Raw genomic sequence first — 121,896 nt, 5'->3', positions numbered from 1 at the left:
CCAATAGATTGGCCTGTTTGGTGCGCAGGATAGCATAGTGACAGGATATGATATAAAACAGGATAAGAATAGGATTGGATAACAGCAGGATAACAGTTATACTCAGTTATCATATCCTATGTTTGGTGCACACGGGATAACAAACATGATAACTATTATATTTTGTTTTTAATAAATACTTGCTCATAATAATATGATAAGATATATTTAATTGACAAAATTACTTTTGTAAAACAATTGTTATTTTTTTAAAATTATTTTGTAATACTTTGAATTTTATAAATAAAAATATAAATAAGTAATCAAATAACTTTATATAATTTAAAATAAAAATCATGAGAAAATAATAAAGTTTAATTTTTTATATGAATCATGATCAAATAAATAACTCAATAATATATATATGTTAGATAAGTAAAATAAATATATGATATATCTCATACTATTGCAAAAGAATTATATTTAATTTTTTATAAAATTTAAATTAATATCCCTATTTGTCAATTTTTTAATAATCATTTTACTTTAAAATATTGTAATTTTAGTAAAATTTTGATTTTTTAGAATATATAAATTACAAAATTACCCCTGTGAGAAAATCACATATATATTTAAAAATTAATTATTTTATTATTTATATTTTATTAATTTTATTTTATGTATTTTAAAATATATTTTATAAAATAAATCAGTAATTTTTTTTTCTATCCTATCCTGCTGGTAAGCCAGCTCAAATTCAGCATAAGAATTATACCTAGAGAGACAGAATAGGATAAGCTTTAGGATTAACTTATCATATCCTGCTGTATTACCAAACACTGGATTGCGACAGGATATGATACAGTTATCTTATCCTGTCTCTTATCATGTGCACCAAACGAACTCTCATTGTCTTGGAAAAAAAAATCGTGATTGTCTTAATTAAATAGTTTTTTTTTATTATTTGGATAGATTAATGTTAAATTTATTGGCATATGTTAACATGACGTAATGTTTTTTAACCTGATCTATCATCCTTAAATAAAAAAACTGAAATTTAGAAAACCCTAAAACCCTAACCGGCCAAGTGACTGTAATCAAATCTCCGATCAACGTTGATGGCGTGCAATGGCGCCGGCGGCTGTCAATCCGGTTGCTACAAAGACGAAGAAACCACATGCGACCAACCAACAACTGCTCCTTCAGAAACCGATTCAAAGAGCTCTAGCAATCTCTGCATCAAGTGCAAGCTAAACGATGTCGTTTCCGGCTACGGTGGAATCGACGACGGTCGTTTCTGTGCCGATTGCTTCAGAAGCAACTTGTTCGGCAAGTTTCGTCTCGCCGTCACATCAAACGCTATGATATCTCCCACCGATAAGGTACTCGTTGCCTTCTCCGGTGGCCCTTCTTCCAGGTTAACAACACAAACCCAAAAAAACCCTTTTTTTAATCATTATTTTAATTTAATCCATTATTTGTAATGTGTGATAAAATTCAATTTTGTATGAAAATAAAAATGTTTTCTTTTTTTAGGGTAGCTTTGCAATTTGTGCATGATTTGCAAGAGAGGGCTCATAAGAATTTTGAAGCTAGTAGAGATAGGTCATTGCCTGTGTTTGGTGTTGGAGTTGTGTTTATTGATGAGAGTTCTGTTTTGTCGATTCCGTCTCATGAAATGGAAGAGGCAGTTGAAGTTATTAATTTGATTGTGTCGAGTTTAGCCCCACCGAGAAAGGAGTTGCATTTTGTTCCTATTGAGACTGTTTACTCGTCGGATTCTAGTGATGGAAAGGAGAGGTTAATTGAGCTGATGAATGTAGTGAGTGATCCTACTGGTAGGGAGGATATGTTGCTTTCTCTGCGAATGGTTGCCTTGCAAAAGGTTTGCTTCTGGATTTTGCGATACTATCTTGGTTTGAATACATATGTATATGTTTGAAAATGTGTTCAATTTGAAATTGTTAATAATTTTTCAGGTGGCTTCGGAATTTGGGTATAACAGGATTGTTCTAGGCTCGTGCATTTCAAGGATTGCTTCTCATGTCATTTCAGCCACTGTTAAGGTTTGTTAGTTTTATTATAGGCAAATGTTAGTTGCTAGTATGTTATCTTAGTAGCCAGTGTTTCAACCCTTAGCCTCCTTCTCAAATTCCTTCGGTATCCGAGGTCAACCACTGTAGCTACCCTTTGGGAACAGAACACTGAAGGTTTAGCATTTGAATTCAACTGAGTTGAAGTTGTAACTAGGAGTAAGTTAAGAATTTCCTGTAAAGAGTCTTGACTTGGGAGTGACCATGCCAGATTGAATATTTTGTGCTCAATCAAATTGCTTATTTGTTGATTTTGTTATGTTATGTGCTTTGTCTAATTTTTGTTGAGGCATTATGCTAAAACAGTAACTTGTTGAAGTTATAAGATTACTTTTGTGCGCATCTGTTTGGTTGCATTAACTCCCCAGATATACATTTTGTAAAGTGGATAAGCGACTTTGAACATTCTTTAAATAAATTTACGTATGAAGGGTAAATTTATGATGTTATCGTGTCTATTGAGCTTACAATATTTATGTCAGGAGTTTCAATGATGGAACTTTTGCATTCATAAGTACAATTCAATTTTGAGATTGCATTTATCTGAAGAATTTTGTATATGCCTAATTTACCATAAAAAAGCCTTTTACAAGGGTGATCTCAATATGATTAGAGTAAAAATGTATGAGTACTGCTTGAACCGAGTATCTCTCTCCTACATTATCATAATGCCTGTGCTATTGTGCTAAGAAAATGTGTTAGCTCCCTTTTCTTTTTATTTGAAAAATATGTAATTATATGGATTTTAGGATTCATGTCCACATTAATCCCGTACATATTAAAATCCTCATGGATTGCACTTAAGAATCGACCTTATGTAATGGGTACTCCTTTCCATATTATCATAATGCCTGTGCTATTGTGCTAAGAAAATGTGTTAGCTCCCTTTTCTTTTTATTTGAAAAATATGTAATTATATGGATTTTAGGATTCATGTCCACATTAATCCCGTACATATTAAAATCCTCATGGATTGCACTTAAGAATCGACCTTATGTAATGGGTACTCCTTTCCATATTAAAACAGGGTCAAGGATATTCATTACCTGCTGATATACAGTATGTTGACGCTAGATGGGAAATTCCAGTTGTGCTTCCTCTACGTGATTGTTTTGCCCAAGAGATCAACATGTATTGTCGTCTTGACAGGTTTGTACTCTTCTGGATATCTCATAAACATTTCCAAAGAAATACATTGGTGCTTTTTGTCTGTTCTGCTTTGCGTTTTGGAAAATTTGGAATTATTTTGCATGTTTTGTCATCTATGTTTGTCTGATTGAATTATGTAACTGCTACTGACTGGATGTGTCTCATCTCTTTGGCAGGGCAGTCTAAAGACTATTAAGCTGTCTACATGTCCGAGTTCTAGCATTAATAGCTTGGTCTCATCTTTTGTGACTTTATTGCAGGTATAATCTGTTCTACCTGACCCTTTTGATATATAATTGGGTTAGGAGTTGGGACATTTCGGTGATGGGTTTTACTTAGGAAAGTTGGTGTGACCTGTTTTATGAGTTTTATAGTGAGATTTTTTTAGACCCTTCTTATCTTTTGCGTCAAGTTCTCTTGGCTTGTCATATATGTGACTTAATTTCCGCCTTTAAGAAAACTATAGATTCATGGGCGAATGACGGGAATTGGACCGGCTTATGGACACTAGTAGGGTTTAGGGAGAACATGCTTATGTTGATTAGCGTTTAGTTTTCCCTTTTAGTAGAAGCCTGAATTGAATTAGCAACTAGCAAGTTATTAATTGATTACCTGTTTTGCAGGAAGAGAACCCATCTCGAGAAAGCACAATTGTAAGAACAGCTGGGAAACTTATTCCCTTTCATTTCAATAGGATTCCCGAGATCATTGATGGCAATGTTCCATTGGCAACTCGAAGACGCCAAAAGAGATATAATCTCAAATCCAATGAATCTGTTTCTTCAGAATCTTTCTGTCCTCTCTGCAATAGCCCGCTTGACAAAAGTGAGATTGTTGATTGGAGCAATCACAATAACTGCAGAAGTAGCGACACTTTTTATACTTCTTGCTGTTCAAGTTGTCAGTTTCAGATACTTCCATCAGATTCCACATCCATGGAGAAATTTTACACGGATTTACCTCATTCAATGGTTGCCCGGGCAAACAAAGTCAACAATGATAAATTGAATGCACTAAGGTGAGTATTTGTTTCCCATCATGGTCAAGTAAATACATCTCAAATTTGGTAATAACTCAGTCTAAGCCATCCGGCCACTGGGTCTTCTTGAAAATATTTATATAGCACCAATACAACAGGTTCTCTTTTTGGTAATTTTGCTGCATCATGCAATGAGTAGGGTAAAGAAACTTAGATTTTTACTCAGTGAGGCTAAAAAAACTAGGAATGAGAAATCTGGATAATCTCTTTTGGCTATGCTTATATTTGTAAAATCAAATTGATCATTTTGATAGGCCTAGAGTCCATAACTGTTATTGGTTGTATACTCCGTTAAGATCTTCCAGTAGGGTCTTTGCATTTCTTTCCCTGTCAAAGATGTTCTTTCAATTGTTGAGGCTTTTGGTTATACTGCATGACCATAATGTTCTGCTACCCTTTAGTAGGAGCACAATTGCTTGGATTATGTTCAATTTATTGTGACTCTGGTTTTCTACCTTTGAGTCTACTTATTTTATGACACAAGACATTTCTTCATGACATCAAGTTTTATGTGGCACTATTCTTGTCTTCAGGGAACAAATACAAGATTGCTTGCTTTCAGATGGTGAAGATGAAACTTAAGTTTAATTGCCTACACGGAGAGACTCTCAGTTAAAGGGATAAATCCTGTTTGTGGTAAATTTACAGTTTGAGTGACATATGAGAATGCATTACTTTTTGCCTCTTGCAATACCAAGAGGGTTATGGAATTTAACCTCTTAGCTATGGTGGTGTTGGTTCTCTTTCTTAACATTTGTGAGAATATTTAAAGTATAATGGTTTTTTGCATTGGTTGTATTTTTATGGGAAGTGTTGAACCACGACAATAAAGAGTAATTATTTTGAATTTTCTGATTACTGTGAAATTGTTTTTTCCCTTGTAGTAGTTTCATGTCTGCAGGTGAAGCATGTATTATTTTAGAGTAATTATTTTGAATTTTATGATTACTGTGCTTCTGTAGTCTTTAAATTGTTTTCATCAGAATTTTATCAAAGTAAATGTTGCTTGAAAATTTGTTTCACTAAGATTTTAAAGAAACACGTGATTTTTATTTTCATTTGTGTATAAGAATATTTTTCAATTTTTATGTACAAGAAAAGTAATTTTTATTTGATCGCAATGACAACGAATATTCTTGTCTTAAAAATAATTATTACGTTGATATAAGAATGACCTTCAAAAAGGGGATTTTTCTTCTTTCAATCTCTACCTTTTAATTCACCTTTTTTCCTCTTTTTTATTTTCTCTCTAACAAATTAATGGCTCAAAATAAAATTTATCGTAAAACTAATTGAGAGAATCTTCTCTCATGTAATCAGTCTAGATAATAACTTGATTATGAATTTATGATGCATATTTTGAGCGATTCTCAAGGCATGCATCAAACTCACATCTCAATTGTTAGAGAATTGTCGCGACTAAAATTGCAGTTAAAACGAAAATTTCTAATCCTCCCCAATTGTTGAAGAAGAAGAAGCTACACGAAAATGTTGATAAAAACTTTGGAGTTTCCCATATTTTAAATTTTAATGCAAAATATTACTATTTTCTTGCATGTATGTGGTTTCAAACTTCAAACCTTTTGAAAAATGGAAATCAAGAAAAAATAAGGCTTAAATGCAGTTTTACCCCCTCTGTTTTGAAAAATGCGGAATTTTACCCCCCCTATTTTAAATTGCGAAATTTTACCCCTCTATTTTATAATTTGTTGGATTTTGCCCCACACCAAAATTTTGCACAAAATCTGCTTCTGAGCCTCAAGTTTAAAGTTTCGCATAGAACTCAATTTGGATCAATAATTCACCAAACTGGTACCGAAACGATCGCAATCGAGTTAGTTTTCCACATAATCAAACTCCACTAAATTTGGAGTTACAGAGAGAGATTAATTACCATTTTAGTGAAGGACTGTTCAAATTAATTATCGTATGAAACTACTACTGGTATTTTTGTCATGCCTCTCACCCTGTTGCTCATTTTTTAATACTATTTACATGTATGGAAAGCTAACGAAATTACCCTTGTTGGCATTTCAATTTCGTCGAATTTGGAGTTACGATGCGTTCGGTAGACGATGTTGTATTTGAAGATCACAAGTAGATTTCTGCAAAATTAGTAATTTGGCAGACCTTCACTAAAACGGTAATTAAACTCTCTCTGTAACTCCAAATTTATTGGGGTTTGATTCTATGGAAAGCTAACTCGATTACGGTCTTTTCGGTATCCGTTTTGTGTATTATTGATCCAAACTGAGTTCTGTGCAAAGCTTTGAACTTGAGATTCAAAAGCAGATTTTGTGCAGAATTTTGGTGGGAGCAAAATCCAACAAATTATAAAATAGGGGGTAAAATTCGGCATTTTAAAATAGGGAGGTAAAATTCCGCATTTTTCAAAATATGGTGGGTAAAACTGCATTTAAGCCAAAAAACAATGAGAGAAATTAAAAAAGAATGAAAAATTAAAAAAATGAAGGGGTATTTGAAAAAAGCTAAATAAAACTAAAAAATTTGAAAAAATTAGGGGTATTTTTTTGTCTAACTACAAAAATTGAACAAATATTTTTAGCGATCTTGTGTTTTAACTGAGAAAATCTCCGTTGGCCGCTGCTATACATTACTGCATGGACCTCGAAGCCGAAGAAGGCGACACTCGTCACCTCCCAATCACAACGCCACCGGAGACTCACCGCCGTTCCATCTGCTCCAACTGCTGCCGCCCAAATCCAGTCTGTCTCTGTCACGCACTTCCCTCCCACCCCATTCAAACCACCACCCAAATCTTCATCCTCCACCACCCTCAAGAAGCCAAACACAAACTCTCCACCACTCCAATCCTCACCAAATCCCTCCTTAACGCCACCTCCATCACCGGCCGTCGTCTCCGCCGCGGCACCTCACCTCTATTCGACCAGTTTCCCCCTGCCATTTACCTCTTTCCATCCACCACCTCCTCACCAGCCATCAACATCTCCGACCTGAATCCGTCGGAGCTGAAACGTAACGGCGAGAACAGACTTGTGTTGATTGCATTCGATGCGACGTGGAAGCATGCGAAGGAGATGGTGAAAGCGAGCGAGGATTTTCTTTCGAAATTTGCAATTAGGGTTTGTTTGGGAATGGAAGATGAGAAATCAAGTGGCGGAAGTATTTATGATTCTGAATTGATTTTGAGGAAGGAACCTTTTGGTGGTTGTGTTAGTACTATGGAAGCTGTGGCTAGAGCATTGCGGGTTCTTGAACCCAATGGGGTTGAAATTGAGGCTAGTTTGATTGGGATTTTGAGGGAATTGGTGAAGTTGCAAGCTGGTTTTTTAAAGCCTGTGAAATCCAGGCCTAAATTGTTGAAGATGAAGAAGCTTAAGGAAGTGGAAAAGAATGAGAGTTCTGAAAATGGTTAGTTGCTTCTTTTGTGTTTGATACTGAATTCAATTGTAGTTTTATTTATGGGGTGAGGAAATTTTATTGAGGTAGTTTTAATTTATAATATGAAGCATTGATAAAGACATGAATGTTGAACATAACACTGCCATTGACATGTGACACCGGTAATAATTTGAGAAAATAGAAATGGTCGAGTATAATCACATGTGTTAGTGTCATGTTGGTGTCCGGCACCAGACACACCTTTAATCTAAAGTGTTTAGGCTACATATTTCATGGCAAAAGGAGCTAACGATCTTACTACTCGTAACTAATGAGTAGTAAGATAACGAATGAACAAGTTGCATTTTCATTTGCTGCTATATGTTGAGAAAATGCAGGGGAATTTGGATTCTCTTTATGACAAGTGTTGTCAATTGCGGATTGCTTGAATTCTGCTGCGCTATAGCGCTGCTATAACCGATATTTAACAGCATTTTGTACTGAATTGTGGAACAATAGAGGTTTTTAAAAATTCTGCTACACTGTAGCGCTATAGCGTGCTATATTTGCTATTTGAAAGTGATGATAAATATATGTTAACACAATAGAGGTTTATGACTATGCATACTAATGTTGTAGTTCATCTCATTTAAAAGTGATAAATATATTTATGAAATAATATTGATTTGTGTTTCAGAAAAGTTGTGATTCAGGGTTGGTAGTAAAACAAGAGAATGTCAATGGGTTCTCAGTTTCTGCATGATGCTGGGATTTTACATGGATAAATTGATATGGTGAGAATCCAAGCATCTAGTTTCGGTTGGTTTGACTTGTACAGTGTTCCAACTACCAGAAATTGTGTCTGACTGAAGGAACATAACGGGAACTTCGGTAAATTGTGTTGCAAGGCGGATAATTTGGCTACTGTTTTACACGTTGAGTAAAACTCTTGTACAAACAGGACTGTGTTCCTTCAACACTTGTATGACATTCTTCATGAATGGATGGCTTTATCACTTGTGTGGTTTTGCTGGTCCAAATTGATGTGAACAAATGGACACGACAATGAGAAATAAGTGGAGACATTAGATCCTCTATCTCTGCTAGCCTTCTTCAGGTATTGCCCTTTAACTTTTTACACGTTGTGATCATAAATTCCTTTTGTATTTATTTCAATCACTACAAGTCCAAAGTCAGATGGGGCCTGGGAAACTTTTTCGTATGTTTGTTCTTCTCTTCACATCAATTCTGATCTGCAAAACTGGCTCCTTTTCCTTCTTGTTCTCAAACAGTGATGAAGTCGAACATTTATAGATACTTATACTGCTAGACAAGTGTTGTAGGGTAATGCACATTATAGAGCACAAATGGCTGGAACATCATACAAGTCAAATCAACTTGGCCTAAGTCTAGATTCTCACCATTATAAATCTATCTCATTGTATAACAGATTCATGAATCATGATTTACATGGAGAGAAAAATAAAAAGAGCTACGTGAAGGAGCATAGGGCTGAGTTTCTTAGGTTTATCAACTGCCACCATAGAGAATACCGTTGAGTTTTGACACGATGACCAATCAAAACTCCATAAAATGTGTATAATATATACCATTTGAATCTAAAAAAGTATGGCCAAGCAAAAAAACTTAACAGACTGATAAAGAGCCATAATTTAATATCACAGTTTGTCAAAAGATCAAGGTTACCGGTGTCTCAACTCTCATATACTACCAGCCATGTTGCACCATCATAGAAACCAGTTCACTGATGATGTGCTGCAATCACTAGCATATGGTTGATTTGATGTGTATATCTCATTTCCATGAAGGTTCTAAATGGCATAACCAACTACAGAAGAACTATTAAGCGATCACCAGTGTACAATCTTGAGCTTCTAGTTTGAACAAAATTTTCATAGTTTGCATTAGGTTTAGAGACTACGGAAATGATACATTTTGCACGAGCCACCCATTCCTAAACTCTCATTGGTCTATACTATTATACATGTGGTTCTTATATTGCACTTTTTGTTCTTACCTTGTACATTCAATTTTTATAACACTTTGTTGGTATGTGCTTGGTTATTTGATAGAAAGGAGAATGCAAGAAGGCCATGTTGAGGTTGTTTAAAGCTTCCCACCACTGTCTGTCACTGACGAGATCATGGATTGACAACCTGAACTTGAAGATTAAGCCTCTCTCATAAGACTTACGTCTTGGAAAATCAAACACTTGGTGAAAAATAAAGAGAAAGTCATATGATAGGCCAAACCAATTACGAACATTGACACACCATATGCTGATGTTATTGTATACTAGGGGTAAACCCGTGCGTTGCACGGGTTCGATTAAAATACATAATTAAAATATTTTTATAAATTAAAAATAATAATTGTGATAAGTATAATCACACATTCGATTAAAATACATTGTTAAATAGTTTTTACGATATGGTTATATTCAATATTATATATGTGTAAAAACAAAAAAAGTTGTTCAGAATTAAAATAATTTTTATTGAAATGATGTATCATATTTTATTTTAATTGTGTCATCATATAAAATCTTAGTTTTCGTTATATGAGTTGCAATTTTAGTCACAAATCACTTTGCTTTTTTATTTTTAATGTATCCCTTATTTATTTATTTTCAATAAGAGTTGGAGGTCATACATACTTATACTTGGTGAAAATATTGCTCATGAGTAATGTTGAACTAAGAAATATGGTGGTTTTGACATTTTTTATCACGTGATCTCGTGTTCTGAAAATTACCTATCAAATAGCAACGTTACTGCTTACTCCATTCTATACAATTTAAGATGCCAAATAACTTATCTACTTACCTCCCTCTCGTTCTCTTGAAGTTTCTTATCAATTATTCACTTGGTGAAATTTTATCTCGATTTTATTAGTCTCGATTTTCAGGAAAATATATCAACCCAAAATTTAATTATGGGCTCGATTAAAATACACATTTAAAATATTTTCATAAATGAAAAATAATAATTATGATAAGTATCATTATATATAATTAAATGATTGATAATATTTTAAAATATAGTGAAATAGATAGGTTTAATATTAATTTATATTAAAAATAAGAGGGTTATTTAGAAATATGAAATTTTGTATTGGTTTATATAATTGATTTTTTATTTTTATATATATTTTTGCTCAAAAATATATTTTAAAGACAATTAATATAGTTTTTAATGATCTCTTATAATATTCCGTCAAAAAAAATGATCTCTTATATTATTTATAAGTGTGAAAAGATGTATTATATTGTGTGTAATTTTAATTTAATTTTTTTTTTGGGTCTCATTAGTGCACTCGCAAGTTGTTTTGTTTTTTTATTTTGATATATTTTTTATTCTTCTCAATAAGAATTATAGCAGCAGTCATCCTTGCTAAAAATATTGTTTATGAGAAAGAAAAAATCAAACTCAACTTATAGAATGTGATTTATATATATATATATATATATATATATATATATATGGTAGTTTTGTCTTTTTCATCTTTTGTTTATATTCCATGAAATTATGTATAAAATAGCAAAACGACTTATTATCTTCCATCCAATTTATGTTTTCTTATATTTTATGAAAATAAAATTCTTGTGCTGATATATTGACTTCTTTTAAAATTTTACGTCAAACTTTCACTTGGAGGAGTTTTTTTTTTTTTTTGACACATAAAAACTTGGTGGATTTATTTTAACTACCAAAGAAATTGCAAATGAATGCATGCAGGTTTGATTAGAACATAATTAAAATATATTATTACAAATAAAAAATAATAATTATGATAAGTATAATGACATATATATTTAAATTATAGTAACATGATTTAGTTGTAATTCTGTTATATTAAAAATAAGAAAGTTGTTTAGATAAATGAGATTTTATATTGTAGATTAAGGACATAATGAATATAATTTTTAGCGAGTCTCTTATAATATCTCATAAGTTTGAATAAATGTATCATATTTTATTCTAATAGTGTAATCGTATACAATAAAATTAAAAATTTAAGTGTGTTCGTACAAAATAATAAATAAAAGGAAAAACTAATATATCTCATAAGTTTGAAGAGATGCATCATATTTTCTTTTTATGGATCGTAGTGGAGAAATCGTAAGTTGCTTTGCTTTTTTACTACGGTGTATTTCTTATTATTTTCAAATAGAGGCGATTTGCTAACAATATATTCCATCCAATTTATGTTTTCTTATATATATTTTATGAAAATAAAATTCTTGTGCTGATATATTGACTTCTTTTAAAATTTTACGTCAAACTTTCACTTCATGGAGTTTATTTTAACTACCAAAGAAATTGCAAATGAATGCATGCAGGTTTGATTAGAACATACTTAAAATATATTATTACAAATGAAAAATAATAATTATGATAAGTATAATGACATATATATTTAAATTATAGTAACATGATTTAGTTGTAATTCTGTTATATTAAAAATAAGAAAGTTGTTTAGGAAAATGAGATTTTATATTGTAGATTAAGGACACAATGAATATAATTTTTAGCGAGTCTCTTATAATATCTCATAAGTTTGAAGAGATGTATCATATTTTATTCAAATAGTGTAATCATATAAAATAAAATTAAAAATTTAAGTGTGTTCGTATAAAATAATAAATAAAAGGAAAAACTAATATATCTCATAAGTTTGAAGAGATGCATCATATTTTCTTTTTATGTATCGTAGTGGAGCAGTCGTAAGTTGCTTTGCTTTTTTACTACGGTGTATTTCTTATTATTTTCAAAAAGAGTTAGAGGCGGTTTGCTAACAATATTGCTCGTGAGAAAGATTGAAATAAGTTTCAATTATAGAATATAATGTGATTCATAGATATTAGTTTTTCTTTTTTCACCATTTGATCACATTCTTTGAAAGTATGTACCAAATAACATAGCCGCGCGCTTATTCTACTCTATGTAATTAAACATAACTTATATTTAACAATAATACAATTTTTGTGTTGATATATTAACTTTTTTTCCTCTCAAACTTTTACTTGGTGAAATTTTATCTCAACTTTTATTTGTGAGGATTTTTTAGTTTATTGTCCGGTTTACCTTATTTTAATTGCTTAATTCTTTTATTTTTAGTTTTTTTTTCTTTGCGAGATTTACCTCCGTCCAATTTTGTTTATGTAATTGAAGTGTGGATTGTTTAAATAATTACGACGAAATTTGTTACTGTAATTCCATAATAATCATCAAATTACCAAGAAATATATATATTTCATCAATCAACATCACCATTGTTAGTGCAAATCAATAATAACCATCAATTACTAATATATAAATCGTTATATTTAACAATGGAGAATGAGCACACAAAATAAAAAGAAATACATATATAATTAGTATAAAATGTTAAGAGTTGGTAGACTAATTTATACTTATAGAGTAATTTTTACCACAAATTTTTTAATGATTTATTATCGTTATAAGAAACATGATCTTCTCATACATTCATTTTTCTTATTGTAACTAATTTACAAATGAATTAAGGTGGATTTGTGGTTTTATTTTCACGGTTACTTCAAAAGACAAATTTAATTGAATATAAATAAATAACTGCTTTATCACAAAGAATAGGTAATATCAAAATTAAAATGTTTTTTTTCCAGTTACAATGAAAATGATAGTTTTGTTGTTTTAATAATTTTAGTTATATTTTCCTTGAAAAAATAAGTGATATTGTTGTAGGGTAGTAAGTAAAAATTGTCTTCAAACTTGTTTGATACTTTACTACAGATGAATAACAAAAAAAAAAATTAGTTTGTAAAAATAAATAAATTTAGTACATATAAATATGGTATTATGAAATATACCAAAAAAAATGGTATTATGAATAATAACATAACATAGTGGAAATGTACTCAAAGATATATATACTCACATAAATTGTCGCTTTTCATCGACTTTCTTGAGCATAAAAGTTGCAACAAAGACAAAAATAGAAGTCCCTCTTTTATTCTTTTATCCTAATTCACATGAAAAAATTGTCATATCTACGTTAAGAAATAAAAAAAAATAAAAAATAAGAAAAAAGTTAGAAAACAAACATTATATCAATAAAAATAAGGATGTCTAAAATTTTCACACAATATGTAAGAGTAACATAATTAATAAGTTGCTATATATATAGAAACTAATAAATTGTGAAGAGATGAAGAACCTATTGAGGAGCTGTCATCCAATAGTTGATTGGGGAAAAGTGATGATGAAAACTCAAATTTGCACTACAAATTAACATTTAGCATGTGTGCACAAAATCATATATTTATACACACAATGGTTAGGGATGGGAAAAGATGAAGGTTTAAAGGATTATATGATAAATTTATTTGTCATAGTTAAGGAATAAGAGTTAAGGAATATGAAAGAATGGTAGTTTAAAAGTTGGTGTGCAATGTTAATTTTTTTTTAAGAATAATAGCACAATAGTAATTAATTAATAAACAATATAACTAAAGTATTTTTTTCATAAAATTTATTTATTTATTTTGTCAAGCATGAAATTTTTTTGAGGGGTAATTTTTTATTTGGTTTATTTATTTAAAGTAAAATTTTGCAAATTGCAAATCATATTTACGCATGCATGATTTATATTTTATGTTTGGTAGTGTAAAATATGAAAGAGCATATATCTATTCATTATTATTTTGTAATTTGATCTTTTTTTTTCTTTTCTTTCATTCATTATTATTGGGAGCCATTATTATTGTAACATATAAATAATTACTTTGGAAGATGAATGAACACACAAAATAAATTGTGGGACAAATTTTAAATAGATATGAGAAGCTCTCTAAAGCATGCCACATCATCACAAAGCTTGCTTATGAGCAACTCAACATTCCTTTTACTAGTAAAAGATTTGCAATGATGTAAAAAAATTGATTGTTTATGACCCCTACCAATGCTAAAAGTTAAAAGCAAAGCTTCTTCTCTTTTAGGAACTAAACATTTGTGCATCCTAGAATAGAATTGGTTTCGGACAATATACGGTATTGATGTGAGATTGTGTGAATATACATATATTTTGAAAATTAAATTTCAATAAGTAAGAGAAATAAAAGATTTGTGTTATGAATAATATGTGATGAATGTCCATTATGGTGTAGGTTTTCTTGTCCCCTACATATGTCTTATAAATAGCACTCTCATTTTCATGTAAAGACACACAAAAAAGAAATACTATAACTTACTTTCCTCTTTCTCTCTACTTGTTTTCTTACTCTTTTAACTTTGTTTTACAACACGTTATCAGCACGATAGTCTCTCCTCTTTCAAGAAAGGTATAGCAACAAAGAGAAGTGACAATTTTATTTTATGTATGATTTTTTTTATTCTATTCTTTCAGATAATTTTTTCTTCTCGTTTTTTATATTGATTCACAAACCTACGATCCAGAAGTATCGTGGTGAAATTTTTGAAATATGAATCCTGAAGATTCATAGTGTGATAAAATTTAAAATATGAATCCTGAAGATTCATAGTATGATGAAATTTTAAAATATGAATCCTGAAGATTCATAAGCATACGCTTCTATAAGTACCATAAAATATCTTTTAAAATATGAATCTTGAAGATTCATAGATATAAGTAAAATGAACATCAATCCCTGAAGGATTGGATAAATAACTGATTGAATATATATTTGATCTATTATACAATTCTTAAACAATTTAAAAATCAATTTGTATTTCCCACGAATTCCTGAAGAATTCATTACGGATACATCTTTCATCTTTGAAGGATCGTACAAATAGATCTGTTATATATATTCTTGAAGAACTTAAAAATTATAGAGTGATAAATTAAGTAAATGAGCATCTTTTATTTTTAGAATATACGAAATCTTGATGAATTCAATTGTGACACATCCCTAAAGGATGTAGAAAATATTTGATAAGATCTATTATAGAGTTCTTGAAAAACTTATGAAGAATTCAATGTTATATGCATCCCTAAAGGATTGCATAAATGATTAATTTTACATTACAAACGATGTTATATAGTTCTTGGAGAACTTGCTATGAATTATTTCTTATGAATTCCGGAAGAATTCAATATACATACATTCTTGAAGGATAACTTTATCAATTTTTTAAAAAAGTATTATCAATTTATAATAATATGGCTCACTATCTATATTCTATACATATCATGTTGTGGATAGATAATTTGAATTTGGTACTTATCATTGTGAAAAGCATAAACAATTTTTTTTACCGTAAAAAAAAAAAAAAAAAAAAAAAAAAAAAACATAAACAATTAAACATATAATTATATGGCAATTTATTTTACGTTTTCTATACTATGTATATGCCAACTTTTTTCTCAATAAGTTACTAATTAATCTCATTCATAATATAGGTTACATTATAATTATTATTAATTTCACTACACTACTATTTAATTTGCATTATAAACTTTTAGTACGTTACATTATATTAGTATTAATAAAAATTAATTGGAATTTTTTTATTTGATTTGTTTATTATGCTTATCTAATTATTTGCTTAATTTTATTATTTGATGATGGTATCAATGATAAATGAATGAAAAATGATTCTCAAAAGTGAATGAAGTATGATCCACTAATGTTACCATGGACAAAATTATGGTTATAGTCGTGGTAATAGTCATGGCCGCGAAAAAAGTGGACAAATTAGCAAAACTATTGAAAATATATGTGACATTAGCTAGTTCCCGAAGAACTAGAAAAGAAAAAGGGAAAACCTTAATATTGAAGCATCTTTGAATGATTGCTCAAAGAATGAAATTTTCTTGAAGAAATTATGAAGATCATTGTGATCATTATATTAAGGTCACTTGTGATATAGTTCTTGAAGAACTAAAGCTTTAATATTGGCGCATCTTAGATGAATTGCTCAAAGAATATGGATTTCCTTAGCTATTGTTAATGAAAAAATTATTTGTATAGTTCTTGAAGAACATAAAATCCAATATTAAAGCATTCTTGTAGTATCGCTCAATGAAATGAAGGATTATAAAATTGTGAATTTCTCCGCCTATTCTAAAAAGAGATTTGTTGAAGAACCAAATTCTTACGGCAAGATTACGGTCTATATGATCTATTTGATCTTGGTATAGAATGGACCAAAATTAAAGGAAATGAATAGAAGAATTATTTATATTTCTCGAATATGCTCCAGAAGTAGCAACTTTGAAAATATAATTTCAAGAATATTTTGTATATCCATTGTTGCACATACATTGGATGAATATTATTGATATATTTAGCTCATGATTGAATGCATAGTTTATACATTTTTTTTCCTCTAATAATAAAGATTATTCTTTTCAAATATAAATTGGTTTAATTATTCAGTTACTTATTTAAATCAATTTATTGATTTTAATTTTAAAAATATTTTAATTGTTACTATTTTCTAATTTATTTTATTTTTTTGGTTACAACCTTCTAATTTCTAATTCTCCTGAAATTCTCATAAACATTATTCTGTTATATTTTATTTCTACTCTTTTAAGTCTCATACAAATAAATTATTACAATTTTTTATTATGTTCTAGTGAAAAAAAATTGCTAAAACATATTTTGTTAGCATGAGAGTATTCATCTATATTTCTATTCATAAAAATAAAAAAAAAAAAAAAAAAAAAAAAAAAAATTGGAAGGAATTAAATCCTATGTATTATAGTACAAAATTTATTGAAGCTCCAGAAGAGCCAATACATTGTTATATCGAGAAACAAAGTTACACTTTGCTAATGTATTGTATATTTTAAAGTCTTAAAGAAATTTAGTATATATGCTTGGAGGATATTCACATAAATAAATATCATATTGAAACAAGCAATGGAGGAGATCTTGTATCTCTATGTTACGAGTCACGGTATCAATTTTTGTCTCTAGTTTGGGGCATAATTATAATATTAGTGCAACTTAAGCACATATATGTTTAAGTAAACCAGAAATTTACAATTTAAATCATATTAAGTTTGTAATTGGCAAGATCGGATGGGTCATCCCGAATCTATTATGATGTGGAATATAAAATAATTGTATATGAATTGAAGGGCCTGAAGTTTCTTCAATCTAATAATTTTTATGTGTTACTAGTTCCCGAAGGAAGTTGAAAAATTAAGTAAATGAGCATCTTTTATTTTTTAGAATATATATAAGGTGATATTTGTAAATCAATACACCGATCATGTGGACCGATTAGATTCCTAAAATTTTAATTGATGCATCAACTAAATGGTCACATGTATGTTTGTTATAAACTCACGACCAGAAGTTTGTGAGATTATTTTTAAGAGCTCATTTTATATATATTATTATAGAAAGTATTTGATAAGTATCATATGTTAGTTGAAATTTATACTAAACATCTTGTAGAATATGTTCATACAAACAAAAAAATTATGGACTTGAAGATCCATTCTTTAGACATCTAAAGTTAATTACACGACCGATACTTACGAGATCATAACTTCTAAGTTATAGTTGGGAACACTCAAACATGTATGTTGAGATATTAAATAGCATCATGCCAACAAATTATTATATACATAAGTTCTCCCCTAATTTATTTGAATTTTGGTTTATAAACCTAATTTCCCATATATGAACATTTTTGGATGTGTTGGGTACGTCTCAATTGCTCCAATATAATGCATTTAAATGGGTCGTAAAAGAATATTGGGAAAATATATTTGATATAACTCTTCATCCCTTATAAATTATATTGAGCCAATAATTAGGGACTTGTTTATAGCCCAGAAGGCTAATTTTCAAGTGATGAATTAGTTTTCCCAATATTAGGGGGAGGAAATAAGCAGCTAAAAAATATGAACCAAAAGTTCAAATGAATTACTTGAAATAAATTATTATTATTATCTCATCTTGATCCTCATATAAGATAACTCATTTGCAAAGTTTATGAAATCAATCAATAGCTGCTAATGCTCCGATAAAAATGAATGTCCCTGTCGGACAATCTAATATTGCAAATGATTCTTAACCACGCTTGAAGCATGGTAAGCAAATCGGTTTCAAAGATAAAAATCCTCAAATATAAGGAGCTAAAAAGAAAGATGACCCAAGGGAGGATATGAAAAAAAAATTGAAAAAAAATATGACATAATTAATTTTTCAGTTCCAGAAGAACTCATCAGGTACCTGTAATTTATTAAAACAAAGAGATCTCAATAAATTATGTCATGAATAAAATACGATGGAACCGAGATGAAGTCAACGTTGACAATATTTTTGCACATAATAAAGCGCTATATGTGATAAATGACAATGAGGATCATAAATCAAAGTCTATTAAGGATTATAGACAATGAAATGATTCACTAAATAGATAGACGCAATTGATACAAAATTAAACTAGCTTTGCAAAGCGGAATGTATTTGGACCAGTAGTCCATTCCATCTGCAGATGGAAATAATTCGATATGAATAAATTTTCAAGAGAAAAATAATGAAAATCAAATATTTAGAGTTTGAATTGTTATTCAAGTATATTGATAAATGTCTATCATTGATTTTCAAGAAGCATATTCACCTAAAGTGAATTCCAAAACTTCTTTGTAATTAATTAAGTTGAGTAGCATATGAAATACTCAATTTATGTGAAATATGTGTTTTAACGTATTTGACTGGCTCACTTGATAATGATGATTATATGAAAATCCCAGAAGGATTTAATTTTCGTAAGACACATATATATTGGAGAGATGACTTAATAAATATGAATAAGTCTCCTTATATACGAGAGCAACATCTATATGCATGTTGTATAATATTCTTGTTGAATATTTTCAAGTGAGAGATATGAAAATGACAATTTGTTCATTTTAAGAAAATAATAAATTTGATATATTTAATATTTATGTCGATGATAAAAATATGATCAAGAGACTCATGAAGAGTTTGAGATATTGTCATTTCTTACAAAATAAGTATTTAAAGAATATTTTGTGAATCGTGAAGCTTATATACAAAAGGTTCTAAAATGATTCTATATGAAAGATAAGAAGATCAGTTACGTACCCTAATTTTTGTAAGAACACCGATGTAAACAAATGACATTTTAGTGTTCGAGCAAATGATGAATAACTAATTGGTCCTGAAGTACCACATTTTGATTAAAAAGGGGGACAAATACATTGTTGATCTATTATTTGTTGTCAATATATAATCAAGTATATATTTTATTATTTTAGATATGCAGGTTATTTGTATAATTCTCATTATAGTATAGATCACAAACAAATTATATGTTTACATGAGGACATCCAATCACTTATGAAATAAAATGACAAGGAAAGTTGAGCACTATAGAAGATAAATCAAGAATGTGATTTGATTGAAGTATATGATTCATCAGATACAAGAATTTGTGAGTTTTCTTCTAAAGGGTTCTTGCAACGATTCAACATGAAGATAATGTCGCAAAAACTACATATTTGGAGAAGAGTATAATAAAGAAGATAAGACAGGTCTTTCTACAAAATCAGCTTCAAGTAAAGCTTTCGAGGAACTACAACTACTACATAAGATTATTTAATTTTCTTCGTCTCATATATAATTGTCTTTATGAGGGGGAGATATAAATATGTTCTGCACTCTTTTTCCCTTAACCATGGTTTTGTCCCACTGGGTTTTCCTGGTAAGGTTTTTAATGAGGCAGTTCACACACAAAGGATAATGTACTCTTTTTCTTTCACTAGGATTTTTTTCCCAATGGGTTTTTTACTAGTAAGGTTTTAACGAGGCATATCCTTAATGGACATTCAAGGGGGAGTGTTATGAATAATATGTGATGAATGCCCATTATGGTGTAGGTTTTCTTGTCCCCTACATATGTCTTATAAATAGCACTCTCATTTTCATGTAAAGACACACAAAAAAGAAATACTATAACTTACTTTCCTCTTTCTCTCTACTTGTTTTCTTACTCTTTTAACTTTGTTTTACAACAATTTGGACTTACTTATTGAATCTAAGTTTTACGTCAACTCGTTTTTGCTAAGTGGAATCGAAACGTAGATTTAACTCGTAAACTAGTAGAATTTACATCATATTAAAAAAAACATATATAATATATATTTTAGCTTACTTAATTTTGAACATAATTGGAAATTTTTTTGAACAAGCATAATTGGAAATTAATAATTTTTTACTTTAAAATTTTAAGTGTTATGAATATTAATAAGAAAATATGACAAAATTAATATATTATTAATTTTAAATTTAAAATAAAAATAAAATTTAAATATTAGATATTTCACACTTAATTAATTTTCTCTTATTTGCATTGGTTAATTATGACTAAAGTCATGCATTTCAATAACAAATAACTCAACAACTATATGTCCATAATATATCTTGTAAAAAAATAATATTTCTTTTTTTTACGTATTAAATATGACTATTTGAACCATGCATGTCATGTGAGATTAAATATTATATATAATTGAAATACTAGGTGATTATATATTTTAACCTCCTATTGTTTTAATTTATTTTTACAAAACCCTATTATATTATGTATTTTTTATATAATATTTATGTCAAATAACTTATTATATTTAAATGTCCACAAATATATTTAAAGGTCTACAAATGTTAGCTCAAATGGCCGAAATGTCGAAATTGTTAAGTCTGACACTATTTCATCTAACTACCAAAAAAAAGCTTATTATATTTAAATAGTCGCATAAATTTTTTCTATATTATATATTTATTTTATTAAAACATAATTATTTACTTGTTTTGTTTCTGCTCACGTGCATAAAAATAGGAGATATTGTTGAGAATACACGAGAACTAAAAATTATTATCCATTTAACTCTTAATGTACTCCCTCAGTTCCTCCACCCCTTTTTATAAGCAAAAAATCTATTTTTAGGATAATTGAATAATTAATGTATTTGATCTATAATATAAATCATATAATCAATTATTCAACCATAATTTTTTTGCTTATAAAAAAAAATAAAGGGTATACTATTATAAAAAATAATCACATGTGTAGATAATTGTTACTCCTATAATTATTAACATATACTATTATAAAAAGCTAAATGTCTCTCTTGATATGATATTATATTTATTAGTGATATGATAAAAATGAACTTGTAAATTGAGTAAAAAAATCAGGTTTTTGAATCGTTAGGTAAAAACATCCGCGTTTAAGTGATTTTACTGATTTTATAGGGAGTTAAATTGTCTAAACTCGTTTTGATTTTCAATTTTACTCAAAATGATTTTAGCTTCGATTTAACGTGAAAGTCATACCTAAGAACATAGATTCCATAGAGTTTTCAATTTAAAACAACCATGATATCTTTTTTTTTTTGTTATTAAAAAATGATATCGGATATAAACATAAATTCAATATCGCTCGAACAAAAAAGAGGTAAATCTATGAACAAATGTTCAAATGCACAACATTTAAGTCAAAAACATAAAAGAATATACGCCTTTAGATTTGTAACGTTGACTCCAGTTATTGGTTGAATTGTCAATTTAAAAAGCAAACACTATGAAGATTAGAAATTAAACAACGCTGCATTTAGAATACCGCAAAAGTAAAACATGAAAGAAAAATCTGAATTGTATCATATTGCTCGTTTATATTGAAATAAAACAAGGGAAATGATGCAAAAATGACCCAATATTAGAGAGAGAAAAATAAGAGAAATAACGAAAAATTAGGTTTGACGAAAAAAAGTATTAGATTTAAAATTCTTGAAACTCTTGCGACTTTAGAAAGTCTTAAGAAATTTCCATTGCTTTGAGGACATAGTCTTTACTGAAGAGAAAATATAAAATGTATAAGTGTATTACAATAATTTAAGTTTATTTTCTTCTTTTGTAAATTGTTTTTTCTTTATTGTTATATTTAAATAAGTGTGTTTTCACATATTTGTTTGTTCTGATTTCTCGTCTATTTTATTGTCGCGTTTTTGTGCGATGTATTTTGTTTTTTCGTCTTTGTGCGGTGTTCATTTGTTTCAGATTGAATGATTAGTTCCGATCAAGTGCAAATTCATTCACTGTTGACTTTTGTGTCATCAACACTATAAATCTGGAGGCATGATCATTCCAGACACTTCAATATAGTCATATTTATATGCTCATGTAATTTTTTATTTTATGTTATTAACATGAATGCTGTGAGTTTGTACACAGATTCATTATTTTTGTTTTTAGCGATTTAATATCGTTTATTTGTACTAAAGAATAAAATAAAAAGGTGTATAACTAAAGGAGTGGGTGGTGGAAAGTAAATATTACCCCTTACTTGAAAAGCACAAACAATGATAGTAAAAGACGAGCCCAATAAACTCGGAAATCGGAAAATGCCGCCACCGTAAAACTCAACTCATCGCACCACCACCACCGTTTTTCTTCTTCTGCAACCGTCATCACTTCGATATTACCATCCGCGAGAGCACTTTCGTGTGCTCCGCTCCGAATGTCATCCAAGTTTACTCTCCTCTTTCTCTTCTTCAGAATCAAAACCCGCCACCACCGCCATTCCCTCACTCAACACTCTCACTCTCTCTTTTCCACTTCTTCATCATCAACATTTCAACCTAATTCCTCTTATTACCTAACTCAATTCCTCCCTCTTCCTCATCGAACCACCAATTTCAATCCACTCACATTCATCACTCCAAGAGAACGCCGAATCATAGCTCTCGGATTATCCACCATCATCAAAAACAACCAAACTTTCATCTTAAAATCATTCTCTCTTCGTTTCTGTCCTTTCATTCTCGTCAATATTATGAACCTTCTTCAAACCCGCGACGCCGCTTTCGCATTCTTCAAACTAGCATTTGGAGATTCCGATACTGATGAATTTGTTCGTTCTTGTTGTATTTCAGCTCATGTTTTAGCAGCTCAGAATCTTCAAATTCTTGCACAAGACCTAATTTCGTGGGTTTTTGGTAGGATTGGGGCTGTTAGGAGTAAAGAAATTGTGGAGATTATGTGGAGGGATCATTCTCAATATGAATCTGATTTTTCTGTTTTGAATACGTTAATGAGGGGTTTTTTGAATGTAGGTATGAGTTTAGAAGCGTTGGAGGTTTTGCATAGAATGAGAGATGTTGGTGTTAGGCCTAGTTTAACTGCAATGACTATTCTTTTTAAGTTGTTGTTTAGGATTGGTGATTATGGTAGTGTGTGGAGGTTGTTTAAAGATTTGATTCGAAAAGGGCCGATTCCTAATAATATTACGTTTAATGCGATGATTTGTGGGTTTTGTAGACAGGGGAAGGTTGTTATAGGGGAGAGTTTGTTTTATTTGATGTATAAGTTTGGGTGTGATCCTGATGTTTTTACGTATAATGTTCTTATTAATGCTTGTTGTGTTGGGGGGAAGACTTCGGATGCGGTTGCTTGGTATCATTCGATGAATGTAAGAGGCTGTGAGCCGAGTATTGCCACGTTTAATACCATTTTGCATGCACTTTGTAGGGAAGGAAAGGTGGCGGAGGCGAGGAACTGGTTTGATAGAGTTTTAGCTATGGGGATCACTCCAAATACTGCAGTATATAACACCATGATGGATGGATATGTGAAGGCAAGGGAGATTGGTAAAGCTAGCTCGCTTTATGAAGAAATGAGGATTAAAGGGGTTCCTCCAGATTGTGTGACTTTCAACGTTTTTGTTGGAGGGCATTATAAATATGGGAGAAAAGAGGATTTGAATAAGAGGTTACATGGTTTAATAGTAACGGGGTTTTTTCAGGATTATGATGTGGCGGTATCATGGCTGTGTTGGGCTGGTAGAATTGACGAGGCCATGAAATTATTGAAGGATTCGCTTGAAAAAGGAATAACTTTTAGTGTGTGTGCCTTTAACTCATTAATTGCAGCCTATAGCAGGGAAGGTTTAGAAGACAAAGCTTTTGATGCCTATCATATTATGGTTAAGTGTGGCTACACTCCTTCGTCATCCACATGTAATTCTCTGCTTATGGGTTTGTGTAAGAAAGGGAGGCTGCAACAAGCCAGGAATCTTTTGTATAGGATGTCAGAGAAGGGGTTTCTTATAAAAAAAGTGGCTTACACACTTCTTTTTGATGGATATTTCAAGATGAATGATATGGATGGGGTTCATTTTATGTGGAAGGAAATGAAAGAAAAAGGTATATATCCAGATGTTGTTGCATTTACAGCCTTAATAGATGGACTTTCAAAGCAAGGTAACGTTGATGCGGCATATGAAGTGTTCTCGGATATGCTAGCTATAGGTTTTGTTCCTAATCATTTTTCTTATAATTCTTTAATTGGCGGGTTTTGCAACTGTGGGAGGATGACTGAAGCATTACAGGTGAAGAACGAGATGAGGCTAAGAGGCATTCTTCCTGACACCTTTACCTTCAATATCATCATTAATGGATTTTGTAGACAAAGAAACATGAAATCTGCAATTGATGCATTGCTTGATATGCAGCGGGTTGGTTTGATGCCTGATATATTCACATTTAACATATTAGTTGGTGGATATTGTAAGGCATTTGACATGGTTGGTGCAGATGATATTGTTAATAAAATGTACACACACGGGCTTGACCCAGATATCACAACCTATAATATACGCATGCATGGATACTGCAGTGTTCGAAAAATGAATCGAGCAATTGTCATTTTGAATGAGCTTGTCTCTGCTGGTATTGTTCCAAACACGGTGACATACAACACTATGATGGGTGGTATTTGTAGTGATATTTTGGATCGTGCTATGATTCTTACTGCAAAACTAATTAAGATGGGTTTTATTCCAAATGTGATTACAACCAATATATTGCTGTCTCACTTTTGCAAACAAGGAATGCCCGAGAGGGCCTTACTATGGGGCCAAAAGTTAAGAAATATTTGCTTTGATTTTGATGAAATCTCCGATATAATACTGGACAGAGCTAACCATTTGATGCAGAATGAGGTTGAACTTGTGAGAGGAATGAGAGGAACATATGAAAAGAGTCTTTTTTTGGATTTCTTAATGTACATTACATTTGACCATTTTTCAAGAAATAGACCTCATAACATAGAGAATGAGAATGGTTTAAAGCTGATTGAAAGTCAATATGTTGCTTTATGAATTTGATTGTTTCCCCTTTTCATTATCCCGGACATTTTCCAAGATTTTATGTAATCATGAAATCAATAAGTAGCACTCATTTGCTACCTGCACATTGCGGCAAACAAGTGGTTACAAAATATGTGGCAGTGGAACAAACCGTAAGAAACCAAGGAAATATTGGTTATCTTTTCTATGGTGAATATCATTAGATATTGCTACTACCAGTCTGGAGTGCATTTATCTTTATTTCTTCATGAAGGATAATAGCAGCTATCCTTTTAGAGGGCTGTTGTGGAAGCATAGTTTGCTTCTGAGATTTTGAGGCCTACGGACCATTATCAGTCTGAAGTGTGGTTGAATGTGCTGAAGTTCAGGCAATGAAGAATTTTTTGTAAGTAAATTTAAATCTTGTACAGTAGAAAAGTGTATGATATTAAATCTAGATATTACCTGCCCACGACCTATTTTTGTCGTGTTGCTGGGACTGCATGACACACTGAGAGGCTTTAAGATTGATTAAGTATGGTTTCAACTTTCAGTTGCAGTTAGTTGTGGTTGCTTTCATTTGGGAAAAAGACCAAATCCCCTAGAAGCTTAAGCTATAAAAGGTGAATGCCCGGCATTGCTCTTCTAACAATCACAGGGAAACCAAGTGTCTGTGAATGATTTATTCCATGTTATGTTGCTGAAAAACTTGCAAATAAATATGGAGTTGTTTATTTCCCATCTTTATAGTGTTTGATAGGAAATTGAACATACTAGTATGCAACTTATTGTTCAGTTACTGTAATCTTTTATCATATGACATACTGAGTAAAGTTGGATGTCTCAATGATTTCCTTGTTTTGATGAAAAAAATTAGTTGGGAAATTACTAAACAGAATTTATTTTTTTCAGTTTTACAGCAGAGTTCAGTTAGACTCTATTCCAAAAAAAACAAGAGTTCATTTAGACTCCATATTCAGAGTTTCAATAAATTTTTGTTTTTTTTTTTTTTTTGCATTTAAAGATTTCTGGGATGTTTCCCGCTTATAAACCATTTTCAAATCTTATCGCATCCAATGTGAGACTCTTAAACACCTCGCTCACGCTCAGGACTGAAACATCTGGAGCATGACCTGAGTTGCTAGATAGCAGGCGGCCCAATGGATCTTGGATAAGCTATATTATCATATTAGAATTTAAGTTTGACCTAACTCAATCCCTATAAAACTGCCTTATAAACTCATTTTCAGTTCTTATCTCATCCAATATGAGACTTTTAACTGCAAGTTTCACTTTTTCATCGCAGAACGCTAAAATTTCTTATTTACCGTGTGTTATTTTATTTGCCTGAAATTGTGTGCGAAATAGATTTGTTGTTATTTTGATTTTATTTCATAATAATAATATTCGTCTTTTCCTAATTTCAGTAATGAAAGTATATGCACACAAGTCATGGAATTGTGTCATACACAGAAATATTTCAGCAAATGCTAATTGCTCCTTCGCAGCCATACACACATTGGTGAGTTGGAGAAGGTACCCAAGTTCATTCCAAAACTACGTAGATGTAGACAAGATTGGTGCTGCAGGAATACTTCAGGTAAGTTCTTTAATATGCTTGCCGACTTAATTTACTATTCTACTATTCTTTTTTCACGTCACTGATCATGGAAGAGCAATCACATTATTTGCAAACTTATTGAAAACATAATAAAAATATCTTTGTTAGATCTGCTTGTTGACTTAATTTACTATTCTACTCTTGAGAAATTCTTGCATAGGAACAGATGCAACATATCAGTTTTAGGAACAACTAATCAAAAGATGACACATTATTAAAAATTAAAAAGGGAAGTAAATAAAATAAAAATATTACAAATCGACAAGTCTTTTTTCCTTCTCTTTCTCCTTCAATGTTGCTCCACTGCCATAAAAGTACAGTAAGTCAATTACTAATTACTAACACAACACATTTAGAAGCTTCGTTCTTCTTCTACAGTATTATTTCTTTGGTTTATTTGTTTTAAACATGTTTGTAATAACAATTAAGCACTCAGTCACCAACTCTTGAACCATCATCTTCTACCTCGTGTGAAATCTTCCTTAACTCCTTCAATCTGTGATTGACCAAACCATCTACCTGTGTGACGACTTTGCGATAATCTGACTTCTATGTACATGTTTTACTCGCAAAGGAAGATTTCTCCGAAGGTACCGACTTTGGCTATGAAAACAAATTGGGTTATTCTCTGCTGATGACGCCACGGAGGAATTGTGACTAATCAAGCTGATTCGGACGAAGGACAGTCAGTCGCCGGCGTGGAGTAGCAGTTGCTCAAAAATGACGGAAGGAGAATGGTTTCTTCTTTCTTTATTCTAATTTTCTTGAGTAGTTTGGTTTTTAAATTAAATGAAGTGTCATGTTTGTGACTAAATATGACGTGTTAGGTACGTATCTATACAAGAAATTCTCTCTACTCTTATACTTTCGGGTAGTGAGTCCTCTTGGTTCAAGTATTGGTTTCTCTTTCAGGCATCAGTTTTTGCTGCTTCTTTTATATTGCTCTATCATGATAGAGCAATATAAAAGATTACTTATGATTTCATCAATGATTATGATATCAAAACATATTAAAACTACAAACCGTTCCCAAGTGATGATAGGGGGTAAGTATTCTCAAAAAGGAAATAAAATGGTCTTAAAAAATTGTTAATCCATATTAAAACTGCATACCGTCAGTCATAGAAATCACGCATATTAGGTTCAGGTTACATCATTTCCTGCACAAAGGATATTTTTGTCATCTAAAAATTTAACTTACATGCTACACCCCAATCAAAACATCATTCAATTTGAGGTTTCCAAAATAGAAAATCCATCATCTTCTACCTTAGCCTTTCAACTCCATTATCTGCATGTCAATATCACTTTGCTTCAGTTTCCACTTTTTGCATGAACCAACCCTATTTGTCAAACAATCCGTTAACTCTTACCTCTAAAGATGGCTCTCCTGCCTCAGCTTCTTACTCGTACCTCTGAGTCTGCCTCTTCCTCTTTCTCTGCAGTAGCTCACAAACCTCCATCCTGGTCAACCATTTCAAGCGCAGAACATGTTTATTTGTAAGGTTTTTCTGATTCTTTGCAAATCTATATCCATATAGAAATATGTTTCTGATGTTCTTAGTTCTTACTTTTGAATATTGAAACTTAGGCATTCTTTGATCAGCCATATCTTTGAACATGTCTCCCCTGCTCATTGTGCTAAATTTCCTTCAATGCTTTGTTGAATCAAGAGAACCCAACCATGTTACAATACAACCTGGTAAGTGGTAAGAATTATCCTCTTTTTATGTTTAATTTTATTTTTTTCCAAAGGAGATTCTGATTGAAGATAGTTCAAGAAAACATAAAAAAAGTTTCAACAGCATTTTACCTTTTCATTTGAATTTTTGAGTTTCTCGTCTTGAGTTTAAATTGTATAAGTATAAATTAATGTATAGCCCTTGTCACAATTTCTTTCTTGCAATTCACATGCTTTTGTTTTAAGTAATTTAATATTTAAATTGAGCCCATTGGAAATGAGCAAGCAATATCAATCAAGAATTGGGTGCCATCCTGATGAAGATTTGATTGTCCGTAATTAGGTTAATAAATTTAAAAAGATTGTAATTGAGTCACCGAACGTCTGTGCATACATATATTTATTTCATTTAAGTTGAAAATTTATGCTATCTGTTCTGGGAAATGTGAAAGTGAAAGTAAAAGTAAAACTTGATATATTTCAGATATTTATATTATTGATGTTTAAGACTGCTCACTAAACAAGAGATACTAATGCAAAATCTATAATGGTAAACTAAACCGCATATGAAAGTTAATCACTAATATTATCAACATGCGCAATGTATGGATATCCCAATAAACCGTGTATTGACACTGCTCAAATGCTATGAATGCTTCAGGAGCCAATGCCCTAGGAATTAGCGGCCTCAGCCCTCAAGAAGCATCAGGACAGTGGTGTTTTAGGAACTAGTTTGAATTTTCAAGCTATAGCAAGAGGCAAGCTATCAAATGGCAAAAGCAATGGTCATGACTCACGCCCAAATGACGAAAGCTCTCTTATGAATATTTCTCAGTAACTTGCATGTAGACATCTCCTAACGTATGTTGAAAGCAAGAATTCAGCAATAATGGTAGTTTTTGAAATGGATCAATAGAGACGTTTTGAACTTTGTGGAGTAACCAAGAGCATGAATGCATAATTCAAGTGTCGTCAATCCACTCGACAGTTTGCAGCTTTGTGTGAAATTCATTCGAGGGTTCAATTGAATCCAATAAAGAAACTTTGGAAGATTGATTCTAGAAAATGAGCTAACAATTATGCAAATTAGAATAATAATATGGAAAGGATGTCAAGTGGTGGAGATTTGTTTTTTTCAATTCATCTACAATGTCCTTCTCCAGTTGGTAACCGAAATTTTAATGTTCTTCTACTCTTATATTGAACATGAATGAAATGGTACCATTACTAGTGTTAGCTTCTATTGTTTTTTCATGTTGAACAAATGATTTGATTAAAACACTACCAATAATATTACATATTTTTTATTTCAAAAAAATAATAATATTACATATTTTGCTTTTTCACATCTGTGTCCCATGTTTACTTTAGCCAGTTAACCTCTCTCCCACTTGTCGCATTTGTTCCCCGCTTCCCACAAATATCTATCCCTCATCCTTTCTGTTTGTGCAGCGCCAGAACAACTTAGGGTTGAATTGATCTCAGAAGATGAGGCCATGATGCAGTAAACATCCAGAGGCGCGGTGACGGACATGGCAGGTAATGAAATGTGACAGGAAAATCCTGAAATGCATTGTCATCCCAAAATTTGAGAAATCAAACTACAAAAGCAAAATTGAAAGATAAAGTAGTTTCATTAGAATTAGAAGGTTGGTCCATGAAAATATAATTGACAATGACATAAATACTGTGATATAAAAATCTTTAAATTAACTAATTTGCATGATATGCATACACATAAAAAAAAAAAAACTTGGAATCTTTCGGTCCAAATTATGTAGTGCTTATTTTTTACAAGTATAGTAGTACTTAGAACTTGGCAAAACAAGACAATTAGTTCCTACTAGAATTAGTTGTTTATATATAGTTCCTACTAGAATTCTATTGTTGCAGAAATAATCATTGAGGACAAACATATTTTATATACAATATTCTGCACGAGGATACAGGAAAGTTGTGACCAGTAGGCCATTGCAACAAGTTGCTACCACCATAACCATCCACATGTTAGTGGTCTTAAAGCTGCCATAGTTTTTTTTGTCATTACAAAAATTAACATCATTAATTATTTTTAAAAAGGAAAAGGTTAAGGATTTTATTCCCTTTCTTTTGTTTTTGAGAAAACAGTTAGTAGTCCTTTTTTTTTTGTAATTGCCTTTTTTATATTTACTTAATCCTCTTAAATTATTCTTGGGAAGTTTTGTAGTAGACCCTATGCTCTTACAAACATGTTCATTTTTATACTTACCAAGAAATGCATTTTATGAAGTTTTTAATTGACTATTTGGTGCATATATATTATAATATCTAGTGCCCTACCATGATATCATTGCATTGCTTATCATCTTTTCCCTTTACCACCCCGACCATGATGTGTGCCATGCATGTATGTATGCTGACACACTCAAACTCTACATTAAAAAAAAATACATTCTAAGATTTTAAATACATTGATTATTCAATAATTAAAAAATAATAAGTTTTTGCTTAAAAACGGGGGAAGTATTATGTACCACTAACCTTACTTAGTTAATTTACTACTATATTACTACTATATGATAATTAGTTTCATGATTGTCATCTAAGCACGATAAGAGATAATGTCGCATGGCAGATAATGCAACTCTATTTAATTTCATGAAATCTGATAAATAAATAAATAAATAAAAATTCTAAAAGAGTAAAAAATAAAATTCTAAATGCAAAATAATTTAACAAAGGTAAATCAATCAATGCTAACAAATGTTACAAGAATATATATTAACAAACTAAATATAAATGTTGTCTTTGAAGTGGTGTATTCAACTCCTTACAAATTATCTTTCCATTAAAACTTTTATTTTCTTTTATTTTATACATTAAGTTTTAATTTACTTTCGGTTTTAGATTTAAATTCCTAAGCTATCTTTAAATTATCTTTTGTGTAAAAGACATAACCGTTTTTTTCATTATTATTAGTAAAACCCACAATTAAGTGGTCCATAGGTTTTATGAGTTATGATTTGGAGGTTCTCAATTTTTAATGGTTATTATTTGGGTGGTAATGGCTCATGATTTTTTATGGTAGAAACAATCATATAAAAAGTATTGTTTGGTCTCTAAGCTTGCTCTCAATTTACTATTTTTATAAAATATACATCATCTAAGAGCTTGAAGACTAAAAAAACAATTCACTCACAAGACTGTAGCTGTGGCTGGAGGTAATTACATAATCTCTATTTTCCGTATTTGATTTATTGATCTTGTTTTTTATTTTGTTATCAGGAACATAAGATCAATTGAATTTATCTAACATTTTGTTCATGTTGTTAAATTCATGTAATTTGCCTTTATTTTATTTTATTTTTTTGCATTTCATTCGATCTTTTCTTAATATTTTGTTTTTGAAACAATCTTTTCTTCTATTCTCTTCAACATAAAAACAATTATTTTCTTACAGTTTTCTTTATCATACATGCATTATGCATTCTTTCAACGTATGAATTTCACCATGAGAATGATATGATGGTTAAATGTCAACTTGTTTCATCTTTTGAATGTCTGCACGTGAATTAAAACTACTTATTTTTTTAACTTGTTAAGGACTCATCATGGTCCCATAATCATTTGTTGATGTTTCTCATAGATTCCTGTCAAAACAAAATATATTACAGTAACAGTATGTATCATAATTATTTTCCCTCAATTCTCATGTGACTTCCTTTTTTTAAACAAATTTTGTTTATAATTCATTCCAGATATAATATACATAGTACTAAATATACGTATTTACACCCAAAAATGCTTAGATGAGATGATATGAGTCTTTTCTAACTTAACCAAATTCTAGATTCCTTAAGTTCCACGATACTTAAGAAATTACTCTCTATAGTTGTGCGCAGAAGATATCTGATTTACGCCAAAAAAAATATACCTAATTACTTCACAGCCAAAACAATGAGAATTTATTGCTTTTGATTAAAAAAAGTTTATGTATATAATGGTTAAGAAAGAAAAGAGTAATACGAAACTCACACTGAAATTTCCTTTGTTGTTCATTTCCATTAAATAAAATTGTACCAATCAGCAAAATCTTCTCTTTAAGCCAAAGACTTCTTACAAAATCTTGTGTTAGTGTGTATGTGTTGGGTGTCTTGTCTTGACACAGCTAATTATTTATGTATAAAGTTTTGAGTGAGAGTAATCGTGTTTGATTTTACGAAATGAATCCATAATATAAAGTCAAAACATATAGATGTCCAATAGTTTTTTATCTTTACCCTATAACTCCTCGGAGAAATAATTTTAGTAGTCTAGAGTTCGTTCGAAAGTAAATAAATTATGGCCAAAATTTAAACTTAAATTTTCTATATATCAATTTATTTTTAACTAAAATTTATTAACTACTTGAATTCAACTACTTCAATGTTGAATATTTTTATCTTCAATAGTGTGTTTTTGTGATGTTATTCATTAATTGGATTATGGAATATATTGTGTTTGTTGTAAAGTTTTTGAAGTTGTTAAGGTGAGAGTTTAAATAGGAATATATGATGAACAGCAAAAAGTACAAGCCAGCCTATGTGGTTGTTGGCATGGTACTACATTATCCACCTTTGCCTCATTTTATCATTTATCCCTTTAACCAAATTTTGCTACTGTTTCAATTTGATGACCAATGAACAATACTTAGATCCACAATGCTTGCACAATGTTTGGAAATTTTCTGAATTTAAACATAAATTATTTTTTTATGAAGCAGTTTTTAGTCAAATACACTTGAAATTAATTACTTTATATATAATGACTTTATTTGATGTACTCCTTTTATCTAAATAAAGAGCTACATTCTTTGTATGCTTGACCCCTTTTTGATTTTTGTGGTCTAAGATATCTTTTTCCAACTTCATGTAGACCCTTTATCTTTTTCTTGCCCTTCTTCTTTTTTTTGCCACTCCTTTTTCTAGATTTTCTTCTCATATTAGTACATGCCAACAAATGCTTGGTTTTCCATTTTATTTTATTGAAAGTAAAAGACTCATTTTTGTCAAAATAAATAAAAATTAAAGATTCATGTATGTAGATAAACAATTTACTCAAATTTTTGTAAACATGCATCATATAAGATATATTTTAGAGAATTAATCAAAATTAGTTAAAAATAGTTTATCGGCATGTAATAAACTATTTGCATAAGTTTACTCAAATAAAGGCCGTTGGCTCAAATACGTGCACATTTCATTATCGTTGTTGTAGAAGAATTAAGATGAAACAAAAATAAAAAAAAACTTTTAAGGTGTGTTTGTTTCAAGATTATCACTCAAATAAAGTGTGTTTGTTTCACTAATTTTTTTTTCCCCTTCTATTGCGTACACACACACTTACACTTATCATTACTTATTTTTAGGAATATATTTATAAATTAAGAATTTAAAATAAAATATTCCTAGGAATATAAATTACTATCCAAACACTTTTTTAAAAAAATTATTCTTCGAAAACATATGCCTGGGAAAATTATTCCAAGAATTCATTTTTTATACCGTGAAACAAACGCACGCACAACTTCTCCGATTAGATCAACAGAAACTATAATCGTGACTAAATTATTTCTTATTTAAAAAACTAAATAAATTTTTAAAGAAGGTTCCTAGAAAATATCAAGAATTTACTAAACACATTGTGAGAATAATATTTATTATAATAGAATTCCTAAAAAAGCTAATTTTAAAAATAAATTTTGAAACCATAAAACATAACCAGCCTATGAATTTGTTTCAGATGAATAAATTTAAAATAGTGATATTGTTTAATACGTTAGTAATATATTTTCCAAAATGCAAACAATACATTTGGTGGCATGGCAACTTCTCCAGCTATGTATTGAACACTGTGTTAGACAGTTAGCCATATATAGTAACAGAGCTGGTGTGCCAGCCTTTTTATGTGTTCATAGAACTAATTATGTAATAACTAACACATCCTTTTAATTGGTAGATTATTATTTTTATTTTTTTTGTAACATGTGGATTAATAATTTAATTCATAAAAAACTGATCCCATCTCTTTCTTTCTTTTTTTAATCCTCTGATCATCCCAGAAAAAGAGAATTCTAATAACCCGAGTCTACCAGAAGGTACGTAAAAATTGTCTAAAAGTTGTTCCTTAATTGATTAATAACTTGAATCCAATCGCTTAATTGATCTAATCTCATTCAATACATTGAGAATGTGGGAAAAATATATGATATAATTGACATTGCATTGTTGATTGAACAGCTTCATCTCATGCTTGTTGGAGTACTTTTAATGTAATTCTTCATTATATTGCTGCTATTATTATGAATGAAATGTTATAAGTTTGTCGCGTAAAAAAAAAGTTGGTTGACGAAAATTCAAATATTTTATTGTTAGACAAATTTTTATTCATTAGAATGAATCCAGCAACAATCTACAATAACATTCTATTTGATTATCAAAAGAAAAGAAGAAAAAACAGCATTCTACAAGTTTTTTTTTTATAAGGAACTTCTTTAATTGTTTATTAACTATTACTCTGCATCATTAAAAAATAATCAGTGCACTTCACCAACTATTCAAAATACTTCACTTACCCAATAGAAAAAAAATAAATTAACCGCATGAAAATTTAATTACAATAACCTACCACACTTAAAGTGGCATAATTATCATTTTTTCTTATTTTTTTTTTCTTTTTCTTTTTCTCTATTCTTGATTTTAGTAACATTTTCAATGAGCACATGTTCTATTATTGAGTGAATGATGGACCATGTATCCTTCTACTTTCAGCTATTCAATGTCTTTATATGCAAATTAGACAGGCAATTCTGAGTCACAACAAAGTAAACATTTTATTGCTAAAAATATAAATAGAGAAAGTAAACATTTATTAATCTTCTTTTAATTAGTAGTTCCACCCCCACATTTGATTTCCTTTTATCTTCTAGTCTAGTGTATATATAGTATTGCTATATGATTTCAATGTATCTGTCAAATATATTTCTAATTGTTTAATTGGACCTACAAATAATGTCCACGTATATAATTATAAAATTCACCAAAAAAATAGTGTTTTATAAGTTACTCATTCATTAGTATATATAGAGTCAAATGGAAAAAAAATAAATTAAATTCAGTCAATGATCAAATATTGTACTTTGCTTAACATTGTATCTCAAGATTAACCTTTAAGAGTTTAATTTCTATGCACTATCACTATAAAATTAATTTATACATATATTTAATGATGCATTATCATATTATTTAATAAATGTAACATATCATATGCATTTTAAAACAATACATAATGTTTTGTCAAAAAAAAAATACATAATGTGTTAATATATTATTAAATGTATGTGTAAAATAATTTTATATTATGATATAAATTAATTTCAACTTTTGAACTTTCTAATAATATTTTATATATTTTGCCTAAAAAAATGTTATTTATATTTCATTAAATAATGAGATGTCAATATTGACATTACATATGTCACTATTTTAGACAAGGTTGTGACTTGCAAGCACATCCATTACTTGAAAAAGTCTATGATGACAAACATAAAAAAAAAAAAAAAACATTACTTGAAAAAGAACTCCTATCTTAACAAGAAAACAAAAATGAATTAAGAAGCCTAATCATTTTGTTGTTGTCCAAAGTATTTTTTTAAGAAAATAAAAATTAGAGTATAAAGATATCAGATGACAAATTTGATGTTGTAATTATTTTCACATCTCAAAGTTTAGAGATCTATTTATAATGTTGACATCTTATAACATATGTCATTAACATATAATTTTAGTTAGTAGTAGGACTATCAAAATCTAGTCCAAGTGGTTAATACATAATGCGCGTTAGTGATATAAATTTTAGGATATCGAGTTTGATTTTTATTGTCAAAAGAATACTCTTTTCGTTCTAAAATAATTAAGTTAGTTGATCCGTTCACACGGTTTAAAAAAAAATTATAAATAAAAATTGAGTAGTATTTTTACTAAAATGTCCTTATTATATAATAATCTATTTACTTTTACTATAAACTATAAGTAATACTCTATCCTATCTTTTTTATAAGAGATAACTGAGTGAATAAAAATTAATGTATCTAAACTATATTATGAATCAAATATATATATTAATTTTTATTAATTCAGTTATTTCCTATTTAAACCAGAGATAGTATTTATTAGACAATACAACATAATTGAAAAAAATAGGGACTATCATCATTAGGAATTGAACTATAACTAAGTGAAATGATATTTGCCAACCTAGACAACACCATGTTGGCTAAGCCTAACTTATTAGATAAATCAAGGTATGTCTCTATTTGATACTATTATATGGAAGAATAATAGATAGATATAGTGAATGAGTGAGAGTGAGTGGTAAAATATGAAATCCAAAAGAGAAGAATAGAATATCCTTAATATTGTAAAATGGACGGTTTGCACACTGTTCGGATCTTTCTTACCTTAAAATAACGACTTTCTTTCATTTGTCTTTATGTTATTATTATTATTATGGTAATAAAAAACAACAACAATATAAATTTCGGTTAAAAAAAAAAAAAATTTAATAAAATAAACCTCATGCTCATTGTTTTTTTCTTCTTTTTATTCAATAAAATTTGTTCTTTTTTCTCCATTGTAATTGTTTGAGCATCTTTAGCATCATCATCGTCATAATTCATTCATACCTTTGTCTCTGCAATTCTCTGAAATTGCAAATCTCAAAAGCCTAAAAAAGTTGGAGAGAGATACCAAAAAAAAAAAAAAACACTCACAAAAACAGCAATAATTCACTTTTTTTCCTCTCTCTTTTCAACAAAGTATCTCTCTCTCTCTCTCTCTCTTGCCAGCTCTGCAACCTTGTCCTCCCCCATAACCTTTTTCTTATTATCTCTCTCTCTCACACACACCCCCTCATCATCACCATCACACCCTGAGATCTCAGGTATCTCCATTTCTCTCTGATAATTCTACCCTTTTTTCATCTCATATGAGTATCACTATGTTCTGTATAATCTTTGATCTCAAGTTCATGTTTTTCTGATTCATTATTGTGATCATTGATCTGGGTTGGCCTCAGATTTTGGTAATTTTGATGGGTTTTTCTTGTTTTGGCTTTTCAATTTTGTGATCATTATGATGCTTGTTGATCTATTTCTATCTGATTCTTATGTTAGTTTCTTTTTTGTGATTTCATTACGTTATACATTTGTTATGATTTGCATTTTATTTTTGTTAGCCAAGTTTTGATCAATTGTCATTTTTTGTAATTTGAGAGAGAAATGTCTAACTGGTAAACAGAAAAGAGGGGCGATTAGATCTTAGTATTCAACTTTCAACCAACAAATCAAGTTGATTACTTTATTGATCATCTATGTTATAGTTTCAATTTCTTCATGTTTTTCGTCTTTATGACAGTTCTTAGTGTTTGATTGCTAAACTCAGATCAAGGATTAGGGCATAGCTCTTTTCCAGTGCATCACCATCACAAAATCACAATCATAGATAGTTACTCTTAGATAGGTATGGAAGAAAATCGAATTTTTGAACCTAAAACCTGTTAGGCTTGGATTGAGGACATTTTAGTGGATGAGCAATTATTTGATGAACTCTTTGCAGGAATTTATATGCAGATATTATCAATCTGGTTATGCTATTTCCTATTAGCAATATCCACCTAATCAGAGAACTGAGAAATTTGGAATTTCGCATGGATGATAGATAGATTGTAGAAAAAATGTGTACATTGTAGTTCTATACAGGAAAAAAGAGATGCAGTTCACTTGTACATGTTAAAAATTTACAAGGACTGCTTGAATGATATTCTTATAAAATAGAGAGAAACCAGATGTTGGGCGCTTTATGAGGAGAACGAATATCATCCCCGAAAGAAGTACTGTCAGTATGTAAAACAAAAAAGAAATGCAACTATGGAGTATTCTAATGCATATTTGGTAATGTAGCAGAAAGAGAAAGAATATAGGATTAAGAAACATAAATTTCTATGCTTGTAGTTGAGGATCCAGTACCATTAATCATGATATGGTTTGTGACTGCGAATTGAAATTGAGAAAGGAGACTAATCAGAATTGTAGTTGAAAAGAGAAGTTTTGGAAAGTGTAAAACTTACTGAAAGTTTCCCGAGTCTAATGACATATTTTGCTTGTAACTGCTTCTGAAAATTACTGAAGGGGATTCTGCGTGAGGTGGCATATTGTATATAAAATCATTTTCGAGTTTTCACCTAATAGGTTGTTGAGCTTTTAGGAAAGTGTGTTATTGGACTGCATCATGATGCCAGATAGAATGCAGGCTAAAGCCTTAATACAACAGTAGTCTTGAAGTTAGTTAGCATGATGCAAGTTTAAAAACCAATAAACCATATTATAAATTGAAAGTATAAGACTCTCATATTCATTTTATAGATAAATGTTTACAGTTTTTGTGGTTGTCATCTTCTAAAAAAATACATTTTTCTTGATATTTATGATGATGGTTCATGTTTTGCAAATGATATGGTGGAGTCAGAGGTTATTCAGTTATTTTATTTACAAAGTGATGTATGATTTTCTCTTGCTAAGACTTTCTTAACTCTGTTTCTTCTCATTCACTCTGGAATTTCTACAGTTTTTGCTGAAAAAACAGTATTTTAGAAGGAAGTTTCAGCCATGTCTAGCTCTACAAAAGTGTTGGAACCAGCATTCCAAGGAGTAGGCCAAAAAGTGTATCCTTAATACAAGGGCGATTTATAAAATAACACGTGAAAATCAAAATTTCTTCATTAAATTTTTTCTATAGGGATCAAGTAAAAATGTTATATGTTTAATATGTTTTCTATAGGCCAAATGATACACTTAGCTATCAGCATTTTTGTTCCTAGTTCTATTGTTATATGTTTGATATGTTCTCTACTTGAATGGTTTTAGACTTAACTTCTTTATAGAGGGACTGAAATATGGAGGATTGAGAATTTTCAGCCAGTTCCATTTCCGAAATCTGATTATGGGAAATTCTACATGGGAGATTCTTACATCATCTTGCAGGTGTGCACTATATCCAATATTAGATACCAGAAAGTATATGTTCTGGAATCAGTTAATCTTTGTTCTGTTTAGGCTATAATAGATCAAAGCAAATAACCAGCATAATAGACAAAGTAGCTTTGACTTTATCATGGAAAAGTGTTAATTATTTCATGTGCAGACAACACAAGGCAAAGGAGGCAGTTATTTGTATGATATTCACTTCTGGATTGGAAAGGATACAAGTCAGGTTAGTTTTGACTTCAACCTACCCTATCTCAGCTTGACTCTTGTCTTATTCATCTTTTTCTTCCCACGAAGTAAGGGATTTACTAAAATGTTGAACCTTGTAAGAGTAATCCCTATTGATTGTTGGATTTTTCCTTGTAGGATGAGGCTGGAACTGCAGCCATTAAAACTATTGAACTTGATGCATCCCTTGGTGGACGTGCAGTGCAGCATAGGGAAATCCAAGGGCATGAATCTGACAAGTTTTTGTCATACTTTAAGCCATGTATTATACCATTAGAAGGAGGTGTTGCATCTGGTTTCAAAAAACCAGAAGAGGAGGTGTTTGAAACACGTTTGTATGTATGCAAAGGAAAACGAGTTGTTAGAATAAAACAGGTATGGTGTTCTCTATTTATTAACTTCTTGAATTCAGTGCACATTCATTGGCTACAAATGTGATTTTACATCATTGTTACGCAGGTCCCTTTTGCACGTTCTTCGCTGAATCATGATGATGTATTCATCTTAGACACTAAGGATAAGATTTATCAATTCAATGGAGCAAATTCCAATATTCAAGAAAGAGCCAAGGCTTTAGAAGTTATTCAGTTGTTGAAGGAAAAGTATCATGAAGGGACATCCAATGTTGCAATTGTTGGTAAGGACACAAGGCGCATATTTTCCTATCAGTCGCTGAAAAGTTTATTATATAATTTTGTATGTTTGTTCTTCAGTTATGTATTTTGAGTTGTTTGAAACTAAAAAATGTATTCCACATTGCAGATGATGGAAAGTTGGATACTGAGTCAGACTCAGGTGAATTTTGGGTCCTCTTTGGTGGTTTTGCTCCCATTGGAAAGAAAGTAATCAGTGAAGATGATATTGTTCCAGAGACAACTCCTGCTAAACTATATAGGTATGTTGATTTCATCTTGGTCACTCCCCTACCCTCTACACCTTCATTCCCAAATCACTTGTTTTGAAAAGATAATCTATCTAACTTTAAGGTAAATCCATGATGGAAGAATTTGTTGGGTCAACACTAACTGTATGAATGTATTTCTCTACTTTGTGAATTTCATACTATCCTCCCTTTTCTCCTTTTTCTTACAATACTTTCAAATTTGATTTATTTTTGCATTTTAGACAGTGAATGTTTGTTTGGAGATATGTACATTTGGGCAACCATATTAAAATCGGACCTGCATTGGTCTAACGGTTGAACTAGTGTGCTACTAGTACACCATGACCTAGTCACTAATAAAAAAAATTCACAACATCTAAGTTTCTTTGTGGCAAAGTCAGAACCTGCGGCCGTGAAGTTGTCGCATGGCTGGAGGTGACTATAGCAAAGATGGGAGGAATCCCAAGGTGGATGTGGTGATTGTTGGGAAAGGGTCTCACCAAACGTGCGGTTGGTTGGAAAAAAAACTGGACACGGATAGAAACGCACCAAGGGAAAGCACGTGATGAAGTACAGTAAATGCGCACAATAAGTTGTAGAGAGAGATAACACAAATTTCAAATCACATTAACTCAGTTTGAGGGGAAAATCAAAGAAATGAAACAAACATGAACACTATGACACTATGTTCTAAATCCATAACTTACTGTGAGTATGTTCTCGTCTTGCGAGTTCTTATACTCGACTATCAAAGTCCTCAAACGTCGTCGTATTCGTGCATTTTTCTCGAAAATTTAACTACCCTGACACCGGACGGTTGAACCGGTCGAGTAACCGGGTCTCTCAAATAAACCTCCGGCTCTGACGGGTTTCACCACTTCGGACCGGATTCCACCGGGTTTTACCGCTTCAACAGCATCCTGTCCGAAGAGAAGCTCATACAATTACGAACGAACAGGCTAGGGTGTTTCATAGATGTATAAGGAGATTTTGATAAGCTATTAATTAATTAGGGTTTTTGAATTTTTCTCATTCCATTGAAGCAGAAGGTGTCTTTCTTTTTCCACATTTTTCTCTACTTAAGCTTAATACTTTTAGAGGTATTATAATACACGTTTGAAGTTTATGTTTTATTTTTGTCTCTCTTATCCTATTAAGCACAAACACTCCTCGGATTAGGCGTGTCCCGTTGTCAGATGTGTCGGTGACCGACACCTACATTTATGATTACATTGAATTGTGTCTTTTTCTTACATTTTTATCGGTGTCGATGTTTTGTGTCAGTGTCGTGTCCGGTGTCCATGTCTGCATCCGTGCTTCATAGCTCTTATGATATGTTCATTATGCATTTATCTTTCTTGATTAGAGGATATGTGAATCATGATTATGAGAATGTGTTTGCAGTATTGCTGATGGTGAGGTCAAGTCAGTGGAAGGTGAACTTTCTAAGTCACTGTTGGAGAACAGCAAATGCTATTTATTGGACTGTGGTGCTGAGATATTTGTCTGGGTTGGCCGTGTAACACAAGTTGATGAAAGAAAAGCAGCATGTCAAGCTGCTGAGGTAATTCCATTGCAGAATCTATTTCTTCTTAGCATGAATGATTAAAAGTAGAGTCATTGATTTTAAGTGCTTGTTCAGGACTTTGTTGCAAGTCAAAAAAGGCCAAAAGCTACAAGAATAACAAGGGTTATTCAAGGTTATGAGACACATTCATTTAAATCCAATTTTGATTCTTGGCCATCTGGCTCTGCTTCTACTGCTGGTGCTGAGGAAGGAAGAGGAAAAGTTGCAGGTGCGAACAGTTTCTTCTTACTTTTAGGGTCTGTTTGGATTGATTTATTTGAGCGTATTTACTGACATGTGAAAACAACTTATGACATGTTCATAAGCTGTTTTCAACTTATTTGCATATGCTCCCCAAGATAGTTTATGAAACAGCTTATAGCTTATATGAAAATAATTTAACTTTTTTTGTTATAAAAATAAGTTATACTTAAGTGCTTATCATGATAGCCGTTTATGCTATAAACAACAAGTTAAACTGTTTATCCAAACAGGACCTTAATGGTTTTTAGATAAGATTGTGGTTACAGTAACCGTTATGGTCTTGTGAAAAATTGCATCAAATGCAGCTAATGTTGCCATAATTGCTGTTGCAAAGACATCAAAAATTTTGATGTCGTGTTGCAACCGCAGACCTTTTTTTAAAACCTCTAGTGTAACTTGGTCTGTATATTTTTGTACTCCCAGCTTTGCTGAAGCAACAAGGTATCGGTGTCAAGGGAGCGGCAAAGAGTGTCCCAGTTAATGAGGAAATTCCACCTTTGCTTGAAGGAGGTGGAAAATTGGAGGTGATTTTACCAGAGAAAATTAAATAAATAATTAGTTTCTTGGTTTGAATGAAATAATACCAATCAATGTATAATACTATATAATGTTTCCAGGTATGGATAATCAATGGAAGTGCTAAGACTCCATTACCTAAGGAGGATATTGGTAAATTTTATGGTGGAGATTGTTACATAGTGTTGTACACTTATCACTCTGGTGAGAGGAAGGAAGACTACTTCTTGTGCTCTTGGTTTGGAAAAGACAGCATTGAGGTAATGCAACATAAAAATACATGGAAATTCCTTGAATTTTCATAACTTCTGTTGCTAATCGTTTTGGTTGCTTTAATTTTCATGTATTTATGACTACTACCTTTGTTCCTAATATAGGACCATGTTGACTAAACCACATAAATTAAGAAAGTTGGTAGAATTATTAAATTTATTGACAATTGGTATTGTTTTATGGGTTATGCTAACAAGTGCCCTTAGGGCACTTGTTAAGGAAGCCAAAGGTAGAAGTTTTGTATTGGAAACATCAATTTTCAAATTACTAAAAAGTTACACACACTATTTCCAACACAATTTCTATATTTGTTCTTTAACCAATGTCCTACTCCTAAGGACAGGTGTATGTTGGTATAGAAAAAATTAATGCAGTTGGAAATTTGAAATGAGACGGGGAAAAATCTCAAGAGAGTCCTATATTTAGGACGGATGTAATATATACAAGTTGACTTGGTTATGCTTCTTTTTACAGGAGGACCAGAAGATGGCTACTCGGTTGGCAACTACAATGTCCAACTCACTAAAGGGTAGACCTGTTCAGGTACTGTAATGTGAGTTTCAAATTGGGTGTGTAACTTGGAAACTGTGTATAATTATTGTGTTTTCTTTCAGGGACGCATATTTGATGGTAAAGAATCACCACAGTTTGTTGCCCTTTTCCAACCTATGGTGGTCCTCAAGGTATCATTTGCAAAATCCAATGTTATTTTGAGTTATGTTAGAACAGAAACCCTGGTTCAAAAGAAATAAATACGAAAAACACAAATAGAGAACACAAGATTTGATCACATAGTTCTGCTGATTGTGCATACGTCTCTGACTGCAAAGTGGATTTAGTGATTTTCAATTATTCAAGCTTAGGGTTATAGATTACACCTTGTGTTTTAAATATTACGGTCCAGTTTACAAGATTACCCCTGAACCGTACCCAACAAGTAACATGTACATATTGTTTGAAGTTCACTAATTTAGATGACTTGTGTTTTTCCAGGGTGGTGTGAGCTCTGGCTACAAAAAATTAATTGCAGATAAAGGTTTGTCAGATGAGACATACACAGCAGAGGGTATTGCTCTTATTAGGATTTCTGGAACATCCATTCACAATAATAAAACAATGCAAGTTAATGCAGTAAGTACCCATTATATTATTCACTTTTACCCACCTTTGTTATGTGGCTATGGCTCCTTTCTCTACTACTTGACCAAAGTTATGCTTTTATTATTCAGGTAGCATCTTCGTTGAATTCTACCGAGTGTTTTCTTCTGCAATCTGGCTCAACAGTTTTTAATTGGCATGGCAATCAATCTTCCATTGAGCAGCATCAACTTGCAGCAACAGTTGCTGAATTTTTAAGGGTAGCTTACATGTTTTTCCTTTCTGTCTTGTAGGACTTTTCATCCTTTCCTTTTATTTTCACCTTTTTCTACTAATATTATTGAAGAAGTCGTGAATTTTAGGTCATCCACTAAATTTTTCAACCACTATCAAATAAAAACACAACCCAGTTGTCTCATCTTATGTAATTCAAGCACCGAGTTTATAATGTCTAGCTGACTGGTGCAACTTTACTTCTCCGGGAAGAAGTTCAACTTCTTTGCATGAAAACTTAGTAAACACATGGAAATAATTTTCATATTTCTTTTGTCTTTCGTTATACTTCCAAATGGGTTATGATATTATTTGAACTTAAAAATCCAACACTGTATTTCGGCATCGTATAAAAATACACCATTTATAAATTATAACTGTTGATGCGACTTGGAGCGTTAAAAAAAGTAATATAAAGCTCAGATTGTATCTCAACATATATACAGTGTTGGACAACAAATTTGTCGTCCAAATAATATTTCTCTATTTGTTGACATGTTACACATCCATGTGCAGCCAGGAGTTGCTTTAAAGCATGCAAAAGAAGGAACAGAAACCTCAGCTTTTTGGTTTGCAGTTGGAGGAAAACAAAGTATCACTAGCAAAAAAGTCACTAATGACATTGTCAGAGACCCACATTTGTTCACTTTATCATTTAATAAAGGTAATATTTCTTGTGATTTTACTTATCTGCATAACTGTTATAAAATAGTATCTTTATTTAATGATATATGAATGTTATTCTGACCTTTATTAATTTTGTGTATCTCTTTGCAATATGGATGTAGCGGGAAAGTTACAGGTGAGTTTGTGACAACAATTTCATTTTTAAATTTTCACACTATTGCTAGGAAATTTGTCAGCAGTGAGTCAATAACTTTGGAATTCTTCATATCTTTTAAATCTATTTTTATAATTTTACTTGTCAGGAAGAAGAGATTTTCAACTTTGGCCAGGATGATCTGTTAACAGAAGATATCCTCATTCTTGACACACATGCAGAAGTGTTTGTTTGGATCGGTCAGAATGTGGACGCTAAAGAAAAGCAAAATGCTTTTGAAATTGCCCAGGTAAGAATGCTCAACAGATCAGAGCTTTTGTTACTACTATCTGTAATTCTGTTTCGTAAAAACAAGCTACTAAAGAAATTACTTGATTGTTTATTGGAAAAATTTCCCACAGAAATACATAGAAAAGGCTGGATCTCTGGAGGGACTATCTCCTCATGTACCACTATATAAAGTAACAGAAGGGAATGAACCTTGCTTTTTCACAACATACTTTTCTTGGGATCATGCAAAAGCTACGGTATGTACTTAAACTGACATCAAGGAGATCCCTTTTCCGTTTGTCCGTGTTTGGTTCAAAACAGTATAATTCATGGTTAAGTGGTAGGTTTAGCAAAAACATATTGTCGACAAATATAGAGATGATAACAATTTTGAAGTTTTGTAACATAGTTTCTGTTTTTTTTTTAAAAAAACTATTGAAGCTCAAGTGATATTAGTATATTTACATATTCAAAGTGTATCAGATGTTATAAGGATCAATTATTTTCTCCATTTCCTGTTTAAATCTTTGATAACAAGAAACAAAGTGAAAACAAGATGACATTTTGTAGGTTATTAGTGAATTGAAAAAACGGAAATAAAATATATTTCTTTAAACCGAAAAGGACATTAATTTATTGCATGCTCATTACTCATCAATTTCTTTGTGATAAAATGCAGGTTCAAGGGAACTCATTCATGAAAAAGATGGCCTTACTATTTGGAATTGGTCATTCTGTAGAGGTATAACCCTAACATATAATTTTGATAGAAAACAGTATGCCTTGTGGCCTGATCTTTTGTTGATGATTAATTTTTTATTTGTAAACCTACCTTTTCTGTTTCTCTTCTACAGTATAATATAATGATTTTGCCAAAAATAAAGTTAAGTAAATCTGGTAAGAATATCAACATCTGTGAATATAATATAAATATGACTATGCTGCATAATGTTGAATTACTTACAGAAAGGCCTCCTTTTTCTATTTCGTACTAAAACATAGAGTTTTGATTCTTTCTACATTATGGGTTATATGTTAATCCTGTTTTTCTTTAATTCATTTGGTGTAATTTAAGAGGCATTTAATTCATTTGGTTATATGATTCTTATTTCTCATTTAAATGGTTTCTTGTTTGTAGCTCTATATGCTTAACCGGGCTTTACTGAATCTGTTGACAGGAAAAATCTAATAATGGTTCAAGTCAAGGGGGACCAAGACAAAGAGCAGAAGCTTTGGCTGCTTTAAATAATGCATTCAATTCATCTCCTGAGACACCACCCAGTGCGGTATGGCAACTTGTTTATCGATGGCTTGCTATCCTTTTCTTTATTTTACAGTCGGTGACCATTAAACCAACAACAGAATCTCCTGATGCGATAAGAGGGCATGTGTTAATACGAGATGTTCAACCAAATACATATTGTATTCATTTTTGTGGGAGAGTTTCACTCACCTCCCCTATAGCATACACATCCCCTATCTATTTTTTAAATGAATACTCACCAGAATCACTGCCCTTATTTGTTGCAACAAATTGCACTAATCTCTCCTTAGTTCTGTTTAATTGACACAAACATACCTTCTACTTTTACAAAAACAATTTTGTTGTGTTGCTATTGAACATGTTTCGGAACACCCTCCAACAGTTAACCAAACTAAATCTTGGATATTTGAAAATTTTGTGTAAATGTCATACATGAGTTAAAGCCTAGAAAGCTACAGAAGCACCGAGTTTTAAATGACATTATAACATTTAATTGGACCATAAGTAATAGCTAAAAACAGTTCCTTCTAATATTTTCGACTCTTACTGATACAGGATAAATTGAATAGCCTAAATCAAGGAGGACATAGGCAAAGGGCTGAAGCTTTAGCTGCCTTAAACTCTGCATTTAGTTCATCATCTGCAACTAAACCTGTTACACCTAGAAAATCTCCAAGAGGGCAAGGATCACAAAGAGCAGCAGCAGTTGCTGCTCTTTCTAATGTTCTCACTGCTGAAAAGAAGACACATTCACCTGACAGTTCTCCTGTGGCAACCAGTAGTCCTGTTGTGGAAAGTAGCACTTTTGGTGAGAAATATAGCTCTTGTTTTCTACAAACCAAACATGTTGTTTTTGATCATTTGATAAGTTTGAGTTCTTGCTGCAGATGCTAAAAGTGAAAGTGTCCCTTCTGAATCGGAAGGTCGTGAAGAAGTTACCGAAACCAAGGAGACCGAGGAACCTGCTTCTGAAACTGGTAGCAATGGAAATTCGGAATCAAAACAAGAAAATGTGGAGGATGGCAATGATAGTCAAAATAGTCAACGTGTCTTCAGTTATGAGCAATTAAAAGCTAAATCTGGGAGTCATCTATCTGGGGTTGATCTTCAACGCAGGGAGGTTAGTCTATTTTTGCACGTAACTGAGTTATTTAATATGTAATATTTGAAATTCTCAAGGGATGTACATATCACATGATTGTACCATTAATTAATTCAAGGCTATGTTGTGATATTAACATGTTTTTCCTTTTTCTTCTCTATTGATGTTGTTTAGGCTTATCTGTCGGACCAAGAGTTTGAAACTGTATTTGCAATGACAAAAGAAGCATTCAATAAGTTACCAAAATGGAAGCAAGACATGCTGAAAAGAAAATTTGATTTGTTCTAGCCACTGAGACATGCGATGAGTGACACATGCTGCTTATGCGCATTCTGAGTATACCTTTCTTGAGTTGTCTTGAAATGCAGTTATCTGTTGAATAGTGTGGTTGTTTTTGGTATATACCATACTTGGATTTCTATGCATAACACTTTGGTTTTGGCCTATAATGGAAGTAGTTGTGGTTAGTGTGGAGATTGATTTATAGTTTGTCTGTTTAAATTGTTGTCTCTTCCTCTTGTAATGTTCACATATTGTTTTAGCAACAAAGACGGTGGACAAGTTCTATTCTTTCATTTCGTCATGTTTGTATTTTAAAGGTGTGGTTTTCATTTTCTTTGTTGCTATTGGTTATAGGTGGAGGGTGTATATGTATTGCTTGTTATACTGTGAATGAATCTCAATTTAAAGAATGAAAATTTGTTTGTTTGGTTATTTGTAGCTGTGAATTATATAAATGTGGTGCTTTGTTTCTGGTTTTCTTATTGTGTGCTTCGTCGAAAACTAGATTTGGAAATTGAATTGCAGATTTTGAACTGAGTTAAGAATTGTCGAGGTAAATATAGAAGCTAAACTCTTTAAACTATTCAATGAATAACAAAATCGCAAACATTGTAATCACAAAAAACATGAATAACAAAGTAGCGTTGAGGCATACAGAGGCACAATCTTAAGGGTTCGCCTCGACAGAAGTCTCCCAAAAATCAACAAGTCTTTTCAAGTAAGATTCAGGATAACAACACTACAAATAAATCTATAATACTATTTATAAGGAAATATAATTCTGTTTATCAAAGGGAGTGAAAAATCTTATTCAAATATGTTAATTGGTGTAGTTATATAATATAGTTAAATAAATGTATCTGTTCTTCAGTTAGCAGTGTCAGACTTGGAGTTTAAACTTCCAAGATGTGACTTTTTTTTTCATCAGTTCTTCTGGATCCAAATTAGGATCTACAGAAGTTTGGGCAGAGTCGACTGCCTCTATGTGGGAGGGCGGTCGACCCATTGACAGAGGATGCTGATGAATCAGGCATCAGTTCCAACAGGACACACTCAAACTATTCCAGCAGCCAGTAGCCCGAGTCCTCCCCCGAAGTTGATGCGCCTGAACCCCTCTCCAAGAAGGAATGGACGGTCTCCTCGAAGTGGGGGATTTTTCACTTTCTATCTAGACCTGTTTGTGCAACGAATGGATCACCCGGGGGAACCTCCCAACAACTCACTGTCCCGCGGTTTCTACCTCTTACTTTTTGTTTCACATCCTTTCTTATATATCCCGCAACATCATCTTAGTTTATGTTGGAGTTCATTTTTATATAAGTTTGTAACTTATAACATGCAATAATACACGGACAACGTTAGAATTACTTGTGGGACTGTTTGATTAATTTGTACTGCACTTCCAATTCTAAACTAGTTCATGCAAATATTAATCATAAACAATGTCTGTTTACGGCAAATACTTTATTTTCGTTTCTCATATCCAAGTGAAGTTGACAACGGGGACGAGAATGAGATGGCTGGACCAGGAGAACGACGTGATGGTAAAGAAGATTGTCGGAGAAGGAGATAGTCGGACGAAAGGGTAATTTAAAGATGATCGAAGGAGGAGGAGTGCGGTGTGAAGAGCCAAGAAGATGTGGAGAAGACTAACTTGGAAATTTGGTTAGTTGGGGGGTGCACAAATAAAATTCCAAAATATAACTTAAGTTATTTTCATTTCTACCATTTGGAACAATACTGTGTGAGAGTCTGAGAGATGCCTCAAGAAATTCTTTTTGCACCTCCACTATTTCTCATATACTCACTCTCTATAATCAATTTTTACGAACGTTTATTATTATTTAGTAAACTTATTTGTGCACAAATGCTTATCATTATAAACATTTATAAGTTATTTTTATAGCAAATGATAGATTATATTAAAATGTTTATATATAAGCTAAAATATATTTTTATAAACTATCATAAAGAACTTATAAAAATAAGTTATAAACAACTTATGAAAATGCCATAAGCTATTTTCACAAGTTCTTCTAAACAATCTTACAAAACTTATTATACCACTAGATACGCTCAAATAAGTCGATCATAACCAATCTATATATAATTGTTAATGCTTTATATGTGAACTTGATATATATGCAACAATCTTGTGTTAGTTAGAATTTGTTGATGTTAGTTATTTAGTTAGAAATTAATTATAGTGTTATTCAATTAGTTGGGACAATTAGATAATAGAACTACTTCATATATATATATATATATTTCATTCATCTTTTATCAATTATTATGAGTATGATTTCTTTTGAGCTTTTATCTCATAAGTATTCGTATGCTCTCTTTCTCTCATACGAGTATGTCTATGTCACTATAATTCCTAATATCTTGCAATTTAAATAACTTTTCTAGTCATTGGCCAATTGATCACGGCTACTTATTTATATATAACAATCTTATCCTTATCTCTAGATTGGGTCACAATTTTGAATAAAGTACTAATTATCAACAACAAAAAGAAATGCTAAATAATAAAGAACTTAGTCATTAGTCAAAGCTTGGTGATTTGGCTCTTGGATCATTGCCACTATATAAGGCTTAATTTGTTGGCTTATATGATTTGATAATAGAAATGAAAGTATATATATTGGCTGAGTGATAAGTTGCCCTTCACCAAACAATGAAAATGAAAGATTTGATTTATTATTTTGGAGTTGGCAGACACAAACCATCATTTCATATAAAAGTACTTATTGAAACAACTTTAAGAGAATAATTGGTTCTTGAACTTTAAGAGAATAATTGGTTCTTGAACTTTTTCACTAAATCATGGAAAAGAAATCAGAGAACCGACCATTTCCATATAAATACTTGGATAACTTTTATTTTAATTTAATCTTCGTCTTTTAAAATAAAAATTAAAAGATCAAATCTACAAAATTATTTTAGAATCATTTCATTCGAGTAAAAAAAAAAGTTGAATTGAGTTGTTATAAATTTAAAATGAGGAGGCGAACGCTCAAAATAAATAAATAAAGTTTTTTTTATAAAAACTCAGCAAATAAATAATAAGTCTAAGAAACTTAGGCACTGTTTGGTAAGTCCAATAAGCTAGCTTATAGTTTATTGAACTAGCTTATAAGCTTGTTTGAAAAAAATGTGAAGTGTTTGGTAACGAGCTTCTCTAACTAGCTTATAGCGTTTTTTGAGATGCTATTTCAAGTAGCGTATGAGCTTATAGCTTATAGCTTTTTCATTTTATTCCATATTTACCCTCATTAATTTTATTTATTTATTTTTAAAAAATTATAATAACTACCCACTAACACTTACAAAAAAAAAAAAAACTACCCACTAACCATGTATTTTTATGTCATTTTGTATTTACAACAGCTAAATTTGCCAAACACTTTAATTTTATTCTACTAGCTTTTCAGCTATAAGCTACCAGTCATCAGCTATCAGCTATAAGCTAGCTTTTCAGCTATAAGCTAGCTTATCAGCTATCAGCTAGCTTATAGCTTCTTTTTACCAAACAGAGCCTTTTTATATTTATCAATCATTTAAAAAGTTAATTTTACCAAACACTTTAATTTCAATCAGCTAACTTTTCAGCTATCAGCTATAAGCTAGCTTTTCAGCTATCAGCTAGCTTATCAGCTATAAGCTAGCTTATAGCTTAATTTTACCAAACAGAGCCTTAAAAACATCACAACAAACAACATAAGATAATGCCGCCAATTATTATTTCCGAAGACCAAGCCACAATCCCAATAAACAACTAAATTTATTCTTCCACTTCTAATCTAATACTCCCTCCATTCTTATTTATAAACAACTATTCTCATTTTCACACATATTACTCTTAATTTTATGTGAAAAATAAGTTACATGGACAAAAATACCTTCAATTACCAAACCACATTAAATTTACTACTCCCTCCGTCCCAAAATGAGAGTCATTTTGACTATATACACTATTCACATATCTTACTTTGATCCTATTTTTCTACTAATAAATAAAAACAAATATTAGTATATAAGATGTTGTTGGATTCATCTCGATGAGTATTTTCGAAATATCATATTTTTATAATTTTTACTATTATAGAATTAAAAATATTAATCGTCAAAGTTATGCATTAACATGCGTAATGCAGTCAACTGACTCACTCATTGTGGGACGGAGGGAGTAATCAATTACCACTAAATTTACTAATCTATCCTTATTAGTTTTAACCACATTACAGATTTTGTATTATTCATTGTAATTTCACTAATATATATAGGGGGCTGCTAATTTAGACCCAGTTGGGTCTAAATTAGCAAGGTGCACCTTTTGAGTTGGACAAAAATACCCTTTCTTTTTAAAAAAAAAAAAAAAAAAAACATATTGGCGCTGATCCAGTGTCGCGCGCCTACCGCAGGACCACCGTTACAGACCGTTGATTTCCATCAGACGCCAAGAGATGATCTCATCATGTAAAAGACAATAATAGTAAGTACATATCAATCTTTACAAGCTAACGTCGAAAAGGAAATATCTTGACCAGAAGCTAGCTACCATAGCTATACACTCATTAAATTTAGGTAAAATTCATTTAGGTTTTTTAAGTTTCGCTTTCGTAAAATATAAGTTCTTTAAGTTTTTTATGTAATAAATAGATTATTTAAGTTTTTAATTTATTGCACTATGACTTATTATTTCAATTATTATCATCCGTTACAAAAACATTGACGCATTCATTAACTTAGTGAGGTGACATTTAGCATTATGACTTGTTATTTGGAAGCAAAAAATGCAATATTCAGTGTCACGTCAACATTTTTGTAGCCAAGGATAAATCAAAGGATAAAAAATGCATCAAATTAAAAACTTAAACAATTTATTTGGTACCTAAAAAACTTAAAGGATCTATCTGTTATAAACACGAAATTTAAAGAACTCCCAGATGTATTTGGTCTTAAATTTAAGAGTATACATTGGGAAGTACGAGGGAGTGGCTGGTGCAACAACGGATCAATGTTTCAGACCATAAGAAAGAGACGTCATCGTCACTCAAGGAGTCCGAGAAAACTTGAGAGAAGCAACGAGTCAATGCTCTAGGATCACAGAGAAATCGAGACGTCACATCTTCATCCAAAATCTCAAGAATTAAATTTATGTATCACATATATTATAAATCAAACATTATTTTCATTCATAATCGATATAAAATTTAATTATTCACACTTAAAACTCAACATTTATAAGTTTAAATCTTCATGTGGTTCATGTGTAAATTAAGTCCATAATAATCATATGGTCATGCAACATTATTAAGAGGGCCTACGTTCCTTGTAGTGCTTATATATTTCTGGCTGTGTCCATAGGAAAAAGACACTTAAACTAATTATTTGTAATGTACAAATTGATCATGTAAACCATTAAAAAAATAGTAGCTATGACATATGTGTATATATTCAATCATCAATTCAAATAGTAGTGCAGAGTATCTGCAAAATATACAAAAAAAAAATTAAAAAAATTTAAGGAAAAATATACAAGTTTATATAAACACCATTACGCTTGTTTGTATTATTTGTTTTGTATTGTTCTTTTTTATTTCTTTTGCTAAATGTTTTGTATTGTTCTACACATATGTATCGTTTGGGCTCAAGATTCTAAAATATTTCATACGTCTCTACTCTATCCTAAACCTATACACACCTAATTAAATCTTTTAAAATTAAAAACCCATTAAAAAATTGAAATTAAATATTATTTTTGTTTGCCGATTTTTAGTATTTTCTAACAACTTTCATTGATGGTTAGTATCATATACTCAGTTATTAAGACATTTTTGTACAATGAGGAAAATGAAAAGAAACAAAAGAAATTATTTAAAAAATAAAGTCCCGCTGGCATCAACTAGTATGAGAATGTTCATTTCAGTAGGCGACATAATTAGACGAGAATAAGCCTCAAGGTTTCTAGTTCCAAGTTTAGCTAAGTAATACTATGTACATGTATTTTTCTCTCAAATGGTGTGAGCTACTTTGACTCTCCAGTCTTTCGCAAGTAAGTCCTTAATATTGTGAATGATAGCTGCGTAATGATGCCAAGCATTAACAAGATCAGATAGCTACTTGATAATAGTACTCTTCGAATCAGAATAGCACATACTAAGCTCTTTAATATCCTGCCTCCGGGCCAAAACTCCAAAACTAAAATGATAGACTGTCATTAGTTCCGCATGAAGAGTGTTCGAAAATTCAACATTAATGTTTTTCTTGAAATCACATGTGTATACAATTGATTTGGAGAATTTGAGAGTTTTTCATCTTAAAAGTCTTAAATTCCAATATTTAATATTAATAACTTCACTTATAAATAATAATTAAATTTACAAAAAAAATGTTGTTAATAAATCAAAAAGCTTCCACTTCATTATACAAAAAATAAAAAAAAATAAAAAAAAATGTAGACGTGAATTAATATAGAATAATTGGTCCACGTACGTACGTTATGAATTTAAAATTAGAATGGGGTCTCTGTGACTATATTTTGCTGTATGAATTGTGCCACAAGAAGCCAACAAGAGGGCCATATTGTAAGTGTCGGTGATTAATTGGCTTTCACTATGAAAAGGAAACGATGATTGGCCATGTTACAAACCATACAAAGTCAAACATTCAACACATTGTTCCTTCGCTTTCATAATCTCTTCTTTACTTCTCTCAGATTAAGCCACGAATCAACTGCTTAAATCATCTATAATTTGTCTTACTAATAAAACATAATTTATAGCAGATGAACTTATAACATGCAGTTTATAATATGCTAAGTTATAGTTTGTAGTAGATAAGTTAACTGATTGAATTTATGATGTTTGGTAAGATTAGTTGTTGAATTAGTTTATGTGTATGAAATAACGTAAAATAAATATGTTTTATTAATTTTTAATTTTTTTAATTAAGATGATATAGATAAAATTGAAAGAAAAAATGATAAGTTTTAAATTATAAGCTAATTTAATTAATTTATCAAAATAAGCTATAAATTAATAAAAATAAACTATAAACTCATAGAGAGAGAAAAAAATACTTCAAACAGGTTTTTTTTTTCCAAAATGAACTTATAAATACTAAGCTATAATAGATAAGCTTGAAAGTTAACATTGCAAACCAGAACCTTATAGATTTGTTGATACCAAATATCAAACTTAGCATACTTTAGATTTTTAGTAAATTAAATCAATCCAATTATAATCATTTATATGTAAATTCTAATATGGACCACTTCATTAAGTGGTTCATGGTGGACCAGTCATGAATAACATTATAACGAATATGAATTTTACAAAATTTACCGTTGGATTGAAAGTTTATATCATATAGATTATCCATAGAAAAATTTAGAAAAATTGAAAATCATTTAATATGTTATTGAGACACATCAAGATTAACGGTTTATTAAATAACGTGAATTTTGACGGGTCTCAATAACATATCAAATGATTTTCAAAAAAATTTAAAAAATTTATGGATGTTCAATACGATATAAACTTTCAATCCAACAGTGAATTTCGTAAAATTTATATTCGGTAGGTCACTTGTCCACGGTGGACCACTTAGTAGCATTAGCCTCATTTATATTATATTGATACTTTTTAAATATTTAAACATTCATTGATATGTATAAGTTTTAGACCTGATATGACTATTTTTTAATGATGCATAAAAAATAAAATATTCGTTCTTTACTTCCATCTACATGCCTCCAGCCTCTTCATCCTTTCTATCCTTCTAACTCTTCTTTAAAAAAGAGATAAAAAAGTACTAGAATAAAATTAGGAGAAAGCAACTGCTACTAACTCCACTTAAAAGGTTGATGGTAAAAAGAATAAAAATTAAGTTCATTATATTTTTAACTATAGTCATGGTGTGGTGTGGTGTAGTGCGCCTAGTGGCCACTACAAAATAAGGAAACTGAAATTAGCACTTTAGAAATATGCTAGGATTGTATACTATCCTAGCCTCACATGTCTTCTATCATGACAACACATTGAATTCAACAATTAGCACGCCTTATAAGAAAGAAAATGCATTCCCACGATTTGACGAGTATAGCTTAGATAATAAGGATATCATATTTATACGTAGTCGTTGAAATTTGAATTTGAAATTTCTCGTTTATTCATTTTAAGAGATGAATTTCTAACCACTAAGTTGCTCAACTAAAAAAAAATGTTTATTGATAGGGGACTTGAATTTCACAAGGTTAGTACATGCACGCAGTAACTGTTTTTCCAAAATCTCAAAATCTTAACACACATATCAACGATCAAGATTATCTATTGCGTAAAACAGTTACAACGGAGATCCGAATCCTATAGACATTACCCATTATTGGAAAGAAAAGGAAATCAATTGTAACCATACAATAGCTTCATTTGCAAGTTACCATACAATCTAGAAAGTCAATGACTTAACATGGTCCCTTCAATATTGGCACCCTTTATTTGTTTAATGACGAAATAAAAAAGGAAACAATGTTGGGAGCAACAAGCACCCGCACATCAAAAATGCACACTTCTCAACTTTCCCTTTTCATCCATTTGCTAATTAAATAAGAGCAAAACAAAACCCTAAAATAAATTGCTTTAATTTAACACAGCACGAAGTGAATTTGGCCTAGTTTAGAAGCGTAATAAGCACGTTTAGCTGCACTTTCAAAAAATTGCTTATTGCTTATTTACGTTGATTGTAGGCCAGAGCCAAAAAGATCTCAAACACATGCACTCATCAATGCCTTTTACAACTCATCCAGCTCCTCCTTCACACCTTTCCTCATCATTAACTTTCCTTTTTCACATTTGAGTTTAATGTATATAATCTTATGTAAATTAATTTTAATTCATCAAAAGTGTTTAAATGAAATGAAGTACTAGATTTTTTTTTAATTTAATTAAAGTCACGAGTTTACTCTTTAGTTTAAATATGTAGCAGAGTGAAAATTCTTAGAGATAATTTGTCACTTGTTTAGATCTCATAAAGTTCGAATGGTTAATATCTATTGTTGCGCATAGAAAATATTCAATTTGCATCAGAAAAAAATTACATTGAATTTCATCAGAGTAATTTGACATAATATAAGATTGTTTATTAAACAATAGTATAAAATTATTTTACACCGTGTATTCCACTTTGCATGCATTTCATGTTTTCTAATTTGGATGAAACAATCAAAAGTGCTATTATTGCCACCCACAAAAAAGTACTAGCATATTATTATTACTAATTGCCAATAAATAAAAAATAAAGCTCAACAACAAGAAGCCAAATCAATCCAAATTATATATAATGATTGAGAACAAATTTTGGCATGTTCTTAATAATAATCTTATACATAGTCTTGCATGGTCAAAATAATCTTGTCTTAGCTCTATTCATTTAGTCACTCATCAACACACGACAGTGGACAGTCCATAAATTTTAATTGAAAGAATACAAAAATGTAATTCCAAGATGAATGAATAATTAATATGTACAACTACAACTACAAGCATAACATTATAGCATAATGAAATTAAAATTTAAAACTATCATTATAAAAATAAAAAAAATAATAAATGAGATTTTTTTTATTATTTTTTGTACACCTTGGTGTTTCTTTATTTTTTGTGGTAATAACTAACTAAACTAACAATCTTTATAAACAGAAGAATCTACCACCGACGAACAAATTTGTCTCTTAATGACAGAATTAAAATCATGATTATTCATACCGCGTTGAATTATTGCATAATTGTGACCACTGAGTGAACTCGTTTCTGGTATCAACTCGTTGGAAACAGTTAATTGAACATTCTTACTCCTCCAAAGAAACTCGTTACTCGCGAGTTGACTCAGAACACTCGATTCAGAAACCGAGTTTCTCTTCTTCCTATGCTGAGTTGCAGCCCGAACGATCTCAATCATCACCGCATTAGACAACCGTCGAACACCGCGAGCTCCACCAATAACAACAGCGGGTAGAACCACTTTCTGACTCGACGAAATCTTCTTCCCGTGTTTGTTGAAGAGAAAAACCGATTCCGGACTCCGATTCTTGACTCGTCCAAACGGGTCACGGAGAATCAAAACGCTTTTCACATCAACAAGCATCACGTGTTTGAAATTGCGTCGTACACGACCGAGTAGCATTGGGTAACACGCCCATCGTCGGAGACTAAACGGAACTCGGTCGAGAAACCCAGCGAGTGAATTCTCCGGGTCGAGTTCAGTTGCATCGAAACTCAGTACCGATCCATAACTCAGTGAGTTGGTAGTGTTGCTGTTTGTCTTATTCTGAGTGCGTATTTTGTTACCCCATAATGGTTCACCAATTTGATGAATATTATTATTGCTACGAAAAAAACGAGAAGTGTTGAAAAAAGTGTTGCTATTGCTATTGTTGGAATGAAGAACTGTTGCGAAAAATTTATTCTCTTGTTGAATAATGTGTGAGAAAGATGAAGAAAAAGAAGGAGAAGAGAAGATGAAAACGACGTCGGTTGAAGAAGTGATGGTGGAACGATGGAGGAGTCTTAAAAAGAAACGAAAATCATCGTGGGTTGTTTCATCTGCCACGTGGCAAATGAGAAGATCAGACATGGGTTTTGTGCCGCGGAGATAAAGAGTGCCCATTTTTTGGAGGGCGAAATGGTGGTTGTGGTTGTGGGTGGGGTTGTGGTTTTTGTGGAGGAGGAAACGGCGGCGTGATGGTGGTGGTGGAGTGGTGGGGAGGGTTGAGAGTGTGAAGAGAAGGAGGGTTGTGAAAAGGAGGAGAGCACATATTGAGATTGTTGATTGGGCTTTCGAGATAATTAAAGATTTCGAAGACGAAGATGAAGATGAAGATGAAGGCGAAGAAGAAGATAATGGTAAAGATGAAGGAGAAGTTAGTTTTGAGTTTGATTTATCTTGTGGAAATAATACTAAGAGGAGACTCATGTTATTTCTAGGAGTGTTAGTTTTGTTAGGGGATTTTGGTGAATGTGTCATTGTGGAGAGAAATGTGTGAAGATGTTTTTGTTTTGTTAATGGGTGGGTTTATGTGTGAGGGAGTGGAAATGGGATTGGGAGGGGGAGGGAGAGAAGAGAATGGTAGGGTATGGAGGAAGAAATGTGATTTGTGAATGTGTGTGTGGTTGATGGCTGTTTCTTTTGTGTTGTTATTGATGTTTTGCTGTGCTTGGGAAAAAGGTGGGGGCATGAGAGATACTGTTGTTGGGTCATTTGCTTCACACAGATACATACATTTTCATTAACACCACACCAACACACAATACAATAAAAAAAAATTGCTAATTTGGGAGTATTGGTTAAGAAAACAAAGAATAAATAATTTTATTTTTTTACCAATAAAATAAATAAATTTTTACATTTTAAAAATTAGAGTATATAAGTTTTATCTTATCTCTGCTTCAAAAAAAAAAGTTTCATCTTATTTCTTAAAGTGAACTCCAAATTATCATGACTTATTTCTTGACAATTGGAGAGTACACAAATAAAATAAAATAAAAACACTTAAATATTAAAATGCAAGAAAAAAAATTATATTTATTATGCAATCCAAATTAATATAATCATTATTATAATTCCATCTTAAAATAAACATTATTTGGAAATAAATTCAAATTATTGATTTATTTTCATTTTTTGTGTAAATCATATATCTTCTACTCATAAATGTAAAGACTAATTTTTCGAGTCTTGTGAGACCCACCATGACAAACTTTCTATAACAGTTTTAACGTTGTTGTATGTCCAAATCAGAGATTAAATCCAATGATATTTTCTATATTTATCTTGTTGCATGCCCAAACTTACTATATTTATCTTGTTGCATGATATTTTCTAAAACAAATAAAATATATTTAAACTTCTATTGATAATTTTGCAAGGACATGCATGATATTTTACTTTCTAAATACAATAAACAAAGAAATTACAATTTGTCAAAAAACAAAAAAAAAAGGAAATTACAAAAAAAAAATTAAAATGAATAAACATGTGCCCATATAGGGGTGGCAAAGTGGGCATTCCCGCCCCGTTTAAGCCCGACCAAAAGCGGAGCGGGGCAACTTAGGTGTCCGGGTTTAACAACTCAAGCACGTCCATTTATTGGCGAGTTGGCGAGCCGGCCCGCCAAATACTTTTTTTTTAATAGTTTGAATTATAACTTCACAATTCTTACCTCCTAGTTGATGTTAAAAGAAAATACTAGCAGATTGCGTTGAGAGAAGATTGTGAAGTTAAGCAAGTTGAATTATAACTTCACAATTCCTTAAAATTCTTACCCCCTATTTTTAAACTAACAGAAAATAGTGATAATTAAGAGTTGAGAGAAGATTGCAGCAGAGAACAGAGATAATTAAACTAACAGAAACATTAATTAAGTTAATAAGTAATTCCTTACATTTACCCTTAATTAAACTAACACTTACAATTACCCTTAATTAAACTAACAGAAACATCAACTAAGTTAATAAGTAATTCATTACAATATAAGATAAAATGATAAATACTAGCATAAAGGGAGCACGACGGCGGATGAAATGAATGAATGAAACAAACAACCCTAATTTTGGTAGAAAAAGAAACGTGAAGTTTTTTATGAGAGAAAAATATTATTGGATTGAGATTTGGGATCCTCATTCCAAGCCCAATTTTCAGTAAAAGTAAAAAATTATAAAAAATTAAAAAACCCGCGGGCTAACCCGCCTCACCCCGCCCCGTTTTTTAGGAGGGTTAGGCGAGGACGGGCCACCTTAAGATAGCGAGCCGAAAACCTCAGTCAGACCTGCCAAAAATGGTGGGTATGGTGGTCCATGCTATAATTACCACATAGACTAATGACCTCTTTGTTTATAATTATATGTATGTTGGGTAGACTGTTCTTTCCTTTTCTTTTTTAGAAATAATTTTTATATTAAAAATAAAATAAATATTTTGATTAACTTTGCAAGAAAAATATTTTTTTATAAATGTAGAAAATTATTTTTAACAAACAAATAATGCATGTAAGAAGTATTATATATATATATATATATATATATATATATATATATATATATATATATATATATATATATATATATATATATATATTATATTAACCATCTGGTTTTCGAATGAATCGTCCTCGGATTCTCGTGAACGATTCGTTTTAGAGAAAACTCATTAATCATTTAAGCTCAATTACTTGGTTAAAATATTATCAGTTTTGATTGCAAATATTTGGAGGATTGAGTAAGATTCAACACACATTTCTAATATGGTATTAGAGCCTCCTTAAAAATCTGTTGAGTTATCTGCTAATATATTTTTGCTAGCGGACCACCCACCTTTTTTAATATCCTAAGTCCAATAGTGTAGGGAGTGATGGGAATCTGATAGAAGTCTTTATTAAATGACGAATTATTTGAAAATATGTTTATAAATGAAGATGATTTTTACTATACAAACTAATTTTGTAGACTTTAGTTAAATTCAATCCAAAATTCTAAGAGTGTGTTTGAATGAGGGAATTTTTTGAGGTAAAGTAATGTTTTGAGGGAATTCAAATGATTTGAGATGAATTCCATTGTTTGGATGAAAATTTGAAGAATTTTCAAAATGATGGAAATTTATGAAGTATTTTGTTCAAGTTTAATTTAGAGAATTTCAAAATGACACCTAAAACCAAAGAATTTGAAATTCCTTCTTCTCCATAAACTTTTAAAAATTACTAATTGATCGTAAAACCTAAAATTAGCCGAAAAACTTAAAATCTACGATAAACGCTAAATCGGCCGAAAATCCAAAAAATCGGCAGAAAAAACCTAAAATCGGCCAAAAGCCCAAAAATCGACTATAAACACTAAAATCGGCCGAAAACTCAAAAAATCGGCAGAAAAACCTAAAATCGACCAAAATTTCAAAAATCACCTATAAACCCTAAAATCGGTTGAAAATCTAAAAAATAGGCCGAAAAACCAAAAATCGACCGAAAACCCAAAAAATCGGCCAACATCCAAAAAATCGGCCGAAGAATCTAAAATCGTCCCTAAACCCAAAAAACTCAGCGGAAAATCTAAAATCGACCAAAATTCCTGAAATCGGCTATAAACCCCAAAATCGGCCGAAAAACCTAAAATCGACTATAAACCCATTTTTCAGCCGATATTAGGGTTTTAATCGATTTTTGGATTTTTCGCCGATTTTATGTTTTTCGGTCGATTTTTTGGGTTTACGGTCGATTTTTGGGTTTTCGATTAATTTTTTGGGTTTTCAGCCGATTTTAGAGTTTATAGTCGATTTTAGGGCTTTTGGTCGATTTTAGGTTTTTCAGCCGATTTTGTGTTTACTGTCGATTTTAGGGTTTTTGGCCGATTTTAGGTTTTACGGCCGATTTTTTCGGATTATCGGCCGATTTTATGGTTTTCGGCCGATTTTAGGTTTTTCGGCCGATTTTATGGTTTATAGTCGATTTTAGGTTTTCAGCCGATTTATGGTTTTTGACCGATTTTTTCGGTTTTTCGGCCAATTTTTGGGTTTAGGGTCGATTTTATTAAAATAAATAAAATTAAATGAAGGAAATTCAATTACATTACCCAAACAAAGAATTTTACAATTGATGGAATTTCAACACTTTATCCAAACGCTGGAATTTGAAAATCAAGAGAATTCAATTGAATCAATTGAATTGCTTAGTATTTAAAATCCCTTGAATTTCTAGAATCCCTCATCCAAACACACTCTAAGTGTTCTTTCGTCTTGTTTACTTTCTTCCACTTTCTATTACCCCAAACAAATCCTAGCATTGTAATGTTGAGCAGCATGAGAAGTGTTCTGGACTAGACTAATGCTAGTCCACCTAGACCCTCACAAATTCCACATGGCTTGTCCAACCACCTCCATGTCAGCATGGCACAACCTCTCCACCAAGATAGGGTAAAATTACTACTCTACCCATTATCTAAGGGTAATATCTTGGCAGTCCCTCTTAATGGGCCTTGGCTAGTCCAGCCCACTAAGAGGACCTTTGGCCCAGAGCTGGGGGCTATAAATACTCTCCCTCTTGGGAGAGCAAGGTAGAACACTATTCATTATTGCAATTACTCTCTCTCTCTAACTTCTCTCTAGTATCTCTTTTGCTCTCTACCCTTACTGACTTAGGCATCGGAGCACCTGCAGGTACAACCCCCCCCTCCGTGGATCATCTGCTCGGATTTGCTGCCTACCACCTGCTCAACGGACTTCCAGCTGGCCTTCTACCTGTTCTGATCAACAGTTAAGATCAGTGGCGCCGACTGTGGGGATCTGAGTTCTCCCCTTCTTTGTTTCGAGCAAGTAAACCAAAGAACAAAACCAATCAATCACTTTTTCATCATGGCCAGTTCATCTCATTTCAACAATGACGTTGAGGACGCTGCTCCTCCATCTTCTCCCCGTCTGTCTCCTGCTCTCATCACTGACCTTCAGGCCCTCCCCGAGTCTGACCCTAGAGACGGGCAGGAAACTTCCTGGACTTCTGAGGATGGCGACTTGGTCGTCTTGACTGAGAAGCAGGCAGGGAAGCGCCCCCAGTCCGAGCAGGGCAAATCAGCAGAGACCGACTTGTCCGCTGCTTCAGTTACCAATGCCGAACTAGCAGCACTCATAGCTGCCCTGAGACAAACCACCGAAGCTCTCCAAGGCCAGAATCGCCGAATGGACGAGCAGAATATGAGACTAGATCGCTTGGAAAGGAATCAGCGACTCTCAAGGAACAACTCTCCCCCGAGGAGAACTCCCACTTCTCAATCCCCTCCTCGTCAGGAAACTGTCAGACAACGACGACCTGCCCTTGAGAGGATCGAGCAACCTGGCAAGAAAAGAGACCATGTCTCCCCTCCCCGCGAGGGTATATCTTCTCCGAATGTGAAAAAAGGAAAAATTGTGGACCGAACACCTCCTCGTCGTCATTCTCCCCAGGGACTCAACTTGATGACAAAACAAGGGCAGCCAGCAAGCCGCAGCCATCACACTGACCAATTCTCCAGAAGCCCAACTCCTGATCGTGAAGGCTCACCTCCCCTAAACTCGCAAGAGAGTGACGAGGATGATCCCCGCTGCCCTTTATCTCACGACATACTTCAAGCACCCGTTCCAAAGGGATGTGAGCGACCACCTCCTCTCCCAGCTTATGATGGACTTTCTGACCCAGACGAACACATTGCATCAGTCAATGCTACCCTGAACTTCTTGAGGGTCAGCGGAGCAATTAGATGCAGAATATTTCCAACTACTCTGAGAAAGGGAGCTATGGCTTGGTACCACAGCCTAGCTCCTCGCTCCATAACCTCATGGATGGATCTGTCCGACCAATTCCGCAGGCACTTCACTGCTTCCCGCAAACAACCAAAGACTGAAGCAGTCCTGGACGCCATCTTCCAGGCTGATAATGAATCTCTCCGTAGTTTCATAGAGAGGTTCAACAAGGAAGCCGTCCAGGTAGAAACAACTGATGACATGAAGAAATACCTGCTCCAAAGGGGCCTTAGACCAAACTCTGACTTTGCAAAAGCCGTTGGAATCGAAAAGCCGCGCACATTTAGCGACCTCCTCCTCAAATCTCAACCCTACATCCAATATGAAGAGCAACAAGCTGCAGATGCTGCCCGTTATGGGCGAGCAGGTAACAGTCAACCTGCTCCTCGTTCAAATGCTGAACAGACCAGCCGAGGAGGAGGAAGACGAAGAGGCGAAAGGCCTAGGGAACCCCGTGGACCTCCTAGCACGTTCAGCAACTATACTCCCCTTAACAGAACCCAGGAAGAAATTTGGAAAGAGTGCAACTCAGCTGAGTTCACCAAAGCAGGAATTAAATTTCCAAGACAACAACCCACAAAGCCTGGCCAAGACAAGAGCAGGTACTGCAAGTACCACAAAGGTTACGGCCATCTGACTGACGACTGCATACAACTAAAAGACGCCATTGAAATTCTGATTAGAAATGGACAAATCAAACAATACGTGAAGAGGGGCAATGCTCCCCGGGCAGAAGCTGCTGAGACCAGCAATACTGAAGAAGCTGCACCAGAAAAATCCGGGCACAAGCCAGTTGCCCTTGCCATCTCCAGAGCTGAAGACTTCTTTGTCCCTGACTACTTGGACGACACCTATGTTGCTCCCACGCTGAGCAAATGGGACGCACTTGCCCACGCTATGGTTATATCGGGTGGAGGTTTTGACAAACAGACTGTGGGATCCATCAAGAGAAAATTTGAAGAATTGATAGATGGCTCTTCCAACCTGAGTGCAACTTTGGATAAACCGAAAGGGCAATCAAAGCCCTTAGCCTTCTATATGGAAGAGCTGCCCGATGGAACTGCAAACTCCCAGATACCCCTGCTCATCAGAGTGGACATGGCAAATATGGACGTCCGCAGGGTACTGGTCGACCAAGGAAGCTCCTGTGATATCATGTATTCCCAACTTTTCAAGACTCTGCAACTAGATGAAACCTACCTCACTCCTTATTTTGGATCTGATCTCTCCGGATTTAATGGAGCAACAACTAAGCCATGGGGCTATGTAGACCTGCTAGTCACTGTTGGCTCTGAAGAAACTGCAAAAACTATCAAAGTGAAATTCCTGGTAGTAGACTGCCCTTCTCTCTACCAGTGCATCCTGGGCCGAACAGCTATTGCTGACTTAATGGCTGTCCCTTCAACCGCCCACCTCAAGATGAAATATTATACTCACAAAGGCCAAGTTGCGACACTGCATGGAGACATTGAAGCTGCAAGGAGAGTCTTCAATGCGTCCTCCAAAGGAAATGAGTATATCGGGCAGCTCCCCGAGTCCAAGAAGTCCAAGGCAACAACTTCCCTGCCCTTGCCAGAAATCAGCTCCATTGACCTCGACAGCCGCTTTTCCAAACAGGAAAACAAAGATGAGAAGAAGCTCCGCAAGGAGAAGAAGGAAGACGACGAGGCAAGCCAAGAGCACCGTCGTCCAGTTCCAGACGGCGAGTTCGAGCTGATGCCCTTCGGAGAAGACCCGAGCAGGGCAGTGAAGATTGGGACCGGGCTCCCCGAACTTGCTAGGAAGCAACTTGAAGCCTGCTTGAAGGAAAATGCTGATCTGTTCGCCTGGCACGCTTCCGAGATGCCCGGCTTGGACCCCAACATAGCATGTCACCAGCTGACTATTGATCCCACTGCACTTCCCATTGTACAACGTAGGCGTAGGCAGTCTCCTGAGAAATCGGAGGCTGCAGAAAAATGTGTAAAAGACCTCCTAGAGGCAAATTTTATTTCGGAGGCCAGGTATACAACCTGGCTGTCCAACGTTGTACTCGTCAAAAAATCTAATGGAAAGTGGAGGATGTGTTGCGACTATACCGATCTTAACAGGGCTTGCCCTAAAGACTCTTATCCCTTACCTTGCATTGATAGACTTGTTGATAATTCTTCTGGCTTTAAATTATTGTCTTTTATGGATGCTTATTCAGGTTATAACCAAATTCCAATGGCAGTAGCAGATAGAGAAAAAACAGCTTTCATGACCGAGTCGGGCAACTATTACTACAACGTAATGCCCTTCGGTCTCAAAAATGCAGGAGCTACATACCAGCGAATGATGAACAAAGTCTTCCGAGGACAAATAGGAGACATGCTCGAGGTATACATGGACGACATGATCGTAAAATCCCCCGAGGAACTCGACCATGTCGTGCACCTTCGAAAGGTGTTCGAGCAGGCCAGGAAATACAACATGAGGTTCAACCCAGAGAAGTGCACCTTCGGGGTCCGAGCAGGTAAATTCCTGGGATTTTACCTAACCGAGCGAGGAATTGAAGCCAACCCTGACAAGTGCAGAGCTTTCGCCGAGCTCCCCACTCCAAGCGATAAGAAGTCCATACAAACTCTTAATGGAATGCTAACATCGCTTTCCAGATTTGTATCCAAATCAGCGCAACATGCACTCCCCTTTTTCAAACTACTAAAGAAAGAAGCAGTCTTCGAATGGACAGATGAGTGCGAGCAAGCTCTCCAACATCTGAAAAAGGCCCTATCAGAGGCACCTGTCCTCTCACGACCAAGTGACGAGGAGGTATTATACCTATACCTTTCCGTCGCCTCAGAGGCTGTAAGTGCAGCTCTTATTCGTGAGACAAATGAAGGGCAGAAACCAGTATACTTTACAAGCAAAGCCTTGCAAGGTCCTGAACTAAGATACCAACAAATTGAAAAAATAGCCCTTGCACTAGTTTATGCTGCGAGGAGACTAAGACATTATTTCTTGGCCCATACAATTGTGGTCCGAACAGACCAACCAATCAAGTCTTTGCTTGGCCGACCAGATATGGCGGGCAGGATGCTCAAATGGTCCCTCGAACTCTCAGAATTCGACATTCGTTACGAGAGCAGAAAAGCTCTAAAAGCCCAAGTCCTAGCTGACTTCGTCGCAGAGATGACGAGCTCCTCCCCTACAGTGGACGGAGCAGATAAATGGACAATCTTTGTGGACGGAGCATCAAGCGCCACAGGAGCAGGTGCAGGTATCATTCTTGAAAATGAGAATGGCTTACTAATCGAGGTGTCCCTAGCACTATCCTTCCCAACTTCAAACAACCAAGCAGAATATGAAGCATTCCTCGCTGGACTACGTTTGGCCGAGGACCTGCAGGCCAAGGAGATAAAAATCTACACAGATTCGCAACTGGTCGCCTCACAGGTGCTAGGAGAGTATCAGACCAAGAATGATAACCTCTCTGAATACCTAGTGCTAGTAAAGGAAAAGATCACAAAGTTCAACTCTGTTGAAATATTACATGTTCCCCGCGAACACAACAAAAGGGCAGATATCCTGTCCAAGCTGGCAAGCACAAAAAGGAAGGGCGGAAACAAATCTGTCATCCAAGAGATACTCCCTCGTCCAAGCATAGAAAAACCAAGCAGGGTTGTGGACATAAACGTCATTGGCGACAAAGACTGTTGGATGACTCCAGTATACAACTTCCTCGAGCACGGAACTCTACCTGACGACCAGAAACAAGCAGCTATAGTCAGACGAAGAGCCTGCTCCTATGTCATCCTTGATGGAAAATTATACAGGAGAGGATTTTCCATTCCTCTCCTAAAATGTGTGGACGAGGACACAGCAGATTACATCCTGCGCGAAGTCCATGAGGGCATTAACGCCCAGCACCTGGGAGGAAGGTCACTTGCCAGGAAAGCTTTACGAGCAGGGTACTATTGGCCTACTATGCAACAGGACGCCAAAGACCACGTAAAAAAATGTGACAAATGCCAAAGGCATGGGGATATGCACTTAGCTCCCCCTCGAGAACTAAAATCTTTGTCTTCCCCCTAGCCCTTCGCCTGGTGGGGCATGGACTTACTTGGTCCTTTTACCAAAGGACTTTATCAAAATCGCTACCTAATAGTAGCAGTGGACTACTTCACAAAGTGGGTGGAAGCTGAACCCCTCTCCGACATCACATCACTCAGAGTCCTGCGCTTCTTCAAAAGAAATGTGCTAGCTAGATTCGGAATACCACAGGTGGTAGTCACAGACAACGGAACACAGTTTACAGACAAAGATTTTCAAGCATTCCTTGTTGCCCTGGGCACCAAGCAGCACTTCACATCGGTCGAGCACCCCCAAACCAACGGGCAAGCTGAAGCAGCCAACAGAGTAATCCTGAGAGGGTTACGAAGAAGACTCGACCAGAACAAAAAGAAATGGGTCGAAGAGCTTGACAATGTACTCTGGGCCTATCGAACAACCCCACACTCCACAACTGGAGAGACCCCCTTCCGAATGGTATATGGAACGGAGGCAGTTATCCCCGTAGAGATTGGGGAACCATCTCGTCGGACTGAGCAGCCTCTTGACGAGGAGCAAAATGACGAAGCACTTCGAGAGGAACTTGACCTCGTCGAAGAAATTCGAACAGGAGCTTCTTTAAAGGAAGCCACCCTGAAGCAGAAAATAGCTGCCCGTCATGACACCAAAGTCATCAAAAGAGAATTCGAGGTGGGCAGCCTCGTCCTAAGACGCAATGCAGATTCCCAGGATGGCAAACTCGCACCCAATTGGGAAGGACCATACCGCGTCATTGACAAAACAGAAAATGGTGCATACTATCTCGAGGACCTTCGAGGAAAGAAACTTCCTCGACCTTGGAATGCCCAGAAATTGAAACAATATTACAGCTAAGTTATTGCCACAACAAAAGGCTGCTCGCACTTCAGAACACAACGAATCGAGCACCTTAAACAACGGAGGGCACCATGGCACACGTGCTCATCTAAAACCATAGCAGGGGAACTAATTCACCATAAGGGAAATGGAACTCCTGCTAGACGAGGATAACTCTTGAAACGAGCCCATCGTCCCCGTGCCACGACCTAGCACCCAGCTCGCGATGGGAGGTTCAGGTTGCGAAGAAGGGTACACTAGCGTGCTTGTATTCGCGTAACTTAGAAACAACTCTAAGTGCTTATACAGTTCCCTAAACTGTTTAAGTCAAAATAGAGGAGACTACCCTCAATAAAACATGTTGGAACAAAATTGATTTAAAAATGTTTGCCCCTAAATCTATAAAGGTTTTGATGATAACAAAGTATTAATAAACAATTGGAAGGACTAAAAATTTACTTTAAGTGCGCAGATATAAGCATCATATAAGCTCTGAGTGAAGTTCAGAGGATGTGAATTCAGAAGTTCACAAGCGCTCAGAAGATGTTGGACTTCAGAGGTTACAACGTTCAGAGGATGAAGACTTCAGTACTTCTTGTCTGTCTACGAGCTTCATCAAACTCTGAAGATCTCTTTGAAAGCTGTGAAGATTCTCTTTACTAGTCAACTCTTCTTCCAATGAAGAAAAGGACCTTTCAAGTCTGATCAGCTCAGCTACCTCTGTTTTGTCTGTCCTATCTTGAGAACGTGGGTCTTCAGTTTTGTTAGCTGAATAAGGAAAGTCCACTCTGCAGTAGTCAAAGTAACTGAAACTCTTTCTTAGTTTTGGATACAACCAAACTGCATCAAGACAGACTGCTTGAAGACAAAAGGTTATCAACTCCAACGGCTCCTTTGCAACGACTCTTTTCTAGTGGTATATATACTAGAAGGATCAGCTACAACAATATACAATTATCAAGATTTGAACGTGCGCTGAACAAACTCTGAACTCTGTGATATACAAGCTCTGAACCTTTCTTAAGTGTTTTTGCACTTTAGCCAAATACTCTGTAATATTTGTATTTGCTCTCTTTAGGTTCATCTAAGAGCATTTGTATATTTTTATATACTTTACCATTACTTGAGGAAACTTAAGCTTGTGTGCTTAAGTGTGTAACTTAAACTTGTGTGTTTAAGTGTGAAGTCTTAAGCTTGTGTGCTTGAGCATAGTTGTGAAGTCTCTTGCTTGTGTGCTTGAGCAGGTGTAATCTTGTGTGATTATAGTGAACTCCCTTGGAAGTGCAAGGGGACTGGACTACTCTCGTTTTGTGAGAGGAACCAGTATAAATTGCTTGTGTGATCTCTCTCTCTATCTCCTTAACTTGTTATTTATTGTGTTACTTTTCCGCTGCTAACGTAGTTGAGTTAAGAACTTGAAAAAGTTTTAACTTAGCTAAAACACAATTCAACCCCCCCCTTCTTGTGTTTTCACACCTTCAATTGGCATCAGAGCGCCTGGTCTGTTACTTTCACTTAACAGTGAGACAGTAAAGATCTTGTGAGTACACTATGTCTGGAGGAGATGATAGTAGTACTAGAACTACTGGTGAAGGTGAGGCCAGTGGTGCTGGTGGTGGTCCTAGAAATGCTTTTGGTTATGACTACTTAAGCAATGAATCACATGAACATAGTGGCAATAGAAAAGCCCCTATATTCAATGGTGATGCTTCATTATTTGAGTGGTGGAAAGAGAGACTGTATAGCAATATTACTGCTATTGATCATGAGTTGTGGGATTTGGTTGAGTTGGGAGTAACTTTTGAAAACTTGAATGAACATGGTAGGTTGTCCATGGAGAATAGAAAGTTACTCACACCAGCTAACCTAAAAATCTACACAAAACATCATAGAGTAAAGGACATTGTTGTTGGTGCTATTAGACATGAGGACTATGTCAGAATAGAGAACAAGTCTACTGCTAAATCTATCTTTGATTCTATGTGTGCTACCTATGATGGTAATGAAAAGGTTCAAGAGGCTAAAGCTAGTCTTTTGATAAGACAATATGAACTTTTCACTATGCAACAAGATGAAAACATTGAGACTATGTTTACAAGGTTTCAAATCCTTGTATCTGGTCTTAAAGCTCTTAAGAGAAGTTATTCTACCTATGACCATGTTCAGAAGATTCTGAGAAGTCTTCCTATTGCTTGGAGACCCAAGGTCACTGCAATAGAGGAAGCTCAAAATCTCAAGACTCTGAGTCTTGAAGCTCTGATAAGCAATCTCAGAAGCCATGAGATGGTTCTGGATGCTGACTCAGAAACTAAGAAGAAGTCTAAGTCAGTGGCTTTACAGTCAACTAAGACTACTTCTAAGGCTCTTAAGACTCAGCTTCTTGATATTGAAGAAGAATCTTCTGCTGATGGTCAAGAGGATGAGATGAATGAGGATGAGTTTGCGTTATTCACCAAGTTTCAGCAATGGAACAGATTTAACAAAAGAAATTTCAGAGGAGGTAACAGCTCCAGAAATTTTGTCAGCAAAAAGGATGATCAGAAGAACTGCTTCAACTGTAAGAAGCCAGGACACTTTATTGCTGATTGTCCAGAAATGTCTGCTAAAGACAAAAGCAAAAGATACAGCTCAAAGAAGCAACAATTCAAGAGTAAATTGAGAAAGAGTCTGATGGCTACTTTTGAAGAGCTATCATCTGAGGAAGAAGTTGAGGAAGAAGAAGAAGCAAATCTAGCCCTGATGGCTTCAACTGACTCAGATGTAGACTCAGACGATGAATCAGAATCAGATTCAGAAGTAACTGATGAGGTATTTTCTGACTGTTCTAAATCTCAACTTATAACTGCACTTAACAAGGTCATTGAGAAACATCTCAGAGTGTTAAATAAACAAAAAGTTTTACAAGAAAACCTTAACACTCTGACTGAACAAGCAGAACATTTTCAAGGTCTATATCAAGAAACTCTGAATAGAGTAAATGATCTTGAAAAGGGTTGTGCTGTGTGTCACAAACCTACTGATGAGCAAGAAATGGCTCTTCAACAGTTTGTGCATCTCAACCTTGGTAAGAGCAAAGCTGCTAATCTTGTTTATAATGTCATGAGACATAGAGGAGAGGGACTTGGCTATGAATATGGTAGAACATATTCAAAGCTAAAGACCTATCCCAAAAAGGTTGGAAAATCTTGGGTTTACTATGTTGTACCTCAGAGTGAAGAAGGAAAGAAATTTGGTACTCTGGAAGATGAGGACAATAATCTGAGAGATTTGGGAAATAACAACTCAGAAGAACCAAGTTCCTCAGGATCTGGGAAGAAAAGCTCAGAAGATAAAAGCTATTCAGAACTTGACAGTGTCAGTTCAGATGTTCTGAAAGTTTCAAAATCTGAGGCTTCAACTTCTGGAACCAGAGGAACTCCAGTTCATGAGAAAAGTCAACCTAAAGGCTCAGAAGTTTTTAAAAGAAAGTCAAACCTCAAACCTCAGAGGCAACATAGGACTAAGGTTATTTATGATTCTAGAGTCAGTAAGTATAACCAGTCAAATCAATGGACTGGTGATAAATACAAACTCTGGGAGCATAAACAATCCAAGTCCTGGAATAATAACAGAACTCAAACTAAGAAATATTTTCAAAAGAGTTATTATTCCAAACCAAAATCTTTCTCTCACACTCAACAACACAGTAATCATTTGTGGACTAACAAGCGTGGACCCAGAAGATGGGTACCAAAAGCTGAAATTATGTATCATTCAGATTTACCAACTAGGAAAGGATATGTCCTACCTAGAGTTTGGAAACAAGTTCTATGCAAAGGAAGAAGGGCTTATGTCCTTGACCAATGGCTGACAAGTTCTCAAGTGAACAATCAGAACTTGATCAATGAAGAGGAAGAATATTGGGATGACTTTATCATTAACTGTGATAAAGAGTTCCATTGTAGTGATTAAAGTTGTTTCTCATACAGCCTATCACTCAAAGAAGTATCATGAATCATTCATGGTATCTGGATAGTGGGTGTTCAAGGCACATGACTGGGGACAAACAACTGTTTTCCAAGCTAACCATGAAAGAAGGAGGTTCTGTTGGCTTTGGAGGTAATCAGAAAGGAAAGATAATAGGTACAGGTACAGTAGGTAATTCCTCCCTATCTATTAATGATGTTTGGTTAGTTGATGGACTTAAGCATAATCTATTGAGCATAAGTCAATTTTGCGACAATGGTTATGTAGTTGTCTTTAATAAGGAATCATGTACTGTGTCTAAACAATCTGATAACACCATGATTTTCAAAGGTCTGAGAAAGAACAATGTTTATAAAATTAATCTTTCTGATTTGAATGAACAAAAAGTGATGTGTCTTTTGACCTTGAGTGAAGAAAAATGGATCTGGCATAAGAGGTTAGGCCATGCTAACTGGAGGTTAATCTCTAAGCTTAGTAAGCTTGACCTTGTCAGAGGTTTACCTAAAATTAAATATCACTCAAACACACTTTGTGGTTCATGTCAAAAAGGAAAGATTACAAAGTCATCTTTTAAACCTAAGAACATTGTCTCTACCTCAAGACCATTGGAACTTCTTCACATTGATCTTTTTGGACCAGTTAACACTGCTTCAATCAATGGAAAGAAGTATGGATTAGTGATTGTTGATGATTACAGTAGATGGACTTGGGTAAAATTCCTAAGAACAAAAGATGAAGCTTATGATGAGTTTAGCATCTTCTGCAAACAAATTCAAAATGAAAAAGGCTACACTATTTTAAAAGTTAGAAGTGATCATGGTGGAGAATTTGAAAATGAACCTTTTGAAAACTTTTGTGAAAAATTTGGTATTCTGCATGAATTCTCTTCTCCTAGAACTCCTCAACAAAATGGGGTTGTAGAAAGGAAGAATAGAACTCTGCAAGAAATGGCCAGAACCATGATGCATGAAACAAATGTAGCAAAGTTTTTATGGGCAGAAGCTGTAAACACAGCATGTTATGTTCAAAATAGAATCTATATCAGATCTAAGTTGAACAAAACTGCTTATGAATTGTTCAAAGGAAGAAAACCTGATATTTCTTATTTTCATCAGTTTGGATGTACGTGTTACATCTTAAATAACAAAGTCCATCTAAAGAAATTTGATGCTAGAGGTTATAAGGGTATCTTTATAGGATATTCTGAACGCTCAAAAGCATACAGACTATATATTTCTGAAACACACACTGTGGAAGAAAGTATGCATGTCAAATTTGATGACAAAGAGCCTGACCAAGTGTCAGAGCTTGTGGAAGGTTTATCTAGATTTCAGGTATCAGAGGATCAATATTCAGATATTCCAAACTACTCAGAACATCCATTCTCTGAAGTACCTCTGAACACAATAGTTCCTACAGACTCTGAACAACCAAGAACTGAAGCATCTGCTGAACCTGATGTTGATGAGTCTGAAGATGATGAGCCCCCAAGAAATACTTTCAAATACAAATCATCACATCCAGAGGAACTGATCTTAGGCAACAAGGATAGTCCAAGAAAGACAAGATCTCAACTGAGAAATGAGGAATCATTAGTTGGTCTTATCTCAATGATGGAACCTTCAAAGATTGATGAAGCTCTGAAGGATGATGCTTGGATTGTAGCAATGCAAGAAGAGCTGAATCAATTCCAAAGGAATGATGTATGGACTCTAGTGCCTAAACCTTCACACAAGAATATTATTGGAACAAAATGGGTATTCAGAAACAAGCTGAATGAACAAGGTGAAGTGGTAAGGAACAAGGCTAGATTGGTTGCACAAGGTTATAGTCAACAAGAGGGGATTGACTATACTGAAACCTTTGCACCAGTTGCTAGACTTGAAGCAATCAGGTTACTTCTATCTTATGCTGTTAATCATGGAATAACCTTATATCAGATGGATGTTAAAAGTGCCTTCTTAAATGGTTTTATTTCTGAAGAAGTGTATGTTAAGCAACCTCCTGGTTTTGAAGATATCTCAAACCCAGAACATGTTTTCAAATTGAAGAAATCACTGTATGGTCTGAAACAAGCTCCCAGAGCTTGGTATGATAGACTCAGTAATTTCCTTCTTGAAAAAGGTTTTGAAAAAGGAAAGGTTGACTGCACACTCTTTAGAAAAACAACCAAAGAAGACATTTTAATTATTCAAATTTATGTTGATGATATTATTTTTGGTTCAACTAATGCTGCTTTGTGCAAGAATTTTTCTAAGATAATGCAGGATGAATTTGAAATGAGCATGATGGGAGAGTTGAAGTTCTTTCTTGGAATTCAAATCAATCAGAAGAAGGAAGGAACTTATGTTCATCAATCAAAATACACTAAAGAACTTCTGAAGAAATTCAATTTAGATGACTGCAAGATAATGAATACTCCTATGCATCCAACTACCAACATGGGCAAGTCAGATGATGAAGGAAAGGTAGATCAAAAGATCTACAGAGGTATGATTGGTTCTTTACTCTATCTGACAGCCTCTAGACCAGATATTTTATTCAGTGTTTGCTTATGTGCAAGATTCCAGTCAGATCCTAGAGAATCTCATCTTACAGCTGTAAAGAGAATCTTTAGGTATCTGAAAGGAACAACTAATCTTGGACTTCTCTATAAGAAATCCAATGATTATGTGCTAAATGGATTCTGTGATGCTGACTATGCTGGAGATAAAATTGAAAGAAAATCCACAAGTGGCAATTGTCAATTTGTTGGTGAAAACCTTATCTCCTGGGCTAGTAAGAGACAAACTACTATAGCTTTGTCTACAGCAGAAGCAGAATACATTTCAGCAGCTAAGTGTTGCACACAACTACTCTGGCTAAAATACCAGTTAGAAGATTATCAGGTAAGCAGTAACAATATTCCTTTATATTGTGATAATACTGCAGCCATTCATTTATCTAAAAATCCTATTCTACACTCTAGAGCCAAACATATTGAAATTAAACACCATTTTATCAGAGATTATGTTCAGAGAGGCATATTAAGTTTGTTGATACTGAAAATCAATGGGCTGACATATTTACTAAAGCCTTATCTGTTGAAAGATTTGATTTTATAAAGAAACATCTGAACATGTTTTCAATCTCTGAATGAAAATTTTTTTTGGCAATTAAAGTGTAAGAGGTTATGTATATCAGAACTTATGATTCAGAACATCTGAAACACAAGCTCTGAAGTACTTAACTCTGATAGAGAATTTTAAATAACTCAGAGGCTCTGAACTATTTAAGTGGGAAACGTTTAGTATTCACTGCTGAACAGTTGTCCATTAAAGTAGCAGTTACCGAGTAAATTTCTGCACGTGGTCTACGTGTGTCAGGTAGTGGGTGGTTAATGATGATTTTTGGTATTCAACTTTTTGTCAATTAGCGTAACTTCCCAAATTTGCTATTTTCGTGTTAACTGTACTCATTTAAATAAACTTACACAATACACTTGCACACTATTCACTTTCACAACCTACACTTTCATATTCTCTCTAAACCTCCAACAAACTTTCTTTCTCTCTCGTTAGTCTTCCAAACCTTACCCTAATCTCCAACAATGGCTGGTGCTTCGTCTTCTTCTTCAAAAAGGATTCCACCGTTCATATTCAAGAATCTTCAGATTGTTGGGAATGAGATGGAATTCCCAGAATCTGAACTTACTTTTCTTTCAGAGAAGATGGTTGATTTCGATGGTCTACAAGCGAATGGGTTTGATGTTAAAAAGTACTTTATCGCTCAGGGATGGGATAAGTACTTCGACATGCTTAATGGTCCCATTTATCCAGATTTGTTGAAGAAATTTTGGATGAAAGCTAAGGTGTTTGATAAGCATGAAGCTAAGAAGGAAGAGCTTGCAGCAATAGAAAGGAATCCTAGTCTGAAGGGTAAAACTAGGAAGGAAATGGGTTTGCTGGATTATACAGGTGTACAGATTAGGTCAAATATCTGTGGGATGAACATGGCACTCTCGCCTATTCATTTCAATGCTCTTCTTGGTCTACCTAACTCTGGGATAGAGTTAGATGTGTTTGAAAAGGATACAAGATACAGGGATGATCTTCTGCATCTCATTTGCACAGATTTCTCCTTAAAAGGAAAAGTAAAGGGTTTGACTGATGAATGTAGAGTTCTTTTCAAGATCATCCTAGCAGCTATCAGTCCAAGGGTTGGTGGGACTGATACAATCTCCTGGACGCATCGTCATCTGCTGTATTTTCTTCTGACTGAAAAGAAGGTTAATCTTGGAGATTACTTTTTTGAACGTATTTGTGAAGCCATCTTTGCAAGTAAATCTCAGAGGAAAACTACTATAGTTTATCCTAGGCTGTTGTCTGACCTTCTGCATCAAGGTCATGTTGTTCAGAACTTGAGGAAATTCCACCCTGAATTGGTTGAGAAGAGGTTCTATCTAGAAATTCTGAACGCTAACTTTCTGTCCAAGATGCGTTTGATTGCATCTAAGCCTGTTGCTCCCCCACAAGAGTTCACTGTTAGGCTTGAGGATCGTCTGTATGTCGCAGGCTATCCACTTATATCTGAAGCTGATGCTGAGCACATTATTCAGGACTATTTGGAGGTGCTCAGACAAGAAGGATTTGTTGTTGATAGAAGTATGGTTCCTCCTGCTCCTGTAAGTCAGTATAATCCTAAGAGGAAACCAAAAAGAAAGGCTGAAGCTCAAGATGATCTACCAAAGCCAGATCTTCTGGCTCAGAAGAAAGTTAAAGTTGAGCAATCTATGGCTGAGCAAAGAACTAAGAGGAAGCATGAAGAAACTACAAACAAGGCTGCTGAAGGAGCTTCCAAAAAGCCTATTGTTGTTGAGGATGACAGTTCATCTGAAGGATCTACGTCAGAAGATGAGACTGAATCTGATGAAGAGACTCTGGCTGCACGTTTGAGGAAAAGACCTGCTCCTATTTCAAAAGATAAAGGTAAGTCTACTAAGTATGTCTTTAATGAAAATGAGATTGGGATAGGTTACACCAAACCTCTCAGAACTATTTTACCAACCTCTGATATTCCAACCTCTGATAACCCCCTATCTGAACTAGAAAAACATCTTAGCCCTGACCCTCTAAATAACCAAACTTTCACCCAGAAACCTTCATCTCCACCTAAACCTACATCACCTCAACCTGAACCTCAACCTGACATTCCACCATCTGAACCTCAACCAGATATTCCTGTTACTGAACCAACCTCTTCCACAAAACAACCTTCTCCACAAAAATCCCCTGACCCAACTCCTGAACAAATTGCTCCTGAACCAACACCTGACCATAAATCTCCTGAACCATCTCCTGAGCATATTTACCCTGAATCCACTTCTGACATTTCATCATCTGAACCAACCCCTGAACCCCATCCTAATCCAAGTGCTGAACAAGCTTCTCCTGAGCGTATTCACACTTGTGCTCCCAAGCCTTCAGAGGTAGAAGTTGTGATTATTGACAACCCTACTCCTGAAATACCTACTCTCTCTACCATTCCCAATCCTTCACCATCATCATCCAACACTTTTAGAAATCTATCCACTCAATTTCATGAAGACTTGCTTAGATTATCTACAATAAAGGACAGGTTCTTAGTTTGTCCTTCTGATGTGGATCTCGAAGTATCACGCATTAAGGCAAGGATTTGCAATGCTTTGGATGGTGCTGCTGAAGAGATTAAAGCTGTTGTTGGTAAGAGGGATTTGGATCTGATAGACTTCATAAAGACAAGTCTGGCTAGGGCTGAATTGAAAAGGTTAACCATGTTTAATCATGCTGGTTTTGAACTTGCTAAGCTGGAAGAAATTGCTGCTGTTGAACACCGTCTGAATGCTTTCAAAGTCATCTGGATAGACTCCAAGCTGTTTCAGAGTCTTGAAGCTCAAAGGTCTGAGTCTGAAAGGTTAGAAGAAGCTGCTGCAAGAGTTGCCCAGTTGGCTAATGAGTTGCAGCCAGAGGACATCTCAGAGGATGATGTGCTTGCTTCTCAGAATCAAGAGGATGTGCTGATGTTAGACTATCCAGAGGAAGGTGAACCCTCTGATAAAGGCAAGGCACCTTTGATTGAAGAACCAGAACCTGTGATTGAAGATCAAGCTCCTGTTATGGCGGATCAGTTGCAAATATTTCAAGAAGCCCTGAGGGAACAGCAAGAAGGTCTAGAACGTCAAAGAGCTGCTCAAGAGACATTGGAAACCAAGGTGGATGGTTTAGTTTCCAATGTGGGATCTTTGAATGATAAATTTGACCAACTCTTAGCCTTTCTTAAGAAACCCTAGGATTCTATGCACATTTTCTTCATATTTTTATGTTTTGCTTGCTTATTTTGTCATGTTTATTTCCTTGTTTACCTTCTAAACACTTTTTCTGGTTTATCTATTTCAAGTTTTTGTTTATGTTTTGATTGATTACTTATTTTTTTTTGTCCACTTGATATCTATATTTTCTTGATACATAAGAACACAAGAACACAAGATGCTTTTAAAAACGAAAATTTTTATTAATGATCTGATAATGTAGAGTACATTGGTAAAAAGAAAAAGAAAAAGACAACCTAATCTTAATCAGATGGATAAAACTCAGAAGAAATCTCTGATTTCTCCTCAGCATCCTCTGATGATATTTCAATGGGATCTGGGTTTTGCTCTTGTTCTTCTTCTTCTTGTTCCTCTTCTGGAACATAGCTAGCCAAGAACTCCACATAGTCAGCATCATCTTCATTCTCTTCAGCTTCTGAGTCTGATGAGATGATTATTATCTCAGCATCTTGTGGTTTCTTGTTATCTTTTTTCTTCTTCTCATCGTCTTCGCGTTTTTCGTCTTCTTTCCTTCTCTTAAACTCTGCGATGCGTAAACTAAATCTTTTCATTATTCCTACTTTCTCTTGCTTCACTTGTTTACTCTTGTTTTTACGTGAAGAAGGCATGTTAACTCGTTCACTTTTTATAAACCCTTGAGCGCGTTGGTTTTCGTTTTTGAAATTAATTCACCTTTGTAACAACCACTCTTCTTTCTTTGACTGTCTTGGTTTTATAACTTTGTTTTACTTTTTGATAATGACAAAAGGGGGAGTAGTTACGCATTAATTGATATGTTCCAAAACTGAAACCACGCCTTTTATCTCGCTTTTATCTGTTAAATTAAAAGTTGTTTCTTTTAAGTTGTCTTACGTATTTCAATGCGGAGACTAAGTTAGTTGAAACTGAAATAAATTTCATAAGTAAGGATAAGTTAAGAGTGCAATTTTAACTTAGCCTTATGAGACTTAGGGGGAGAGCTTGCAAACCTCTCACTCTGAAGAAAGATATGAAATTTGTTTTATTTCAAAACATCTTAATCTTATACTAAATTAAAATATCATGGATAAAACATAAAGTTCAGACTTTATGGAGTATCAATCTTAGGGGGAGCTTGCAAACCTCATAAACCTAAGAGAAACATGATAAGTTAATTTAACAACAATTGTCAATTAATACTTATGTTTGTCATCATCAAAAAGGGGGAGATTGTTGGAACAAAATTGATTTAAAAATGTTTGCCCCTAAATCTATAAAGGTTTTGATGATAACAAAGTATTAATAAACAATTGGAAGGACTAAAAATTTACTTTAAGTGCGCAGATATAAGCATCATATAAGCTCTGAGTGAAGTTCAGAGGATGTGAATTCAGAAGTTCACAAGCGCTCAGAAGATGTTGGACTTCAGAGGTTACAACGTTCAGAGGATGAAGACTTCAGTACTTCTTGTCTGTCTACGAGCTTCATCAAACTCTGAAGATCTCTTTGAAAGCTGTGAAGATTCTCTTTACTAGTCAACTCTTCTTCCAATGAAGAAAAGGACCTTTCAAGTCTGATCAGCTCAGCTACCTCTGTTTTGTCTGTCCTATCTTGAGAACGTGGGTCTTCAGTTTTGTTAGCTGAATAAGGAAAGTCCACTCTGCAGTAGTCAAAGTAACTGAAACTCTTTCTTAGTTTTGGATACAACCAAACTGCATCAAGACAGACTGCTTGAAGACAAAAGGTTATCAACTCCAACGGCTCCTTTGCAACGACTCTTTTCTAGTGGTATATATACTAGAAGGATCAGCTACAACAATATACAATTATCAAGATTTGAACGTGCGCTGAACAAACTCTGAACTCTGTGATATACAAGCTCTGAACCTTTCTTAAGTGTTTTTGCACTTTAGCCAAATACTCTGTAATATTTGTATTTGCTCTCTTTAGGTTCATCTAAGAGCATTTGTATATTTTTATATACTTTACCATTACTTGAGGAAACTTAAGCTTGTGTGCTTAAGTGTGTAACTTAAACTTGTGTGTTTAAGTGTGAAGTCTTAAGCTTGTGTGCTTGAGCATAGTTGTGAAGTCTCTTGCTTGTGTGCTTGAGCAGGTGTAATCTTGTGTGATTATAGTGAACTCCCTTGGAAGTGCAAGGGGACTGGACTACTCTCGTTTTGTGAGAGGAACCAGTATAAATTGCTTGTGTGATCTCTCTCTCTATCTCCTTAACTTGTTATTTATTGTGTTACTTTTCCGCTGCTAACGTAGTTGAGTTAAGAACTTGAAAAAGTTTTAACTTAGCTAAAACACAATTCAACCCCCCCCTTCTTGTGTTTTCACACCTTCAAAACATGCTCAGTATCAAGCAGGGGAGACCTCCCCGGCAAAATAACAACGAGCGCAGCATTCATACATGCAAAAATATGATAAGTATACAAAACAGGCATAAAAAATAAACAGGCAAAACTTAGCATACCAACTTGCTCGAATGAGCATACCAGCATGCCCAGACGAGCACCTCAAAAACGGGGAGGTAAGATCCCCGGCACGAAATGGGTTGAAATTTTAAACAACAAAATTTCATCAAAAAAATTTCTAAGTCATTAGACGGGGAGGCTCCCCGGTCGAAACTTTAAACAACAAAATTTGGTAGAATTTTCTAAGTTAAAAAACGAGGAAACATACATGCGAACAGGTATAGGCGAGCAGCTATAAACGAGCACAATAATAAACGGGAACACACCCGAAATCGTCATAGAAAGTAAATTGGGATAAAAGCCCACTTGTTCAAATATTACAAACCATGGCACATAGGCCCCAAAAGACTACTAAAGAAAAATAAGATACAAAGAGCATTAAAACTCCTACTCATCACGATCACCCTCCTCGGTTCCCTCCTCCTCATCTGAAGCCTCCTCGGTTTCCAACCCCTCAGGAACAACGATGCGATCACCTTCGATCCTTCCATTAACATGCATGCCCTTCACGACTAAATTCAGCTCGGGATTAAGAAACAGCATCTGCTGCTTAGCATTCTCAAAAGCATAGACAGCACCTTCAACGCAATCAGCAGATAGCTGAGCAATGGCTTCAACAAGCTCTGCTCGGGTAGTCAAGCCTGCGGCAGCTGGGTGCTCACCCTCGCACGATGCCATAGCTGCAGTCAGTCGCTCCACTTCTGCCCGGGCAGCATCTAACTCCTCGGTCCTCATGCGAAGCTCGACCGTCTGATCCCCGAAGATCTTTTTCTTCTCCTCATAATCCGCTTGATCATTTTCTAGATGGACGATGCGGGACTTAAGCTTCCCAATCCTAACCTGAAATGCATCTCTTTCCTCCTCCAGTCTGTCCCGCTCATCACCGAGCACCAGAGCACTCTCCATCATCCGTATGACTCCGGCCATATCCTGAGCATGTTGTGCCCTCCTCGCATCAGTTTCTTGCTCGAGAATGGCAACCTTCTCAGCATCAGCGATCACAGGAGGGTACATGTCAAAAAATCTGGACACGGTATAACACCGGGGAACAGGAAAGCCGGTCATTTCTCCCATGCCTGTCTCAGGACGATCACCTTCCCTCGCCCTCTTCTGAGGAGGACGCTGAACAGAGGAAGGAGTACCAGAACCACCTCCCCGCGATGAGCACCCTTGCGCAACAGGAGTCCCAAGACGGATTCGCGGAGGACTCTTGGCTGCCACCTTTTTCTTCTTTCCCTTGCCTGACGCTCTTTCATTAACTGCAGCCTTCAACATGCGATCAGCAATAGACTCCATCCTACCTGCAAGAAAAAATAAGACAAGGTCAAAAATAAAGCAAAGACAGATAAAATATTTTAAGAAAAGTAAGTGAAATACGAGCACGTTATACCCAAGCAGATCCTCACTTCCTCGGCATTTCTACATTCAAGGAGTTCCCGGGTATTGATAGACCTCTTGGAGGTCTTCGGGTTCCCATCCTCATCTACAATAATTTCACCCCTCCTGTTCACCCACACAGCAGGGGTGAAACCTCCAACAAAATTCTTCAAATCTTCAAAGCTGGCCCTGTCCTCAGCGGATAAATCAGCATCCCTTACCACATACTGACGAGGATCCTTATGAAAATGGGCATATGTCCAACTTAAAGGAAACTTGGGTTCCATCCTAGTCAAAACCCTCCCGGCGGCATCCCTACGAGCAACCCCGTGCTCATCCAAATCAGGTCTAGGCTCCAACAGATTATCCAGGGCAGCAGAAGACTCTGGTCGGACAATGTAATACCTCTCCTTAAAGTTCCGCACGGAATCAGTGAATAACTTAAAAAGCCTCACGTCATCTTGTTGCTTCAGCGATACCCAATTCTGCCGGGGAACCGCTCGATCTTCACCCCTCGTGGTCTTTCGCTGGACCTTAAAAATTCGGAAGAAAAGGGGAAGAGTAGGTCGAACACCCCTATACCCACAAAGGTGCTCAAAAGCCAAAATAAATGCCCACGAATTTGGATGAAGCTGGGAAGGGGCAACCCTTAATCTCCTAAGTACTCCTATCATAAGAGGACTAAACGACAATCGAAGTCTTAGCTCCTTAAAAACAAGCTCATACATGGCAAAACCATATCTGTCAAAAGAAGAGCACACTCTTTGACCCTCGTCGAGCATATAAACTAGCCAGTTAACCGGATCATTCCTCCTCCTCCGCTCGACCACTGTGTGCAAATTCGGATCATTGGGAGTAAGCACAGAAGCTATCCCCCGGGGCTCAGGACCAACCCAATCCAACTCAGGATCAGTAATCGTATCAAATAATCTGTACCTCACGACCCCTTGACTTTCCACTACCTCCTCGATATCTGACATATGGAACCTGAAAAGCAGTGAAAACAAAGTGAATTCGACAGTCAATCAAATCCACCCTTTCACCGCAATTCAAGTGAAAGAGCGCAGAATAGGCCGAGGACGCTGTCCCCAGCCAAAGCCCTTACCAAGTGGCAACACACAAACCGGGGAGGAGGCTCCCCATCACGAATTTTTCACAACAAAAATATTGACATAATTCCAAAGCACGGAGGACCTAAAAATCCGAGCACGGGACGACTAATCCGAGCACGGAGGACCATGCGCCGAGTGCAATAATTCCGAGCATGGAGGAGGATAAATCCGAGCACGATTTTTTCCAAAATTATAATTACCCAGATTATTGGTGCTCGGCATGATAGCACAAGAAAGGGTGCTCAACATAACAGTCTTGAGGGTGCTCGACATAATAAAGGTGCTCGGCATAATAGTCTTGTTACTCTAATTACTACAAATAATTTAATACCGAGCAGATTCGAAGAGCACGGCAAATCCTAAAACATGGAAAATTTACTCTAATCTGCGTCGAGCAGCCCATATACCGAGCATGATTTCACGGTGTGCTCGGATTCATTTGCACGGATTTAAAGCCCCTATACCGAGCACGATTTCACATGTTACAAAGGGCGCTCCCCTATGCCGAGCACGATTTCACATGTTACAAAGTGCGCTCCCCTATGCGGAGCACGATCACTACTCTTCTTTCCCAAACAAAGGGTGCTCGGATTCACAACTGATACTCCTAAATCTACCCAGAAATCTATACTTCGCTAATCTAGTGCTCGGAAGTTTCATATGGTGCCCGGAAAATTCATCCTACGTTCATCATGTTCTTCATAGCAAAACCCATAAAAACACCCAAACTGAGCAAAAAACAATAAAAACTAGATCTAAACAAGCAAATCATAAGAAGAAATTTGAGGAATACCTTGAATTCGAAGAGGATTCAAAGAACGAGATTTGACACTTGAGCAAAGCTCCCAGAGAATCCTAGCAGCAACAAACGAAGAGAGAGAGTGGAATGTGAAAAATAAATCCACTCCCCTCTATTTAAAGAAATTAAAGGCCACTACAGCGAGGGAACGCTTTGATCCAACGGTTTATACACCCCCTCGTAAAAATAAAAAATAAACATATTTCTTCCAACAAGACGTGCTCGTACGCAAGCAACTCCTCGTGGAAGTAACGAGCACGTCCCTCTTCAGTCAATTATGATCTTAAACCTCCTCGTCGCTATCTTCTCCGGCACATCAAACGAGCAACAATTTTTCATTATGAATTATCTCCTCGTCATCGTGGCGAGCAACAATGCTTCTCGTTGTTACATCTTCGCTATAGCAACGAGCAACAATTCCATCTCGTACAACATCTCCTCGCAGGAGATACGAGCAACGCATACTTCCTCGTAACCTTAATTACGAGCAAGATATTAGACACCCTTGAAAGATCGATTCGGGCAAAACATTGCAAACACCTGCTACGAGCAAGGCCTTGACGAGCACCTTCCTCGTCCACAATTATTCAAGAGAGGTTGCAAGGAGATTTCCTTCTGCACTTGGGCACACCTTTAAAGTCATCACTCCTATCCCTAGGAGCAACGACTTGGGGGGCTCCTGTTCTGGACTAGACTAATGCTAGTCCACCTAGACCCTCACAAAGTCCACATGGCTTGTCCAACCACCTCCATGTCAGCATGGCACAACCTCTCCACCAAGATAGGGTAAAATTACTACTCTACCCATTATCTAAGGGTAATATCTTGGCAGTCCCTCTTAATGGGCCTTGGCTAGTCCAGCCCACTAAGAGGACCTTTGGCCCAGAGCTGGGGGCTATAAATACTCTCCCTCTTGGGAGAGCAAGGTAGAACACTATTCATTATTGCAATTACTCTCTCTCTCTAACTTCTCTCTAGTATCTCTTTTGCTCTCTACCCTTACTGACTTAGGCATCGGAGCACCTGCAGGTACAACCCCCCCTCCGTGGATCATCTGCTCGGATTTGCTGCCTACCACCTGCTCAACGGACTTCCAGCTGGCCTTCTACCTGTTCTGATCAACAGTTAAGATCAAGAAGGTTGTTGTTGGGTTAAAGAAACTACTTACAGCAAGTAGTAAGTAGCAGTAGCAGCAGCTAGATAGGATAGTAATTTGATGGGATTAGAAACTACTTACAGCAAAAAAGATCAGGGTAGTGAATGAATGTGTAGGGTCGTCCCAAATCTGTACGCATCATACATAGGATTGTGTACCCAAATTAAATTGATTAAGTAGTGGTGGAAATGGAAGGTTCAGAGAAACAAACACACACATGGTAATAGTGACACAAACACTATCAAGTCCCAATCTAGGAACACCTTCTACAGGTGTACTAGTACTGCTCTAAAGTGTTCACTCCTTGGGAGTGTCGGTTCCTTTGGAAATCACAAACACGTTGCCTATAATTCTATCATTGAGATTGAGAGGGCACCCTCAGCTTCTCAATCGTTTTCTGAATTTTTAATTTTACTCCTTAGTTAAGTAGTGAATGTGTAAATTTATAAAAAAAAAATTGGAAAAAAATGTTTGCTAGTTTCATTGTAAACTGAGTTCGCATTTTAATTAGTCAATTTATCGACAAAAAAAAAAAGTTCTGCTCCGGTTAGATTTTGCTGACACGTGGCCAAATTTGAGTGTCCACGTGTGTGATTGTGACATATCAACATATCATCCGTCTATCACAACCCTCGATGAAGAAGGATCCCCCCCCCCGCCAATTGCTCTTCGGAACATGTTTGATTCATCATGCGGACCAAGTTGATCCAAAGTCGCGGTGACTTTCCCGCAATAAAGTCACGTAATCCCAATCCTAACACCTATCATTCAAAGTAAAATGATAGTATGTTGATAGAGTCTTAAATACTACTAAATAAAATGTCAGCACATTCTATGACTGGCAACAATCATTGGCAGTATTTAGAATAGGTAGAATATTGAACATAAAGTAAAACACTAAACATAAACAAAGGAATCTTTGGTGACAAGGGGAGTGTAATTCCTACAAATTAGAATTTGTACACCCATGTGCAGTTCAAGTGTGCAACCAATGGAAGTTGTCATTGACAACCTTAGCCAACAAGTCATTTTCAACTTATTTGTGTTTATTTTAACCTTGTTGACAGGTAACAAATTTCACAATCTCTGTTCCTTCCTCTAACCCTTTTACTCAAATGTCTTGGTGTACTTTCCCCCTCAAAGCACTTTCACATTTTATGATACTCATGTAGCAACCAATTCAAATTGACCTATCATGTGGCTTTGAAACCGACCAAATAAATAATAAGCACTTAAGGCCTATATAAACTTGTGTCTATTTTCTATAGTATTGCTATTATTTTTCCTACAAGTTTGTACAATTATTTGGTCATGATAGATACTTGTATTGTGGCCAATGAAAATGGTTTTGGTGAATCACATATATTCCATTTTATCATTATGTGACTTTTAATTTATTTGGTGGTATCCTTTATTCCGTGATCCTTGCCGATTCAATGTTATTCCTTCTTATTCTTGCTCATGAGAATGAGTTGCAAACCCATGTGGAAGAATAATAAAAGGATACAAAAGACTGAAATCCATAATTCATCATCATGGTCATATATATTTTGGTAGAATGGTCATGATCATCTTAATGATTGCAGCTTATTTAGTACTAGTAGCTATAGTACTTTTTTTTTACTACATTACTCACTTTTATGATAACACTGCTTTTGAATTTTGGTGAGCAAAAATCTGATTATGATTGGAGCAATGAAGTTTCTTTTGAGATATCATATGGGAGACATATACTACAACCGTTAGTAATCGATTCAGAGATCGAAATTTTTCAATTACTTTAGAGATCGAAGTTCTGAACTTTATATTAATTCTTTTTGCGCCACTAACTCCATTGCAAAAAAACATTTAGAGATCGAATTAAAGAAAACAATTCATCATCGGAAGTTTTTTTTGTTGGTGTCCCCGCAAGGAGTATTATAGCACCAGGCTTTGAGGGGAAATGTCTAATTTAAATAATTAAATTTGAAATAGATATTGTTTAATCCTTAAGTTCCTTTTATTTTTTTTGCTTTCTTTTCTAAAGGAACCTTAAGCTTTAGAATTAGAATATGCAAAATGGTCCTCAACTCTTTTCTTTTTGGTCCACAAAATGGTCCTTATCTCAAACATCACATGCACTATAGCATGCATATGTATCCAATATATTTTACATGTTTTCTCAAATATAAAATTTGGCAAAATTACAGCCGTGATTTATTTGGGTTATTTTAAACATTAAAATGACGCACATACTTCTTTTTAAGCAAACTTGTTAAAGAGTAGAGACTAACAAATGCAAACTAAATGTAATATAAAAAATAATTTAGAATAAAAAACAAAAACAAACTTAAATGACCATCCAATTCGGAAAAAAGATCAAATTTGGGTGTAGTTTTGCCTAAAAATATACAAAAGAATATATTTTTTGTCACGTAACCTAGTGACTAGACTCAAACACATTTTTTTTGTATTCATACTCAAACACTTTAACTGTAAAGAAGTGGGACCTAGACCCCTGCAAACCAATGTTCTCTAAAGTGCAAATCACTATATAGAGTGTAAAGTGAATAATATTAACTATTAATTAATAAATCAAATGTATAAATTAGAAATACAAATCCATGCTCACCCCATGTCAATTGGATACGAAAAATCTTAACCATCTTATTCAAAAAAGCTAACAAAAGTAGGTGTGGGGTTTCAAGAAATACTCATTCCGTCCCAAATTATAAGTCGTTTAGAGGAAAAATGTGGTCCAAATTATAAGCCACATTACTTTTCTTATTTTACCATTATCTATTATTTACCCTCTTTTTTATTTAAATTTATCTTTCTTATAACATTAACAAAAGATAATTTTTGTTTAAAAAAAAAAGAAGATAATTTTGTAAATTAAAACATGATTTTTATTTTTTATACAAAATTAATTACATATTTTAATTTATGCGAAATTGTCAAACATTTATTATAATTTAGGACAGAGGTAATAATATTGTTACATAAGGAAAGAGATAGACTTTGAAAGAAAAGGTGCACAAATGAAACTGGAGGTGCCGATAGGAAATCTCTCAATACACAATATACATCAAGCCCAAGTAAGATAAATTTTACTAAGCCCAAACTCTCATAACAAAAAAAAAAACAAAAAAATTATCCGATTTCTAAACGCGCGGTTATTATTATCTTCTTTCATTCATTCAACGATGCTTCACAGTGTCACTCCCATTTCAATGGCCACAACACCACCTCACTGCACTCAACTCGGTAGCGCCACCGAGTCAACTCGTCCTCCAAAATCCACAATCACACGCAAGAAAAACTCCAACGAACTAGCATTCAAGGAGAAAAAGGATGGTTTCGTCGATTACGACAGAGGACAACACGAAGTATCCACCAGAATCGCCGGCCTCCGCAAGGAAGATATTCCGGCACGATACCGTCTCCGAGTCGCCGGAAACCGCTTTCAGAAGGACTGGACTGTTTCGGAGGTTGTAGACTCTGTCCTCTCACTCACTCTCCGTGATGATGTTGAAGGCTTACTCAACCGTTGGATAGGTCGCTTCGCACGCAAGAATTTCCCCTTTCTTATTAGGGTATTGCAATTTTCTTATCGCTTAGGAGCTTCTAACTCAATTTTAGCTTAAACGGCACAATTAATCGAAAGATTAAAATAATGAAAATGTGTTGAAAATATGAAGTAGAGACACTCCTCGGCTCGGATTAGGCGGGTCCCGGTGTCGGACACCGACACGACACCGACACTTATAATTACATTGAATTGTGTATTTTTTTTCAAATTATTATCGGTGTCGACATGTCAGTGTAGTGTCTGGTGTTCGTGCTTCATAAATTAGTTTGAATTTATAGATGATATAAGCAAACTTGTAATAAAATGTGTATTGTATATTCAAATTTGGTAGGAGTTGACACAGAGAGGTTCAATTGAACATTGTAACTTAGTTTTCAGCTGGATGAAAGAGCAGAAGAATTATTGTGCTAGAACAGATATATACAACATGATGATTAGGTTGCATGCTAGGCATAATAGAACGGATCAAGCTCGTGGGTTGTTTTTTGAGATGCAAAAGTACAGGTATGGATGGCGAAGGGTTTTAGTTTTGTGAAGGTTTAGTTATTTAATCGTTGTTAGTTGTTAGTAATTGTGTGTGTATGTGTTGTTGTGGTTTCTAGGTGTAAACCTGATGCTGAGACTTATAATGCTCTTATTAATGCGCATGGTCGAGCTAGACAGTGGCGTTGGGCTATGAATATCATGGATGACATGCTGCGTGCAGCTGTGTGTACTTTATATTTTTCTTCCCTTATCAATCTTTAGCGAATCCAACTTTATCCGATCATCATCATTCTTTTTTCTGTTTGGAATTTCTTGGTCGTAATTGTATGTTGTAGTTGAGCTTGAAAATGCAATATATGTTGGTGTTTCCGATTTGATTCTTTCATTTTGTTTGACTTTTGCCTGTTATATCTTCTATAGTGTTTATAGGTGAATCATTTAGGCTGTGTAGTAAGTTAGGTGAAGGGAGACATAACATGTGCATAAATGCTTTCACTCATTTGCCTCATTGTTTTATAGTCAATTTAGGCACAAATACGTCCCATTTTGCAGGACTCAGTTTATGATGATTCATGCCTTCCGCAATCCATGTTCTTAATACTTTAATAAAGATCTACTTAGGTGCTCCATTGCAGACATAATTGAGATTCCATTATTAGATACATATAAATTATGTTTGTTTGATTTTATGGTAGAAAATTTCTCTTGCCATCCATTCTGGGAAGTGGGAAACTAAATAGGTTTCATTCTGGTCTGTGTTTTATATGATTCATTTACTTTGCTTACCTGCACACTAGACTAGTTGGTTGGTTATGATTCATGAAGTCTTTGTGCACATTTGAAATGAATAATCTTAATGGCAAGATATTTGTGATAGATGTGATCTTAACAGGTTTCATTCAATCTTCAGATTCTATGCACTTCTTGAGTGGGAATTTAAATTGATACACTTAGATAGTTGCTATCTTGACTATAAGTGCTTTTGTGACACTAACATATTGTTGCAGATTCCGCCAAGTCGGTCGACTTACAACAACTTGATTAATGCCTGTGGATCTAGTGGAAATTGGAAAGAAGCACTTAATATTTGCAAGAAAATGACTGACAATGGAGTTGGACCTGATCTTGTCACTCACAATATTATGTTATCTGCATTTAAAAGTGGAGCTCAGTATTCAAAAGCTTTGTCGTATTTTGAACTAATGAAGGGAACTCACATTCGACCAGACACAACCACACTCAGTATCATAATCCATTGTCTAGTGAAGCTTAAACAATATGACAAAGCCATTGATATTTTTAATTCCATGAGGGAAAAGAAGTCAGAATGTCACCCTGATGTTGTAACATTCACTAGTATCATTCAATTGTATTCTGCGTATGGACAAATTGAAAATTGTGAGGCTGCATTCAATATGATGCTTGCAGAAGGGCTGAAACCAAGTATAGTCTCATACAATGCACTACTAGGTGCATATGCTGCTCGAGGGATGGAAATTGAGGCACTTCGGGTTTTTAATGAGATAACACATAATGGTTTCCGCCCAGATATTGTATCTTATACATCTCTACTTAATGCTTATGGAAGATCACGAAAGCCTCAAAAAGCAAGGGAAATATTCACAATGATAAAGAGAAACAACTTGAAGCCAAACATTGTCACTTACAATGCACTGATTGATGCCTATGGGTCTAATGGTTTGCTTGAAGAAGCAATTGGAATCTTACGAGAAATGGAACAGGATAAGATTCATCCGAATGTTGTCTCAGTATGCACGCTCTTGGCTGCCTGTGGACGGTGTTGTCAGAAGGTGAAGATTGATACTGTGCTATCAGCAGCTGAGATGCGAGGCATTAAATTGAACACAGCGGCATATAATTCAGCTATAGGAAGCTATATTAATGTAGGGGAATATGACAAAGCTGTAGACTTGTATAAATCTATGAGGGAGAAAAAAATAAGATCTGATTCTGTTACTTACACTGTCTTGATTAGTGGTTGTTGTAAGATGTCAAAATTTGGGGAAGCCCTGTCTTTTATGGAAGAAATGGTGCATCTAAAACTTCCTATGTCCAAAGAGGTCTACTCATCTATCATATGTGCCTATAGCAAACAGGCAAGAGTTTTGGTTAGGATTCATGTCAATGCTACGTTGATATCAGACTTCTGTTTCTTTTCCTTAATATATATATATTTTTTTTGTGATCATGTTTTAGGGTCAAATCACAGAAGCAGAGTCTACATTCAACTTAATGAAATCATCGGGTTGCATTCCAGATGTGATTACATATACTGCAATGCTTGATGCTTACAACACTGCCGGTAAAATATTTTTTTAACTGTTGCAATATTAGAATTGTATGTCAAAATGTATGCCTAAGTAACTATATGATCAGAGAAGTGGGAAAAAGCATATGCACTCTTTGAAGAAATGGAAGCAAATGACATCAAGCTAGATACCATCGTGTGTGCAGCTCTGATGAGAGCTTTTAACAAAGGTGGCCAACCAGGAAGGGTCTTTAGTCTTGCACAAAGTATGAGAGAAAAAGACATTCCTTTAAGTGATACCATATTTTTTGAAATGGTATCTGCCTGTAGCTTGTAAGTTCAGATTTTGTATCTTACCTTATTGCCTTCTTTGTTGTTCTAAGTTAAGCTAATTGAGACTGAAGTTTGCTTAGTATCTTCCTGATCAAGACATCATGATTCATGACAAAATTAGAATGGCTATAAGCTATTAGCTTATACTTTTTCAGAATTTGAATACTTCCCACTTTGACTGCTGCTTATGATATAGGTCTTTATTCTTCATATACAAGTCAATTTTTTTTTTATTATTCACATTTGATAATGTTATTGGTTATCAGAAAATAGATTTGTTAATAATACTAATGTGTTAGGATTTTGTTAATAATAATAATAATATTAATTGTGTAATTTGAAGTGGAGTTATGGATTCCTAAAATAGTATGGTCTTTATAATAAAACCCAAGTTTCTGTAATACTCCCTCCGTCCCAAAATATAAGAACTCATTGACCGCTGCACGTATGTCAATACATAATTTTGATTACGAATATCTTTAATTGTCTATTAGTAAAAATTATAGAAAATTGATATTTTGAAAATACTCATCGAAACAAATCAAACAAGATCTTATATGATAATATTTACATTTATATAATTTTAGAAAAATGCAATCAAAACAAGACATATGAATAGTGCATGTAGTCAAAGTAGATCTTATAAAATGGGACGGAGGGAGTATAACATGACTTTTGATGCTTTTGAAACTGCAAAAAAAAGCTCAGGATATATATTTAGAAAAATGGGCAAGAAACTATAGGATGGGGTATCTTTTGTTCAATTTGCTTTGGGTCGGTAACCACATTTTACAGCATGTCATTTTTTTCGGTCACTGTATTTTACTATTATATTTCTTTCGAAACTGAATTTTTTCTTTTGCTGCAAGATTACATGATTGGAAGACGGCTCTTGATGTGATCAAGTACATGGAGCCCTCACTTCCTGCAATTTCATCTGGATGTTTGAATTTGTTCCTGAACTCTTTAGGAAAAAGTGGAAAGATTGAAACTATGTTGAAGGTATGTACTGCGAATCTTCCTTCTGATATTTATGAAGTTAATGTTAACACATTAAATATGATTCCCCACATCTAGATATCTCTTTCCAACTTCTTATCATCTTATTTTTCATGTGTACAGCTATTCTTCAAAATGTCAGAATCGGGTGCCGATGTTAGCATCAATACTTATTCTATTTTATTGAAAAACCTTTTATCATCTGGAAATTGGAGGAAGTATTTAGAGGTAAGTGCTCTCCCAACCTCTCTTTCCATCTCTCGCGCACACTATTAAGATTTAAATGTAATGATGATACACGCAGAATTTATTTTGGTGGCTTTGTTTACTTTTAGCTGTTAGTCTATCGTTCACCCGTTCACATCCGATCATTTGGTCATTTTAGAACATTTTTCACTCTGTTAAAGTACTGTAGCTGTAGCGGACCTCTGTTGTAGGACAATTATTTGCTTTCTGTTAAGCAAACAACTCACAAAGCATGCTAGGGTACTTGTATAAATAGCTTAAATGCTATCTTTATATCTAGAAGACTAGAACTCGTTTATCTGAATCAAGTTAGTATCAACTTCTCCTTCACCTCCCTCTCTCTCTAGATTCATCAAATAGGTTTTTAGGTCTGTACAGAGAGGTTCATAACTGTGACTGAAACAACATAGGAACTTTGACAAATTAAATATTGTTGAAATAATAGGGGATTCATGGAAAAGGAGGAGAGAGACAAAAGTATAAGTTTCATTGATAGAGTGATAGATGTTTATATATCATACTTATTACTAACATTCCAATAGCTTGTATCTCTTGTTGCTGAAGTGTCTCCAATGCCACTTTTGCTAATCTTGTAGAGACTTTTCTTATTCATTAATATGCAGTTTCATTTTTCTAGTATTTGGCATTGCAGGTACTACAATGGATGGAGGATGCAGGAATTCATCCCTCATATGAAATGTACCATGATATATCCTCCTTTTCAGAAAAGTGCTGTGGGGCTGAAAATGCTGCTGTCATAAAAGAAAGGCTTGGTATGTACCATGATATTTATTGGAAAATACTTAAAATAAGGATAACTTGAGGTATGCTGCTGCTAACAAAAGGGCCCAGCTCCCAAGCTGAAAATACTCAAAGTAGTTAAGACTTAAAACTACCTTCTCATTCACTTTTCCTTTTTCGTTTGCCCAAAATGCATGTCAGTTAAGTTGCATAGACTCTTTGTGCTAAATTTCAAAAACATACATGTCGAGAAACTTGATGTCACATGAATCCAGAATTGGTCAGCGGGTCTCTTTGATGTATACTTTGGGTAGGTAGTAGATAGTTATACCACTAGTCCTAAGGCTACTGGTGTAAATTGAATATAAGCTTTCAGTAAGGCAAACGTTCCACTTGTGGAACCAATCCATAAGATCTAAGTTCACAACAGAGCAACACCTTTCCCTTTTCATCGAACTTGATGGACAGAAGCCCCCAAATCACACAAACACTCATCAATAGACATCTTGTCCATATTAACTTCCTCTTGCCACTTCTGGCAGTTAAACTGTATGCGCAATTTTGAGGAAGTGATGGTTTGTTTTACCATTAAATAAATACCTTATACTTTTATTTATATTGTTTTCTAGTCCCTTTGTTTGACGAGTCTTATTCACAAGTTTATAGCGGATTTGACTATCTTATGGCGGATATAATAGTATAACTTATAGTTATCCTGGTCATGACTTTTAACAGAATCCTTGAAAAGAAAAGGCGAAGATCAAATTTCTCCAAGCCAACCTTGTGAATCTCATGTTCATAGTTGAGTCATGGAATAGCTTTGACACACTGTTCCCAACTGCTGGGGGAATTATATTTCTGAGTTTGTGAGTTGAATCTCAAGTAAATTTATTTGATCCATCACATCTATTCCTCTATATAAGATTACTTTGTTTGTTACCAACTGCAATTCTGTAAATAAAATTGTATTATCCTTCCTGTGTAGATACTAGTAAATATTCAATACTAGTAAATTGTTCTACATGTCCGTTTTTAACCATTTGCCAATGAAAATATAAAATGTTGATTTATTTAATTTATTTTAGAAAGTAATTTTTCTCAATCCCGTTCCACATTCTCTCCCTCCCATTTTTTTAATAATAAATGTGTTTTATATATATTTTCCTTCTCATCCTCTATAGTTTATGCTAATAATTGATTGATTAAATTAATTAAATAATTAGTTATTATGTTTTTCAAAACAAAACAAAAAATAGTTATTGTGAGGCACGTCAAGAAGTTCCACACATGCATAGAAAAAAGAATAGCTCTTCTCTCTTTTTTAAATGGCATTATTTTCCTAACAAAAAAAAGAAAAGAAAAAAGAATATAATTTTTTTTTTTCAGATGAAGTCAAAAATATCATTAAAATTTATGCATACTTGTAAGATTCTTAGTTTAAATTCAAATAAAGGTGTTCAGTTTAATAATATTGATATTAGGCAGGTCTTACGGACAAAGTATTTTTCTTATTTATAGATGGACAAAATGACAAGTCATTGAAAACTCATATACACAAATTATATGTGTTTTTTTACTAGTGTTTATTTATTTAAAGACAAAAACTGAATTACAATTTTATTCTTTCACTCATATGATTTTACATGATTTTTATATTATAAGAATAAGTAAATGTCACTTCCACCCTGGACAAATACATTTTTTTTTAGCATGTAGCTAGACAAAGTGAGAAACACCATCTATTAATCGGTGTTTTTTTTTTTTTTTGAATCAGCCTATTAATCGGTGTTGAAGCTACACCATAGCAAGGGGTGTTCAACTAAATACCTTAAATTTTAAAAAATGGACATATAATTTTATATATTTTGCATTTTGAACCCCTATTTGTTTTATTTGAACCACTAGCACAAATAGACCAAAACCAATTTCAATTCACCCATTTTTAGATTTTCTCGTGACTTATGTTGAGAGAGATGTGAACAACATTGGTAATGAGTTAATTATTCAATTATAGAGGACAATTGTAGAGTATGTATATAATTTTATTTTATTTTGGAATATATGTATGTAAATTTTTAAGTACAACATAGTTTGAGTATAATTTACTTTTTTTAATATACTATTTATATATATATATATATATAGAGTCAGGATCCGTTGACACCAACTAGTTTGACACCAAATGTTACACCTCTCAATAACGTTTTAACCGATATAAATTTTATAAAATCCACCGTTGGATTGAAAGTTTACATCATATAGATCATTTGTGTAAAATTTCAGACAAATCCAAAATCATTTGATATGCTATTGAGACACATAAAGATTAACGGCATTTAAAAAAATACAAAAACCGTTAATTTTGATGTATCTCAATAACATATCAAATGATTTTGGATTTATTTGAAATTTTACACAAATGATCTATATGATGTAAACTTTCAATCCAACGGTGGATTTTATAAAATTTATATCGGTTAAAACGTTATTGAGAGGTGTAACATTTGGTGTCAAACTAGTTGGTGTCAACGGATCCTGACTCATATATATATATATATATATATATATATATATATATATATATATATATATATATATATAGGGGGCTGCTAATTTAGACCCAGTTGGGTCTAAATTAGCAAGGTGCACCTTTTGAGTTGGACAAAAATACCCTTTCTTTTTTAAAAAAAAAAAACATATCGGCGCTGATCCAGTGTCGCGCGCCTACCGCAGGACCACCGTTACAGACCGTTGATTTCCATCAGACGGCCAAGAGATGATCTCATCATGGCTGTCGGATCAATCAGACAGTCCAGATCATCCATCTCCATGATAAGCCAGCGCGTGCACCACACTAGATCTGCGCCTGGAGAGAGAAAATTTCATTTTAAAAAAGCAGGACACGTGTCAACTGCTGGGTGGTTGGCGTGTTTTTTTTTTCATTTAATACTTTAAACTCAATTATTTCGTTGTAAATTAATTTTTTATTTTTTTATTTTTATACCAAAATTCATAATTTTTTTTTGTCTACAAATAGAGACTTGGTTCGTTTGATTTGGACACAAAAAAAAAAACTCAATTTTTCACTACCTTTAATTATCTTTATATAATACTGTGAAACCATTTAGCTGGTAGAATGGTTTCACAGTATAACTCTCTGAAACCATTTTACTGGTAGAATGGTTTCAGTGAGTAATTTCTTAATTGTTTGCTTCTGAAACCATTCTGAAACCATTTAGCTGGTACAATGGTTTCAGAGCGTTGTACTTTGAAACCATTTCACTGATAGAATGGTTTCAGGGGAGTTGATTTTTAATTGTTTGCTTCTGAAACCATTTTACTGCTAGAATGGTTTCACAGTATAACTCTCTGAAACCATTCTTCCAGCTAAATGGTTTCAGAAGCAAACAATAGTTTTTAATTACCGTTTTATCTCATTTAATTAACGAAAAATAGTTTCAGGTCTCAAAAAATTTCATAAAATATACCAAAAGTTTCAGAATATTATCTAATATTTTATTAGAAACAAATAAAAAAACAATTGGTTTCAGAGTACAAATCTATGAAATTATTATTATTATTTGTTAAATGGTTTTAAATAATCAGCGGAATTTGTGAAAATAATTTATGACTTGAACTAGGGAGAGTGAGGTACACAAGAGGGTTCTAAATAATTCATAGTACTTTACATAAAATTTTGGAAATTTTTTATGGAATTATAATATTTTTAATTACCTTTTTACTCATTTAATTAACTAAAAATAGTTTCGGGTCTCCAAAAATTTCATACAATATACCAAAATTTCCAGAATATTATCTACTATTTTATTATGAAAAAATAAAAAAAAAATAGAGCCTCCCTGAGGCCGCACGCGCCCCCACGCGCCGCCGGTGAGAGTGGGCGTGGGCGACGCGCACTGTTCATCGTCCCTCCCACCCGTTTTATGCAGAAACGGGTCGTGCGACCCGGTTTTTGACCCGGTTCGATCTCCCTCAATACTCAACGAAACTCGACGTTCCTTATATGGATTTTGATCGTTTTTCAATTTTACAAAGGTTTCCGGTATTAGTTTTTGAAATCGGCGTTCGATTCGCACGTAAAATGAGGTCGAAATTTGGAAGAAATTTAAAAAATGTAATAGTTGTTCTATTGTTTCAAAAAAAAAAAAAAGGGTATTTTTATGATGCAAATTACATACATGCCCCAGTTGCTCTATTGTTTAAAAAAAAAAAAAATGTGTATTTTTGTCCAACTCAAAAGGTGCACCTTGCTAAGGGTCTAAGTTAGAAAACCCCATATATATATATATATAGATATAGATATATATATGTAGGTGAGTGCTACCCTGAATCATCTTCGTATGAATTCCACCATGAATCAACAATTAAAATTATCATAAAGTGTAATGATGGTCGACAATATTCATATGCTGATCGAAAATCCACAAAATTGATTTCTATTATTTTTAGTCTCTTTGAATTTTCTTGCATTAATCTCTATAATAATCGACTAAACGTATATTCAAAATCATAATTAGGATTATATTCACTCTGGATATATCTATAGTTGAAAAAAAGTATATATTATAGTACCAACAAAGTCATGAATTTGCAATGGTGTATTATATAGCGATGAATGGATAATAATTAGTCGAAGAAAAATAAACAAGGACGGCAATAAGGGATGATTTCTAACACTTTGTTGCAATAATGTTTAAACAATGTAACATCCGCTTCTTTGATCATATCGTATGTATTTTGTTCCTCATCGAACAACTGAATGATTTATTTTCTATCACAATTTCGTGTAATAGACTTCTACAATTGTTTTGAACAATATTATTGTTTTCTGGTCCACAATAGATACTCGCACAATATCTCCTATTCATAGATCAGCGCCTGCCAACAGTAGATCGTTCGATAGTCTTATATCCATCCTAAAACATCCATAACCATTGTTGCCCCAAGCTTCCCCATGAGAGTTTTGTACTAGCTAGGACTTCACGATTCGTCCATTTATTAGCTCCACGCCATACCCAATCACAACCAAAGTGTGATCATCGACTAGGTTATTCGATGTCCATATGAAACTTCTATCATCTGCATGGCTGTGATAAATTTTCTATAATTGAAAACCAAAAAAACAATTAATTATTACTAAAAAAATTAAAACTATATAAAATAAATACTTACTCCTCAGATCACATTCATCTTAGGAATGCAAGTGACTCCTACTACAATCAGTCCGGTGTTTCTGATATATGACTTCATATCCTCCAATGGTATGGTTTCAAAACCATCTCCGTAAAACTCAATTTATAAGTGTAAGTAAATAATAAACAAGGACAACAAGTAATGAAAGATTTATAACCTAATTCCACTTTGTTGTTGCAACATTGTTTAAACAACATAACATCCACAGCCCGAATAAAATTATATAGATATATGACTCATATGAGTGATATTTAGTTATAGCAACAGTTTGAACATGGTTAAACCTCTTATTGTTTTGATTCTCTTTTATAATAGAAGATTTTATAACAACAAAAGTTTGAAACCGACCTTGCTTCTATGCGCTGATGATGATGGACATGATTTTGATTGGACACAGTACATTTCGGATCGCACTAAGACCATCCACAATGCTTCTTCAAAAAAGACCATCCACAATGGTTTCAACTCTCAACACCACTTTTTTCAACTCCCAACACTCCACATCATTTTCTCTTTCTTCCACCTACTCATTCAACACTTATTCAACTTTTACTCTCTGCAATAGTTTTTTCATTCGACACTCTGCCCCACCACTTTCTCTACCCCACCACTTTTTATTTCATATTCTTATTTAAATTTATATTTTTGTTTTTGTGATTACATAAAATTACAATTATCGATTAAAATTAAATTAAAATAATTAACATTTAACGATTTATTTTTTAGTTTTTTCTAATAAAAACAAAATTCATTTAAATAATTGATACGATACAAATCATCTTAACTTAATTTAATATACAACACACAAGTAACGTAATTAATATGATACAAATAATTTAAAATGCAATGCAACACACAAGCAACGTAATTAGTACGATACAAATAATTTAAAATGCAACACAACGTAATTGTTGGGATTTTGATAATTGTTGGGATAATTAGAAGAATTTTGGCTGTTAAAATAATTATTGAGATTCATTTCACCAAAAAAAAAGACTAATACTTCAAGATTAACACTAATAGGAAGATAATAATAAGATTAATATAGTGAAAAAAAAAATTGTGTCCAAATCAAATGAACCAATTCTCTATTTATAGACAAAAAAAAATCATGAATTTTGGTAAAAAAATAAAAAAAATAAAAAATTAATTTGCGATGAAATAATTGAGTTCAAAGTATTAATGTGATAAAAATCCAGCCAATAAAAACGCGTCATGTATCCTGCACATTTGCTTTCAACTATGTTGAATTCTTTCAACACCTCTCTCCTTCACGTTATTCAACACACTCATTCAACACCCCTCTCAAATCATTCAACACTCATTCAACATACTCATTCAACACCATTGTACATGGTCTAAGAATTTGAAGTTCAAACATGTTAATAGTAATTCCGAATTCAAAGATGTACAAATACAACAACCCGAGATTGTGGCAATCTCCTACGTGCATCTCTACAAAATAAAGTCATCGAGAATCAGGATGGTTGAATGGAGGAGGGTTATTTTGTTGATTTTCTTTTTTAATAATTAATTTTTCGTTTGCAGATGAATGAGAATGTTGAAATGATGGACACCGAATATGTAGATCTAAGCGAAACAAATAATCTTCCCCCGTTGGAAATCAAGGGATAGACAGGTAAGTTATTTTTTTTTAGGAATAAGTGGAAAAATAAAACTACCACTATAATACCAATGTCCATTCACCAAAATATCAATTTGACCAAAGTCAACACTACCAAAAAATAGGAATAAGTGGCCAAAAAAATGTAACAAAAACACAAAAATGGAATATACCAAAACAATTCCATTGCACACCTCCATTCTCACATAGAATGCTCTAGAAGGTAGCCACCTCATCAAATTTCGTGATCCCCTCCAATCATTGGATAAAGATCATGATTGGAACAAATAAAACTACCACTATAATACCAAAAATGTCACTCATGAGAAAATTCATTTTTCACCCTTTTTAACCTAATTCCTTCAGCCTAGAATGTTCTTATTGTCTCTATATAAGCAGCAGAGAAGAGAGGAATAGAGGTTGGATTTTCTGAAGAGCTAGAATCACCAAAAATCTCATCTTTTTCATCATCTTTTCCATTTTTCGAAATTCATCCAAACATCATTCAAACTTCAAATGTGAATTTTTAAGTTGTCGGGGTTTTTAAAGTATCGAACTTTTTTTGAGATACAAACACCTTTTCAAAAATATAAGTTTATATTCATGATGTACGCAAGATTTCGAGCAAAACGGTGTATAAAATTTTAATTTTTGGTTGAGATTGGACGAAGTTGTTGTTAGCCGTGAGCTTGGTTGAAGCTCCCATGGCTTCTTCTTCATCGTGTTCTTGAGGTTGAAGGTGAAGGAGGTTGAAGACGATGACGTGGTGACGTGTCATTGGTCCCTCCGTTTTTAAAACACAACCGATAAATTTTATTTAAACGATCCAAGGACCGAGATCTGTTATGTGATTTGTAAATCACAGCCGTCTGTTTTAATCAAAAAGCTCAGATCCGTGACGTCTATGTGCGCCTCTGTTCTCATGCCATACTGGATCCTTGCACCGTTTGATTTTATTTAAAAGATCCAAGGGCCGAGATATGTTATAGGATTTTTAAATCCTGGCCGCCTGATTTAATCAAAATGCTCAGATCCATAACGTCTACTGTGCGCCTCTGTCCTCACGCCACACTGGATTTTTCCCTTTCTGTTTATTTGTTTGTTTGGACGAAAATCAGCTGGGTTGGGCTTCGGTGTTGCAGATTGCTATTGCTTCACCCCCAGTTTACACCCCAGTGGCGGTTTATTTATTCTTTAGTGTTTATTCATATAAGTGCTTATTCAAATAAGAGCTTATTCACATAAGTGCTTATTTAAATAAGTGCTTATTCATTGGAAATGATTATTTGAGTTATTGATTAATTAGTCAATTAATTAAATACTTGATTAAGTGAGTAATCATTTAAGTTGTTTGAATTAAAAGTGCTTAAATTATTAAGTGCTTAAATGGTTAAACACTTAAATAAGTGATTGTTAGTTAAGTGATTAATTAATCAAAATCTCTCAAGCTTATTTTAATAAACTCATGTTTAATGTTTGGATTGCTTACTTGAATTAATACTTTCATCTTAAGTTTATTTCTCAAAAACACTTCATTACTTTGAAAACCCCAAAACTCAACTTTCTCTTACTTGTAATAAATACGATTAAGCAAAATCTATGAGATTAACAAAAGCTTCAGTTGGTACATATACGTATATATTGTATATACTTTGTTTGCTTGGATTGTTTCTTCTTCATATTGCTTGAATTATTCAATACTTAAGATTAAAAGGATGAAAAAGGAAGGGACTGACGTATGATTTTCTCTACCCGGATGGTTTCGAGGCCCTAACGTATGACTCGTGTCTCGGACCATTCTCATTCTCAAATATTTTCACAAAACTCATAAAATCAACTCAACACACTCAAACCTTTTTCACTGCCCTCGCGCGCAGTAAAAGTAAAACTTTTTTCATAAAACGGGTGACGTTTTCGTCCTTTCTCCGTAACACAAACAACGCTTAAGCCTCCACCGTGCGAGCATACAAGCAGCGTTTAAATACGAGAATGCGACATTTTCCGTAATACAAAAAACGCTTAAGCCTCCATGGTGCGAGCATACAAGCAGCGTTTAACTACGAGAATGCGACTTAGACGTCATGCGTCTAAAAGCAACCAACCCACAAATATTTTTTACCCTGAACTACGAAACCCTGATTTTCCCATTGCACCTGGGAATACGTAGGAGCAGGATTCAACATCTTGTCGGACACAATAATAAAAAACAAAACCTTTTTCCCCGTATCCCTAATCATAATAATAATAATAAAAAACAAACTTTTTTCTATTGATGAAACAAGAAACAAGTAATCAAGCAAACATGAAAAAACACATTAAAGCAAACACGCATTTCCCTCTAAAAGGTTCCCGTTGAGTACAACAGATGTGAGGGGTGCTAATACCTTCCCCTCGCATAACCAACTCCTGAACCCTTTTTATCTACCCCTCAAGGTTTTCTCGATATTTTCCTTTCCCTTTTTTGGGATAAATAAAATTCGGTGGCGACTCTGTTATTTTTCGAGTGTTTACACTCGAGGGTATTTTTTGCGCCGCGACAATTTCCCTTTAAAAATATCAATCGAGGACTTATATGAGAACTTGATATTTAGTGATCGGATGGACGAAGATGACTGTCAATTGCAGCTGTTTTCCAATGTATGGTGGATCGTGGTTGCACACCTGAATATTGGAAACCATACCGAGAAACCTGACGGCTTGAACCTTTCTCTTGTTTTGATCTCCCGGTTGTATTTGTCTTGGATGGTTATGATTTCATACCCGAAGAGCGTATGAAGGATTAATTGAAGGACACTAGGGAGCCTATTGCTGTAACTTTAATATTTATGTCGCCCATCTCATTCATCAATAGGCTCCCTAGTGATGAAATGCTTAATATTCTTTTTTATTATAGTTTCATTGTTGCTAGATATGTTTGTCGATAATTTTTATTTTTTTCTTTAATTAGTATCACTTGGTTTTAATTTGGGAGTATGTTGTTTATCAACATTTGCTACGTTTACTTGAGTGTCTCCTTGCGCAAAATTAAGATTATTATTTCCCCACATATTAATTGTTATCACTCTTCCTCTTCCTCCTTGTGGGTGAGGATCATGGTAAGTATATGTGATCTGGGTCGGATGCAGAGCAGGCATGACATGGACCCTTGCATCTATGCTAAACCTAAGACGTTGAGCATCTATATGATTGAGATTGTTGGGCAGATGAAGCATTAATCACCTCTGGAAGATGTCACCTTGGGGCGTTCGCGGTGCGGTTTGGTTCGGTGTTAAATATAAAAGTCATCCTAACCGTGAGATAAAAATGCATGCAGTTTGGTTTGGTTCGGTTGATTTTTAAAAAATCATCCAAACCAATGCAATTTGGATTGGTTCGGTTGGTGCGGTTTACAACATAACGTTTCAGTACCGAACAATTTTAAACATAAAAAAAAAACTTGAAGTTCCAAAATAACATTGTAGTACCAATTAAAATTATCCATCCAAAATAACATTATAGTATCTTACAATTTTAAATATATATAAAAAAAAAAACTTGAATTTCCAAAATAACATCACAGTACCGATAAAAGTTGTTTATCTAAAATAACATTACAACACCAAAATAATATTATTTAAACATATCATATAATAACCTATTTATAGGTGATAAATTAAAATTCGTCTACTTTGCGGGGGATAAAAACCTATTTGTCATATAAACATTTATAATTATTTATAAACAATTGAACTATACTCAATTTGCTAATTTACACTTAAATAATTATAAACATATTCTATCCAAATAAACACATGAGAATTTAGAAAATGAAAAGGTCAAATGAAATTAATATACACATTTTTAAGAAATGGTTAAACAGTAACAAATAAAATTAGCTCCTATTTAATGTGAAATTCACACAACAAATATTGAATTGATGAAAATTATGATTTAAAAGGAGCTTTTAACAAGTTTGGTGTATTTGTCAAAAAAAAACAAGTTTGGTGTATGATGACAATTTTAGCAAGTGAACTAAGTTGTCGTTAAGTAATAAAATGAATTTTCATATACATAGGAATTGTTTCAATCTCGACAAGACAATTGTATCATATTTAGGATGTAAATGTAGGGGGGTTCCCTAAGCAAAGTTGGTTTATTAGACGAATAACAATAAAATTGATGATTTCAAACGATTATAGATCGAGATTATTAGAATTTCGATTCACTTCCTCTTCATGATTTGATAAATGTCGTTCGAAGTTACGTACCTTCTTACTCTTATTGTCACGACGAATTAACTAAATAGTTCAAATCAATGTTAATGAACAAGAACCATTTTCTATTAAAAAGATTCCTTACTATCGTAGGTTAATTCAAATTCATAAAAAGATTTATGTAGGTTAATTCAATAATCCGGTATTTCTAAAACAACTATTGACCAAACAATTATTTCATTCAACTCCTAAGTTCAATTCATAAATTCGTTAATTTATAAAAAATATCATGCGCATAAATATGTTTGGTGTATTTTGGAAACTACATCAAAATTACTAAATTACCCAAAGGAGATTCACATATCACTCCATTTGCATCCAAAATAAACACATCGATATTAGGAAATCAAATCTCAAGGTTAGCGCGGAAATGGAAGCACACATTTTTTTTCCACAATCAGTATCCTGCTGACTAAACCACCTAATCAGATTCGGAGGTCAATTCTAGCATCAAGTGGTTTCAGCCCCCTTCCGATCACAGTTACAGAGGATCATATCATGATCCTCCTTATCAAATCCAACGTCAATCATCATTGTACCAACTAATGATTTATAGTAGACTTCTTAAGAAAAATAGGAAAAGTAGAGAGAAAGTAGAGAATTAAAAATTGTATTTGTAAAACTTTTCAAATAAAATATTGATTGATTATATAAGATTCGACAGTAGTGACTGGATTTGGTTTGAAAAAAAATGGAACAAACAGCAGACAAGGTGACACCAAACAATATCATGCATGAATGTGTCATAGCAATAATAAAACACTTCAAATGACATTATTACCCTTTAAAGCGTCCTAGCCGTTACATACGTCAAAAACCGCTATTATCCCAATTGACCCACCCGTCATTTCAAAACCAAAAAAGGACATTTCCGTAACTCCACACTTTCCTTCTCCTTCTTCTTCCTTTCTTCCTTGTAACTATCTCTCTCACACTTCATTGCAAACAAAATACACTGTCCTCAAATAACGGAACTATCACTTTCTCTCTCTCTCTCTCTCTAGGGTTAGGGTTTGGTTTCTTCGATGGCTTCGTCTTCCTCCGATCATGGAAAATCTGCGGAAAACTCAGAAGCTTTAGCGGTTGCGAATGATCAGCTTTTACTTTACAGAGGATTGAAGAAAGCGAAGAAAGAGAGAGGTTGTACTGCTAAAGAACGAATCAGTAAAATGCCTCCGTGTGCTGCCGGAAAACGTAGCTCCATCTACCGTGGTGTCACCAGGTAGCTAGAGCTAGCTTCTTGCAATGTTCAAATTTCAATGAGTTTGTTAGATTTAGATTTGGTTTGGATTAGCTTTTTGAGATTTCGATTGAAATATGTTAAGGATCATAGCTTAGAAGTTTCAGTTAATCGCTTAATTAATTTAATTTTTTGTATTAAGGGTAATTGTTATTTGTTAATGGCTCTTAGGTTAGTTTGATTGTTTGTAAACTGAATTTGGTGATTTGTGTATTAGGCATAGATGGACTGGTCGATATGAAGCGCATCTATGGGATAAAAGTACATGGAACCAGAATCAGAATAAGAAAGGAAAGCAAGGTTTGAGTTTTTGAACTTAAGTCATTTTTAAGGTTTTGTTTGATGATGGAATTGCTTATGTTTATGTTTTTGTGATGTGCATGGATTGATTTGACGAAAATTCGTGTTTTTTGTGGTGATGGGCTGATGGCAGTTTACTTGGGTGAGTTTTTGAGGTGATGCTCCCTTGTTCTTTTTATTGTTCTTTTTTTATTGGATTTTTTGCTGATTGGTGATTTGATGATGTTTTTGATAGGGGCATATGATGATGAGGAAGCAGCGGCTAGAGCGTATGATCTTGCTGCTCTCAAATATTGGGGTCCTGGCACTCTTATTAATTTCCCAGTAAGATTGTTACTTATATGTTTTGTTTTTTTTTTACTTAATTTGGAGATAGTTTGAATTAGTTGCCTTATTTCAGAAATTCCATCTGGTTTTGTGATTTGTGTTCTCCTATTGCTTGATGAAAATGGTGGCTACTCATTTCCTGCTTTGTTTTTTGTATCAAAACATGTTCTTGTTGAAATGGCTAGAATGTCTTTTACTCAGTTATTTTCTGGTGGATCTGGGAGTTGGCGATTACTGTTAAGTTACCTCCAATTTTGTATCTATGTTAGTATATATGATTATCATGCCTTCTTTCCAAACATGTCATTTGGATAAGATGAAAATGTGTTGTTAGTAACTAGATTTTAACATTTGACACTATAAATCCGCTGCTCTCTTTGATAGGAAAAGGGTGATATCTAACCGCTTCTGGTAAATAGAGTAATTTTTATAGCAAGTTTGATTTGTGAACTGCAGGTGACTGATTATACAAGAGATCTTGAAGAAATGCAGAACGTTTCGAGAGAAGAATACCTTGCATCTTTGCGACGGTATGTGTGTGTATACCTCTCACAAAAATATTAATATGTAATCTACTGCTGCTTACATGATATTTTGCTTGATGCAGGAAGAGCAGTGGTTTTTCAAGAGGACTAGCAAAATATCGTGGACTCTCCAGGTGTGCATCCATCAAATTGTTTTAACAGAAATTGTCTGTCAATTAAATTCTTTTTGATCTATATTCACAGGCAAGTCTGTGTGGGTATGTCATATGTGTTTCGATCTAATTTTTCGTTGACCAAGCTGACTTTGTCTTTCTCGTCTTTGCTGTGAACTATAGTTCTTCCTGATCTGGTGTAGCTGTCATCCCAATTATAGATTTTGGTATAGATTTGATGCTAACTTGAATTGTGAATTTCATTTTGCATGTGCTGGTATAAAAAATTAGACGATGGGAGCCATATGGTCGATTGACTGGATCAGATTACTTCAGTAGTATGCATTATGGTACGTGGTAATCAAATTTTAAGTCCAATCTATTCTTCGATTGAGTGGAGTTATATGAACGACATTCATTTGTGGCCCACCTTTTGCTGTTGAAAAAATGTTACATTATTCAATTGATTCCAACTGTTTTACCAGCAAGATCACCATCATCTGACCTTTTTACAAATATTGAAGGTACAGGGGATGATTCAGCTGCGGAAAGTGAATATGTTAGTGGTTTCTGTATAGAAAGAAAGGTTGATTTAACAAATCACATAAAATGGTGGGGATCTAATAAGAATCGACAACCTGATGCTGGAACAAGATTATCAGAAGAAAAGAAACATGGTTTTGCAGGAGGAGATATTTACAGTGAACTGAAAACATTGGAACAGAAAGTCCAACCGACAGAACCATACAAGTTGCCAGAGTTAGGACGGCTCCACAATGAGAAAAAACATAAAAGTTCTTCAATGTCTGCCTTAAGTATATTGTCACAGTCTGCTGCTTACAAGAGCATGCAAGAGAAAGCGGCAAAAAGACAGGAAAGTAGCACTGATAATGATGAGAATGAAAACAAAAATATAGTCAATGAGTTGGATCGTGGAAAGGCAGTAGAGAAACCCTCAAATCATGATGGTGGCAATGATCGACTTGACATTGCAATGGGAATGAGTGGAGCGTTGTCTCTTCAAAGAAATGTTTACCCATTGACACCATTCTTATCTGCGCCGCTTTTGACAACGTACAACACTGTTGATCCATTGGTAGATCCTGCTCTCTGGACATCGCTCATTCCTATGCTTCCTGCCAGCCTTTCTCGTCCAGCTGAGGTTGGTATAATGACTAAAGTGTTTTATTTGATATATGAGGAATAAGATTATATGAAAATCATTTAACAATGCTAAAAAGGCTCAGTGAGTTACTTATAACTGTCTTTAGTAATGATCTGCATCATAAAATCACGTATTGTTGATACTCAAAATGAAAAATACATCGAATTGGAAAGGAAACTCAGTATAAATAAAATAAGGAAAATGCTTACGATTGTTTTTGGGCACTTGTTAAGGATTGAAAATTGAAAGTAGTTAATGAAAAGTAAAACATTTTAAGCTGCCAATGTAACAGAGGCTGTACTTTTCATTTAATACTTTCTATCTTTTGATTGTTTAACATTTGTTAGCAAGACTCAAATTAAACTTCATGAGTGTGCGTTATCAATTGTTCTGATTAGAATATTCTTTCAAGTATTACCATAATATCATTTTCATTTTTACTTGTCTGGTGATTACATTACATGTTTATGAAGATATGTTTTCCCTTGCCATTAGGCCAGATATATAGTGTTACTAGTGTCAGCAATTTTATTTAGGCCAATTTGAATTAGTTTATACTAACTCATAGGAGCTTCTTAGTTAAGTTATGGTTCTTCACTTGTGAAACAATTCATTATAAGTTTCTAGATGCTAATGGAAAATTTACATGAGAGAGCTTCTCAAAAAATTGAGATGCATAAAGTTAATTTCGACATATATGAAAGCGCTATTGTTTCAAAAGATCAGCTTTTGTGAGATTCTTGTGATATTTTTTTTCTCTCAAGTACTTCTGGAAAATCCGTCCAAACGGGTTCTTGGATGAGTTGATCAATGTAATGAATGCAATTTTAAGCCAAACTATATCACATTTTTCTGAACCTAATACGAACGTTATCAAATATTTTCATAACTGCAATTTAGGCATCACTACTTCAATTCATAATCACCAGTAACATGAGAGGGCTGTACATGGTAAGATAGAAGTTATTCATCACATCTTTGTAGGTTCACATTAACTTACCAAGAATATTTGGATTAATGTGCAGGTTACAAAGACTGAGACCGATTCAACATACACTATATATCAGCCAGAGGAGTGATTGGACTTTAGACGTATGAATTTCTAATTGAAGAAAGCCAGAGCACCTGAAAGCTGAGCATGTACCAAACAAACAACAGTGTAAAGTTCTAAACTCTGAAGAGCTCAAAGCAAATCTTAAATAATGCCCCCATGGCTTTTTGCAATATCACATAGGTTGTAGAGGTGGAAGAAAAGAAAGTACAATAGTTTTACATTGTGAGATAGATATATTATAGTATATATTATATATAGGATCACAACAAAAGTTTTTACATTTCAAGCCAGATATGTATCAGTTGATATCTTTGTCATGTATATGCAGTCAGTGTTAGACAAATTTTGATTTCATGCGGAATATTTTGTACAGGATTAGAGTTTGAGTGGAATTATGCAAGAATACAGCCATCATTTGACTTGCATAGAAGTTTTTTTCTTCCTTTTTTTAAAGTGAGAACATATTTCATCTTTTTGTTTTTGGAAAAGCATATATTTTCATCATTGGTTATGGTTACTAGAACTAGAATACCAGTAGGAAATTCACCAAAAGAAAAGAAAATAAATACTAGTAGGATGAAATAGTTGGCTAAATGGCTTGAGATACTTTGGTGGCATTGCCTTGGCTTGTTTTGCTAATTGTTGGCTTAAAAAAATGTAGATATTAACAGCTGTCTCTCTTTTTAAGTATTAGAAAAACCTTACATTAATTAAAGGATTAAATATGTTTTTAGTCTCTACATTTTGCCCTATAGTCAAGAATATTCCCTACATTTTTTTACGATGAAAAAAGTCCTACATTTTTTTCCGTCATCAACTTTGATCCCTGTCGTTTGTTTCACTAACGGAATGGACCAAAGTTGATGATGTTAGGAATTTTTTTCACCATATACAAAATTGAATATTTTAGAGTTTTACTAAATTTTAGATGACATGCATGTTTAGATTCACACTAAGGCTGGATAATGTAATTATGCCAACCTCTAAAGTACAATTTTGATCAAAATCTTGTTTTTTTAGGAGTACAATGTCATTATGTGTATTTTTCGATTTTTCGATTCACAATAAAATTGATAGAGTGAACCACAACAATTTTTTTTATAGACGTTATAAGTTGAAGTTTCAATGATTACAAACATAAACTCCTTTGCTATTATTACAAACATGTTATCACGTGTCAATTTAATGGTGAATGGATAAACCACTTGACACGATAGTTTACCGTAGACAAAGGTTTTGTTTGTATGGCATTCTCTTATTTTGACGGATGTCTTTGTCTTTTTTTTTGTAAAATAAATTTAATTTATTTAAATGTCAAAATAGTAGCAATATAATCAGAAGTATCATGTGTTGTTGGAAAGATGTGAGAAAGATATTTACATACTCACTAAAAATAAACATAAAGTTTTTAAAATACAAAAAATGACAAATCAAAATTTAAATATTAATAATCAGACAAATTATTTGACATATCATTAATAATTTATTTTTAATGTTATTAGACTTAAAAATTAAAGAATATATTATTTAGTGATGTTCCTTCAAATTGACTATGGTAAACATATTCTGTGTATTCAAAGGCTTCATCTTTCTATGCATTTTTTTTGGTACATAAATCTTCTATGTATTTTTAATTAGGAAACTTTACACATAATACAAAACAAAATTCCTTACAAACGATGAAGAACATAAATCATTTTGGTTTGATTTATATTATTCTATGACAATCGGTGGCTTAATTAGAATAAAAAAAGATATCTTGGAAAAAGTGGTTGGCAATATTTTTCATTATCTTGCACCGTGCCGGCGGCGTAATGAGACTTTTCAAAAATGCAAGTATCATTGCCAATTTGACTCATCTCAAAGTCCAATATGGCACTAACATTGTCAACATCAAACCACCACAAACACCCATTTATTAGCGATAATGCTATAATTTTCGTTGAACTTTTCTCTCCCGACCCCCTCATTTCTTTTCTACCCGCCAAAAATCTCATTTTACCTTTTGTGGTATGAAATTTTTTTTCCAACAAACTTCGGTTTATATAAACCGAAATAACATATACCCCCAAAAAGAAGGAAAATTTATGTGAAAATTCGTGTAAAGCTACATGTGGTAAATTTAGCATATCTCTCTGAATATAGGTCGTATGCTAATGATTTTTAATCCAGTGTAAAGAAGACAAAATGTAATACTCCCTCCGGTCCTTATTATAAGAAACACTTTGACAAAATCACACAGATTAAGGAAGGTAAATTTTCTCATTAATGATTCTAACATTTTATGTTATATTCCAAAACTAACCTTTGACTAGCATGAGAAATATGTCTCTCTAATTAATGCACTAGCATTATAATGAATTATTTGATTGTATTTAATAAGGGTACAAATGGAATTGTGTCAAAGTGTTTCTTATAAAAAGGACCAAATAAAAATTCCAAAGTGTTTCTTATAAAAAGGACCGGAGGGAGTACAAGATTGACACCAGAATTATTAAATTTCATTAAGTATAGTATGAGAAAAACTACCTACAAGTTTGAGAAAAGTTTCTGCAAAATGTTGTAGAGATACCTGTGGTAAATTTATCATAACTCTCTGAATATAAGTCGTATGCTAATGATTTTTAATCCAGAGTAAAGAAGACAAAATTTAATACAAGATTGACACCAAAATTGTTAAATTTCATTAAGTATAGTATGAGAAAATCTACCTACAAGTTTGAGAAAAGTTTATGCTCTGTTTCTGTACCAGTACCCATTATTTGGTCAAACTGAACCAATTGGATAGTTAACCCTCAAAGCAAAAATTATATTTGTATTCTTGACACCCTAAGCTTTCCAACGAGTGGTCGTTTACTCAAATTGGACATCGTTTAGTATTTCAAATAAATTGTGAAAGTTGAAGGTCTCATGCATAATTTATGCAGGAAAGCTGAAAAAAAATTTGGAACACAATATTTCGGTTTATATAAACCAAAATTTTTTAGCATGACAAAAAAATTCGGTTCGTATAAACCGAAGTACCCCCAAGGGCAAAAACGAAAATTCAAGGGTGTTTACGTTGGAATTTGGTAAACAACCGCTAGTTTAAGTATTTAAACTCGCGAGATCAACTAGTAAATCTCAGGACAATTTTGTGTTTATTCGTTTCAAGAAAACTGTTTGAAGGTTCGTTTGAATAAGGAAACGAACACTTAGGAATTAAAATATTTTAAAGCATACAAGAGAAACTAATTCGAATCGCCTCGAAGTAGCAGTTTCTCAAGCAAGTATCTGGATTCAGACTTAGAAAAAATTACTGGAAAACAAATTGCATTGCATTGAATGAAAAACAATTACAAATAAAGATGGTTCACAAAACATACATTTCTCCTTCGAATTCCGTTCGTTCGATCGCTGAGTACTTAGAATTTTTAGAGAGAATGTTTGTATAAATTTTGTGACCCTTGTTCTGAATGAAAAACTACTATAAATACTACTACAAAGTGGTAACTGTTTCTCGATCATCTGGACGCTCCTTCATTTGCCACGTCGACCACGTTCTCCACTTTCATCTTTCATTCCTTCAGCGCGCGCCAAGATCTTTTGGGCCGTTCGTTGTTTTCTTTTTTGGGCTTGGCCCAACTATCTCTCGATTCGATTTTGCGCCTTCGATAGCCTCCTGGTAAAACCAAAACTATACGCATCCTCTACAGCTCTCGAAACGCTTTTCTGCTTCGACATAGGGAGTTCTCGACACCAACTTTGAAAGTTTTGTTTTGATAATATAATCTCCAAAATAAATATTGGACCCACCAATTATATTTAATTGATAAATACCAAATTTATGTCCAACAAATTGCCCCCCAAAAATGCCATTTTCGACGGTGTCTATCGAAAGAGGAAGTGGCATTTTTGAAAGTATTAATGGATAACTTTCTTTTCCATTTATCTCTCCTATCGTTTAGGCTGCCATTCAAAACTTTGGATTGGCTCCAAAACTTGTTTTTTCTTTCCACCTGTCCAGGGGTTTGGACACTTGTCAACATAGGAAGTTGAAAAAATTTGCTATTTTCCTCAATCCGTGTGCCTCTATAAATAGCCAGATTCTTCCTTTATTGCGTTTTTCTCCAATTTTTGCTCTGTCAACTGTTCATCTTCTTCTTCATCTTCTGCGATTCTTTCTTGAATTCTTGCTTCCAAAAGACTTCTTGTCTTCACTTTTCTACTTATCACCCAGTCATCAACTTTCTTTTCACTCGGATTTTCCTCAACCGTTGCAAACAACCTGTGATTCCCAAATTTTAACCCTAATCACCATTCTTTCACGCCATCTTTATACCTTCATCAATGGCGTCAGATTCAGATGTCAGAAAATTCCTTCCTTACGCCGGTAAGTGGACCGCCGCCACTCTTTCCTCTTACGATGAGGATGTGGTTCCAGAACCATCGTTGCGTCTGGACTTGCAAAAGTTTTGGGAAAGTCAATTAATCTTTCCTTATTCTGTTGATAACCTTGTGCATGCGTTTGGGGGACCCAAACCAAGTGATAAAAGCCGTAATTCCAAGGTTCTGTCTATCTTTCCTGTTTATAAACCTTGTGCTCCTAGGGTTTTCATTAGTGAACCCTATAATTTTAGCTATATCAAGGCGCCTAACAGAGTGTTTCGATCGGCTCCTTCTTTGAATGACCAATATCTTGGCTGGTTAGACAGGGTACAACGTGATAAGGCTGATATTTGGCAAGCCTGTGGTATTTATGACCTTATTCAGCTCTCTCGGACAGGCCTTAAATACCAGCAAGAGATGATTATTGCTGCTTTACACTTCTTTGAGTCTTCTACCAACACCTTCCACTTCGAATGTGGCATGATGACTCCTACACTGCTGGATGTTGCTGCCATTACTGGCTTATCGCCTCTTGGCGACACTTATGATCCTTGCAAAGCTTCCGACGCCATCAAATTTGATTTTCGAAACAAGTCTTACTCCAAATACATCGTGGAAAATCGAAAGACTAGCGATGAAGTAAGTGACGAGGAACACGTTGCTTTCCTAACCTTATGGCTATCGCAGTATGTCTTCTGCACTCAATCTCTCCAAGTAGCCAAGAAATTCATCCCTATGGCTATTCAACTACATGAATGTCAGCAATTCAATTTTGCTCGACTTGTTCTTGGATGTCTTTATGAATCCATGAGGGATGCTTGTGAACACCTTAAGAGAACAGGCGATGGATCTACCTTTTTGGGTGCTGGCCCTTTTTGGTTGCTGCAACTATGGCTAACTGCCACCTTTCATGCTGAGCTCGACCTTTTCTTACCTGAGCCATACTATGAGGAATCGAGAACACGTCAAATCGAAGGCACAAGGCTGGCGAGGATGGTGCCTAGGGAAAGAGGCCTTGGTTATGATGTAGCTTTCCAACAGTATTTTAATGCTTTTCTCAGCCTGAAGAAGTTTAAGCCTAGCTTTGCTCCTTTTGTGGATAGGCCACTTGGTCCTCCTTGGTTTACTCACAGATTTCCTTCTCCACCAGAATTTGAGATGGTAACCAACAACATTTGGAATGCTTACTTGACGCCTACAGTCTTGTCTTGTCGAATTGGCTTGACCTCTGGAGATTTTGGGTTAGTTGGTTACTTCCCAAACCTGGTGTCTCGCCAATTTGGCTTAACTCAAATACTCCCTAAGAGCATATACTTGGAAGAGAGGGAGGTTTGTTTAGGCAAGCATGGCATGACAGAACCACAGTTCCATTCATTCTTGAACCACTTCAATCAGCCTTCTTATGAGCTTACCCCATTCGACTTCGCTCCCTCACATGCCTGCACTAGGGAATTTTTTACCTGGTGGTCTCGACACTATGAAGGACGCCTGGTTGACAAGACTGCCTTACTCACTGCTATCTCTAATGGGTTCGACTCATCTATTTTGAACAAGATTAAGTCGAAATTGAACGCCAGAGGTATTCTTTTAGTTCTACTTTTACTTGCATCATTTTTACCTTGCGTGCTTTTCTCTTATGCGCACTTCTCCAATGCAGGGAGTAAGTCGAAGGCAGGTTCTAGCAATTCTAGCAAACCTCTTCCTCCACCACCTAAGGTTGAACTAAAGGTAGGCCTTTGCCTTTTTTGTGGCTTCTCACACTTTTGTAGGATGTCCATATTAACTTTGATATGCCCTTTCCAGATTGCTTCGCGCAAAAGGTCTCATTCAACTGAAACTCCTTCTGTTTCGAAGAAACAAAGACCTATTCCAGCCACTTGTTCGAGTGCTCCAGATAAGGTATCCATTTAGCTTAAGACTTCTTTTTCTTTTGTCTTGAATGTGAACTTACTGAACTGTGGCCTGTAGGATATTCCTGTCCTTTCGACCATCCCTGAGCAGACTAACACTGCCACTATTCAAGATCTCCCTCATAACGCTGAACCCATTACTGATGAGAAAAAGAAAAAGAAGAAGAAGAAAAAAGAACACCAACCCAACCAAGAAGGTACTCCTGAACACAAGTCCTCTGAGATTGAGGCACAACCTGATACTCTGGCATCACCTGAGGACCCTCCTTTAGAGCAATCGGAGAGGAAGAAGAAGAAGAAAAAGAAGCACAGAAAGTCTCCTGCTGCAGCCACTGTTGTCGAGGCTTCTGCTACTGCAAAAGAAACAACTTCACAGCCTGAAGCTTCTGCTATCCCTCAAGCCCAAGTAGGCCATTCTTACTTCTTATTACTTCTTCAGCCCTTGACTGTGTTACTCATTCTTTCATGGTTTCATTTATTTCAGCCAAAAAGTTCTGCCCAGGTTATTCCTCAAGATGAGCCTGCTCCTAGCAAAGCGGCTGAAGGGATGGTCGAAGGACCAAGTGGTACGCATCCTGCAAGTGTGGCAGAAAAACCTTCATCTCCTCAGCCTGTCGAAACGGCCGTCCTTACTGAAACCTCATCACCACCCAAAGCTCCTGGCTCGCCTCACCACGCTTTCGAAGATGATACCCTTAAGCCTAGCAATGAAGAGGACCAACTTGATCAAGGCCTACCGCAACAAAATCCTTTGACGAACCCTGCCCAAGTATTAGCTGAAAATGATCCTCCAACCAATTTTCAAGTTGACCCTGCTGCCAACCTTTCCAGTGAACAAAGGCCAACCGTTGATGGCGAACATTCCACTACCAATCAACCACAACCAAGTGGGTCAAACCATGAGTCCAGTTCACCCAGTGCTGACACTTTCGACTCTGATGATGGGAACTCCTGCATTGGTGATTCACTTGGTGAAGAGGGAACCTCTGTGTCGAAACCTCCTCCTACTGTTGTCTTACCGGCTGAACTTGCCAAAGAGCTAAGAGATTTAACCCCGGCAGATGCACTCAACAAGCTTTTATCAAGTCATGGCGCCTCTAGCTCTGCTGTTGGGGACACAGAGGGTAGGGAAGATGTTCTTGAGCAAGAACAGTTTGAGCATGAAATCAGGTTCAGGAGAGAAATTCTTAATGGGGATATGCTGGGCTTGCTTGAGCGTGACTCTTCTATATATTACAACATTAAAGCCCTTTTTCGCAAGCTGCAGAACCCAAGGACTGACGAAGCCATGTTCCTTCTAGTGACTCAGGCTGAAACCTTTTTAGAACAATTCGTTAGTCAATCTCAGCTCCTAACCAGGACTAGCAGCCTTTTGACATCTCTGCTTGCCACCCAGCAACACCATTTCGAGCAAGCTAGTAGTTGCAATGCAGAGGTCACAACTATCAAGGCTGCCTCTGATGAAGCTCTTGAGCAACTTGTGGCTTGTGAGAACAATATTGCTCAATGGCAATCTGAAATCGAAGCGCTAAAGGCAAAGATTCGACAAGAGGAGGCTAAGATGGAAAAGCTAGCTGCAGTAGCTATTGAAGCACAAAAGGTTAAGCTTGATGAGCTAGCACGTGAAGGTATCCAACACTACAGTGATGGTCTAGCTGTCCAGAAGCGAGTTGAGCACCTTGCTAGTGATAAGGAAATGCTGCAACGTAAACTGGCGTCCATTCGAACTCAGTATTACCAATTTCAAGCGGCCAATCGAAAGCCTCCTTCAACATCCCAACAACAACCTTGACTTTATAAATTTTCCTTTTAGTCTCAAGTTTTTTTTTTTCTTTTGGATGTCGTAATTGTAAATCTTTTAACACTAGCAACTGTCAAACAATTTCGTACACGCCTTTTGAATGCATGCCCGTTTTGGCTTTTTAATGCTGCATGTTCATATATTGGCTGAGTATTTTATTCATTTGTTGTTGTTTGCTTTCCTTCTTTTGGGCCACTTTCCCAAGCCTTATTAATGGCACTTTGTAAGGAATGAAGCGAACATGTTTCCAAAGCAGTCAGCATAATTAACTACATGGCTTTGAGCATTAATGCAATGGCATTTCCTATGCAAACTGAACGTGGTTAGTTGTAACTGCCTAGCTATTAACGCGTATTAATCCTTCTATAAATACCCACGCCTTGCAACTCTTTTGTTCAGCACTTTGCACCAATTAACGCATCAACACCTCTCCACAAAGAATGGATAACAAGAAAAATCTTCCTTCCTCTTCCCCGGGCTCAAGCACACCACGTCCTCTTGGAAGGGGACGAATCAAGATTCCAGCTTCCAAACCTCCACGCACTAGAATCCTTCGCCCTAGGCCGGCACCAGCCAAGGTAGTAGAAACCATCATTCTCTCTTCTGATTCTTCAAGCTCTAGTTCAGATGATGAAGATGAGGATTACCTTGAGTTCCTCAATACCCTAGAGCCTGATGAAGAATACCCAGGAACTCCAACTCCTTCTTCTGAGGATGAAGACTCTCAGATCTCAGAACTTTCCAATTCTGATTCAAAGGATGAGGGAACTCGGGTTCAGGGTAAACCTTAAGTGTTTATCTTTCAACATTCAACCATTTCTTGTATTTTCTTGAACATTCTTGAATGATTGGTTGTATTGTTGATTTTATATAAAATAAAACTTGATTATTGGCATTTTCTTTTACCATCTTGCAAATTTTATCCTTGCGTTATTCATTTTTTTTATGGTTATTTCTTGCAACATTGGCTTGTATTTCTTTAAATATTTGCCATTCATGTTGACTGAACGTTTCTCAGGAGTTAACTCTTCAATCTCATAAGCTCCATTTGACAAAACTTGAGAAATCTTAAATGGTCCTTCCCAATTGGGTGACCATTTTCCAAAGACTCGATCTCGTCTGTCCATGGGGAGGATGACTTTCCAAACTAGGTCTCCTACGTCAAAGAGTTTGGATTTAACCCTTTTGTTATATGCTCTAGCAATTCGTTCTTTTTGTCGAATCAAAGCATCTAACGCCTGCAACCTTTCCTCATCCACGTCTGTTAACTCATCTAACATTATGTTCTCATAGTGATCAGGAGGTAGTTCCCATTGCCTTTGTACTCGAATCGACTGCATCATTATTTCAACAGGTAACACGGCATCGTGACCATATGTTAGTCGAAAAGGTGTCGAACCTGTTGACTCTTTAGGAGAATTCCTACATGCCCATAGGACTTGATCCAAGGTCTTGTGCCAATTCTTTGGCTTTTGGGCAACGTGCTTCTTAATTAAACTAATTATGACCTTGTTGGCTGCTTCAACTTGGCCATTTGCTTGAGCATAGTAAGGCGTCGAAGTCATTAGCTTAAAACCCAATTGTTCAGCAAAATCTTGCATCTTTCGACCAACAAACACCGTTCCTTGGTCTGTAGTGATCGTTTCAGGAAGCCCAAACCTATAAATAATATGTTCTTGGATAAAATTGATCACTGTCTCCTGATCCACATTTGTTAGGGCAACAGCCTCTATCCATTTGGTAAAATAATCAATCCCAACTAGTATATAACGTTGGTTCTTGGATGACGTGGGCCTTATCTCACCAATTAAATCTAAAGCCCACCCTCTGAAAGGCCAAGGTTTGATAATCGAATGCAACTCACTGGCAGGAACGCGTTGTATCCCTGCGTGTTTTTGACACTCTTGACAGCCTTTCGCATATTCTATGCAGTCCTTAAGCATGGAAGGCCAATACAAGCCTTGTCGAAACAAAAGCCACTTCATTTTATGGCCTGCTTGATGGGCACCGCAGGCTCCACTATGGGCGTTTGAAA

The 121,896-nt window shown here is 34.2% G+C and overlaps 8 protein-coding genes across 28 annotated transcripts; 7 read left to right on the top strand and 1 right to left on the bottom strand.

The window, feature by feature from the left end:
• The first annotated feature begins 974 nt into the window (after positions 1-974).
• LOC123888328 (cytoplasmic tRNA 2-thiolation protein 2) lies at positions 975-5,118 on the top strand. Its single transcript, XM_045937358.1, has 7 exons — positions 975-1,396; positions 1,516-1,864; positions 1,959-2,045; positions 3,100-3,221; positions 3,403-3,481; positions 3,845-4,239; positions 4,794-5,118. The coding sequence occupies exons 1-7, from the start codon at positions 1,098-1,100 to the stop codon at positions 4,840-4,842; spliced, it is 1,380 nt and encodes a 459-aa protein (XP_045793314.1). The 5' UTR covers positions 975-1,097; the 3' UTR covers positions 4,843-5,118.
• Positions 5,119-6,810: 1,692 nt separating this feature from the next.
• On the top strand, positions 6,811-9,933 carry LOC123888327 (tRNA-uridine aminocarboxypropyltransferase 2). Of its 3 annotated transcripts, none has more exons than XR_006802040.1 (3): positions 6,811-7,653; positions 8,337-8,740; positions 9,717-9,933. XR_006802040.1 is itself a non-coding variant. In XM_045937357.1 (2 exons), exons 1-2 carry the CDS (start codon positions 6,882-6,884, stop codon positions 9,752-9,754), a joined length of 810 nt encoding a protein of 269 aa, XP_045793313.1. In that variant the 5' UTR covers positions 6,811-6,881; the 3' UTR covers positions 9,755-9,933. The 3 variants fall into 3 exon arrangements, 1 of the variants encoding a protein (XP_045793313.1); XR_006802041.1 differs by having other exon boundaries at positions 8,321-8,740; XM_045937357.1 differs by lacking the exon at positions 8,337-8,740.
• A 13,016-nt stretch (positions 9,934-22,949) lies between these two features.
• On the top strand, positions 22,950-31,097 carry LOC123888326 (pentatricopeptide repeat-containing protein At1g09900-like). Of its 17 annotated transcripts, none has more exons than XM_045937348.1 (6): positions 22,992-26,166; positions 26,315-26,383; positions 27,188-27,360; positions 28,827-28,881; positions 28,973-29,083; positions 29,724-30,506. In XM_045937348.1, the coding sequence occupies exon 1, from the start codon at positions 23,154-23,156 to the stop codon at positions 25,791-25,793; it is 2,640 nt and encodes an 879-aa protein (XP_045793304.1). In that variant the 5' UTR covers positions 22,992-23,153; the 3' UTR covers positions 25,794-26,166; positions 26,315-26,383; positions 27,188-27,360; positions 28,827-28,881; positions 28,973-29,083; positions 29,724-30,506. The 17 variants fall into 17 exon arrangements, with proteins under 17 accessions (XP_045793310.1, XP_045793311.1, XP_045793312.1 ...); XM_045937349.1 differs by having other exon boundaries at positions 28,973-29,090; XM_045937355.1 differs by lacking the exon at positions 28,827-28,881 and having other exon boundaries at positions 22,971-26,166; positions 28,973-29,090.
• Positions 31,098-37,407: 6,310 nt separating this feature from the next.
• LOC123888325 (villin-3) lies at positions 37,408-49,354 on the top strand. 2 transcript variants are annotated; one of them, XM_045937338.1, is made up of 24 exons: positions 37,408-38,020; positions 39,703-39,799; positions 40,019-40,118; positions 40,279-40,347; positions 40,488-40,724; positions 40,809-40,986; positions 41,112-41,244; positions 42,637-42,796; positions 42,875-43,028; positions 43,487-43,587; positions 43,681-43,839; positions 44,327-44,395; positions 44,467-44,535; positions 44,846-44,983; positions 45,082-45,210; positions 45,740-45,887; positions 46,012-46,025; positions 46,153-46,293; positions 46,406-46,531; positions 46,954-47,016; positions 47,453-47,560; positions 48,094-48,346; positions 48,426-48,658; positions 48,815-49,354. In XM_045937338.1, the coding sequence occupies exons 2-24, from the start codon at positions 39,744-39,746 to the stop codon at positions 48,926-48,928; spliced, it is 2,952 nt and encodes a 983-aa protein (XP_045793294.1). In that variant the 5' UTR covers positions 37,408-38,020; positions 39,703-39,743; the 3' UTR covers positions 48,929-49,354. The 2 variants fall into 2 exon arrangements, with proteins under 2 accessions (XP_045793294.1, XP_045793295.1); XM_045937339.1 differs by lacking the exon at positions 37,408-38,020 and adding an exon at positions 38,049-38,161.
• Positions 49,355-58,258: 8,904 nt separating this feature from the next.
• LOC123888324 lies at positions 58,259-60,156 on the bottom strand. Its single transcript, XM_045937337.1, has one exon. It carries the CDS (start codon positions 59,948-59,950, stop codon positions 58,607-58,609), a length of 1,344 nt encoding a protein of 447 aa, XP_045793293.1. The 5' UTR covers positions 59,951-60,156; the 3' UTR covers positions 58,259-58,606.
• Positions 60,157-90,487: 30,331 nt separating this feature from the next.
• LOC123888323 (pentatricopeptide repeat-containing protein At2g41720) lies at positions 90,488-97,047 on the top strand. Its single transcript, XM_045937335.1, has 10 exons — positions 90,488-90,898; positions 91,226-91,398; positions 91,497-91,602; positions 92,388-93,497; positions 93,598-93,703; positions 93,778-93,982; positions 94,852-94,984; positions 95,105-95,209; positions 95,880-96,000; positions 96,704-97,047. The coding sequence occupies exons 1-10, from the start codon at positions 90,509-90,511 to the stop codon at positions 96,772-96,774; spliced, it is 2,520 nt and encodes an 839-aa protein (XP_045793291.1). The 5' UTR covers positions 90,488-90,508; the 3' UTR covers positions 96,775-97,047.
• Positions 97,048-107,914: 10,867 nt separating this feature from the next.
• LOC123888322 (AP2-like ethylene-responsive transcription factor At2g41710) lies at positions 107,915-112,136 on the top strand. 2 transcript variants are annotated; one of them, XM_045937334.1, is made up of 9 exons: positions 107,915-108,281; positions 108,517-108,599; positions 108,733-108,741; positions 108,835-108,923; positions 109,383-109,456; positions 109,534-109,584; positions 109,855-109,913; positions 110,094-110,725; positions 111,754-112,136. In XM_045937334.1, exons 1-9 carry the CDS (start codon positions 108,085-108,087, stop codon positions 111,805-111,807), a joined length of 1,248 nt encoding a protein of 415 aa, XP_045793290.1. In that variant the 5' UTR covers positions 107,915-108,084; the 3' UTR covers positions 111,808-112,136. The 2 variants fall into 2 exon arrangements, with proteins under 2 accessions (XP_045793290.1, XP_045793289.1); XM_045937333.1 differs by having other exon boundaries at positions 107,917-108,281; positions 110,088-110,725.
• Positions 112,137-117,418: 5,282 nt separating this feature from the next.
• On the top strand, positions 117,419-118,157 carry LOC123888320. The gene is made up of 3 exons (XM_045937332.1): positions 117,419-117,729; positions 117,808-117,878; positions 117,954-118,157. Exons 1-3 carry the CDS (start codon positions 117,501-117,503, stop codon positions 118,059-118,061), a joined length of 408 nt encoding a protein of 135 aa, XP_045793288.1. The 5' UTR covers positions 117,419-117,500; the 3' UTR covers positions 118,062-118,157.
• Positions 118,158-121,896: the final 3,739 nt, after the last annotated feature.

Source organism: Trifolium pratense, linkage group LG6 (genome assembly GCF_020283565.1).
Source record: "Trifolium pratense cultivar HEN17-A07 linkage group LG6, ARS_RC_1.1, whole genome shotgun sequence".
Classification (NCBI taxonomy): Eukaryota; Viridiplantae; Streptophyta; class Magnoliopsida; order Fabales; family Fabaceae; genus Trifolium; species Trifolium pratense.
Note: the sequence above shows the minus strand (reverse complement) of the source record. Positions and strands in the feature narration are given on the sequence as shown.

Excerpts from the sequence above, each read along its gene's own strand:
- LOC123888328 (XM_045937358.1), top strand. The coding sequence starts at position 1,098 with ATGGCGTGCAATGGCGCCGGCGGCTGTCAATCCGGTTGCTACAAAGAC. Across the intron at positions 1,865-1,958 it reads GAATGGTTGCCTTGCAAAAG|GTGGCTTCGGAATTTGGGTA; the intron begins GTTTGCTTCTGG and ends ATAATTTTTCAG. Across the intron at positions 4,240-4,793 it reads GATAAATTGAATGCACTAAG|GGAACAAATACAAGATTGCT; the intron begins GTGAGTATTTGT and ends TCTTGTCTTCAG.
- LOC123888327 (XM_045937357.1), top strand. The coding sequence starts at position 6,882 with ATGGACCTCGAAGCCGAAGAAGGCGACACTCGTCACCTCCCAATCACA. Across the intron at positions 7,654-9,716 it reads GAATGAGAGTTCTGAAAATG|AAAGGAGAATGCAAGAAGGC; the intron begins GTTAGTTGCTTC and ends GTTATTTGATAG.
- LOC123888326 (XM_045937350.1), top strand. The coding sequence starts at position 23,154 with ATGTCATCCAAGTTTACTCTCCTCTTTCTCTTCTTCAGAATCAAAACC.
- LOC123888325 (XM_045937338.1), top strand. The coding sequence starts at position 39,744 with ATGTCTAGCTCTACAAAAGTGTTGGAACCAGCATTCCAAGGAGTAGGC. Across the intron at positions 46,294-46,405 it reads ATGCTTTTGAAATTGCCCAG|AAATACATAGAAAAGGCTGG; the intron begins GTAAGAATGCTC and ends AATTTCCCACAG. Across the intron at positions 47,561-48,093 it reads CTGAGACACCACCCAGTGCG|GATAAATTGAATAGCCTAAA; the intron begins GTATGGCAACTT and ends TTACTGATACAG.
- LOC123888324 (XM_045937337.1), bottom strand. The coding sequence starts at position 59,950 with ATGACACATTCACCAAAATCCCCTAACAAAACTAACACTCCTAGAAAT.
- LOC123888323 (XM_045937335.1), top strand. The coding sequence starts at position 90,509 with ATGCTTCACAGTGTCACTCCCATTTCAATGGCCACAACACCACCTCAC. Across the intron at positions 91,603-92,387 it reads ATGACATGCTGCGTGCAGCT|ATTCCGCCAAGTCGGTCGAC; the intron begins GTGTGTACTTTA and ends ATATTGTTGCAG. Across the intron at positions 95,210-95,879 it reads ATTGGAGGAAGTATTTAGAG|GTACTACAATGGATGGAGGA; the intron begins GTAAGTGCTCTC and ends TTGGCATTGCAG.
- LOC123888322 (XM_045937333.1), top strand. The coding sequence starts at position 108,085 with ATGGCTTCGTCTTCCTCCGATCATGGAAAATCTGCGGAAAACTCAGAA. Across the intron at positions 109,585-109,854 it reads AAATATCGTGGACTCTCCAG|ACGATGGGAGCCATATGGTC; the intron begins GTGTGCATCCAT and ends ATAAAAAATTAG. Across the intron at positions 110,726-111,753 it reads GCCTTTCTCGTCCAGCTGAG|GTTACAAAGACTGAGACCGA; the intron begins GTTGGTATAATG and ends ATTAATGTGCAG.
- LOC123888320 (XM_045937332.1), top strand. The coding sequence starts at position 117,501 with ATGACAGAACCACAGTTCCATTCATTCTTGAACCACTTCAATCAGCCT. Across the intron at positions 117,730-117,807 it reads GTCGAAATTGAACGCCAGAG|GGAGTAAGTCGAAGGCAGGT; the intron begins GTATTCTTTTAG and ends TCTCCAATGCAG. Across the intron at positions 117,879-117,953 it reads CACCTAAGGTTGAACTAAAG|ATTGCTTCGCGCAAAAGGTC; the intron begins GTAGGCCTTTGC and ends TGCCCTTTCCAG.